The sequence below is a fragment of the Schistocerca americana genome, chromosome 2 (genome assembly GCF_021461395.2).
Source record: "Schistocerca americana isolate TAMUIC-IGC-003095 chromosome 2, iqSchAmer2.1, whole genome shotgun sequence".
NCBI lineage: Eukaryota > Metazoa > Arthropoda > Insecta > Orthoptera > Acrididae > Schistocerca > Schistocerca americana.
The window spans coordinates 1,121,090,596-1,121,234,774 of NC_060120.1; positions in this window are offsets into that span (position 1 = coordinate 1,121,090,596).

Consider the following 144,179-nt stretch of genomic DNA (forward strand, 5'->3'; position numbering starts at 1 on the left):
AGCACATCCCCATACGGGGAAGATCAAAGGATTGTATCCACGTAAAGATGTGAAGTTATTTATTCAGTGACATATCACATATAAAGAGTAATAGTTGTAAGAAGATTTTAATTGTGTTTTAGAATATAAGTATGTTAGTATTAAGAAAGAAGTTTGTGTGTAATGAAACTTGGAGGAAGTGGATTCAGAAAGTAGGCAATAGCTTACACAAGAAAGATTTTGTTTATTGTATCACTTGGACCGTCTTATTGACGATGATACACAGAAATTGCATCGGAATTAAATACAAAAGGCACAATGCCGACTTAAGTACAAGATGACTGACTCTTCCTACTGTCTATGTTTTAACCATTCCTGTGACACTAGTTATAGATTCCGATGCTTCACTTCAGGTTTACTGATTCCCTCTGACCTTCTTATTGACGATGAAACACAGAAACTGCATCGGTATTAAATACAAATTCACAATGCCGACTCAAATACAAGATGACTGGCTCTTCTTACTCTCTATGTTTTGAACCTTTCCTGAGAGACCGGTTTTAGATTCCGGTGCTTCACTTCAAGTTTACTGTATCAATTGGACCTTCTTATTGACGACGAAACACAGAAATTGCATCGGAATTTAATAGAAAAGGCACAGTGCCGACTTAAGTACAAGAAGACCGACTCTTCCTACTGTCTATGTTTTGAACCATTCGTGTGACACTAGTTATAGATTCCGATGCTTCACTTTAGGTTTTTCTGTATCCCTCTGACGTCCTTATTGACGATGAAACACAGAAATTGCATCGGAAATAAAGACAAATGGCACAATGCCGAATCAAGTACAAGAAGACTGACTCCTCCTACTGTCTATGTACTGAACCATTCCTGTGACACTAGTTATACATTCCGATGCTTCACGTCAGGTTTACTGTATCCCTTTCACCTTCTTACTGACGATGAAAAACAGAAATTCCATCGGACTTAAATAGAAAAGGCACAATGCCGACTTAAGTACAAGAAGACAGACTCTTCTTACTGACTATGTTTGAACCATTCCTGTGACACTAATTATAGATTCCGATGCTCCACTTCAGGTTTACTGTAACCCTTGGACCTTCTTATGGACGATGAAACACAGAAATTGCATCGGGATTAAATAAAAAGGCACAATGCCGACTTAAGTACAAGAAGACTGACTCTGCTTACTGACTATGTTTTGAACCATTCCTGTGACACTAGTTATAGATTCCGATGCTTCCCTTCAGGTTTACTGTATCCCTCTGACCTTCTTATTGACGATGGAACACAGAAATTGCATCGGAATTATATACAAAAGGCACAATGCCGACTTAAGTATAAGAAGACTGACTCTTCCCAATCTCTATGTTTGAACCATTCAGGTGACACTAGTTATAGATTCCGATGGTTCACCTCAGGTTTACTGTATCCCTCTGACCTTCTTATTGACGATTAAACACAGAAATTGCATCGAAATTAAATACAAAAGGCACAATACCGACTTACGTACAAGAAGACTGACTCATCTTTCTGACTATGTTGTGAACATTTCCTGTGAGACCAGTTTTGGATTCCGATGCTTCACTATATGTTTATTGTATCACTTGGACCTTCTTATAGACGATGAAACACAGAAATTGCATCGGAATTAAATACAAAAGGCACAATGCCGACTTAAGTACAAGAAAACTGACTCTTCTTACTGTCTATGTTTGAACCATTCCTGTGACACTAGTTATAGATTCCGATGCTGTACTTCAGGTTCACTGCATCCCTTGGATCTTCTTATTGACGACGAAACACAGAAATTGCATCGGAACTAAATAGGAAAGGCACATTGCCGACTTACGTACAAGAAGACTGATCCTTCCTATTGTCTATGTTTTGAACCACTCCTGTGACAATAGTAATAGATACCGATGCTTCACTTCAGGTTTACTGTATCCCTCTGAACTTCTTATTGACGATTAAACACAGAAATTGCATCGGAATTAAATACAAAATGCACAATGTCGACTTAAGTACAACAAGACTGACTCATCTTTCTGACTATGTTGTGAACATTTCCTGTGAGACCAGTTTTGGATTCCGATGCTTCACTATATGTTTATTGTATCACTTGGACCTTCTTATTGACGATGAAACACAGAAATTGCATCGGAATTAAATACAAAAGGCACAATGCCGACTTAAGTACAAGAAAACTGACTCTTCTTACTGTCTATGTTTTGAACCATTCCTGTGACACTAGTTATAGATTCCGATGCTTCACTTCAGGTTTACTGTATCCCTTGGACCTTCTTATTGACGATGAAACACAGAAATTGCATCGGAATTAAATTGAAAAGGCACAATGCCGAATTAAGTACAAGAAGAATGACTCTTCCTACTGTCTATGTTTTGAACCATTCCTGGGACACTAGTTATAGATTCCGATGCTTCACTTCAGGTTTATTGTATCCCTCTGACCTTCTTATTGACGATGAAACACAGAAATTGCATCGGAAATAAAGACAAAAGGCACAATGCCGACTCAAGTACAAGAAGACTGACTCTTCCTACTGTCTATGTATTGAACCATTCCTGTGACACTACTTATACATTCCGATGCTTCACTTCAGGTTTACGGTATCCCTCTGACCTTCTTATTGACGATGAAACTCGGAAATTGCATCGTAATTAAATACAAAAGGAGCAATGCCGACTCAAGTACAAGAAGACTGACCCGTCCTACTGTCTATGATTTGAACCATTCCTGTGACACTAGTTATAAATTCCGTTGCTGCACTTCAGGGTTACTGTGTCCCTCTTACCTTCTTATTGACGATGAAACGCAGAAATTGCATCGGGATTAAATACAAAAGGCACAATGCCGACTTAAGTACAAGTAGACTGACTCTTCTTTCTGTCCATGCTTAGAACCATTCCTGTGACACTAGTTATAGATTCTGATGCTTCACTTCAGTTTTACTGTATCCCTCTGACCTTCTCATTGACGATGAAACACAGAAATTTCATCGGAATTAAATACAAAAGGCACAATGCCGACTTAAGTACAAGAAGACTGACTCTTCCTACTGTCCATGTTTTAAACCATCCCTGTGAGACTAGTTATAGATTCCGATGCTTTACTTCAGGTTTACTGTTTCCATTGGAGCTCCTTATTGACGATGAAACACAGAAATTGCATCGGAAATAAATACAAGAGGCACAATGCCGACTCAAGTACAAGAAGACTGACTCTTCCAGCTGTCTATGTTTTGAACCATTCCTGTGACACTAGTTATACATTCCGATGCTTCAGTTCAAGTTTACTGTATCCCTTGGACCTTCTTATTGACGACGAAACACAGAAATTGCATCGGAATTAAATAGAAAAGACACAATGCCGACTTAATTACAAGAGGACTGACTCTTCTTGCTGACTATGATTTGAACATTTCCTGTGAGACCGGTTTTAGATTCTGATTCTTCACTATGTGTTTACTGTATCCCTTGGACCTTCTTATTGACGATGAGACACAGACGTTCCATCGAAATTAAATACAAAAGGCACAATGCCGACTTAAGTACAAGAAGACTGACTCTTCTTACTGTTTATGTTTTGAACCATCCCTGTGACACTAGTTATAGATTCCGATGCTACACTTCAGGTATACTGTATCCCTTGGACCTTCTTATTGACGATGAAACACAGAAATTGCATCGGAATTAAATACAAACCGCACAATGTGACTTATGTACAAGAAGACTGACACTTCTTGCTGTGTATGTTTTGAACCATTCCTGTGACACTAGTTATAGATTCCGATGCTTCACTTCAGGTTTACTGTATCCCTTGGACCTTCTTATTGACGACGAAACACATAAATTGCATCGGAATTAAATAGAAAAGGCACAATATCGACTTAAGTACAAGAAGACTGACTCTTCTTACTGACTATGATTTGAACATTTCCTGTGAGACCAGTTTTAGATTCCGATGCTTCACTATGTGCTTACTGTAATCCTTGGACCTTCTTATTGACGATGAATCACAGAAATTGCATCGAAATTAAATACAAAGGGCACAATGCCGACATAAGTACAAGAAGACTGATTCTTCTTACTTTGTATCTTTTGAACCATTCCTGTGACACTAGTTATAGATTCCGATGCTTCACTTCAGGTTTACTGTATCCCTTGGACCTTCTTATTGACGATGAAACACAGAAATTGCATCGGAATTAAATTGAAAAGGCACAATGCCGACTTAAGTACAAGAACAATGACTCTTTCTACTGTCTATATTTGAACCATTCGTGTGACACTAGTTATAGATTCCGATGCTTCACTTTAGGTTTTTCTGTATCCCTCTGACCTTCTTATTGACGATGAAACACAGAAATTGCATCGGAAATAAAGACAAATGGCACAATGCCGACTCAAGTACAAGAAGACTGACTCCTCCTACTGTCTATGTATTGAACCATTCCTGTGACACTAGTTATACATTCCGATGCTTCACTTCAGGTTTACTGTATCCCTCTCACCTTCTTACTGACGATGAAAAACAGAAATTCCGTCGGACTTAAATAGGAAAGGCACAATGCCGACTTAAGTACAAGAAGACAGACTCTTCTTACTGACTATGTTTGTACCATTCCTGTGACACTAATTATAGATTCCGATGCTTCACTTCAGGTTTACAGTAACCCTTGGACCTTCTTATGGACGATGAAACACAGAAATTGCATCGGGATTAAATAAAAAGGCACAATGCCGACTTAAGTACAAGAAGACTGACTCTGCTTACTGTCTATGTTTTGAACCATTCCTGTGACACTAGTTATAGATTCCGATGCTTCCCTTCAGGTTTACTGTATCCCTCTGACCTTCTTATTGACGATGGAACACAGAAATTGCATCGGAATTATATACAAAAGGCATAGTGCCGACTTAAGTATGAGAAGACTGACTCTTCCCAATCTCTATGTTTTGAACCATTCCCGTGACACTAGTTATAGATTCCGATGGTTCACCTCAGGTTTACTGTATCCCTCTGACTTTCTTATTGACGATTAAACACAGAAAATCCATCGAAATTAAATACAAAAGGCACAATACCGACTTACGTACAAGAAGACTGACTCTTCTTACTGTCTATGATTTAAACCATCCCTGTGACACTAGTTATAGAATCCGATGCTGCACTTCAGGTTCACTGCATCACTTGGTCCTTCTTATTGACGACGAAACACAGAAATTGCATCGGAATTAAATAGGAAAGGCACAATGCCGACTTAAGTACAAGAAGACTGATCCTTCCTATTGTCTATGTTTTGAACCATTCCTGTGACACTAGTAATAGATTCCGATGCTTCACTTCAGGTTTACTGTACCCCTCTGAACTTCTTATTGACGATGAAACACAGAAATTGCATCGGAATCAAATACAAAACGCACAATGTGACTTATGTACAAGAAGACTGACACTTCTTGCTGTGTATGTTTTGAACCATTCCTGTGACACTAGTTATAGATTCCGATGCTTCACTTCAGGTTTACTGTATCCCTTGTAACTTCTTATTGACGATGAAACACAGAAATTGCATCGGAATTAAATACAAAAGGCACAATGTGACTTAAGTACAAGGAGACTGACACTTATTGCTGTGTATGTTTTGAACCATTCCTGTGACACTAGTTATAGATTCCGATGCTTCACTTCAGGTGTACCGTATCCCTTGGACCTTCTTATTGACGATGAAACACAGAAATTGCATCGGGATTAAATAAAAAGGCACAATGCCGACTTAAGTACAAGAAGACTGACTCTGCTTACTGACTATGTTTTGAACCATTCATGTGACACTAGTTATAGATTCCGATGCTTCCCTTCAGGTTTACTGTATCCCTCTGACCTTCTTATTGACGATGGAACACAGAAATTGCATCGGAATTATATACAAAAGGCACAGTGCCGACTTAAGTATAAGAAGACTGACTCTTCCCAATCTCTATGTTTTGAACCATTCCCGTGACACTAGTTATAGATTCCGATGGTTCACCTCAGGTTTACTGTATCCCTCTGACCTTCTTATTGACGATTAAACACAGAAATTGCATCGAAATTAAATACAAAAGGCACAATACCGACTTACGTACAAGAAGACTGACTCTTCTTACTGTCTATGTTTTAAACCATCCCTGTGAGACTAGTTATAGATTCCGATGCTGTACTTCAGGTTCACTGCATCCCTTGGACCTTCTTATTGACGACGAAACACAGAAATTGCATCGGAATTAAATTGGAAAGGCACATTGCCGACTTAAGTACAAGAAAACTGATCCTTCCTATTGTCTATGTTTGAACCATTCCTGTGACAATAGTAATAGATACCGATGCTTCACTTCAGGTTTACTGTATCCCTCTGAACTTCTTATTGGCGATGAAACACAGAAATTGCATCGGAATTAAATACAAAATGCACAATGTCGACTTAAGTACAACAAGACTGATTCATCTTTCTGACTATGTTGTGAACATTTCCTGTGAGACCAGTTTTGGATTCCGATAGTTCACTATATGTTTATTGTATCACTTGGACCTTCTTATAGACGATGAAACACAGAAATTGCATCGGAATTAAATACAAAAGGCACAATACCGACTTAAGTACAAGAAAACTGACTCTTCTTACTGTCTATGTTTTGAACCATTCCTGTGACACTAGTTATAGATTCCGATGCTTCACTTCAGGTTTACAGTAACCCTTGGACCTTCTTATGGACGATGAAACACAGAAATTGCATCGGGATTAAATAAAGAGGCACAATGCCGACTTAAGTACAAGAAGACCGACTCTGCTTACTGTCTATGTTTTGAACCATTCCTGTGACACTAGTTATAGATTCCGATGCTTCCCCTCAGGTTTACTGTATCCCTCTGACCTTCTTATTGACGATGGAACACAGAAATTGCATCGGAAATAAAGACAAATGGCACAATGCCGACTCAAGTACAAGAAGACTGACTCCTCCTACTGTCTATGTATTGAACCATTCCTGTGACACTAGTTATACATTCCGATGCTTCACTTCAGGTTTACTGTATCCCTCTCACCTTCTTACTGACGATGAAAAACAGAAATTCCGTCGGACGTAAATAGAAAAGGCACAATGCCGACATAAGTACAAGAAGACAGACTCTTCTTACTGACTATGTTTGAACCATTCCTGTGACACTAATTATAGATTCCGATGCTTCACTTCAGGTTTACAGTAACCCTTGGACCTTCTTATGGACGATGAAACACAGAAATTGCATCGGGATTAAATAAAGAGGCACAATGCCGACTTAAGTACAAGAAGACCGACTCTGCTTACTGTCTATGTTTTGAACCATTCCTGTGACACTAGTTATAGATTCCGATGCTTCCCCTCAGGTTTACTGTATCCCTCTGACCTTCTTATTGACGATGGAACACAGAAATTGCATCGGAATTATATACAAAAGGCACAGTGCCGACTTAAGTATGAGAAGACTGACTCTTCTTACTGCCTATGTTTGAACCATTCCTGTGACACTAGTTATAGATTCCGATGCCTCACTTCAGGTTTACTGTATCCCTTGGACCTTCTTATTGATGATGAAACACAGATATTGCATCGGAATTAAATACCAAAGGAATAATGCCGAATTAAGTACAAGAAGACTGACTCTTCTTACTGACTAAGTTTTGAACCATTCCTTTGACACTAGTTATAGATTCCGATGCCTCAATTCAGGTTTACTGTATCCCTTGGACCTTCTTATTGACGGTGAAACACTGAAATTACATCGGAATTAAATACGAAAGGCACAATGCCGACATAAGTACTAGGAAACTGATTCTTCTTACTGACTATGTTTTGAACCATTCCTGTTACACCACTTATAGATTCCGATGCTTGACTTCAGGTTTACTATATCCCTCTCACCTTCTTATGGACGATGAAACACAGATATTGCATCGGAATTAAACAGAAAAAGCACAATGCCGACTTAAGTACTAGAAGACTGACTCTTCCTACTGTCTACGTTTTGAACCATCCCTGTGACACTAGTTATAGATTCCGATTTACTTCAGGTTTACTGTATCCCTCTAACCTTCTTATTGACTATGAAACACAGAAATTGCATCGGAATTAAATACAAAAGGCACAATGCCGACTCAAGTACAAGAAGACTGACTCTTCCTACTGTCTATGTTTAGAACCATTCCTGTGACACTAGTTATACATTCCGATGCTTCACGTCAGGTTTACTGTATCCCTCTGACCTTCTTCTTGATGATGAATCCTAGAAATTGCATCGGAATTAAATAGAAAAGGCACAATGCCGACTTAAGTACATGAAGACTGACTCTTCTTACTGTCTATGATTTGAAACATTCCTGTGACCATAGTTATAGATTCCGATGCTTCACTTCAGGTGTACTGTATCCCCTGGACCTTCTTATTGACGATGAAACACAGAAATAGCATCGGGATTAAATACAAAAGGCACAATGCCGACTTAAGTGCAAGTAGACTGACTCTTCTTACTGTCTATGTTTTGAACCATTCCTGTGACACTTGTTATAGATCCTGATGCTTCAGTTCAGTTTGAACTGTATCCCTCTGACCTTCTTACGGACGATGAAAAACAGAAATTGCATCGGAAGTAAATACAAAAGGCACAATGCCGACTTATGTACAAGAAGACTGACTCTACCTACTGTCTATGTTTTGAACCATCCCTGTGACACTAGTTATAGATTCCGATGCTTTACTTCAGGTTTACTGTATCCCTTGGACCTTCTTATTGACGATGAAACACAGAAATTGCATCGGAATTAAATACAAAAGGCACAATGCCGACCTAAGTACTAGAAGACTGACTCTTCCTACTGTCTATGTTTTGAACCATTCCTGTGACACTAGTTATAGATTCCGATGATTCACTTCGCTTTTGCTGTATCCCTTTGACCTTCTTATTGACGATGTAACACTGAAATTGTATCGCAATTAAATAGGAAAGGCACAATGCCGACTTAGGCACAAGAAGAATAACTCTTCTTACTGACTATGTCTTGAACCATTCCTGTGACACCACTTATAGATTCCGATGCTTCACTTCAGGTTTACCGTATCCCTCTGACCTTCTTATGGACGATGAAACACAGAAATTGCATCGGAAATAAAAAGAAAACGCACAATGTCGATTTAAGTACGAGAAGACTGACTCTTCCTACTGTCTATGTCTTGAACCACTCCTGTGACACTAGTTATAGATTCCGATGATTCACTTCACGTTTGCTGTATCCCTTTTACCTTCTTATTGACGATGAAACACAGAAATTGAATCGGATTAAATATAAAAGGCACAATGCCGACTTAAGCACAAGAAGAATGACTCTTCCTACTGTTTATGCTTTGAACCATTCCTGTAACACTAGTTATAGATTCCGATGCTTCACTTCAGGTTTACTGTATACCTCGGACCTTCTTATGGACGATGAAACACTGAAATTGCCTCGGAAGTAAATAGAAAAAGCACAATGCCGACTTCAGTACAAGAAGACTGACTCTTCTTATTGTCTATGTTTTGAACCATTCCTGTGACACTAGTTATAGAATCCGATGCTTCACTTCAGGTGTACTGCTTCCCTAGGACCTTCTTATTGACGATGAAACACAGAAATAGCATCGGAATTAAATAGAAAAGGCACAATGCCGACTTAAGTACAAGAAGACTGACTCTTCTTACTGACTATGTTTGAACCATTCCTGTGACACTAGTTATAGATTCTGATGCCTCACTTCAGGTTTACTGTATCCCTTGGACCTTCTTATTGATGATGAAACACAGAAATTGCATCGGAATTAAATACGAAAGGAATAATGCCGACTTAAGTACAAGAAGACTGACTCTTCTTACTGACTAAGTTTTGAACCATTTGTGTGACACTAGTTATAGATTCCGATGCCTCACTTCAGGTTTACTGTATCCCTTGGACCTTCTTATTGACGGTGAAATACTGAAATTGCATCGGAATTAAATACGAAAGGCACAATGCCGACTTAAGTACAAGGAGACTGATTCTTCTTACTGACTATGTTTTGAATCATTCCTGTTACACCACTTATAGATTCCGATGCTTCACTTCAGGTTTACTCTATCCCTCTGACCATCTTATGGACGATGAAACACAGAAATTGCATCGGAAATAAATAGAAAACGCACAATGCCGACTTAAGTACATGAAGACTGACTCTTCTTACTGTCTATGTTTTGAACCATTCCTGTGACACTAGTTATAGATTCCGATACTTCACTACAGGTGTACTGCATCCCTTGGACCCTCTTATTGACGATGAAACACAGATATTGCATCGGAATTAAATAGAAAAGGCACAATGCCGACTTAAGTACAAGAAGACTGACTCTTCTTACTGACTATGTTTGAACCATTGCTGTGACACTAGTTATAGATTCCGATGCCTCACTTCAGGTTTACTGTATCCCATAGAACTTCTTATTGATGATGAAACACAGATATTGCATCGGAACTAAATACCAAAGGAATCATGCCGACTTAAGTACAAGAAGACTGACTCTTCTTACTGACTATGTTTGAACCATTCCTGTGACACTAGTTATAGATTCCGATGCCTCACTTCAGGTTTACTGTATCCCTTAGACCTTCTTATTGATGATGAAACACAGATATTGCATCGGAATTAAATACCAAAGGAATAATGCCGACTTAAGTACAAGAAGACTGACTCTTCTTACTGACTAAGTTTTGAACCATTCCTGAGACACTAGTTATAGATTCCGATGCCTCAATTCAGGTTTACTGTATCCCTTTGACCCTCTTATTGACGATGAAACGCTGAAATTGTATCGGAATTAAATAGAAAAGGCACAATGCCGACTTAATCACAAGAAGAATGACTCTTCCTACTTTTTATGCTTTGAACCATTCCTGTAACACTAGTTATAGATTCCGATGCTTCACTTCAGGTTTACTGTATCCCTCTGACCTTCTTATGGACGATGAAACACTGAAATTGCCTCGGGAGTAAATAGAAAAAGCACAATGCCGACTTCAGTACAAGAAGACTGACTCTTCTTATTGTCTATGTTTTGAACCATTCCTGTGACACTAGTTATAGAATCCGATGCTTCACTTCAGGTGTACTGCTTCCCTAGGACCTTCTTATTGACGACGAAACACAGAAATAGCATCGGAATTAAATAGAAAAGGCACAATGCCGACTTAAGTACAAGAAGACTGACTCTTCTTACTGACTATGTTTGAACTATTCCTGTGACACTAGTTATAGATTCTGATGCCTCACTTCAGGTTTACTGTATCCCTTGGACCTTCTTATTGATGATGAAACACAGAAATTGCATCGGAATTAAATACGAAAGGAATAATGCCGACTTAAGTACAAGAAGACTGACTCTTCTTACTGACTAAGTTTTGAACCATTCCTGTGACACTAGTTATAGATTCCGATGCCTCACTTCAGGTTTACTGTATCCCTTGGACCTTCTTATTGACGGTGAAACACTGAAATTGCATTGGAATTAAATACGAAAGGCACAATGCCGACTTAAGTACAAGGAGACTGATTCTTCTTACTGACTATGTTTTGAACCATTCCTGTTACACCACTTATAGATTCCGATGCTTCACTTCAGGTTTACTCTATCCCTCTGACCATCTTATGGACGATGAAACACAGAAATTGCATCGGAAATAAATAGAAAACGCACAATGCCGACTTAAGTACATGAAGACTGACTCTTCTTACTGTCTATGTTTTGAACCATTCCTGTGACACTAGTTATAGATTCCGATACTTCACTACAGGTGTACTGCATCCCTTGGACCCTCTTATTGACGATGAAACACAGATGTTGCATCGGAATTAAATAGAAAAGGCACAATGCCGACATAAGTACAAGAAGACTGACTCTTCTTACTGACTAAGTTTTGAACCATTCCTGTGACACTAGTTATAGATTCCGATGCCTCAATTCAGGTTTACTGTATCCCTTTGACCTTCTTATTGACGATGAAACACTGAAATTGTATCGGAATTAAATAGAAAAGGCACAATGCCGACTTAAGCACAAGAAGAATGACTCTTCTTACTGACTAAGTTTTGAACCATTCCTGTGACACTAGTTATAGATTCCGATGCCTCACTTCAGGTTTACTGTATCCCTTGGACCTTCTTAGTGACGGTGAAACACTGAAATTGCATCGGAATTAAATACGAAAGGCACAATGTCGATTTAAGTACGAGAAGACTGACTCTTCCTACAGTCTATGTCTTGAACCATTCCTGTGACACTAGTTATAGATGCCGATGCTTCACTTCAGGTTTACTGTATCCCTCTGACCTTCTTATGGACGATGAAACACAGAAATTGCATAAAAATAAAAAGAAAACGCACAATGTCGATTTAAGTACGAGAAGACTGACTCTTCCTACTGTCTATGCCTAGAACCACTCCTGTGACACTAGTTATAGATTCCGATGATTCACTTCACGTTTGCTGTATCCCTTTGACCTTCTTATTGACGATGAAACACAGAAATTGAATCGGATTAAATAGAAAAGGCACAATGCCGACTTAAGCACAAGAAGAATGACTCTTCCTACTGTTTATGTTTTGAACCATTCCTGTGACACTAGTTATAGACTCCGATGCTTCACTTCAGGTTTACTGTATCCCTCTGACCTTCTTATGGACGATGAAACACAGAAATTGCCTCAGAAGTAAATAGAAAAAGCACAACGCCGACATAAGTACAAGGAAACTGATTCTTCTTACTGACTATGTTTTGAACCATTCCTGTTACACCACTTATAGATTTCGATGCCTCACTTCAGGTTTACTGTATCCCTTGGACCTTCTTATTGACGATGAAACACAGAAATTGCATCGGATTAAAATACAAAAGGCACAATGCCGACTTAAGTACAAGTAGACTGACTCTTCTAACTGTCTATGTTTTGACCCATTCCTGTGACACTAGTTAAAGATTCTGATGCTTCACTTCAGGTTTACTGTATCCCTCTGACCCTCCTATTGACGATGAAACACAGAAATTGAATCGGAATTTAATACAAAGGGCACAATGCCGACTTAAGTACAAGAAGACTGACTCTTTCTACTGTCTACGTTCTGAACCATCCCTGTGACACTAGTTATAGATTCCGATTTACTTCAGGTTTACTGTATCCCTCTGACCTTCTTATTGACTATGAAACATAGAAATTGCATCGGAATTAAATACAAAAGGCACAATGCCGACTCAAGTACTAGAAGACTGACTCCTCCTACTGTCTATGTTTAGAACCATTCCTGTGACACTAGTTATACATTCCGATGCTTCACTTCAGGTTTACCTTATCCCTCTGACCTTCTTCTTGATGATGAATCCTAGAAATTGCATCGGAATTAAATAGAAAAGGCACAATGCCGACTTAAGTACATGAAGACTGACTCTTCTTACTGTCTATGTTTTGAAACATTCCTGTGACCCTAGTTATAGATTCCGATGCTTCAGTTCAGGTGTACTGTATCCCCTGGACCTTCTTATTGACGATGAAACACAGAAATTGCATCGGGATAAAATACAAAAGGCACAATGCCGACTTAAGTACAAGTAGACTGACTCTTCTTACTGTCTATGTTTTGAACCATTCCTGTGACACTAGTTATAGATCCTGATGCTTCAGTTCAGTTTGAACTGTATCCCTCTGACCTTCTTACGAACGATGAAACACAGAAATTGCATCGGAAGTAAATACAAAAGGCACAATGCCGACTTAAGTACAAGAAGACTGACTCTACCTACTGTCTGTGTTTTGAACCATCCCTGTGACACTAGTTATAGATTCCGATGCTTTACTTCAGGTTTACTGTATCCCTTGGACCTTCTTATTGACGATGAAACACAGAAATTGCATCGGAATTAAATACAAAAGGCACAATGCCGACCTAAGTACTAGAAGACTGACTCTTCCTACTGTCTATGTTTTGAACCATCCCTGTGACACTAGTTATAGATTCCGTTGATTCACTTCACTTTTGCTGTATCCCTTTGACCTTCTTATTGACGATGAAACACTGAAATTGTATCGGAATTAAATAGAAAAGGCACAATGCCGACTTAAGCACAAGAAGAAAAACTCTTCCTACTGTTTATGTTTTGAACCATTCCTGTGACACTAGTTATAGATTCCGATGCTTCAATTCAGGTGTACTGCAACCCTTGGACCTTCGTATTGACGATGAAACACAGAAATTGCATCGGAATTAAGTAGAAAAGGCACATTGCCGACTTAAGTACAAGAAGACTGACTCTTCTCACTGACTATGTTTTGAACCATTCCTGTGACACTAGTTATAGATTCCGATGCCTCACTTCAGGTTTACTGTATCCCTTGGACCTTCTTATTGACGATATAACACAGAAATTGCATCGGAATTAAATACAAAAGGCACAATGCCGACTTAAGTACAAGAAGACTGACTCTCAAGACTGTCTATGTTTTGAACCATTCCTGTTACACTATTTATAGAATCCGATGCTTCACTTCAGGGATACTGTATCCCTCTGACCTTCATATTGACGATGAATCACAGAAATTGCATCGGAATTAAACAGAAAAGGCACAATGCCGACTTAAGTACAAGAAAACTGACTCTTCTTACTGTCTATGTTTGAAGCATTCCTGTGACACTAGTTAGAGTTTCCGATGCCTCACTTCAGGTTTACTGTATCCCTTGGACATTCTTATTGACGATGAAACACAGAAATTGCATCGGAATTAAATACAAAAGGCACAATGCCGACTTAAGTACAAGAAGACTGACTCTTCCTACTGTCTATGTTTTGAACCATTCCTGTGACGCTAGTTATAGATTCCGATGCTTCACTTCAGGTTTACCGTTTGACCCTCACCTTCTTATTGACGATGAAAAACAGAAATTGCATCGGAATTAAATACAAAAGGCAGAATGCCGATTCAAGTACAAGAAGACTGACTCTTCCTACTGTCAATGTTTTGAACCATTCCTATGACACTAGTTAAATATTCTGATGCCTCACTTCAGGTTTCCTGAATCCCTTGGACCTTCTTATTGACGATGAAACACAGAAATTGCATCGGAATTAAATACAAAAGGCACAATGCCGACTTAAGTACAAGAAGACTGACTCTTCCTACTGTCTATTGTTTGAACGATTCCTGTGACACTTGTTATAGATTCCGATGCTTCACTTCAAGTTTACTGTATCCCTCTGACTTTCTCACTGACGATGAAACAGAGAAATTGCATCGGAATGAAATACAAAAGGCACAATGCCCACTTAAGTACAAGAAGACTGACTCTTACTACTGTCTATGTTTTGAACCATTCCTGTGACACTAGTTAAAGATTCTGATGCTTCACTTCAGGTTTACTGTATCCCTCTGACCCTCCTATTGACGATGAAACACAGAAATTGAATCGGAATTAAATACAAAAGGCACAATGCCGACTTAAGTACAAGAAGACTGACTCTTCCTACTGTCTACGTTTTGAACCTTCCCTGTGACACTAGTTATAGATTCCGATTTACTTCAGGTTTTCTGTATCCCTCAGACCTTCTTATTGACTATGAAACACAGAAATTGCATCGGAATTAGATACAAAAGGCACAATGCCGACTCAAGTACAAGAAGACTGACTCCTCCTACTGTCTATGTTTAGAACCATTCCTGTGACACTAGTTATACATTCCGATGCTTCACTTCAGGTTTACTGTATCCCACTGACCTTCTTCTTGATGTTGAATCCTAGAAATTGCATCGGAATTAAATAGAAAAGGCACAATGCCGACTTAAGTACATGAAGACTGACTCTTCTTACTGTCTATCATTTGAAACATTCCTGTGACCCTAGTTATAGATTCCGATGCTTCACTTCAGGTGTACTGTATCCTCTGGACCTTCTTATTGTCGATGAAACACAGAAATTGCATCGGGATTAAATACAAAAGGCACAATGCCGACTTAAGTACAAGAAGACTGACTCTTCTCACTGACTATGTTTTGAACCATTCCTGTGACACTAGTTATAGATTCTGATGCCTCACTTCAGGTTTCCTGAATCCCTTGGACCTTCTTATTGACGATGAAACACAGAAATTGCATCGGAATTAAATACAAAAGGCACAATGCCGACTTAAGTACAAGAAGACTGACTCTTCCTACTGTCTACGTTTTGAACCTTCCCTGTGACACTAGTTATAGATTCCGATTTACTTCAGGTTTACTGTATCCCTCTGACCTTCTTATTGACTATGAAACACAGAAATTGCATCGGAATTAGATACAAAAGGCACAATGCCGACTCAAGTACAAGAAGACTGACTCCTCCTACTGTCTATGTTTAGAACCATTCCTGTGACACTAGTTATACATTCCGATGCTTCACTTCAGGTTTACTGTATCCCTCTGACCTTCTTCTTGATGATGAATCCTAGAAATTGCATCGGAATTAAATAGAAAAGGCACAATGCCGACTTAAGTACATGAAGACTGACTCTTCTTACTGTCTATGATTTGAAACATTCCTGTGACCCTAGTTATAGATTCCGATGCTTCACTTCAGGTGTACTGTATCCTCTGGACCTTCTTATTGACGATGAAACACAGAAATTGCATCGGGATTAAATACAAAAGACACAATGCCGACTTAAGTACAAGTTGACTGACTCTTCTTACTGTCTATGTTTTGAACCATTCCTGTGACACTAGTTATAGATCCTGATGCTTCAGTTCAGTTTGAACTGTATCCCTCTGACCTTCTTACGGACGATAAAACACAGAAATTGCATCGGAAGTAAATACAAAAGGCACAATGCCGACTTAAGTACAAGAAGACTGACTCTACCTACTGTCTATGTTTTGAACCATCCCTGTGACACTAGTTATAGATTCCGATGCTTTACTTCAGGTTTACTGTATCCCTTGGACCTTCTTATTGACGATGAAACACAGAAATTGCATCGGAATTGAATACAAAAGGCACAATGCCGACCTAAGTACTATAAGACTGACTCTTCCTACTGTCTATGTTTTGAACCATTCCTGTGACACTAGTTATAGATTCCGATGATTTACTTCACTTTTGCTGTATCCCTTTGACCTTCTTATTGACGATGAAACACTGAAATTGTATCGGAAATAAATAGAAAAGGCACAATGCCGACTTAAGCACAAGAAGAATGACTCTTCCTACTGTTTATGTTTTGAACCATTCCTGTGACACTAGTTATAGATTCCGATGCTTCAATTCAGGTGTACTGCCACCCTTGGACCTTCGTATTGACGATGAAACACAGAAATTGCATCGGAATTAAATAGAAAAGGCACATTGCCGACTTAAGTACAAGAAGACTGACTCTTCTCACTGACTATGTTTTGAACCATTCCTGTGACACTAGTTATAGATTCCGATGCCTCACTTCAGGTTTACTGTATCCCTTGGACCTTCTTATTGACGATATAACACAGAAATTGCATCGGAATTAAATACAAATGGCACAATGCCGACTTAAGTTCAAGAAGACTGACTCTCAAGACTGTCTATGTTTTGAACCATTCCTGTGACACTATTTATAGAATCCGATGCTTCACTTCAGGGTTACTGTATCCCTCTGACCTTCTTATTGACGATGAAACACAGAAATTGCATCGGAATTAAACAGAAAAGGCACAATGCCGACTTAAGTACAAGAAAACTGACTCTTCTTACTGTCTATGTTTGAAGCATTCCTGTGACACTAGTTATAGTTTCCGATGCCTCACTTCAGATTTACTGTATAGCTTGGACATTCTTATTGACGATGAAACACAGAAATTGCATCGGAAATGAATACAAAAGGCACAATGCCGACTTAAGTACAAGAAGACTGACTCTTCCTACTGTCTATGTTTTGAACCATTCCTGTGACGCTAGTTATAGATTCCGATGCTTCACTTCAGGTTTACTGTTTCCCCCTCACCTTCTTATTGACGATGAAAAACAGAAATTGCATCGGAATTAAATACAAAAGGCAGAATGCCGATTCAAGTACAAGAAGACTGACTCTTCCTACTGTCTATGTTTTAAACCATTCCTGTGACACTAGTTAAAGATTCTGATGCTTCACTTCACGTTTACTTTATCCCTCTGACCCTCTTATTGACGATGAAACACAGAAATTGCATCGGAATTAAATACAAAAGGCACCATGCCGATTTAAGTACAAGAAGACTGACTCTTCCTACTGGCTATGATTTAAACCACTCCTGTGACACTAGTTATAGATTCCGATGCCTCACATCAGGTTTCCTGAATCCCTTGGACCTTCTTATTGACGATGAAACACAGAAATTGCATCGGAATTAAATACAAAAGGCACAATGCCGACTTAAGTACAAGAAGACTGACTCTTCCTACTGTCTATTGTTTGAACGATTCCTGTGACACTTGTTATAGATTCCGATGCTTCACTTCAAGTTTACTGTATCCCTCTGTCTTTCTCATTGACGATGAAACAGAGAAATTGCATCGGAATGAAATACAAAAGGCACAATGCCGACTTAAGTACAAGACGACTGACTCTTACTACTGTCTATGTTTTGAACCATTCCTGTGTCACTAGTTACGCATTCCGATGCTGCACTTCAGGTTTACTGTATCCCTCTGACCTTCATCTTGATGATGAAACACAGATATTGCATCGGAATTAAATAGAAAAGGCACAATGCTGACTTAAGTACAAGAAGACTGACTCTTCTTACTGTCTATGATTTGAAAAATCCCTGTGACACAATTTATAGATTCCGATGCTGCACTCCAGGTGTACTGTATCCCATGGACCTTCTTATTGACGATGAAACACAGAAATTACATCGGGATTAAATACAAAAGGCACAATGCCGACTTAAGTACAAGTAGATTGACTCTTCTTACTGTCAGTGCTTTGAACCATTCCTGTGACACTAGTTACAGATTCTGCTGCTTCACTTCAGTTTTACTGTATCCCTCTGACCTTCTCATTGACGATGAAACATAGAAATTGCATCAGAGTTAAATACAAAAGGCACAATGCTGACTTAAGTACAAGAAGACTGACTCTTCCTACTGTCTATAATCTGAACCACCCCTGTGACACTAGTTATAGATTCCGATGCTTTACTTCAGGTTTACTGTATCCCTTGGACCTTCTTATTGACGATGAAACTCAGAAATTGCATCGGAATTAAATACAAATGGCACAATGCCGACTTAAGTACAAGAAGACTGACTCTTAGCACTGTCTATGTTTTGAAGCATTCCTGTGACACTAGTTATTGATTCCGATGATTCACTTCACGTTTACTGTATCCCTTTGACCTTCTTATTGACGATGGAACACAGAAATTGCATCGGAATTAAATACAAAAGGCACAATGCCGACTTAAGTACAAGAAGAATGACTCTTCCTACTGTCTATGTTTTGAACCATTCCTGTGACACTAGTTATAGATTCCGATGCTTCACTTCTGATTTACTGTATCCCTCTGACCTTCTTATTGACGATGAAACACAGAAATTGCATCGCAAATAAATACAAAAGGCACATTGCCGACTCAAGTACAAGAAGACTGACTCTTCCTACTGTCTATGTTTTGAACAATTCCTGTGACACTAGTTATACACTCCGATGCTTCACTTCAGTTTTACTGTATCAATCTGACCTTCTTATTGACGATGAAACACAGAAATTGCATCGGAATTAAACAGAAAATTCACAATGCCGACTTAAGTACAAGAAAACTGACGCTTCTTACTGTCTATGTTTTGAACCATTCCAGTGACACTAGTTATAGTTTCCGATGCCTCACTTCAGGTTTACTGTATCCCTTGGACCTTCTTATTGACGATGAAACACAGAAATTGCATCAAAATTAAATACAAAAGGCACAATGCCGACTTAAGTACAAGAAGACTGACTCTTCCTACTGTCTATGTTTTGATCCATTCCTGTGACACTAGTTATAGATTCCGATGCTTCACTTCTGATTTACTGTCTCCCTCTGACCTTCTTATTGACGATGAAACACAGAAATTGCATCGCAAATAAATACAAAAGGCACATTGCCGACTCAAGTACAAGAAGACTGACTCTTCCTACAGTCTATGTTTTGAACCATTCCTGTGCCACTAGTTATAGATCCTGATGCTTCAGTTCAGTTTGAACTGTATCCCTCTGACTTTCTTACGGACGATGAAACACAGAAATTGCATCGGAAGTAAATACAAAAGGCACAATGCCGACTTAAGCGCCAGAAGAATGACTCTTCCTACTGTTTATGTTTTGAACCATTCCTGTGACACTAGTTATAGATTCCGATGCTTCAATTCAGGTGTACTGCAACCCTTGGACCCTCGTGTTGACGATGAAACACAGAAATTGCATCGGAATTAAATAGAAAAGGCACATTGCCGACTTAAGTACAAGAAGACTGACTCTTCTCACTGACTATGTTTTGAACCATTCCTGTGACACTAGTTATAGATTCCGATGCCTCACTTCAGGTTTACTGTCTCCCTTGGACCTTCTTATTGACTATATAACACAGAAATTGCATCGGAATTAAATGCAAATGGCACAATGCCGACTTAAGTTCAAGAAGACTGACTCTCAAGACTGTCTATGCTTTGAACCATTCCTGTGACACTATTTATAGAATCCGATGCTTCACTTCAGGGTTACTGTATCCCTCTGACCTTCTTCTTGATGATGAATCCTAGAAATTGCATCGGAATTAAATAGAAAAGGCACAATGCCGACTTAAGTACATGAAGACTGACTCTTCTTACTGTCTATGATTTGAAACATTCCTGTGACCCTAGTTATAGATTCCGATGCTTCACTTCAGGTGTACTGTATCCTCTGGACCTTCTTATTGACGATGAAACACAGAAATTGCATCGGGATTAAATAGAAAAGACACAATGCCGACTTAAGTACAAGTTGACTGACTCTTCTTACTGTCTATGTTTTGAACCACTCCTGTGACACTAGTTATAGATCCTGATGCTTCAGTTCAGTTTGAACTGTATCCCTCTGACCTTCTTACGGACGATAAAACACAGAAATTGCATCGGAAGTAAATACAAAAGGCACAATGCCGACTTAAGTACAAGAAGACTGACTCTACCTACTGTCTATGTTTTGAACCATCCCTGTGGCACTAGTTATAGATTCCGATGCTTTACTTCAGGTTTACTGTATCCCTTGGACCTTCTTATTGACGATGAAACACAGAAATTGCATCGGAATTGAATACAAAAGGCACAATGCCGACCTAAGTACTATAAGACTGACTCTTCCTACTGTCTATGTTTTGAACCATTCCTGTGACACTAGTTATAGATTCCGATGATTTACTTCACTTTTGCTGTATCCCTTTGACCTTCTTATTGATGATGAAACACTGAAATTGTATCGGAAATAAATAGAAAAGGCACAATGCCGACTTAAGCACAAGAAGAATGACTCTTCCTACTGTTTATGTTTTGAACCATTCCTGTGACACTAGTTATAGATTCCGATGCTTCAATTCAGGTGTACTGCAACCCTTGGACCTTCGTATTGACGATGAAACACAGAAATTGCATCGGAATTAAATAGAAAAGGCACATTGCCGACTTAAGTACAAGAAGACTGACTCTTCTCACTGACTGTGTTTTGAACCATTCCTGTGACACTAGTTATAGATTCCGATGCCTCACTTCAGGTTTACTGTATCCCTTGGACCTTCTTATTGACGATATAACACAGAAATTGCATCGGAATTAAATACAAATGGCACAATGCCGACTTAAGTTCAAGAAGACTGACTCTCAAGACTGTCTATGTTTTGAACCATTCCTGTGACACTATTTATAGAATCCGATGCTTCACTTCAGGGTTACTGTATCCCTCTGACCTTCTTATTGACGATGAAACACAGAAATTGCATCGGAATTAAACAGAAAAGGCACAATGCCGACTTAAGTACAAGAAGACTGACTCTTCCTACTGTCTATGTTTTGAACCATTCCTGTGACGCTAGTTATAGATTCCGATGCTTCACTTCAGGTTTACTGTTTCCCCCTCACCTTCTTATTGACGATGAAAAACAGAAATTGCATCGGAATTAAATACAAAAGGCAGAATGCCGATTCAAGTACAAGAAGACTGACTCTTCCTACTGTCTATGTTTTAAACCATTCCTGTGACACTAGTTAAAGATTCTGATGCTTCACTTCACGTTTACTTTATCCCTCTGACCCTCTTATTGACGATGAAACACAGAAATTGCATCGGAATTAAATACAAAAGGCTCCATGCCGACTTAAGTACAAGAAGACTGACTCTTCCTACTGTCTATGATTTATACCACTCCTGTGACACTAGTTATAGATTCCGATGCCTCACATCAGGTTTCCTGAATCCCTTGGACCTTCTTATTGACGATGAAACACAGAAATTGCATCGGAATTAAATACAAAAGGCACAATGCCGACTTAAGTACAAGAAGACTAACTCTTCCTACTGTCTATTGTTTGAACGATTCCTGTGACACTTGTTATAGATTCCGATGCTTCACTTCAAGTTTACTGTATCCCTCTGTCTTTCTCATTGACGATGAAACAGAGAAATTGCATCGGAATGAAATACAAAAGGCACAATGCCGACTTAAGTACAAGACGACTGACTCTTACTACTGTCTATGTTTTGAACCATTCCTGTGTCACTAGTTACGCATTCCGATGCTGCACTTCAGGTTTACTGTATCCCTCTGACCTTCATCTTGATGATGAAACACAGATATTGCATCGGAATTAAATAGAAAAGGCACAATGCTGACTTAAGTACAAGAAGACTGACTCTTCTTACTGTCTATGATTTGAAAAATCCCTGTGACACAATTTATAGATTCCGATGCTGCACTTGAGGTGTACTGTATCCCATGGACCTTCTTATTGACGATGAAACACAGAAATTACATCGGGATTAAATACAAAAGGCACAATGCCGACTTAAGTACAAGTAGATTGACTGTTCTTACTGTCAGTGCTTTGAACCATTCCTGTGACACTAGTTACAGATTCTGCTGCTTCACTTCAGTTTTACTGTATCCCTCTGACCTTCTCATTGACGATGAAACATAGAAATTGCATCAGAATTAAATACAAAAGGCACAATGCTGACTTAAGTACAAGAAGACTGACTCTTCCTACTGTCTATAATCTGAACCACCCCTGTGACACTAGTTATAGATTCCGATGCTTTACTTCAGGTTTACTGTATCCCTTGGACCTTCTTATTGACGATGAAACTCAGAAATTGCATCGGAATTAAATACAAATGGCACAATGCCGACTTAAGTACAAGAAGACTGACTCTTAGCACTGTCTATGTTTTGAAGCATTCCTGTGACACTAGTTATTGATTCCGATGATTCACTTCACGTTTACTGTATCCCTTTGACCTTCTTATTGACGATGGAACACAGAAATTGCATCGGAATTAAATACAAAAGGCACAATGCCGACTTAAGTACAAGAAGAATGACTCTTCCTACTGTCTATGTTTTGAACCATTCCTGTGACACTAGTTATAGATTCCGATGCTTCACTTCTGATTTACTGTATCCCTCTGACCTTCTTATTGACGATGAAACACAGAAATTGCATCGCAAATAAATACAAAAGGCACAATGCCGACTCAAGTACAAGAAGACTGACTCTTCCTACTGTCTATGTTTTGAACAATTCCTGTGACACTAGTTATACACTCCGATGCTTCACTTCAGTTTTACTGTATCAATCTGACCTTCTTATTGACGATGAAACACAGAAATTGCATCGGAATTAAACAGAAAATTCACAATGCCGACTTAAGTACAAGAAAACTGACGCTTCTTACTGTCTATGTTTTGAACCATTCCAGTGACACTAGTTATAGTTTCCGATGCCTCACTTCAGGTTTACTGTATCCCTTGGACCTTCTTATTGACGATGAAACACAGAAATTGCATCGGAATTAAATACAAAAGGCACAATGCCGACTTAAGTACAAGAAGACTGACTCTTCCTACTGTCTATGTTTTGAACCATTCCTGTGACACTAGTTATAGATTCCGATGCTTCACTTCTGATTTACTGTCTCCCTCTGACCTTCTTATTGACGATGAAACACAGAAATTGCATCGCAAATAAATACAAAAGGCACATTGCCGACTCAAGTACAAGAAGACTGACTCTTCCTACAGTCTATGTTTTGAACCATTCCTGTGCCACTAGTTATAGATCCTGATGCTTCAGTTCAGTTTGAACTGTATCCCTCTGACTTTCTTACGGACGATGAAACACAGAAATTGCATCGGAAGTAAATACAAAAGGCACAATGCCGACTTAAGCACCAGAAGAATGACTCTTCCTACTGTTTATGTTTTGAACCATTCCTGTGACACTAGTTATAGATTCCGATGCTTCAATTCAGGTGTACTGCAACCCTTGGACCTTCGTATTGACGATGAAACACAGAAATTGCATCGGAATTAAATAGAAAAGGCACATTGCCGACTTAAGTACAAGAAGACTGACTCTTCTCACTGACTATGTTTTGAACCATTCCTGTGACACTAGTTATAGATTCCGATGCCTCACTTCAGGTTTACTGTCTCCCTTGGACCTTCTTATTGACTATATAACACAGAAATTGCATCGGAATTAAATGCAAATGCCACAATGCCGACTTAAGTTCAAGAAGACTGACTCTCAAGACTGTCTATGTTTTGAACCATTCCTGTGACACTATTTATAGAATCCGATGCTTCACTTCAGGGTTACTGTATCCCTCTGACCTTCTTATTGACGATGAAACACAGACATTGCATCGGAATTAAACAGAAAAGGCACAATGCCGACTTAAGTACAAGAAAACTGACTCTTCTTACTGTCTATGTTTGAAGCATTCCTGTGACACTAATTATAGTTTCCGATGCCTCACTTCAGATTTACTGTATCCCTTGGACATTCTTATTGACGATGAAACACAGAAATTGCATCGGAAATGAATACAAAAGGCACAATACCGACTTAAGTACAAGAAGACTGAATCTTCCTACTGTCTATGTTTTGAACCATTCCTGTGACGCTAGTTATAGATTCCGATGCTTCACTTCAGGTTTACTGTTTCCCCCTCACCTTCTTATTGACGATGATAAACAGAAATTGCATCGGAATTAAATACAAAAGGTAGATTGCCGATTCAAGTACAAGAAGATTGACTCTTCCTACTGTCTATGTTCTGAACCATTCCTGTGACACTAGTTATAGATTCCGATGATTCACTTCAGGTTTACTGTATCCCTCTGACCTTCTTATTGACGATAAAACACAGACATTGCATCGGAATTAAATACAAAAGGCACAATGCCGACATAAGTACAAGAAGACTGACACTTCTTACTGACTATGTTTTGAACCATTCCTGTGACACTAGTTATAGATTCCGATGCCTCACTTCAGGTGTGCTGTATCCCTTGGTCCTTCTTATTGACGATGAAACACAGAAATTGCATCGGAATTAAATACAAAAGGCACAATGCCGACTTAAGTACAAGTAGACTAACTCTTCTAACTGTCTATGATTTGAACCACTCCTGTGACACTAGTTAAAGATTCCGATGCATCACTATTTGTTTACTGTATGCCTAGAACCTTCTTATTGACGATGAAACACAGAAATTGCTTCGGAATTATGTACAAAAGGCACCATGCGGACTTAAGTACAAGAAGACTGACTCTTCCTACTGTCTATGTTTTGAACCGTTCCTGTGACACTAGTTATAGATTTCGATTCCTCACTTCAGGTTTACTGTATCCCTTGGACCTTCTTATTGACGATGAAACACAGATATTGCATCGGAATTAAATACAAATGGCACAATGGTGACTTAAGTACAAGAAGACTGACTCTTCCTACTCTCTATGTTATGAACCATTCCGGGTGACACTAGTTATATATTCCGATGCTGCACTTCAGGTTTACTGTATCCCTCTGACCTTCTTATTGACGATGAAACACAGAAATTGCATCGGAATTAAATACAAAAGGCACAATGCCGACTAGAGTACAAGAAGACTGACTCTTCCTACTGTCTATGTTTTGAACCATTCCTGTGACACTAGTTATACATTCCAATGCTTCACTTTTGGTTTGCTGTATCCCTCTGACCTTCTTCTTGATGATGAAACACAGATATTGCTTCGGAATTAAATAGAAAAGGCACAATGCTGACTTAAGTACAAGAACACTGACTCTTCGTACTGTCTATGATTTGAACCATTCCTGTGACACTAGTAATAGATTCCGATGCTTCACTTAATGTGTACTGTATCCCTTGGAACTTCTTATTGACGATGAAACACAGAAATTGCATCGGGATTAAATACAAAATGCACAATGCCGACTTAAGTACAAAATGACTGACTCTTCCTACTGTCTATGTTTTGAACCATTCCTGTGACACTAGTTATAGATTCCGATTCTTCACTTCAGGTGTACAATATCCCTCTGACCTTCTCATTGACGATGAAACACAGAAATTGCATCGGAATTAAATACAAAAGGCACAATCCCGACTTAAGCACAAGAAGACTGACTCTTCCTACTGTCTATGATTTGAACCACCCCTGTGACACTAGTTATAGATTCCGATGCTTTACTTCAGATATACTGTATCCCTTGGACCTTCTTATTGACGATGAAACTCAGAAATTGCATCGGAATTAAATACAAATGGCACAATGCCGACTTAAGTACAAGAAGACTGACTCTTAGCACTGTCTATGTTTTGAAGCATTCCTGTGACACTAGTTATTGATTCCGATGATTCACTTCACGTTTACTGTATCCCTTTGACCTTCTTATTGACGATGGAACACAGAAATTGCATCGGAATTAAATACAAAAGGCACAATGCCGACTTAAGTACAAGAAGAATGACTCTTCCTACTGTCTATGTTTTGAACCATTCCTGTGACACTAGTTATAGATTCCGATGCTTCACTTCTGATTTACTGTATCCCTCTGACCTTCTTATTGACGATGAAACACAGAAATTGCATCGCAAATAAATACAAAAGGCACAATGCCGACTCAAGTACAAGAAGACTGACTCTTCCTACTGTCTATGTTTTGAACAATTCCTGTGACACTAGTTATACACTCCGATGCTTCACTTCAGTTTTACTGTATCAATCTGACCTTCTTATTGACGATGAAACACAGAAATTGCATCGGAATTAAACAGAAAATTCACAATGCCGACTTAAGTACAAGAAAACTGACGCTTCTTACTGTCTATGTTTTGAACCATTCCAGTGACACTAGTTATAGTTTCCGATGCCTCACTTCAGGTTTACTGTATCCCTTGGACCTTCTTATTGACGATGAAACACAGAAATTGCATCGGAATTAAATACAAAAGGCACAATGCCGACTTAAGTACAAGAAGACTGACTCTTCCTACTGTCTATGTTTTGAACCATTCCTGTGACACTAGTTATAGATTCCGATGCTTCACTTCTGATTTACTGTCTCCCTCTGACCTTCTTATTGACGATGAAACACAGAAATTGCATCGCAAATAAATACAAAAGGCACATTGCCGACTCAAGTACAAGAAGACTGACTCTTCCTACAGTCTATGTTTTGAACCATTCCTGTGCCACTAGTTATAGATCCTGATGCTTCAGTTCAGTTTGAACTGTATCCCTCTGACTTTCTTACGGACGATGAAACACAGAAATTGCATCGGAAGTAAATACAAAAGGCACAATGCCGACTTAAGCACCAGAAGAATGACTCTTCCTACTGTTTATGTTTTGAACCATTCCTGTGACACTAGTTATAGATTCCGATGCTTCAATTCAGGTGTACTGCAACCCTTGGACCTTCGTATTGACGATGAAACACAGAAATTGCATCGGAATTAAATAGAAAAGGCACATTGCCGACTTAAGTACAAGAAGACTGACTCTTCTCACTGACTATGTTTTGAACCATTCCTGTGACACTAGTTATAGATTCCGATGCCTCACTTCAGGTTTACTGTCTCCCTTGGACCTTCTTATTGACTATATAACACAGAAATTGCATCGGAATTAAATGCAAATGGCACAATGCCGACTTAAGTTCAAGAAGACTGACTCTCAAGACTGTCTATGTTTTGAACCATTCCTGTGACACTATTTATAGAATCCGATGCTTCACTTCAGGGTTACTGTATCCCTCTGACCTTCTTATTGACGATGTAACACAGACATTGCATCGGAATTAAACAGAAAAGGCACAATGCCGACTTAAGTACAAGAAAACTGACTCTTCTTACTGTCTATGTTTGAAGCATTCCTGTGACACTAATTATAGTTTCCGATGCCTCACTTCAGATTTACTGTATCCCTTGGACATTCTTATTGACGATGAAACACAGAAATTGCATCGGAAATGAATACAAAAGGCACAATACCGACTTAAGTACAAGAAGACTGAATCTTCCTACTGTCTATGTTTTGAACCATTCCTGTGACGCTAGTTATAGATTCCGATGCTTCACTTCAGGTTTACTGTTTCCCCCTCACCTTCTTATTGACGATGATAAACAGAAATTGCATCGGAATTAAATACAAAAGGTAGATTGCCGATTCAAGTACAAGAAGATTGACTCTTCCTTCTGTCTATGTTCTGAACCATTCCTGTGACACTAGTTATAGATTCCGATGATTCACTTCAGGTTTACTGTATCCCTCTGACCTTCTTATTGACGATAAAACACAGACATTGCATCGGAATTAAATACAAAAGGCACAATGCCGACATAAGTACAAGAAGACTGACACTTCTTACTGACTATGTTTTGAACCATTCCTGTGACACTAGTTATAGATTCCGATGCCTCACTTCAGGTGTGCTGTATCCCTTGGTCCTTCTTATTGACGATGAAACACAGAAATTGCATCGGAATTAAATACAAAAGGCACAATGCCGACTTAAGTACAAGTAGACTAACTCTTCTAACTGTCTATGATTTGAACCACTCCTGTGACACTAGTTAAAGATTCCGATGCATCACTATTTGTTTACTGTATGCCTAGAACCTTCTTATTGACGATGAAACACAGAAATTGCTTCGGAATTATGTACAAAAGGCACCATGCGGACTTAAGTACAAGAAGACTGACTCTTCCTACTGTCTATGTTTTGAACCGTTCCTGTGACACTAGTTATAGATTTCGATTCCTCACTTCAGGTTTACTGTATCCCTTGGACCTTCTTATTGACGATGAAACACAGATATTGCATCGGAATTAAATACAAATGGCACAATGGTGACTTAAGTACAAGAAGACTGACTCTTCCTACTCTCTATGTTATGAACCATTCCGGGTGACACTAGTTATATATTCCGATGCTGCACTTCAGGTTTACTGTATCCCTCTGACCTTCTTATTGACGATGAAACACAGAAATTGCATCGGAATTAAATACAAAAGGCACAATGCCGACTAGAGTACAAGAAGACTGACTCTTCCTACTGTCTATGTTTTGAACCATTCCTGTGACACTAGTTATACATTCCAATGCTTCACTTTAGGTTTACTGTATCCCTCTGACCTTCTTCTTGATGATGAAACACAGATATTGCTTCGGAATTAAATAGAAAAGGCACAATGCTGACTTAAGTACAAGAACACTGACTCTTCGTACTGTCTATGATTTGAACCATTCCTGTGACACTAGTAATAGATTCCGATGCTTCACTTAATGTGTACTGTATCCCTTGGAACTTCTTATTGACGATGAAACACAGAAATTGCATCGGGATTAAATACAAAATGCACAATGCCGACTTAAGTACAAAATGACTGACTCTTCCTACTGTCTATGTTTTGAACCATTCCTGTGACACTAGTTATAGATTCCGATTCTTCACTTCAGGTGTACAATATCCCTCTGACCTTCTCATTGACGATGAAACACAGAAATTGCATCGGAATTAAATACAAAAGGCACAATCCCGACTTAAGCACAAGAAGACTGACTCTTCCTACTGTCTATGATTTGAACCACCCCTGTGACACTAGTTATAGATTCCGATGCTTTACTTCAGATATACTGTATCCCTTGGATATTCTTATTGACGCTGAAACACAGAAATTGCAACGGAATTAAATACAAATGGCACAGTGCCGACGTAAGTACAAGAAGACTGACTCTTCCTACTGTCTATGTTTTGAACCATTCCTGTGACACTAGTTATAGATTCCGATGATTCACTTGACGTTTACTGTATCCCTTTGACCTTCTTATTGACGATGAGACACAGAATTTGCATCGGAATTAAATACAAAAGGCACAATGCCGGCTTAAGTACAAGATGAATGACTCTTCCTACTGTCTACTTTTTGAACCATTCCTGTGACACTAGTAATAGATTCCGATGCTTCACATCTGATTTACTGTATCCCTCTGACCTTCTTATTGACGATGAAACACAGAAATTGCATCGGAAATAATTACAAAAGGCACAATGCCGACTCAAGTACAAGAAGACTGACTCTTCCTACTGTCTATGTTTGGACCATTCCTGTGACACTAGTTATACACTCCGATGCTTCACTTCAGGTTTACTGTATCCCTCTGACCTTCTTATTGACGATGAAAGACAGAAATTGCATCGGAATTAAATACAAAAGCCACAATGCCGACTTAAGTCCAAGAGGACTGACTCTTTTTACTGTCTATGTTTTGAACAATTCCTGTGACACTAGTTATAGATTCCGATGCTTCACATCAGGTTTACCGTATCCCTTGGACCTTCTTATCGACGATGAAACACAGGAATTGCATCGGAATTAAATTCAAGAGGCACAATGCCGACATAAGTACAAGAAGACTGACTCTTCTTACTGTCTATGTTTTGAACCATTCCTGTGACACTAGTTATAGATTCCGATGCTTCATTTTAGGTTTGCTGTATCCCTTTGACCTTCTTATTGACGACGAAACACAGAAATTGCATCGGAATTAAATACCAAAGTCACAATGCCGACTTAAGTAGAAGAGGACTGACTCTTCCTACTGTCTATGTTTTGAACCTTTTCTGAGAGACCGGTATTAGATTCCGGTGCTTCAATTCAAGTTTACTGTATCCCTTGGACCTTCTTATTGACGACCAAACACAGAAATTGCATCGGAATTAAATAGAAAAGGCACAATGCCGTATTAAGTACAAGAAGACTGACTCTTCTTACTGTCTATGATTTGAACCATTCCTGTGACACTAGTTATAGGTTCCGATGCTTCATTTCAGGCTTACTGTATCCCTCTGACCTTCTTCGTGACGACGAAACACAGGAATTGCATCGGAATTAAATAGAAAAGGCACAATGCCGACTTAAGGACACAAGAAGACTGACTCTTCCTACTGTCTATGATTTGAACCATTCCTGTGACACTAGTTATAGATTCCGATGCATCACTACAGGTTTACTGCATTTCTCTGACCTTCGTCTTGATGAAGAAACCCAGATATTGCATCGGAGTTAAATAGAAAAGGCACAATGCCGACTTAAGTACAAGAAGACTGACTCTTCCAACTGCTATGTTTTGAAACATTCCTGTGACACCAGTAATAGATTCCGATGCATCACTTTAGGTGTACTGTATCCCTTGGACCTTCTTATTGACGATGAAACACAGAGATTGCATCGGGATTAAATACAAAAGGCACAATGCCGACATAAGTACAAAGTGACTGACTCTTCCTACTGTCTATGTTTTGAACCATTCCTGTGACACTAGTTATAGATTCCGATGCTTCATTTCAGGTCTACTATATCCCTCTGACCTTCTCATTGACGATGAAACACAGAAATTGCTTCGGAGTGAAATACAAAAGGCACAATGCCGACCTAAGTACAAGAAGACTGACTCTTCCTACTGTCTATGTTTTGAACCATTCCTGTGACACTAGTTATAGATTCCGATGATTCACTTCACGTTTACTGTATCCCTTTGACCTTCTTATTGACGATGAAACACAGAAATTGCATCGGAATTAAATACAAAAGGCACAATGCCGACTTACGTACAAGATGAATGACTCTTCCTACTGTCTATGTTTTGAACCATTCCTGTGACACTAGTTATAGATTCAGATGCTTCACATCTGATTTACTGTATCCCTATGACCTTCTTATTGACGATGAAACACAGAAATTGCATCGGAAATAATTACAAAAGGCACAATGCCGACTCAAGTACAAGAAGACTGACTCTTCCTACTGTCTATGTTTTGAACCATTCCTGTGACACTAGTTATACACTCCGATGCTTCACTTCAGGTTTACTGTATCCCTCTGACCTTTTTATTCACGATGAAACACAGAAATTGCATCAGAATTAAATAGAAAAGGCACAATGCCGACTTAAGTACAAGAAGACTGACTCCTCTTCCTGACTATGCTTAAACCATTCCTGTGACACTAGTTATAGATAACCGATGCTACACTTCAGGTTTACTATATCCCTCTGACCTTCTTATTTACGATGAAACACAGAAATTGCATCGGAATTAAATACAAAAGGCACAATGCCGACTTAAGTACAAGAAGACTGACTCTTCTTACTGTCTATGTTTTGAACCATTCCGGTGACACTAGTTATACACTTCCTATGCTTCACTTCAGGTTTACTGTATCACTTGGACCTTCTTATTGACGATGAAAGACAGAAATTGCATCGGAATTACATACAAAAGGCACAATGCCGACTTAAGTACAAGAAGTCTGACTCTTTTTACTGTCTATGTTTTGAACAATTCCTGTGACACTAGTTAGAGATTCCGATGCTTCACATCAGGTTTACCGTATCCCTTGGACCTTCTTATCGACGATGAAACACAGAAATTGCATCGGAATTAAATACAAGAGGCACAATGCCGACATAAGTACAAGAAGACTGACTCTTCTTACTGTCTATGTTTTGAACCATTCCTGTGACACTAGTTATATATTCCGATGCTTTCCTTCAGGTTTACTGTATCCCTCTGACCTACGTAATGACGATGAAATACAGAAATTGCATCGGAATTAAATACAAAATGCACATTGGGGACTTAAGTACAAGAAGACTGACTCTTCTTACTGTCTATGTTTTGAACCATTCCTGTGACACTAGTTATATATTCCGATGCTTCCCTTCAGGTTTACTGTATCCCTCTGACCTACGTAATGACGATGAAATACAGAAATTGCATCGCAATTAAATAGAAAAGGCACAATGCCGACTTAAGTACAAGAAGACTGACTCTTCCTACTGTCTGTCTTTTAACCATTCCTGTGACACTAGTTATAGATTCCGATGCCTCACTTCAGGTTTAATGTATCTCTTGGACCTTCTTATTGATGGTGAAACACAGAAATTGCACCGGAATAAAAACAAAAGGCTCAATGCCGAATTAAGTACAAGAGGACTGACTCTTCCTACTGTCTATTTTTTGAACCATTCCTGTGACACTTGTTATAGATTCCGATGTTTCACTTCAGGTTTACTGTATCCCTCTGACTTTCTTATTGACGATGAGACAGAGAAATTGCGTCGGAATTAAATACAAAAGGCACAATGCCGACTTAAGTACATGAAGACTGACTCTTCCTACTGTCTATGTTTTGAACTATTCCTGTGACACTAGATATAGATTCCGATGCTTCACTTAAGGTTTACGGTATCCCTCTGACCTTCTTATTGACGATGAAACACAGAAATTGCATCGGAATTAAATACAAAAGGCACAATGCCGACTCAAGTACAAGAAGACTGACTCTTCCTACTGTCTATGATTTGAACCATTCCTGTGACACTAGTTATACATTCCGATGCTGCACTTCAGGGTTACTGTGTCCCTTGGACCTTCTTATTGACGATGAAACCCAGAAATTGCATCGGGATTAAATACAAAAAGCGCAATGCCGACTTAAGTACAAGTAGACTGACTCTTCTTTCTGTCCATGCTTTGAACCATTCCTGTGACACTTGTTATAGATTCTGATGCTTCACTTCAGTTTTACTGTATTTCTCTGACCTTCTCATTGACGATGAAACACAGAAATTGCAACGGAAATAAATACAAAAGGCACAATGCCGACTCAAGTACAAGAAGACTGACTCTTCCAACTGTCTATGTTTTGACAATTCCTGTGACACTAGTTATACATTCCGATGCTTCACTTCAGGTTTACTGTATCCGTTGGACCTTCTTATTGACGACGAAACACAGAAATTGCGTCGGAATTAAATAGAAAAGACACAATGCCGACTTAAGTACAAGAAGACTGACTCTTCTTGCTGACTATGATTTGAACATTTCCTGTGAGACCAGTTTTAGATTCCGATTCTTCACTATGCGTTTACTGTATCCCTTGGACCTTCTTATTGACGATGAGACACAGAAGTTGCATCGAAATTATATACAAAAGGCACTATGCCGACTTAAGTACAAGAAGACTGACTCTTCTTACTGTCTATGTTTTGAACCATCCCTGTGACACTAGTTATAGATTCCGATGCTTCACTTCAGGTATACTGTTTCCCTTGGACCTTCTTATTGACGATGAAACACAGAAATTGCATCGGAATTAAATACAAAATTCACAATGTGACTTATGTACAAGAGGACTGACACTTCTTGCTGTGTGTGTTTTGAACCATTCCTGTGACACTAGTTATAGATTCCGATGCTTCACTTCAGGTTTACTGTATCCCTTGGACCTTCTTATTGACGACGAAACACATAAATTGCATCGGAGTTAAATAGAAAAGGCACAATGCCGACTTATGTACAAGAAGACTGACTCGTCTTACTGACTATGATTTGAACATTTCCTGTGAGACCAGTTTTAGATTCCGATGCTTCACAATGTGTTTACTGTATCCCTTGTACCTTCTTATTGACGATGAGTCACAGAAATTGCATCGAAATTAAATACGAAAGGCACAATGCCGACTTAAGTACAAGAAGACTGATTCTTCTTACTTTGTATGCTTTGAACCATTCCTGTGACACTACTTATAGATTCCGATGCTTCACTTCAGGTTTACTATATCCCTCTGACCTTCTTATTTACGATGAAACACAGAAATTGCATCGGAATTAAATACAAAAGGCACAATGCCGACTTAAGTACAAGAAGACTGACTCTTCTTACTGTCTATGTTTTGAACCATTCCGGTGACACTAGTTATACACTTCCTATGCTTGACTTCAGGTTTACTGTATCACTTGGACCTTCTTATTGACGATGAAAGACAGAAATTGCATCGGAATTACATACAAAAGGCACAATGCCGACTTAAGTACAAGAAGACTGACTCTTTTTACTGTCTATGTTTTGAACAATTCCTGTGACACTAGTTAGAGATTCCGATGCTCACATCAGGTTTACCGTATCCCTTGGACCATCTTATCGACGATGAAACACAGATATTGCATCGGAATTAAATACAAGAGGCACAATGCCGACATAAGTACAAGAAGACTGACTCTTCTTACTGTCTATGTTTTGAACCATTCCTGTGACACTAGTTATATATTCCGATGCTTCCCTTCAGGTTTACTGTATCCCTCTGACCTACGTACTGACGATGAAATACAGAAATTGCATCGGAATTAAATACAAAATGCACATTGGGGACTTAAGTACAAGAAGGCTGACTCTTCTTACTGTCTATGTTTTGAACCATTCCTGTGACACTAGTTATATATTCCGATGCTTCCCTTCAGGTTTACTGTATCCCTCTGACCTACGTAATGACGATGAAATACAGAAATTGCATCGCAATTAAATAGAAAAGGCACAATGCCGACTTAAGTACAAGAAGACTGACTCTTCCTACTGTCTGTCTTTTAACCATTCCTGTGACACTAGTTATAGATTCCGATGCCTCACTTTAGGTTTAATGTATCTCTTGGACCTTCTTAATGATGGTGAAACACAGAAATTGCATCTGAATTAAATACAAAACGCACAATGCCAACATAAGTACAGGAAGACTGACTCTTCCTACTGTCTATGTTTGAACCATTCCTGTGATACTAGTTATAGATTCCGATGCCTCACTTCAGGTTTACTGTATCCCTTGGACCTTCTTATTGACGATGAAACACAGAAATTGCATCGGAATAAAAACAAAAGGCTCAATGCCGAATTAAGTACAAGAAGACTGACTCTTCCTACTGTCTATTTTTTGAACCAAGCCTGTGACACTTGTTGTAGATTCCGATGTTTCACTTCAGGTTTACTGTATCCCTCTGACTTTCTTATTGACGAGTAGACAGAGAAATTGCGTCGGAATTAAATACAAAAGGCACAATGCCGACTTAAGTACATGAAGACTGACTCTTCCTACTGTCTATGTTTTGAACTATTCCTGTGACACTAGATATAGATTCCGATGCTTCACTTCAGGTTTACGGTATCCCTCTGACCTTCTTATTGACGATGAAACACAGAAATTGCATCGGAATTAAATACAAAAGGCACAATGCCGACTCAAGTACAAGAAGACTGACTCTTCCTACTGTCTATGATTTGAACCATTCCTGTGACACTAGTTATACATTCCGATGCTGCACTTCATGGTTACTGTGTCCCTTGGACCTTCTTATTGACGATGAAACCCAGAAATTGCATCGGGATTAAATACAAAAAGCGCAATATCGACTTAAGTACAAGTAGACTGACTCTTCTTTCTGTCCATGCTTTGAACCATTCCTGTGACACTTGTTATAGATTCTGATGCTTCACTTCAGTTTTACTGTATTTCTCTGACCTTCTCATTGACGATGAAACACAGAAATGGCAACGGAAATAAATACAAAAGGCACAATGCCGACTCAAGTACAAGAAGACTGACTCTTCCAACTGTCTATGTTTTGAACAATTCCTGTGACACTAGTTAAACATTCTGATGCTTCACTTCAGGTTTACTGTGTCCCTTGGACCTTCTTATTGACGACGAAACACAGAAAATGCGTCGGAATTAAATAGAAAAGACACAATGCCGACTTAAGTACAAGAAGACTGACTCTTCTTGCTGACTATGATTTGAACATTTTCTGTGAGACCAGTTTTAGATTCCGATTCTTCACTATGCGTTTACTGTATCCCTTGGACCTTCTTATTGACGATGAGACACAGAAGTTGCATCGAAATTATATACAAAAGGCACAATGCCGACTTAAGTACAAGAAGACTGATTCTTCTTACTTTGTATGTTTTGAACCATTCCTGTGACACTACTTATAGATTCCGATGCTTCACATCTGGTTTACTGTATCCCTTGGACCTTCTTATTGACGATAAACCACAGAAATTGCATCGGAATTAAATTCAAAAGGCACAATGTGACTTATGTACAAGAGGACTGACACTTCTTGCTGTGTGTGTTTTGAACCATTCCTGTGACACTAGTTATAGATTCCGATGCTTCACTTCAGGTTTACTGTATCCCTTGGACCTTCTTATTGACGACGAAACACATAAATTGCATCGGAGTTAAATAGAAAAGGCACAATGCCGACTTATGTACAAGAAGACTGACTCGTCTTACTGACTATGATTTGAACATTTCCTGTGAGACCAGTTTTAGATTCCGATGCTTCACAATGTGTTTACTGTATCCCTTGTACCTTCTTATTGACGATGAGTCACAGAAATTGCATCGAAATTAAATACGAAAGGCACAATGCCGACTTAAGTACAAGAAGACTGATTCTTCTTACTTTGTATGCTTTGAACCATTCCTGTGACACTACTTATAGATTCCGATGCTTCACTTCAGGTTTACTATATCCCTCTGACCTTCTTATTTACGATGAAACACAGAAATTGCATCGGAAATAAATACAAAAGGCACAATGCCGACTTAAGTACAAGAAGACTGACTCTTCTTACTGTCTATGTTTTGAACCATTCCGGTGACACTAGTTATACACTTCCTATGCTTCACTTCAGGTTTACTGTATCACTTGGACCTTCTTATTGACGATGAAAGACAGAAATTGCATCGGAATTACATACAAAAGGCACAATGCCGACTTAAGTACAAGAAGACTGACTCTTTTTACTGTCTATGTTTTGAACAATTCCTGTGACACTAGTTAGAGATTCCGATGCTTCACATCAGGTTTACCGTATCCCTTGGACCATCTTATCCACGATGAAACACAGAAATTGCATCGGAATTAAATACAAGAGGCACAATGCCGACATAAGTACAAGAAGACTGACTCTTCTTACTGTCTATGTTTTGAACCATTCCTGTGACACTAGTTATATATTCCGATGCTTCCCTTCAGGTTTACTGTATCCCTCTGACCTACGTAATGACGATGAAATACAGAAATTGCATCGCAATTAAATAGAAAAGGCACAATGCCGACTTAAGTACAAGAAGACCGACTCTTCCTACTGTCTGTCTTTTAACCATTCCTGTGACACTAGTTATAGATTCCGATGCCTCACTTCAGGTTTAATGTATCTCTTGGACCTTCTTATTGATGGTGAAACACAGAAATTGCACCGGAATAAAAACAAAAGGCTCAATGCCGAATTAAGTACAAGAGGACTGACTCTTCCTACTGTCTATTTTTTGAACCATTCCTGTGACACTTGTTATAGATTCCGATGTTTCACTTCAGGTTTACTGTATCCCTCTGACTTTCTTATTGACGATGAGACAGAGAAATTGCGTCGGAATTAAATACAAAAGGCACAATGCCGACTTAAGTACAAGAAGACTGACTCTTCTTACTGTCTATGTTTTGAACCATCCCTGTGACACTAGTTATAGATTCCGATGCTTCACTTCAGGTATACTGTTTCCCTTGGACCTTCTTATTGACGATGAAACACAGAAATTGCATCGGAATTAAATACAAAAGGCACAATGTGACTTATGTACAAGAGGACTGACACTTCTTGCTGTGTGTGTTTTGAACCATTCCTGTGACACTAGTTATAGATTCCGATGCTTCACTTCAGGTTTACTGTATCCCTTGGACCTTCTTATTGACGACGAAACACATAAATTGCATCGGAGTTAAATAGAAAAGGCACAATGCCGACTTATGTACAAGAAGACTGACTCGTCTTACTGACTATGATTTGAACATTTCCTGTGAGACCAGTTTTAGATTCCGATGCTTCACAATGTGTTTACTGTATCCCTTGTACCTTCTTATTGACGATGAGTCACAGAAATTGCATCGAAATTAAATACGAAAGGCACAATGCCGACTTAAGTACAAGAAGACTGATTCTTCTTACTTTGTATGCTTTGAACCATTCCTGTGACACTACTTATAGATTCCGATGCTTCACTTCAGGTTTACTATATCCCTCTGACCTTCTTATTTACGATGAAACACAGAAATTGCATCGGAATTAAATACAAAAGGCACAATGCCGACTTAAGTACAAGAAGACTGACTCTTCTTACTGTCTATGTTTTGAACCATTCCGGTGACACTAGTTATACACTTCCTATGCTTCACTTCAGGTTTACTGTATCACTTGGACCTTCTTATTGACGATGAAAGACAGAAATTGCATCGGAATTACATACAAAAGGCACAATGCCGACTTAAGTACAAGAAGACTGACTCTTTTTACTGTCTATGTTTTGAACAATTCCTGTGACACTAGTTAGAGATTCCGATGCTTCACATCAGGTTTACCGTATCCCTTGGACCATCTTATCGACGATGAAACACAGAAATTGCATCGGAATTAAATACAAGAGGCACAATGCCGACATAAGTACAAGAAGACTGACTCTTCTTACTGTCTATGTTTTGAACCATTCCTGTGACACTAGTTATATATTCCGATGCTTCCCTTCAGGTTTACTGTATCCCTCTGACCTACGTACTGACGATGAAATACAGAAATTGCATCGGAATTAAATACAAAATGCACATTGGGGACTTAAGTACAAGAAGACTGACTCTTCTTACTGTCTATGTTTTGAACCATTCCTGTGACACTAGTTATATATTCCGATGCTTCCCTTCAGGTTTACTGTATCCCTCTGACCTACGTAATGACGATGAAATACAGAAATTGCATCGCAATTAAATAGAAAAGGCACAATGCCGACTTAAGTACAAGAAGACTGACTCTTCCTACTGTCTGTCTTTTAACCATTCCTGTGACACTAGTTATAGATTCCGATGCCTCACTTTAGGTTTAATGTATCTCTTGGACCTTCTTATTGATGGTGAAACACAGAAATTGCATCTGAATTAAATACAAAACGCACAATGCCAACATAAGTACAAGAAGACTGACTCTTCCTACTGTCTATGTTTGAACCATTCCTGTGATACTAGTTATAGATTCCGATGCTTCACTTCAGGTTTACTGTATCCCTTGGACCTTCTTATTGACGATGAAACACAGAAATTGCATCGAAATAAAAACAAAAGGCTCAATGCCGAATTAAGTACAAGAAGACTGACTCTTCCTACTGTCTATTTTTTGAACCATGCCTGTGACACTTGTTGTAGATTCCGATGTTTCACTTCAGGTTTACTGTATCCCTCTGACTTTCTTATTGACGAGTAGACAGAGAAATTGCGTCGGAATTAAATACAAAAGGCACAATGCCGACTTAAGTACATGAAGACTGACTCTTCCTACTGTCTATGTTTTGAACTATTCCTGTGACACTAGATATAGATTCCGATGCTTCACTTCAGGTTTACGGTATCCCTCTGACCTTCTTATTGACGATGAAACACAGAAATTGCATCGGAATTAAATACAAAAGGCACAATGCCGACTCAAGTACAAGAAGACTGTCTCTTCCTACTGTCTATGATTTGAACTATTCCTGTGACACTAGTTATACATTCCGATGCTGCACTTCATGGTTACTGTGTCCCTTGGACCTTCTTATTGACGATGAAACCCAGAAATTGCATCGGGATTAAATACAAAAAGCGCAATATCGACTTAAGTACAAGTAGACTGACTCTTCTTTCTGTCCATGCTTTGAACCATTCCTGTGACACTTGTTATAGATTCTGATGCTTCACTTCAGTTTTACTGTATTTCTCTGACCTTCTCATTGACGATGAAACACAGAAGTGGCAACGGAAATAAATACAAAAGGCACAATGCCGACTCAAGTACAAGAAGACTGACTCTTCCAACTGTCTATGTTTTGAACAATTCCTGTGACACTAGTTAAACATTCCGATGCTTCACTTCAGGTTTACTGTGTCCCTTGGACCTTCTTATTGACGACGAAACACAGAAAATGCGTCGGAATTAAATAGAAAAGACACAATGCCGACTTAAGTACAAGAAGACTGACTCTTCTTGCTGACTATGATTTGAACATTTTCTGTGAGACCAGTTTTAGATTCCGATTCTTCACTATGCGTTTACTGTATCCCTTGGACCTTCTTATTGACGATGAGACACAGAAGTTGCATCGAAATTATATACAAAAGGCACAATGCCGACTTAAGTACAAGAAGACTGATTCTTCTTACTTTGTATGTTTTGAACCATTCCTGTGACACTACTTATAGATTCCGATGCTTCACATCAGGTTTACTGTATCCCTTGGACCTTCTTATTGACGATAAACCACAGAAATTGCATCGGAATTAAATTCAAAAGGCACAATGTGACTTATGTACAAGAGGACTGACACTTCTTGCTGTGTGTGTTTTGAACCATTCCTGTGACACTAGTTATAGATTCCGATGCTTCACTTCAGGTTTACTGTATCCCTTGGACCTTCTTATTGACGACGAAACACATAAATTGCATCGGAGTTAAATAGAAAAGGCACAATGCCGACTTATGTACAAGAAGACTGACTCGTCTTACTGACTATGATTTGAACATTTCCTGTGAGACCAGTTTTAGATTCCGATGCTTCACAATGTGTTTACTGTATCCCTTGTACCTTCTTATTGACGATGAGTCACAGAAATTGCATCGAAATTAAATACGAAAGGCACAATGCCGACTTAAGTACAAGAAGACTGATTCTTCTTACTTTGTATGCTTTGAACCATTCCTGTGACACTACTTATAGATTCCGATGCTTCACTTCAGGTTTACTATATCCCTCTGACCTTCTTATTTACGATGAAACACAGAAATTGCATCGGAAATAAATACAAAAGGCACAATGCCGACTTAAGTACAAGAAGACTGACTCTTCTTACTGTCTATGTTTTGAACCATTCCGGTGACACTAGTTATACACTTCCTATGCTTCACTTCAGGTTTACTGTATCACTTGGACCATCTTATTGACGATGAAAGACAGAAATTGCATCGGAATTACATACAAAAGGCACAATGCCGACTTAAGTACAAGAAGACTGACTCTTTTTACTGCCTATGTTTTGAACAATTCCTGTGACACTAGTTAGAGATTCCGATGCTTAACATCAGGTTTACCGTATCCCTTGGACCATCTTATCGACGATGAAACACAGAAATTGCACCGGAATTAAATACAAGAGGCACAATGCCGACATAAGTACAAGAAGACTGACTCTTCTTACTGTCTATGTTTTGAACCATTCCTGTGACACTAGTTATATATTCCGATGCTTCCCTTCAGGTTTACTGTATCCCTCTGACCTACGTACTGACGATGAAATACAGAAATTGCATCGGAATTAAATACAAAATGCACATTGGGGACTTAAGTACAAGAAGACTGACTATTCTTACTGTCTATGTTTTGAACCATTCCTGTGACACTAGTTATATATTCCGATGCTTCCCTTCAGGTTTACTGTATCCCTCTGACCTACGTAATGACGATGAAATACAGAAATTGCATCGCAATTAAATAGAAAAGGCACAATGCCGACTTAAGTACAAGAAGACTGACTCTTCCTACTGTCTGTCTTTTAACCATTCCTGTGACACTAGTTTTAGATTCCGATGCCTCACTTTAGGTTTAATGTATCTCTTGGACCTTCTTATTGATGGTGAAACACAGAAATTGCATCTGAATTAAATACAAAACGCACAATGCCGACATAAGTACAAGAAGACTGACTCTTCCTACTGTCTATGTTTGAACCATTCCTGTGATACTAGTTATAGATTCCGATGCCTCACTTCAGGTTTACTGTATCCCTTGGACCTTCGTATTGACGATGAAACACAGAAATTGCATCGGAATAAAAACAAAAGGCTCAATGCCGAATTAAGTACAAGAAGACTGACTTTTCCTACTGTCTATTTTTTGAACCATGCCTGTGACACTTGTTATAGATTCCGATGTTTCACTTCAGGTTTACTGTATCCCTCTGACTTTCTTATTGACGATGAGACAGAGAAATTGCGTCGGAATTAAATACAAAAAGCACAATGCCGACTTAAGTACATGAAGACTGACTCTTCCTACTGTCTATGTTTTGAACTATTCCTGTGACACTAGATATAGAATCCGATGCTTCACTTCAGGTTTACGGTATCCCTCTGACCTTCTTATTGACGATGAAACACAGAAATTGCATCGGAATTAAATACAAAAGGCACATTGCCGACTCAAGTACAAGAAGACTGACTCTTCCTACTGTCTATGATTTGAACCATTCCTGTGACACTAGTTATACATTCCGATGCTGCACTTCATGGTTACTGTGTCCCTTGGACCTTCTTATTGACGATGAAACCCAGAAATTGCATCGGGATTAAATACAAAAAGCGCAATGCCGACTTAAGTAGAAGTAGACTGACTCTTCTTTCTGTCCATGCTTTGAACCATTCCTGTGACACTTGTTATAGATTCTGATGCTTCACTTCAGTTTTACTGTATTTCTCTGACCTTCTCATTGACGATGAAACACAGAAATGGCAACGGAAGTAAATACAAAAGGCACAATGCCGACTCAAGTACAAGAAGACTGACTCTTCCAACTGTCTATGTTTTGAACAATTCCTGTGACACTAGTTAAACATTCCGATGCTTCACTTCAGGTATACTGTTTCCCTTGGACCTTCTTATTGACGATGAAACACAGAAATTGCATCGGAATTAAATACAAAAGGCACAATGTGACTTATGTACAAGAGGACTGACACTTCTTGCTGTGTGTGTTTTGAACCATTCCTGTGACACTAGTTATAGATTCCGATGCTTCACTTCAGGTTTACTGTATCCCTTGGACCTTCTTATTGACGACGAAACACATAAATTGCATCGGAGTTAAATAGAAAAGGCACAATGCCGACTTATGTACAAGAAGACTGACTCGTCTTACTGACTACGATTTGAACATTTCCTGTGAGACCAGTTTTAGATTCCGATGCTTCACAATGTGTTTACTGTATCCCTTGTACCTTCTTATTGACGATGAGTCACAGAAATTGCATCGAAATTAAATACGAAAGGCACAATGCCGACTTAAGTACAAGAAGACTGATTCTTCTTACTTTGTATGCTTTGAACCATTCCTGTGACACTACTTATAGATTCCGATGCTTCACTTCAGGTTTACTATATCCCTCTGACCTTCTTATTTACGATGAAACACAGAAATTGCATCGGAATTAAATACAAAAGGCACAATGCCGACTTAAGTACAAGAAGACTGACTCTTCTTACTGTCTATGTTTTGAACCATTCCGGTGACACTAGTTATACACTTCCTATGCTTCACTTCAGGTTTACTGTATCACTTGGACCTTCTTATTGACGATGAAAGACAGAAATTGAATCGGAATTACATACAAAAGGCACAATGCCGACTTAAGTACAAGAAGACTGACTCTTTTTACTGTCTATGTTTTGAACAATTCCTGTGACACTAGTTAGAGATTCCGATGCTTCACATCAGGTTTACCGTATCCCTTGGACCATCTTATCGACGATGAAACACAGAAATTGCATCGGAATTAAATACAAGAGGCACAATGCCGACATAAGTACAAGAAGACTGACACTTCTTACTGTCTATGTTTTGAACCATTCCTGTGACACTACTTATATATTCCGATGCTTCCCTTCAGGTTTACTGTATCCCTCTGACCTACGTACTGACGATGAAATACAGAAATTGCATCGGAATTAAATACAAAATGCACATTGGGGACTTAAGTACAAGAAGACTGACTCTTCTTACTGTCTATGTTTTGAACCATTCCTGTGACACTAGTTATATATTCCGATGCTTCCCTTCAGGTTTACTGTATCCCTCTGACCTACGTAATGACGATGAAATACAGAAATTGCATCGCAATTAAATAGAAAAGGCACAATGCCGACTTAAGTACAAGAAGACTGACTCTTCCTACTGTCTGTCTTTTAACCATTCCTGTGACACTAGTTATAGATTCCGATGCCTCACTTTAGGTTTAATGTATCTCTTGGACCTTCTTATTGATGGTGAAACACAGAAATTGCATCTGAATTAAATACAAAACGCACAATGCCAACATAAGTACAAGAAGACTGACTCTTCCTACTGTCTATGTTTGAACCATTCCTGTGATACTAGTTATAGATTCCGATGCCTCACTTCAGGTTTACTGTATCCCTTGGACCTTCTTATTGACGATGAAACACAGAAATTGCATCGGAATAAAAACAAAAGGCTCAATGCCGAATTAAGTACAAGAAGACTGACTCTTCCTACTGTCTATTTTTTGAACCATGCCTGTGACACTTGTTGTAGATTCCGATGTTTCACTTCAGGTTTACTGTATCCCTCTGACTTTCTTATTGACGAGTAGACAGAGAAATTGCGTCGGAATTAAATACAAAAGGCACAATGCCGACTTAAGTACATGAAGACTGACTCTTCCTACTGTCTATGTTTTGAACTATTCCTGTGACACTAGATATAGATTCCGATGCTTCACTTCAGGTTTACGGTATCCCTCTGACCTTCTTATTGACGATGAAACACAGAAATTGCATCGGAATTAAATACAAAAGGCACAATGCCGACTCAAGTACAAGAAGACTGACTCTTCCTACTGTCTATGATTTGAACTATTCCTGTGACACTAGTTATACATTCCGATGCTGCACTTCATGGTTACTGTGTCCCTTGGACCTTCTTATTGACGATGAAACCCAGAAATTGCATCGGGATTAAATACAAAAAGCGCAATATCGACTTAAGTACAAGTAGACTGACTCTTCTTTCTGTCCATGCTTTGAACCATTCCTGTGACACTTGTTATAGATTCTGATGCTTCACTTCAGTTTTACTGTATTTCTCTGACCTTCTCATTGACGATGAAACACAGAAGTGGCAACGGAAATAAATACAAAAGGCACAATGCCGACTCAAGTACAAGAAGACTGACTCTTCCAACTGTCTATGTTTTGAACAATTCCTGTGACACTAGTTAAACATTCCGATGCTTCACTTCAGGTTTACTGTGTCCCTTGGACCTTCTTATTGACGACGAAACACAGAAAATGCGTCGGAATTAAATAGAAAAGACACAATGCCGACTTAAGTACAAGAAGACTGACTCTTCTTGCTGACTATGATTTGAACATTTTCTGTGAGACCAGTTTTAGATTCCGATTCTTCACTATGCGTTTACTGTATCCCTTGGACCTTCTTATTGACGATGAGACACAGAAGTTGCATCGAAATTATATACAAAAGGCACAATGCCGACTTAAGTACAAGAAGACTGATTCTTCTTACTTTGTATGTTTTGAACCATTCCTGTGACACTACTTATAGATTCCGATGCTTCACATCAGGTTTACTGTATCCCTTGGACCTTCTTATTGACGATAAACCACAGAAATTGCATCGGAATTAAATTCAAAAGGCACAATGTGACTTATGTACAAGAGGACTGACACTTCTTGCTGTGTGTGTTTTGAACCATTCCTGTGACACTAGTTATAGATTCCGATGCTTCACTTCAGGTTTACTGTATCCCTTGGACCTTCTTATTGACGACGAAACACATAAATTGCATCGGAGTTAAATAGAAAAGGCACAATGCCGACTTATGTACAAGAAGACTGACTCGTCTTACTGACTATGATTTGAACATTTCCTGTGAGACCAGTTTTAGATTCCGATGCTTCACAATGTGTTTACTGTATCCCTTGTACCTTCTTATTGACGATGAGTCACAGAAATTGCATCGAAATTAAATACGAAAGGCACAATGCCGACTTAAGTACAAGAAGACTGATTCTTCTTACTTTGTATGCTTTGAACCATTCCTGTGACACTACTTATAGATTCCGATGCTTCACTTCAGGTTTACTATATCCCTCTGACCTTCTTATTTACGATGAAACACAGAAATTGCATCGGAAATAAATACAAAAGGCACAATGCCGACTTAAGTACAAGAAGACTGACTCTTCTTACTGTCTATGTTTTGAACCATTCCGGTGACACTAGTTATACACTTCCTATGCTTCACTTCAGGTTTACTGTATCACTTGGACCATCTTATTGACGATGAAAGACAGAAATTGCATCGGAATTACATACAAAAGGCACAATGCCGACTTAAGTACAAGAAGACTGACTCTTTTTACTGTCTATGTTTTGAACAATTCCTGTGACACTAGTTAGAGATTCCGATGCTTAACATCAGGTTTACCGTATCCCTTGGACCATCTTATCGACGATGAAACACAGAAATTGCATCGGAATTAAATACAAGAGGCACAATGCCGACATAAGTACAAGAAGACTGACTCTCCTTACTGTCTATGTTTTGAACCATTCCTGTGACACTAGTTATATATTCCGATGCTTCCCTTCAGGTTTACTGTATCCCTCTGACCTACGTACTGACGATGAAATACAGAAATTGCATCGGAATTAAATACAAAATGCACATTGGGGACTTAAGTACAAGAAGACTGACTATTCTTACTGTCTATGTTTTGAACCATTCCTGTGACACTAGTTATATATTCCGATGCTTCCCTTCAGGTTTACTGTATCCCTCTGACCTACGTAATGACGATGAAATACAGAAATTGCATCGCAATTAAATAGAAAAGGCACAATGCCGACTTAAGTACAAGAAGACTGACTCTTCCTACTGTCTGTCTTTTAACCATTCCTGTGACACTAGTTATAGATTCCGATGCCTCACTTTAGGTTTAATGTATCTCTTGGACCTTCTTATTGATGGTGAAACACAGAAATTGCATCTGAATTAAATACAAAACGCACAATGCCGACATAAGTACAAGAAGACTGACTCTTCCTACTGTCTATGTTTGAACCATTCCTGTGATACTAGTTATAGATTCCGATGCCTCACTTCAGGTTTACTGTATCCCTTGGACCTTCTTATTGACGATGAAACACAGAAATTGCATCGGAATAAAAACAAAAGGCTCAATGCCGAATTAAGTACAAGAAGACTGACTTTTCCTACTGTCTATTTTTTGAACCATGCCTGTGACACTTGTTATAGATTCCGATGTTTCACTTCAGGTTTACTGTATCCCTCTGACTTTCTTATTGACGATGAGACAGAGAAATTGCGTCGGAATTAAATACAAAAAGCACAATGCCGACTTTAGTACATGAAGACTGACTCTTCCTACTGTCTATGTTTTGAACTATTCCTGTGACACTAGATATAGAATCCGATGCTTCACTTCAGGTTTACGGTATCCCTCTGACCTTCTTATTGACGATGAAACACAGAAATTGCATCGGAATTAAATACAAAAGGCACATTGCCGACTCAAGTACAAGAAGACTGACTCTTCCTACTGTCTATGATTTGAACCATTCCTGTGACACTAGTTATACATTCCGATGCTGCACTTCATGGTTACTGTGTCCCTTGGACCTTCTTATTGACGATGAAACCCAGAAATTGCATCGGGATTAAATACAAAAAGCGCAATGCCGACTTAAGTAGAAGTAGACTGACTCTTCTTTCTGTCCATGCTTTGAACCATTCCTGTGACACTTGTTATAGATTCTGATGCTTCACTTCAGTTTTACTGTATTTCTCTGACCTTCTCATTGACGATGAAACACAGAAATGGCAACGGAAGTAAATACAAAAGGCACAATGCCGACTCAAGTACAAGAAGACTGACTCTTCCAACTGTCTATGTTTTGAACAATTCCTGTGACACTAGTTAAACATTCCGATGCTTCACTTCAGGTTTACTGTGTCCCTTGGACCTTCTTATTGACGACGAAACACAGAAATTGCGTCGGAATTAAATAGAAAAGACACTATGCCGACTTAAGTACAAGAAGACTGACTCTCTTTGCTGACTATGATTTGAACATTTTCTGTGAGACCAGTTTTAGATTCCGATTCTTCACTATGCGTTTACTGTATCCCTTGGACCTTCTTATTGACGATAAGACACAGAAGTTGCATCGGGATTAAATACAAAAGGCACAATGCCGACTGAAGCACAAGTAGACTGTCTCTTCTTACTGTCTATGTTTTGAACCGTTCCTGTGACACTAGTTATACATTCCGATGCTTCACTTCAGGCTTACTGTATCCCTCTAACCTTCTTCTTGACGATGAAACACAAAAATTGCATCGGAATTAAATAGAAAAGGCACAATGCCTAATTAAGTACAAGAAGACTGACTCTTCTTACTGTCTATGATTTGAACCATTCCTGTGACACTAGTTATACATTCCGATGCTTCACTTCAGGTGTGCCGTATCCCTTGGACCTTCTTCTTGACGATAAAACACAGAAATTGCATCGGAATTAAATTCAAAAGGCACAATGTGACTTAAGTACAAGAAGACTGACACTTATTGCTGTGTATGTTTTGAACCATTCCTGTGACACTAGTTATAGATTCCGATGCTTCACTTCAGGTTTACTGTATCACTGTGACCTTCTTATTGACGATGAAACACAGAAATTGCATCGGAACTAAATACAAAAGGCACAATGCCGAGTCAAGTACAAGAAGACTGACTCTTCCTACTGTCTATGTTTTGAACCGTTCCTGTGACACTAGTTATACATTCCGATGCTTCACTTCAGGCTTACTGTATCCCTCTAACCTTCTTCTTGACGATGAAACACAAAAATTGCATCGGAATTAAATAGAAAAGGCACAATGCCTAATTAAGTACAAGAAGACTGACTCTTCTTACTGTCTATGATTTGAACCATTCCTGTGACACTAGTTATACATTCCGATGCTTCACTTCAGGTGTGCCGTATCCCTTGGACCTTCTTCTTGACGATAAAACACAGAAATTGCATCGGGATTAAATACAAAAGGCACAATGCCGACTGAAGCACAAGTAGACTGACTCTTCTTACTGTCTATGTTTTGAACCACTCCTGTGACACTAGTTATAGATTCTGATGCTTTCCTTCAGATTTACTGTATCAATCTGACCTTCTCATTGACGATGAAACACAGATATTGCATCGGAATTAAATACAAAAGGCACAATGCCGACTTAGGTACAAGAAGACTGACTCTTCCTACTGTCTATGTTTTGAACCATCCCTGTGACACTAGTTATAGATTCCGATGCTTTACTTCAGGTTTACTGTATCCCTTCCACCTTCTTATTGTCGGTAAAGCACAGAAATTGCATCGGAATTAAATACAAAAGGCACAATGCCGACTTAAGTACAAGAAGACTGACTCTTCCTACTGTCTATGTTTTGAACCACTCCTGTGACACTAGTTATGGATTCCGATGATTCACTTTACGTTTACTGTATCACTTTGACCTTCTTATTGACGATGAAACACAGAAATTGCGTCGGAATTGAATTGAAAAGGCACAATGCCGCCTTAAGTACAAGAAGAATGACTCTTCGTACTGTCTATGTTCTGAGCCATTCCCGTCACACTAGTTATAGATTCCGATGCTTCACTTCAGGTTTAATGTATACCTCTGACCTTCTTATTGACGACGAAACACAGAAATTGCATCGGAATTAAATACAAAAGGGACAATGCCGTCTTACGTACAGGGAGACTGACTTATCTTGCTTCTATGTTTTGAACCATTCCTGTGACACTAGTTATCGATTCCGATGCTTCACTTCAGGATTACTGTATCCCCCTGACCCTCTTATTGACGATGAAACACAGAAATTGCATTGGAATTAAATAGAAAAGGCACAATGCCGACTTAAGTACAAGAAGACTGACTCTTCTTACTGTCTATGCTTTGAACCATTCCTGTGACACTATTTATAGTTTCCGATGCTTCACTTCAGGTTTACTGTATCCCTTGGACCATCTTATTGGCGACGAGACACAGAATTTGCATCGGAATTAAATAGAAAAGGCACAATGCCGACTTAAGTACAAGAAGACTGACTCTTCCTACTGTCTCTGTTTTGAACCATTCCTGTGACACTAGTTATAGATACCGATGCTTCACTTCAGGTTTACTGTATCCCTCTGAACTTCTTACTGACGATGAAACGCAGAAACTGCATCGGAATTAAATACAAAAGGCACAATGTCGACTTAAGTACAACAAGACTGACTCATCTTTCTGACTATGTTGTGAACATTTTCTGTGAGACCAGTTTTGGATTCCGATGCTTCACTGTATGTTTATTGTATCACTTGGACCTTCTTATTGACGATGATACACAGAAATTGCATCGGAATTAAATACAAAAGGCACAATGCCGACTTAAGTACAAGAAGACTGACTCTTCTTACTGTCTATGTTTTGAACCATTCCGGTGACACCAGTTATAGTTTCCGATGCTTCACTTCAGGCTTACTGTATCCCTCTGACCTTCTTACTGACGATGAAACACAGAAATTGCATCGGAATTAAATACAAAAGGCACAGTGTCGACTTAAGTACAAGAAGACAGACTCTTCTTACTGTGTATGTTTTGAACCATTCCTGTGACACTAGTTATAGGTTCCGATGCATCATTTCAGGTTTACTGTATCCCTCTGACTTTCCTATTGACGACGAAACACAGGAATTGCATTGGAATTAAATACAAAAGGCACAATGCCGACTTAAGTACAAGAAGACTGACTCTTCCTACTGTCTATGTTTTGAACCATTCCTGTGACACTAGTTATAGATTCCGATGATTCACTTCACGTTTACTGTATCCCTTGGACCTTCTTATTGACGATGAAACACAGAAATTGCATCGGGATTAAATAAAAAGGCACAATGCAGACTTAATTACAAGAAGACTGACTCTTCTTACTGACTATGTTTGGAACCATTCCTGTGACACTAGTTATAGATTCCGATGCCTCCCTTCAGGTTTACTGTATCCCTCTGACCTTCTTATTGACGATGAAACACAGAAATTGCATCGGAGCTATATACAAAAGGCACAGTGCCGACTTAAGTATAAGAAGACTGACTCTTTCCAATCTCTATGTTTTGAGCCATTCCCGTGACACTAGTTATAGATTCCGATGCTTCACTTCAGGTTTACTGTATACCTCTGACCTTCTTATTGACGATGAAACACAGAAATTGCATCGGAATTAAATACAAAAGGCACAATGCCGACTTACGTACAAGAAGACTGACTTATCTTACTGTCTATGTTTTGAACCATTCCTGTGACACTAGTTATCGATTCCGATGCTTCACTTCAGGATTACTGTATCCCCCTGACCCTCTTATTGACGATGAAGCACAGAAATTGCATTGGAATTAAATAGAAAAGGCACAATGCCGACTTAAGTACAAGAAGACTGACTCTTCTTACTGTCTATGCTTTGAACCATTCCTGTGACACTAGTTATAGATTCCGATGCTTCACTTCAGGTTTACTGTACCCCTTGGACCTTCTTATTGGCGACGAGACACAGAATTTGCATCGGATTTAAATAGAGAAGGCACAATGACGACTTAATTACAAGAACACTGACCCTTCCTACTGTCTCTGTTTTGAACCATTCCTGTGACACTAGTTATAGATTCCGATGCTTCACTTCAGGTTTACTGTATCCCTCTGAACTTCTTATTGACCATGAAACACAGAAATTGCATCGGAAGTAAATACAAAAGGCACAATGTCGACTTAAGTACAACAAGACTGACTCATCTTTCTGACTATGTTGTGAACATTTCCTGTGAGACCAGTTTTGGATTCCGATGCTTCACTGTATGTTTATTGTATCACTTGGCCCTTCTTATTGACGATGATACACAGAAATTGCATCGGAATTAAATACAAGAGGCACAATGCCGACATAAGTACAAGAAGACTGAGTCTTCTTACTGTCTATGTTTTGAACCATTCCTGTGACACTAGTTATAGATTCCGATGCTTAATTTTAGTTTTACTGTATCCCTTTGACCTTCTTATTGACGACGAAACACAGAAATTGCATCGGAATTAAATACAAAAGGCACAATGCCGACTCAAATACAAGATTTCTGACTCTTCTTACTCTCTATGTTTTGAACCTTTCCTGAGAGACCGGTTTTAGATTCCGGTGCTTCACTTCAAGTTTACTGTATCACCGGTAGAGATATTGAAGGGATTTAATGAGACACCGAATGAATGGCTCACGCCTTTGCCGAGACTACCAGTCAAGGCAGAAACAAGGGAGGAAAAGATGAAACAGATATGGAACAGACTAACCAGCTGTGCGGCAAAGAGGAAAAGGAAGTACGACTGAGGTGTAACTAACAAACAGAAGTATAATGTAGGAGATCTAGTACTTATACGTAACCACGCTAAATCCTCAGCCACCTTAAAACAGAATAGTAAGTGGCAATTGCTATCTTCAGGGCCTTTTGAAGTAATAAGCGTGCCACACGAATGTAGCTATTTGTTAGCACATCCCCATACGGGGAAGATCAAAGGATTGTATCCACGTAAAGATGTGAAGTTATTTATTCAGTGACATATCACATATAAAGAGTAATAGTTGTAAGAAGATTTTAATTGTGTTTTAGAATATAAGTATGTTAGTATTAAGAAAGAAGTTTGTGTGTAATGAAATTTGGAGGAAGTGGATTCAGAAAGTAGGCAATAGCTTACACAAGAAAGATTTTGTTTATTGTATCACTTGGACCTTCTTATTGACGATGATACACAGAAATTGCATCGAAATTAAATACGAAAGGCACAATGCCGACTTAAGTACAAGAAGACTGATTCTTCTTACTTTGTATGCTTTGAACCATTCCTGTGACACTACTTATAGATTCCGATGCTTCACTTCAGGTTTACTATATCCCTCTGACCTTCTTATTTACGATGAAACACAGAAATTGCATCGGAAATAAATACAAAAGGCACAATGCCGACATAAGTACAAGAAGACTGACTCTTCCTACTGTCTATCTTTTGAACAATCCCTGTGACTCTAGTTATAGATTCCGATGCTTCACTTCAGGTTTACGGTATCCCTTGGACCTTCTTATCGACGATGAAACACAGAAATTGCATCGGAATTAAATACAAGAGGCACAATGCCGACATAAGTACAAGAAGACTGACTCTTCCTACTGTCTATGTTTTGAACCATTCCTGTGACACTAGTTATATATTCCGATGCTTCCCTTCAGGTTTACTGTATCCCTCTGACCTACGTACTGACGATGAAATACAGAAATTGCATCGGAATTAAATACAAAATGCACATTGGGGACTTAAGTACAAGAAGACTGACTATTCTTACTGTCTATGTTTTGAACCATTCCTGTGACACTAGTTATATATTCCGATGCTTCCCTTCAGGTTTACTGTATCCCTCTGACCTACGTAATGACGATGAAATACAGAAATTGCATCGCAATTAAATAGAAAAGGCACAATGCCGACTTAAGTACAAGAAGACTGACTCTTCCTACTGTCTGTCTTTTAACCATTCCTGTGACACTAGTTATAGATTCCGATGCCTCACTTTAGGTTTAATGTATCTCTTGGACCTTCTTATTGATGGTGAAACACAGAAATTGCATCTGAATTAAATACAAAACGCACAATGCCGACATAAGTACAAGAAGACTGACTCTTCCTACTGTCTATGTTTGAACCATTCCTGTGATACTAGTTATAGATTCCGATGCCTCACTTCAGGTTTACTGTATCCCTTGGACCTTCTTATTGACGATGAAACACAGAAATTGCATCGGAATAAAAACAAAAGGCTCAATGCCGAATTAAGTACAAGAAGACTGACTCTTTCTACTGTCTATTTTTTGAACCATGCCTGTGACACTTGTTATAGATTCCAATGTTTCACTTCAGGTTTACTGTATCCCTCTGACTTTCTTATTGACGATGAGACAGAGAAATTGCGTCGGAATTAAATACAAAAAGCACAATGCCGACTTAAGTACATGAAGACTGACTCTTCCTACTGTCTATGTTTTGAACTATTCCTGTGACACTAGATATAGATTCCGATGCTTCACTTCAGGTTTACGGTATCCCTCTGACCTTCTTATTGACGATGAAACACAGAAATTGCATCGGAATTAAATACAAAAGGCACATTGCCGACTCAAGTACAAGAAGACTGACTCTTCCTACTGTCTATGATTTGAACCATTCCTGTGACACTAGTTATACATTCCGATGCTGCACTTCATGGTTACTGTGTCCCTTGGACCTTCTTATTGACGATGAAACCCAGAAATTGCATCGGGATTAAATACAAAAAGCGCAATGCCGACTTAAGTACAAGTAGACTGACTCTTCTTTCTGTCCATGCTTTGAACCATTCCTGTGACACTTGTTATAGATTCTGATGCTTCACTTCAGTTTTACTATATTTCTCTGACCTTCTCATTGACGATGAAACACAGAAATGGCAACGGAAGTAAATACAAAAGGCACAATGCCGACTCAAGTACAAGAAGACTGACTCTTCCAACTGTCTATGTTTTGAACAATTCCTGTGACACTAGTTAAACATTCCGATGCTTCACTTCAGGTTTACTGTGTCCCTTGGACCTTCTTATTGACGACGAAACACAGAAATTGCGTCGGAATTAAATAGAAAAGACACAATGCCGACTTAAGTACAAGAAGACTGATTCTTCTTACTTTGTATGTTTTGAACCATTCCTGTGACACTACTTATAGATTCCGATGCTTCACATCAGGTTTACTGTATCCCTTGGATCTTCTTATTGACGATAAACCACAGAAATTGCATCGGAATTAAATTCAAAAGGCACAATGTGACTTAAGTACAAGAAGACTGACACTTATTGCTGTGTATGTTTTGAAACATTCCTGTGACACTAGTTATAGATTCCGATGCTTCACTTCAGGTTTACTGTATCACTGTGACCTTCTTATTGACGATGAAACACAGAAATTGCATCGGAACTAAATACAAAAGGCACAATGCCGAGTCAAGTACAAGAAGACTGACTCTTCCTACTGTCTATGTTTTAAACCGTTCCTGTGACACTAGTTATACATTCCGATGCTTCACTTCAGGTTTACTGTATCCCTCTAACCTCCTTCTTGACGATGAAACACAAAAATTGCATCGGAATTAAATAGAAAAGGCACAATGCCTAATTAAGTACAAGAAGACTGACTCTTCTTACTGTCTATGATTTGAACCATTCCTGTGACACTAGTTATACATTCCGATGCTTCACTTCAGGTGTGCCGTATCCCTTGGACCTTCTTCTTGACGATAAAACACAGAAATTGCATCGGGATTAAATACAAAAGGCACAATGCCGACTGAAGCACAAGTAGACTGACTCTTCTTACTGTCTATGTTTTGAACCACTCCTGTGACACTAGTTATAGATTCTGATGCTTTCCTTCAGATTTACTGTAACAATCTGACCTTCTCATTGACGATGAAACACAGATATTGCATCGGAATTAAATACAAAAGGCACAATGCCGACTTAGGTACAAGAAGACTGACTCTTCCTACTGTCTATGTTTTGAACCATCCCTGTGACACTAGTTATAGATTCCGATGCTTTACTTCAGGTTTACTGTATCCCTTCCACCTTCTTATTGTCGGTAAAGCACAGAAATTGCATCGGAATTAAATACAAAAGGCACAATGCCGACTTAAGTACAAGAAGACTGACTCTTCCTACTGTCTATGTTTTGAACCACTCCTGTGACACTAGTTATAGATTCCGATGATTCACTTTACGTTTACTGTATCACTTTGACCTTCTTATTGACGATGAAACACAAAAATTGCGTCGGAATTGAATTGAAAAGGCACAATGCCGCCTTAAGTACAAGAAGAATGACTCTTCGTACTGTCTATGTCCTGAGCCATTCCCGTCACACTAGTTATAGATTCCGATGCTTCACTTCAGGTTTAATGTATACCTCTGACCTTCTTATTGACGACGAAACACAGAAATTGCATCGGAATTAAATACAAAAGGGACAATGCCGTCTTACGTACAGGGAGACTGACTTATCTTGCTTCTATGTTTTGAACCATTCCTGTGACACTAGTTATCGATTCCGATGCTTCACTTCAGGATTACTGTATCCCCCTGACCCTCTTATTGACGATGAAACACAGAAATTGCATTGGAATTAAATAGAAAAGGCACAATGCCGACTTAAGTACAAGAAGACTGACTCTTCTTACTGTCTATGCTTTGAACCATTCCTGTGACACTATTTATAGTTTCCGATGCTTCACTTCAGGTTTACTGTATCCCTTGGACCATCTTATTGGCGACGAGACACAGAATTTGCATCGGAATTAAATAGAAAAGGCACAATGCCGACTTAAGTACAAGAAGACTGACTCTTCCTACTGTCTCTGTTTTGAACCATTCCTGTGACACTAGTTATAGATACCGATGCTTCACTTCAGGTTTACTGTATCCCTCTGAACTTCTTACTGACGATGAAACGCAGAAACTGCATCGGAATTAAATACAAAAGGCACAATGTCGACTTAAGTACAACAAGACTGACTCATCTTTCTGACTATGTTGTGAACATTTTCTGTGAGACCAGTTTTGGATTCCGATGCTTCACTGTATGTTTATTGTATCACTTGGACCTTCTTATTGACGATGATACACAGAAATTGCATCGGAATTACATACAAAAGGCACAATGCCGACTTAAGTACAAGAAGACTGACTCTTCTTACTGTCTATGTTTTGAACCATTCCGGTGACACCAGTTATTGTTTCCGATGCTTCACTTCAGGCTTACCGTATCACTTGGACCTTCTGATTGACGATGAAACACAGTAATTGCATCGGGATTAAATAGAAAAGGCACATTGCCGACTTAAGTACAAGAAGACTGAATCTTCTTACCGTCTATGTTTTGAATCATTCCTGTGACACTAGTTATAGATACCGCTGCTTTACTTCAGGTTTACTGTATCCCTTGGACCTTCTTATCGACGATGAAACACAGAGATTGCATCGGAATTAAATGCAAGAGGCACAATGCCGACATAAGTACAAGAAGACTGACTCTTCTTACTGTCTATGTTTTGAACCATTCCTGTGACACTAGTTATACATTCCGATGCTTCATTTTAGGTTTGCTGTATCCCTTTGACCTTCTTATTGACGACGAAACACAGAAATTGCATCGGAATAAAATTGAAAAGGCGCAATGCCGACTTAAGTACAAGAAGACTGACTCTTCCTACTGTCTATGTTTTGAACCATTCCTGTGACACTGGTTATAGATTCCGATGTTTCACTTCAGGTTTACTGTATCCCTCTGACCTTCTTATTGATGATGAAACACAGAAATTGCATCGGAATTAAATACAAAATGCACAATGAAGACTTAAGTACAAGAAGACTGACTCTTCTTACTGTCTCTGCTTTGAACCATTCCTGTGACAGTAGTTATTGATTCCGATGCTTCACTTCAGGTTTACTGTATCCCTCTGACCTTCTTACTGACGATGAAACACAGAAATTGCATCGGAATTAAATACAAAAGGCACAGTGTCGACTTAAGTACAAGAAGACAGACTCTTCTTACTGTGTATGTTTTGAACCATTCCTGTGACACTAGTTATAGGTTCCGATGCATCATTTCAGGTTTACTGTATCCCTCTGACTTTCCTATTGACGACGAAACACAGGAATTGCATTGGAATTAAATACAAAAGGCACAATGCCGACTTAAGTACAAGAAGACTGACTCTTCCTACTGTCTATGTTTTGAACCATTCCTGTGACACTAGTTATAGATTCCGATGATTCACTTCACGTTTACTGTATCCCTTGGACCTTCTTATTGACGATGAAACACAGAAATTGCATCGGGATTAAATAAAAAGGCACAATGCAGACTTAATTACAAGAAGACTGACTCTTCTTACTGACTATGTTTGGAACCATTCCTGTGACACTAGTTATAGATTCCGATGCCTCCCTTCAGGTTTACTGTATCCCTCTGACCTTCTTATTGACGATGAAACACAGAAATTGCATCGGAGCTATATACAAAAGGCACAGTGCCGACTTAAGTATAAGAAGACTGACTCTTTCCAATCTCTATGTTTTGAGCCATTCCCGTGACACTAGTTATAGATTCCGATGCTTCACTTCAGGTTTACTGTATACCTCTGACCTTCTTATTGACGATGAAACACAGAAATTGCATCGGAATTAAATACAAAAGGTACAATGCCGACTTACGTACAAGAAGACTGACTTATCTTACTGTCTATGTTTTGAACCATTCCTGTGACACTAGTTATCGATTCCGATGCTTCACTTCAGGATTACTGTATCCCCCTGACCCTCTTATTGACGATGAAGCACAGAAATTGCATTGGAATTAAATAGAAAAGGCACAATGCCGACTTAAGTACAAGAAGACTGACTCTTCTTACTGTCTATGCTTTGAACCATTCCTGTGACACTAGTTATAGATTCCGATGCTTCACTTCAGGTTTACTGTACCCCTTGGACCTTCTTATTGGCGACGAGACACAGAATTTGCATCGGATTTAAATAGAGAAGGCACAATGACGACTTAATTACAAGAACACTGACCCTTCCTACTGTCTCTGTTTTGAACCATTCCTGTGACACTAGTTATAGATTCCGATGCTTCACTTCAGGTTTACTGTATCCCTCTGAACTTCTTATTGACCATGAAACACAGAAATTGCATCGGAAGTAAATACAAAAGGCACAATGTCGACTTAAGTACAACAAGACTGACTCATCTTTCTGACTATGTTGTGAACATTTCCTGTGAGACCAGTTTTGGATTCCGATGCTTCACTGTATGTTTATTGTATCACTTGGCCCTTCTTATTGACGATGATACACAGAAATTGCATCGGAATTAAATACAAGAGGCACAATGCCGACATAAGTACAAGAAGACTGAGTCTTCTTACTGTCTATGTTTTGAACCATTCCTGTGACACTAGTTATAGATTCCGATGCTTAATTTTAGTTTTACTGTATCCCTTTGACCTTCTTATTGACGACGAAACACAGAAATTGCATCGGAATTAAATACAAAAGGCACAATGCCGACTCAAATACAAGATTACTGACTCTTCTTACTCTCTATGTTTTGAACCTTTCCTGAGAGACCGGTTTTAGATTCCGGTGCTTCACTTCAAGTTTACTGTATCACCGGTAGAGATATTGAAGGGATTTAATGAGACACCGAATGAATGGCTCACGCCTTTGCCGAGACTACCAGTCAAGGCAGAAACAAGGGAGGAAAAGATGAAACAGATATGGAACAGACTAACCAGCTGTGCGGCAAAGAGGAAAAGGAAGTACGACTGAGGTGTAACTAACAAACAGAAGTATAATGTAGGAGATCTAGTACTTATACGTAACCACGCTAAATCCTCAGCCACCTTAAAACAGAATAGTAAGTGGCAATTGCTATCTTCAGGGCCTTTTGAAGTAATAAGCGTGCCACACGAATGTAGCTATTTGTTAGCACATCCCCATACGGGGAAGATCAAAGGATTGTATCCACGTAAAGATGTGAAGTTATTTATTCAGTGACATATCACATATAAAGAGTAATAGTTGTAAGAAGATTTTAATTGTGTTTTAGAATATAAGTATGTTAGTATTAAGAAAGAAGTTTGTGTGTAATGAAATTTGGAGGAAGTGGATTCAGAAAGTAGGCAATAGCTTACACAAGAAAGATTTTGTTTATTGTATCACTTGGACCTTCTTATTGACGATGATACACAGAAATTGCATCGGAATTAAATACAAAAGGCACAATGCCGACTTAAGTACAAGATGACAGACTCTTCCTACTGTCTATGTTTTAACCATTCCTGTGACACTAGTTATAGATTCCGATGCTTCACTTCAGGTTTACTGATTCCCTCTGACCTTCTTATTGACGATGAAACACAGAAACTGCATCGGTATTAAATACAAATTCACAATGCCGACTCAAATACAAGATGACTGGCTCTTCTTACTCTCTATGTTTTGAACCTTTCCTGAGAGACCGGTTTTAGATTCCGGTGCTTCACTTCAAGTTTACTGTATCAATTGGACCTTCTTATTGACGACGAAACACAGAAATTGCATCGGAATTTAATAGAAAAGGCACAGTGCCGACTTAAGTACAAGAAGACCGACTCTTAATACTGTCTATGTTTTGAACCATTCGTGTGACACTAGTTATAGATTCCGATGCTTCACTTTAGGTTTTTCTGTATCCCTCTGACCTCCTTATTGACGATGAAACACAGAAATTGCATCGGAAATAAAGACAAATGGCACAATGCCGACTCAAGTACAAGAAGACTGACTCCTCCTACTGTCTATGTACTGAACCATTCCTGTGACACTAGTTATACATTCCGATGCTTCACTTCAGGTTTACTGTATCCCTTTCACCTTCTTACTGACGATGAAAAACAGAAATTCCATCGGACTTAAATAGAAAAGGCACAATGCCGACTTAAGTACAAGAAGACAGACTCTTCTTACTGACTATGTTTGAACCATTCCTGTGACACTAATTATAGATTCCGATGCTCCACTTCAGGTTTACTGTAACCCTTGGACCTTCTTATGGACGATGAAACACAGAAATTGCATCGGGATTAAATAAAAAGGCACAATGCCGACTTAAGTACAAGAAGACTGACTCTGCTTACTGACTATGTTTTGAACCATTCCTGTGACACTAGTTATAGATTCCGATGCTTCCCTTCAGGTTTACTGTATCCCTCTGACCTTCTTATTGACGATGGAACACAGAAATTGCATCGGAATTATATACAAAAGGCACAGTGCCGACTTAAGTATAAGAAGACTGACTCTTCCCAATCTCTATGTTTTGAACCATTCCCGTGACACTAGTTATAGATTCCGATGGTTCACCTCAGGTTTACTGTATCCCTCTGACCTTCTTATTGACGATTAAACACAGAAATTGCATCGAAATTAAATACAAAAGGCACAATACCGACTTACGTACAAGAAGACTGACTCATCTTTCTGACTATGTTGTGAACATTTCCTGTGAGACCAGTTTTGGATTCCGATGCTTCACTATATGTTTATTGTATCACTTGGACCTTCTTATAGACGATGAAACACAGAAATTGCATCGGAATTAAATACAAAAGGCACAATGCCGACTTAAGTACAAGAAAACTGACTCTTCTTACTGTCTATGTTTTGAACCAGTCCTGTGACACTAGTTATAGATTCCGATGCTTCACTTCAGGTTTACTGTATCCCTTGGACCTTCTTATTGACGATGAAACACAGAAATTGCATCGGAATTAAATTGAAAAGGCACAATGCCGATTTAAGTACAAGAAGAATGACTCTTCCTACTGTCTATGTTTTGAACCATTCCTGTGACACTAGTTATAGATTCCGATGCTTCACTTCAGGTTTATTGTATCCCTCTGACCTTCTTATTGACGATGAAACACAGAAATTGCATCGGAAATAAAGACAAATGGCACAATGCCGACTCAAGTACAAGAAGACTGACTCTTCCTACTGTCTATGTATTGAACCATTCCTGTGACACTACTTATACATTCCGATGCTTCACTTCAGGTTTACGGTATCCCTCGGACCTTCTTATTGACGATGAAACTCAGAAATTGCATCGTAATTAAATACAAAAGGAGCAATGCCGACTCAAGTACAAGAAGACTGACCCGTCCTACTGTCTATGATTTGAACCATTCCTGTGACACTAGTTATAAATTCCGTTGCTGCACTTCAGGGTTACTGTGTCCCTTGGACCTTCTTATTGACGATGAAACGCAGAAATTGCATCGGGATTAAATACAAAAGGCACAATGCCGACTTAAGTACAAGTAGACTGACTCTTCTTTCTGTCCATGCTTAGAACCATTCCTGTGACACTAGTTATAGATTCTGATGCTTCACTTCAGTTTTACTGTATCCCTCTGACCTTCTCATTGACGATGAAACACAGAAATTTCATCGGAATTAAATACAAAAGGCACAATGCCGACTTAAGTACAAGAAGACTGACTCTTCCTACTGTCCATGTTTTAAACCATCCCTGTGAGACTAGTTATAGATTCCGATGCTTTACTTCAGGTTTACTGTTTCCATTGGACCTCCTTATTGACGATGAAACACAGAAATTGCATCGGAAATAAATACAAAAGGCACAATGCCGACTCAAGTACAAGAAGACTGACTCTTCCAGCTGTCTATGTTTTGAACCATTCCTGTGACACTAGTTATACATTCCGATGCTTCAGTTCAAGTTTACTGTATCCCTTGGACCTTCTTATTGACGACGAAACACAGAAATTGCATCGGAATTAAATAGAAAAGACACAATGCCGACTTAATTACAAGAGGACTGACTCTTCTTGCTGACTATGATTTGAACATTTCCTGTGAGACCGGTTTTAGATTCTGATTCTTCACTATGTGTTTACTGTATCCCTTGGACCTTCTTATTGACGATGAGACACAGACTTTGCATCGAAATTAAATACAAAAGGCACAATGCCGACTTAAGTACAAGAAGACTGACTCTTCTTACTGTTTATGTTTTGAACCATCCCTGTGACACTAGTTATAGATTCCGATGCTTCACTTCAGGTTTACTGTATCCCTTGGACCTTCTTATTGACGACGAAACACATAAATTGCATCGGAATTAAATAGAAAAGGCACAATATCGACTTAAGTACAAGAAGACTGACTCTTCTTACTGACTATGATTTGAACATTTCCTGTGAGACCAGTTTTAGATTCCGATGCTTCACTATGTGCTTACTGTAATCCTTGGACCTTCTTATTGACGATGAATCACAGAAATTGCATCGAAATTAAATACAAAGGGCACAATGCCGACTTAAGTACAAGAAGACTGATTCTTCTTACTTTGTATCTTTTGAACCATTCCTGTGACACTAGTTATAGATTCCGATGCTTCACTTCAGGTTTACTGTATCCCTTGGACTTTCTTATTGACGATAAAACACAGAAATTGCATCGGAATTAAATTGAAAAGGCACAATGCCGACTTAAGTACAAGAAGACAGACTCTTCTTACTGACTATGTTTGTACCATTCCTGTGACACTAATTATAGATTCCGATGCTTCACTTCAGGTTTACAGTAACCCTTGGACCTTCTTATGGACGATGAAACACAGAAATTGCATCGGGATTAAATAAAAAGGCACAATGCCGACTTAAGTACAAGAAGACTGACTCTGCTTACTGTCTATGTTTTGAACCGTTCCTGTGACACTAGTTATAGATTCCGATGCTTCCCTTCAGGTTTACGTTATCCCTCTGACCTTCTTATTGACGATGGAACACAGAAATTACATCGGAATTATATACAAAAGGCACAGTGCCGCCTTAAGTATGAGAAGACTGACTCTTCCCAATCTCTATGTTTTGAACCATTCCCGTGACACTAGTTATAGATTCCGATGGTTCACCTCAGGTTTACTGTATCCCTCTGAATTTCTTATTGACGATTAAACACAGAAATTGCATCGAAATTAAATACAAAAGGCACAATACCGACTTACGTACAAGAAGACTGACTCTTCTTACTGTCTATGTTTTAAACCATCCCTGTGACACTAGTTATAGAATCCGATGCGGCACTTCAGGTTCACTGCATCACTTGGACCTTCTTATTGACGACGAAACACAGAAATTGCATCGGAATTAAATAGGAAAGGCACAATGCCGACTTAAGTACAAGAAGACTGATCCTTCCTATTGTCTATGTTTTGAACCATTCCTGTGACACTAGTAATAGATTCCGATGCTTCACTTCAGGTTTACTGTACCCCTCTGAACTTCTTATTGACGATGAAACACAGAAATTGCATCGGAATCAAATACAAAACGCACAATGTGACTTATGTACAAGCAGACTGACACTTCTTGCTGTGTATGTTTTGAACCATTCCTGTGACACTAGTTATAGATTCCGATGCTTCACTTCAGGTTTACTGTATCCCTTGGACCTTCTTATTGACGACGAAACACATAAATTGCATCGGAATTAAATAGAAAAGGCACAATATCGACTTAAGTACAAGAAGACTGACTCTTCTTACTGACTATGATTTGAACATTCCCTGTGAGACCAGTTTTAGATTCCGATGCTTCACTATGTGCTTACTGTATTCCTTGGACCTTCTTATTGACGATGAATCACAGAAATTGCATCGAAATTAAATACAAAGGGCACAATGCCGACTTAAGTACAAGAAGACTGATTCTTCTTACTTTGTATCTTTTGAACCATTCCTGTGACACTAGTTATAGATTCCGATGCTTCACTTCAGGTTTACTGTATCCCTTGGAACTTCTTATTGACGATGAAACACAGAAATTGCATCGGAATTAAATACAAAAGGCACAATGTGACTTAAGTACAAGGAGACTGACACTTATTGCTGTGTATGTTTTGAACCATTCCTGGGACACTAGTTATAGATTCCGATGCTTCACTTCAGGTGTACCGTATCCCTTGGACCTTCTTATTGACGATGAAACACAGAAATTGCATCGGGATTAAATAAATAGGCACAATGCCGACTTAAGTACAAGAAGACTGACTCTGCTTACTGACTATGTTTTGAACCATTCATGTGACACTAGTTATAGATTCCGATGCTTCCCTTCAGGTTTACTGTATCCCTCTGACCTTCTTATTGACGATGGAACACAGAAATTGCATCGGAATTATATACAAAAGGCACAGTGCCGACTTAAGTATAAGAAGACTGACTCTTCCCAATCTCTATGTTTTGAACCATTCCCGTGACACTAGTTATAGATTCCGATGGTTCACCTCAGGTTTACTGTATCCCTCTGACCTTCTTATTGACGATTAAACACAGAAATTGCATCGAAATTAAATACAAAAGGCACAATACCGACTTACGTACAAGAAGACTGACTCTTCTTACTGTCTATGTTTTAAACCATCCCTGTGAGACTAGTTATAGATTCCGATGCTGTACTTCAGGTTCACTGCATCCCTTGGACCTTCTCATTGACGACGAAACACAGAAATTGCATCGGAATTAAATAGGAAAGGCACATTGCCGACTTAAGTACAAGAAAACTGATCCTTCCTATTGTCTATGTTTTGAACCATTCCTGTGACAATAGTAATAGATACCGATGCTTCACTTCAGGTTTACTGTATCCCTCTGAACTTCTTATTGACGATGAAACACAGAAATTGCATCGGAATTAAATACAAAATGCACAATGTCGACTTAAGTACAACAAGACTGACTCATCTTTCTGACTATGTTGTGAACATTTCCTGTGAGACCAGTTTTGGATTCCGATGGTTCACTATATGTTTATTGTATCACTTGGACCTTCTTATAGACGATGAAACACAGAAATTGCATCGGAATTAAATACAAAAGGCACAATGCCGACTTAAGTACAAGAAAACTGACTCTTCTTACTGTCTATGTTTTGAACCATTCCTGTGACACTAGTTATAGATTCCGATGCTTCACTTCAGTTTTACTTTATCCCTTGGACCTTCTTATTGACGATGAAACACAGAAATTGCATCGGAATTAAATTGAAAAGGCACAATGCCGACTTAAGTACAAGAACAATGACTCTTCCTACTGTCTATATTTGAACCATTCGTGTGACACTAGTTATAGATTCCGATGCTTCACTTTAGGTTTTTCTGTATCCCTCTGACCTTCTTATTGACGATGAAACACAGAAATTGCATCGGAAATAAAGACAAATGGCACAATGCCGACTCAAGTACAAGAAGACCGACTCTGCTTACTGTGTATGTTTTGAACCATTCCTGTGACACTAGTTGTAGATTCCGATGCTTCCCTTCAGGTTTACTGTATCCCTCTGACCTTCTTATTGACGATGGAACACAGAAATTGCATCGGAATTGTATACAAAAGGCACAGTGCCGACTTATGTATGAGAAGACTGACTCTTCCCAATCTCTATGTTTTGAACCATTCCCGTGACACTAGTTATAGATTCCGATGGTTCACCTCAGGTTTACTGTATCCCTCTGACTTTCTTATTGACGATTAAACACAGAAATTGCATCGAAATTAAATACAAAAGGCACAATACCGACTTACGTAAAAGAAGACTGACTCTTCTTACTGTCTATGTTTTGAACCATTCCTGTGGCACTAGTTACAGATTCCGATGATTCACTTCACGTTTACTGTATCCCTTGGACCTTCTTATTGACGATGAAACACAGAAATAGCATCGTAATTAAATTGAAAAGGCACAATGCCGACTTAAGTACAAGAAGAATGACTCTTCCTACTGTCTATGCTTTGAACCATTACTGTGACACTAGTTATAGATTCCGATGCTTCACTTCAGGTTTATTGTATCCCTCTGACCTTCTTATTGCCGATGAAACACAGAAAATGCATAGGAAATAAAGACAAAAGGCACAATGCCGACTCAAGTACAAGAAGACTGACTCTTCCTACTGTCTATGTATTGAACCATTCCTGTGACACTACTTATACATTCCGATGCTTCACTTCAGGTTTACGGTATCCCTCTGACCTTCTTATTGACGATGAAACTCAGAAATTGCATCGTAATTAAATACAAAAGGAGCAATGCCGACTCAAGTACAAGAAGACTGACCCTTCCTACTGTCTATGATTTGAACCATTCCTGTGACACTAGTTATAAATTCCGTTGCTGCACTTCAGGGTTACTGTGTCCCTTGGACCTTCTTATTGACGATGAAACGCAGAAATTGCATCGGGATTAAATACAAAAGGCACAATGCCGACTTAAGTACAAGTAGACTGACTCTTCTTTCTGTCCATGCTTAGAACCATTCCTGTGACACTAGTTATAGATTCTGATGCTTCACTTCAGTTTTACTGTATCCCTCTGACCTTCTCATTGACGATGAAACACAGAAATTGCATCGGAATTAAATACAAAATGCACAATGCCGACTTAAGTACAAGAAGACTGACTCTTCCTACTGTCCATGTTTTAAACCATCCCTGTGAGACTAGTTATAGATTCCGATGCTTTACTTCACGTTTACTGTTTCCATTGGACCTCCTTATTGACGATGAAACACAGAAATTGCATCGGAAATAAATACAAAAGGCACAATGCCGACTCAAGTACAAGAAGACTGACTCTTCCAGCTGTCTATGTTTTCAACCATTCCTGTCACACTAGTTATACATTCCGATGCTTTAGTTCAATTTTACTGTATCCCTTGGACCTTCTTATTGACGACGAAACACAGAAATTGCATCGGAATTAAATAGAAAAGACACAATACCGACTTAATTACAAGAAGACTGACTCTTCTTGCTGACTATGATTTGAACATTTCCTGTGAGACCGGTTTTAGATTCTGATTCTTCACTATGTGTTTACTGTATCCCTTGGACCTTCTTATTGACGATGAGACACAGACGTTGCATCGAAATTAAATACAAAAGGCACAATGCCGACTTAAGTACAAGAAGACTGACTCTTCTTACTGTTTATGTTTTGAACCATCCCTGTGACACTAGTTATAGATTCCGATGCTTCACTTCAGGTATACTGTGTCCCTTGGACCTTCTTATTGACGATGAAACACAGAAATTGCATCGGAATTAAATACAAAACGCACAATGTGACTTATGTACAAGAAGACTGACACTTCTTGCTGTGTATGTTTTGAACCATTCCTGTGACACTAGTTATAGATTCCGATGCTTCACTTCAGGTTTACTGTATCCCTTGGACCTTCTTATTGACGACGAAACACATAAATTGCATCGGAACTAAATAGAAAAGGCACAATAACGACTTAAGTACAAGAAGACTGACTCTTCTTACTGACTATTATTTGAACATTTCCTGTGAGACCAGTTTTAGATTCCGATGCTTCACTATGTGCTTACTGTATTCCTTGGACCTTCTTATTGACGATGAATCACAGAAATTGCATCGAAATTAAATACAAAGGGCACAATGCCGACTTAAGTACAAGAAGACTGATTCTTCTTACTTTGTATCTTTTGGACCATTCCTGTGACACTAGTTATAGATTCCGATGCTTCACTTCAGGTTTACTGTATCCCTTGGACCTTCTTATTGACGATGAAACACAGAAATTGCATCGGAATTAAATACAAAAGGCACAATGTGACTTAAGTACAAGAAGACTGACACTTATTGCTGTGTATGTTTTGAACCATTCCTGTGACACTAGTTATAGATTCCGATGCTTCACTTCAGGTGTACCGTATCCCTTGGACCTTCTTATTGACGATGAAACACAGAAATTGCATCGGGATTAAATACAAAAGGCACAATGCCGACTTAAGTACAAGTAGACTGACTCTTCTTACTGTCTATGCTTTGAACCATTCCTGTGACACTAGTTATAGATTCTGATGCTTCCCTTCAGTTTTACTGTATCCCTCTGACCTTCTCATTGACGATGAAACACAGATATTGCATCGGAATTAAATACAAAATGCACAATGCCGACTTAAGTACAAGAAGACTGACTCTTCCTACTGTCTATGTTTTGAACCATTCCTGTGACACTAGTTATAGATTCCGATGATTCACTTCACGTTTACTGTATCCCTTGGACCTTCTTATTGACGATGAAACACAGAAATTGCATAGGGATTAAATAAAAAGGCACAATGCCGACTTAATTACAAGAAGACTGACTCTTCTTACTGACTATGTTTGGAACCATTCCTGTGACTCTAGTTATAGATTCCGATGCCTCCCTTCAGGTTTACTGTTTCCCTCTGACCTTCTTATTTACGATGAAACACAGAAATTGCATCGGAGTTATATACAAAAGGCACAGTGCCGACTTAAGTATAAGAAGACTGACTCTTTCCAATCTCTATGTTTTTAGCCATTCCCGTGACACTAGTTATAGATTCCGATGCTTCACTTCAGGATTACTGTATCCCCCTGACCCTCTTATTGACGATGAAGCACAGAAATTGCATTGGAATTAAATAGAAAAAGCACAATGCCGACTTAAGTACAAGAAGACTGACTCTTCTTACTGTCTATGCTTTGAACCATTCCTGTGACACTAGTTATAGATGCCGATGCTTCACTTCAGGTTTACTGTATCCCTTGGACCTTCTTATTGGCGACGAGACACAGAATTTGCATCGGAATTAAATAGAGAAGGCACAATGACGACTTAAGTACAAGAACACTGACTCTTCCTACTGTCTCTGTTTTGAACCATTCCTGTGACACTAGTTATAGATTCCGATGCTTCACTTCAGGTTTACTGTATCCCTCTGAACTTCTTATTGACGATGAAACACAGAAATTGCATCGGAATTAAATACAAAAGGCACAATGTCGACTTAAGTACAACAAGACTGACTCATCTTTCTGACTATGTTGTGAACATTTCCTGTGAGACCGGTTTTGGATTCCGATGCTTCACTGTATGTTTATTGTATCACTTGGCCCTTCTTATTGACGATGATACACAGAAATTGCATCGGAATTATATACAAAAGGCACGATGCCGACCTAAGTACAAGAAGACTGACTCTTCTTACTGTCTATGTTTAGAACCATTCCGGTGACACTAGTTATAGTTTCCGATGCTTCACTTCAGGTTTACTGTATCACTTGGACCTTCCGAGTGACGATGAAACACAGAAATTGCATCGGAATTAAATACAAAAGGCACAATGCCGACTTAAGTACAAGAAGACTGACTCTTCTTACTGTCTATGCTTTGAACCATTCCTGTGACACTAGTTATAGATACCGATGCTTTACTTCAGGCTTACTGTATCCCTTGGAACTTCTTATCGACGATGAAACACAGAAATTGCATCGGAATTAAATACAAGAGGCACAATGCCGACATAAGTACAAGAAGACTGAGTCTTCTTACTGTCTATGTTTTGAACCATTCCTGTGACACTAGTTATAGATTCCGATGCTTCATTTTAGGTTTACTGTATCCCTTTGACCTTCTTATTGACGACGAAACACAGAAATTGCATCGGAATTAAATACAAAAGGCACAATGCCGACTCAAATACAAGATTACTGACTCTTCTTACTCTCTATGTTTTGAACCTTTCCTGAGAGATCGGTTTTAGATTCCGGTGCTTCACTTCAGGTTTACTGTATCACCGGTAGAGATATTGACGGGATTTAATGAGACACCGAATGAATGGCTCACGCCTTTGCCGAGACTACCAGTCAAGGCAGAAGCAAGGGAGGAAAAGATGAAACAGATATGGAACAGACTAACCAGCTGTGCGGCAAAGAGGAAAAGGAAGTACGACCGAGGTGTAACTAACGAACAGAAATATAATGTAGGAGATCTAGTACTTATACGTAACCACGCTAAATCCTCAGCCACCTTAAAACAGAATAGTAAGTGGCAATTGCTATATTCAGGGCCTTTTGAAGTAATAAGCGTGCCACACGAATGTAGCTATTTGTTAGCACATCCCCATACGGGGAAGATCAAAGGATTGTATCCGCGTAAAGATGTGAAGTTATTTATTCAGTGACATACACATATAAAGAGTAATAGTTGTAAGAAGATTTTAATTGTGTTTTAGAATATAAGTATGTTAGTATTAAGAAAGAAGTTTGTGTGTAATGAAACTTGGAGGAAGTGGATTCAGAAAGTAGGCAATAGCTTACACAGGAAAGATTTTGTTTACAGACAATTAGAGCCATTTAAAAATTATAGGCTCATTAAGCAACGAACAATCTTCTTGTTGATAAAGTGAGGATTAATTTCTTGAATCATTATACAAAGGATTAATTTCTTGAACCATTTTCTATGTGTAGTATGTAAGTGCAATTAATGATGCAATCTAATATAGTAAGGTAAATGTTGTAATTGTATGAGGATAAGGAACCCTGTGAGAGAGAGTCTTGACTAGCCAAACATGGACTCTGTAATATGCAACAATTATGTGATGTTTGCTGCCAGTAGTGATATGAGAACGACACTGGAGCATAAGCTAATCAAAAAACAAGCCCGTTCCGTGGAAAATCCGCTTTGTATATAACAATGCTTCAATTGAAGCCTGTGTACTTGGTACACGCCCTTGAATATTCATTACGCGATACGCGAATTAAGTCAACCAATGTGGAACCTACACTGTAGTCATATAGGAAAAATCATTAAAAATAATGCTAGTGCTAAATGAAGTATTTATTGATCAATATGCCCAAGTCAAGCTGTCATGCACATGGTAAAATCTGTTTGATAGATGGGTGATAACCAGGCAAGCTACACTGATAAGAAAATTAAAAAATTTCACAAAAGGGCTATATACGCCTAGTAACAATATGAAAAGTGTGTTGTGATTAGGTAAAAACAAATAGACGCCATGTAGATGAGAGTGAGTATGCGAAGAACAGTTAAAAGGTATTAAAAAATAAACTGTGTGCATAAACAATGTAGGAAAGGACGGAATATTGTTTGTAGCAGGGACAGAAAATGACTGTTGTATCTGCACAAATATATACGTCGATAAGTCTAGTGTTGAGTGACAGACTGTCCTAGTGCAGTGCTCAACGAACAATAGACAGTGTATAAAAACAGTAGTTATTGATCCGTTCGGAGCCGAGTTAAACGAACCTAGCACGACGGGGACATGTAGTATGTGTGTTACGAAACATTTTCACGTGTTGAAAGACGCTCTGGCAGTGTACCAACAGTGGAGTGAGTGAAAATGTGTAGTACAATGTGCGTGTGACGAACCTTGAATACCAGTGTCACAATGCCACAAGAAACCAGTTATCACGCCAAACCATCCTGTGCATACCAGTGAAGCGACGGCTTACTGAACCATAATCGCTTTTAACAAGTTGCATCTTCTTCCACAGCTAGTAATCTGTGTCCTTAAAGGCAGTACACCGTTGTGGAATGATTGTTTCATGCGCTACAACGGGGAGCCATGTGCAGAAGCCGAGACGAGTGCCGTGCCGCCAGCCAGCCGGTCGCGGTAAACCACTGCCACTCACCGACATCGGCGAATGGTTCGCCGCGGTTCGCGACTGCTTGGGCGCCACGTCAGCACGACGTCGCTGTTACTGAGAGCAGGTCGTCGAACCCAGCGGCCGTCGGCACGCGGCGTTCCAGACGACGCGACTCAACAATTGCTTCGCGCCGCCAGCTCCGTACAACATTGTTGTCATTCAAATGAACTACCAAATATGTGTTTAATGCACTAACATGAATAGGGTTTAGTGGACACGAAATGACGTGACAAACATTTGTTTTTTTTTCTTGAGTTATTCAATACGGACCCAAAGTATTCATTGCTTCAGTGATATATAGATATAATATGTTTTCGTCATGTTAATGAAGTATACTCGCATGAATGCTAGACATTTTAAACCAATTGTCGCGAGTAAATGCAAGGACGATTCATGATACTACTGTAAAAATGTGTAATAAGTGACTTTCATTACAATCCAAAACACAAATATTATATGGGTAACAAAGAGACTAAAGGTTTAACATGCTCTCACAAATAGCCTTTGTTATATGTGAACATTGGATAGAATCTGAACTTTTTGTGATCAAACTGAGTATTAAAACAAACCAGACGAGATGACCATGGCTCCGGCGCAGTTTTCCCAGGTTTTCTGATCGCACGTAGCCCGAATGGGGGAGCCAAATAAATGTAATGACCCTGGGACTAGGTTTATGGTCACCTCGCAAAGTGTAAGAACAGTATAAAAAGTGTAATTAAACCTACAGTGTAAAATAACTAAGAAGTTTAAAGTGAATGTTCTAACCAAGGTAACAGACAATAACCAAACAGACGTTAGTGGCAGCATATTGCCGAACATTCTTAACGTTAGTCAATTGCTGCCAGGGGGCATTGTAACGTCTAGTAAGAAAGAAAAACAACATATTATGTAGTAACGAGAAAATTATATGTATCATATTGTGTTATTGTATAAAATTCTGTATTTTTTTTTATTATATATTTCTGAAAACGTCTGCGTCGGCGAGTAATAAAACCGACACAGAAGATAAATGTTAAACAGAGATTAAAAAAGGAACTAGTATATAATACGTGTTGAATATGAATGTCTTTGTCGTCTTAATTTGGAAGTTGTGCGAGTAAGATCTCCTGTTGTTGTCGTAGAGAACGCCAATGTAGCATTCTGTTGTCGGGACTAAGCAATGTACGCCATTACGTGTGAATTCACAAAGGTCTGTAATCACTGAGATATTTAAAGGTTTTAATAGAGTTGTTTAAATGAAAACTTGTATTATTTATTGTTCAGCTTGCTTGCATATTATCCCATCCTGTTGAGACATTTTTCAGTTATATAAATATTATCTGTGGTGCTGAGCTGCGTGGAGAACGAAGAGCCGCTGCCGCGGCGTATTTAAACGACTTACAATATAGTCGAGCATACCGCAAGGAAGCGGTAAAATAATAGTAAAATAATATTATTTCTTTTAGCTCCCAGACTGGCAGTGAAGATCAGCAGATTTTATGATGTGTTGCAGATTGACGCGGGCTGCTGATAGGATATAATTTACCGTGCAAATAATTTAATGGACCTTCAGAATCTGATAGGAATCTTGCTGTGCTCCGTTCTGATCTGGCAAACTTTATAGTGACAACGTATTTTTTAATGAGAGTCTCATGTTCTTGGGCTAGTCGTGGTATGAAATAGCATTTTAACGAGAAATAAAATCCACTGCGAACTTGTGTTTTTGAACGATCACACAGACTGTAACATCAGTACTCATAACAAAGAAATTTGAACTTTTAATCACTATGAAGTAGGGAAGCTATATTGATTCTTAGCATGAGTTGCAGTTACGAAAGATCGTTTCTTAAATTGTAGGCCAGATACAGAACAATAAGACTTCCATATATACATTTTATTCCGCTAAAGGGTAATGATGATAAAGAAAAGAAAAGCACAGCTTTGCTAAAAGTATTTCACGTAACTCTTTTCGTAAATGTGTTGTTACAAAGAGAATAAATAAACCAAAGAGCAACAATTTTACAATCCGCGAGAGAGTTGTACGTGAAATGCTTCACTTCAGGTTTACTGTATCCCTTGGACCTCCTTATTGACGATAAAACACAGAAATTGCATCGGGATTAAATAAAAAGGCACAATGCCGACTTAAGTACAAGAAGACTGACTCTGCTTACTGACTATGTTTTGAACCATTCCTGTGACCCTAGTTATAGATTCCGGTGCTTCCCGTCAGGTTTACTGTATCCCTCTGACCTTCTTATTGACGATGAAACACAGAAATTGCATCGGAATTATATACAAAAGGCACAGTGCCGACTTAAGTATAAGAAGACTGACTCTTCCCAATCTCTATGTTTTGAACCATTCCCGTGACACTAGTTATTGATTCCGATGCTTCACTTCAGGTTTACTGTATCCCTCTGACCTTCTTATTGACGATGAAACACAGAAATTGCATCGAAATTAAATACAAAAGGCACAATGCCGACTTAAGTACAAGAAGACTGACTCTTCCTACTGTCTATGTTTTGAACCATCCCTGTGACACTAGTTATAGATTCCGATGCTTTACTTCAGGTTTAATGTATCCCTTGGACCTTCTTATTGTCCATAAAACACAGAAATTGCATCGAAATTAAATACAAAAGGCACAATGCCGACTAAAGTACAAGAAGACTGACTCTTCCTACTGTCTATGTTTTGAACCATTCCTGTGACACTAGTTATAGATTCCGATGTTTCACTTCGCATGGAGAGCTGCATCAAACCAGTCTCAGGACTGAAGACCACAACAACAACAACAACAACAATGTTTCACTTCAGGTTTACTGTATCCCTCTGACCTTCTTATTGATGATAAAACACAGAAATTGCATCGGAATTAAATACAAAATGCACAATGAAGACTTAAGTACAAGAAGACTGACTCTTCTTACTGACCTTGTTGTGAACATTTCCTGTGAGACCAGTTTTAGATTCCGATGCTTCACTGTATTTCTACTGTATCCCTTGGACCTTCTTATTGACGATGAAACACAGAAATTGCATCGCAATAAAATACAAAAGGCACAATGCCGACTTAAGTACAAGAAAACTGACTCGTTTTACTGTCTATGTTTTGAACCATTCCTGTGACACTAGTTACAGATTCCGATGCTTCACTTCAGGTTTACTGTATCCCTTGGACCTTCATATTGACGATGAAACACAGAAATTGCATCGGAATTAAATTGAAAAGGCACTATGCCGACTTAAGTACAAGAACAATGACTCTTCCTACTGTCTATGTTTTGAACCATTCGTGTGACACTAGTTATCGATTCCGATGCTTCACTTTAGGTTTACTGTATCCCTCTGACCTTCTTATTGACGATGAAACACAGAAATTGCATCGGAAATAAAGACAAATGGCACAATGCCGACTTAAGTACAAGAAGACTGACTCTTCCTACTGTCTATGTTTTGAACCATCCCTGTGGCACTAGTTACAGATTCCGATGCTTTACTTCAGGTTAACTGTATCCTCGGACCTTCTATTTGTCGATAAAATACAGAAATTGCATCGGAATTAAATACAAAAGGCACAATGCCGACTTAAGTACAAGAAGAATGACTCTTCCTACTGTCTATGTTTTGAATCATTCCTGTGACACTAGTTATAGATTCCGATGATTCACTTCAGGTTTACTGTATCCCTCTGACCTTCTGATTGACGATGAAACACAGAAATTGCATCGGAAATAAAAACAAAAGGCGCAATGCCGACTCAAGTACAAGAAGACTGACTCTTCCTACTGTCTATGTATTGAACCATTCCTGTGACACTACTTACACATTCCGAAGCTTCACTTAAGGTTTACTGTGTCCCTCTCACCTTCTTACTGACGATGAGACACAGAAATTCCATCGGAATTAAATAGAAAAGGCACAATGCCGACTTAAGTACAAGAAGACTGACTCTTCTTACTGACTATGTTTGAACCACTCCTGTGACAATAGTTATAGATTCCGATGCTTCACTTCAGGTTTACTGTATCCCTTGGACCTTCTTATTGACGATGAAACACAGAAATTGCATCGGGATTAAATAAAAAGGCACAATGCCGACTTAAGTACAAGAAGACTGACTCTTCTTACTGACTATGTTTTGAACCATTCCTGTGACACTAGTTATAGATTCCGATGCTTCCCTTCAGGTTTACTGTATCCCTCTGACCTTCTTATTGACGATGAAACACAGAAATTGCATCGGAATTATATACAAAAGGCACAGTGCCGACTTAAGTATAGGAAGACTGACTCTTCCCAATCTCTATGTTTTGAACCATTCCCGTGACACTAGTTATAGATTCCGATGCTTCACTTCAGGTTTACTGTATACCTCTGAAATTCTTATTGACGATGAAACACAGAAATTGCATCGGAATTAAATACAAAAGGCACAATGCCAATTTACGTACAAGAAGACTGACTTATCTTACTGTATATGTTTTGAACCATTCCTGTGACACTAGTTATCGATTCCGATGCTTCACTTCAGGATTACTGTATCCCCCTGCCCCACTTATTGACGATGAAGCACAGAAATTGCATTGGAATTAAATAGAAAAGGCACAATGCCGACTTAAGTACAAGAAGACTGACTCTTCTTACTGTCTATGCTTTGAACCATTCCTGTGACACTAGTTATAGATTCCGATGCTTCACTTCAGGTTTACTGTATCCCTTGGACCTTCTTATTGGCGACGAGACACAGAATTTGCATCGGAATGTAATAGAGAAGGCACAATGCCGACTTAAGTACAAGAAGGCTGACTCTGAATACTGTCTCTGTTTTGAACCATTCCTGTGACACTAGTTATAGATTCTGATGCTTCACTGCAGGTTTACTGTATCCCTCTGAACTTCTTATTGACGATGAAACACAGAAATGGCATCGGAATTAAATACAAAAGGCACAATGTCGACTTAAGTACAACAAGACTGACTCATCTTTCTGACTATGTTGTGAACATTTCCTGTGAGACCAGTTTTGGATTCCGATGCTTCACTGTATGATTATTGTATCACTTGGACCTTCTTATTGACGATGATACACAGAAATTGCATCGGTATTAAATACAAAATGCACAATCCCGACTTAAGTACAAGAAGACTGACTCTTCTTACTGTCTATGCTTTGAACCATTCCTGTGACACTAGTTATAGATACCGATGCTTTACTTCAGGTTTACTGTATCCCTTGGACCTTCTTATCGACGATGAACACAGAAATTGCATCGGAAGTAAATACAAGAGGCACAATGCCGACATAAGTACAAGAAGACTGACTCCTCTTACTGTCTATGTTTTGAACCATTCCTGTGACACTAGTTACAGATTCCGATGCTTCACTTCAGGTTTACTGTATCCCTTGGACCTTCTTTTTGAAGATGAAACACAGAAATTGCAACGGAATTAAATTGAAAAGGCACAATGCCGACTTAAGTACAAGAACAATGACTCTTCCTACTGTCTATGTTTCGAACCATTCGTGTGACACTAGTTATAGATTCCGATGCTTCACTTTAGGTTTACTGTATCCCTCTGACCTTCTTATTGACGATGAAACACAGAAATTGCATCGGAAATAAAGACAAATGGCACAATGCCGACCTAAGTACAAGAAAACTGACTCTTCTTACTGTCTAAGTTTTGAACCATTCGTGTGACACTAGTTATAGATTCCGATGCTTCACTTCGGGTTTACTGTATCCCTCGGACCTTCTAATTGACGATGAAACACAGAAATTGCATCGAAATCAAATACAAAAGGCACAATGCCGACTTAGGTACAAGAAAACTGACTCTTCTTACTGTCTATGTTTTGAACCATTCCTGTGACATTAGTTATAGATTCCGATGCTTCACTTCAGGTTTACTGATTCCCTCTGACCTTCTTATTGACGATGAAACACAGAAACTGCATCGGTATTAGATACAAAAGGCACAATGCCGACACAAATACAAGATGACTGGCTCTTCTTACTCTCTATGTTTTGAACCTTTCCTGAGAGACCGGTTTTAGATTCCGGTGCTTCACTTCAGGTTTACTGTATCACTTGGACCTTCCTATTGACGACGAAACACAGAAATTGCAACGGAATGAAATACAAAAGGCACAATGCCGGCTTCAGTACAAGAAAACTGACTCTTCTTACTGTCTATGTTTTGAACCATTCCTGTGACACTAGTTATAGATTCCGATGCTTCACTTCAGGTTTACTGTTTCCCTTGTACCTTCTTATTGACGATGAAACACATAAATTGCATCGCATTTAAATACAAAAGGCACAATTCCGACTTAAGTACAAGAAGACTGACTCCTCCTACTCTCTATGTATTGAACCATTCCTGTGACACTAGTTATACATTCCGATGCTTCACTTCAGGTTTCCTGTATCCCTCTCACCTTCTTATTGACGATGAAACACAGAAATTCCATCGGAATTAAATAGAAAAGGCACAATGCCGACTTAAGTACAAGAAGACTGACTCTTCATACTGACTATGTTTGAACCATTCCTGTGACACTAATTATAGATTCCGATGCTTCACTTCTGGTTTACTGTATCCCTTGGACCTTCTTATTGACGATGAAACACAGAAATTGCATCGAGATTAAATAAAAAGGCACAATGCCGACTTAAGTACAAGAAGACTGACTCTGCTTACTGACTATGTTTTGAACCATTCCTGTGACACTAGTTATAGATTCCGATGCTTCCCTTCAGGTTTACTGTATCCCTCTGACCTTCTTATTGACGATGAAACACAGAAATTGCATCGGAATTATATACAAAAGGCACAGTGCCGACTTAAGTATAAGAAGACTGACTCTTCCCAATCTCTATGTTTGAACCATTCCCGTGACACTAGTTATAGATTCCGATGCTTCACTTCAGGTTTACTGTATCCCTCTGACCTTCTTATTGACGATGAAACACAGAAATTGCACCGGAATTAAATACAAAGGCACAATGCCGACTTAAGTACAAGAGGACTGACTCTTCTTACTGTCTATGTTTTTAACCATTCCTAAGACACTAGTTATAGATTCCGATGCTGCACTTCAGGTTCACTGCATCCCCCTGACCCTCTTATTGACGATGAAACACAGAAATCGCATCGGAATTAAATAGAAAAGGCACAATGCCGACTTAAGTACAAGAAGACTGACTCGTCTTACTGTCTATGTTTTGAACCATTCCTGTGACACTAGTTATAGATTCCGATGCTTCACTTCAGGTTTACTGTATCCCTTGGACCTTCTTATTGACGACGAAACACAGAATTTGCATCGGAATTAAATAGAAAACGCACAATGCCGACCTACGTACAAGAGGACTGACTCATCCTACTGTCTCTGTTTTGAACCATTCCTGTGACACTAGTTATGGATTCCGATTCTTCACTTCAGGTTTACTGTATCCCTCTGATCTTCTTATTGACGATGAAACACAGAAATTGCTTCGGAATTAAATACAAAAGCACAATGTCGACTTAAGTACAACAAGACTGACTCATCTTTCTGACTATGTTGTGAACATTTCCTGTGAGACCAGTTTTGGATACCGATGCTTCACTATATGTTTATTGTATCACTTGGACCTTCTTATAGTCGATGAAACACAGAAATTGCATCGGAATTAGATACAAAAGGCACAATGCCGACTTAAGTACAAGAAGACTGACTCTTCTTACTGTCTATGTTTAGAACCATTCCTGTGACACTAGTTATAGATTCCGATGCTTCACTTCAGGTTTACTGTATCCCTCTGACCTTCTTATTGACGATGAAACACAGAAATTGCATCGAAATCAAATACAAAAGGCACAATGCCGACTTAGGTACAAGAAAAATGACTCTTCTTACTGTCTATGTTTTGAACCATTCCTGTGACATTAGTTATAGATTCCGATGCTTCACTTCAGGTTTACTGATTCCCTCTGACCTTCTTATTGACGATGAAACACAGAAACTGCATCGGTATTAGATACAAAAGGCACAATGCCGACACAAATACAAGATGACTGGCTCTTCTTACTCTCTATGCTTTGAACCTTTCCTGAGAGACCGGTTTTAGATTCCGGTGCTTCACTTCAGGTTTACTGTATCACTTGGACCTTCCTATTGACGACGAAACACAGAAATTGCAACGGAATGAAATACAAAAGGCACAATGCCGGCTTCAGTACAAGAAAACTGACTCTTCTTACTGTCTATGTTTTGAACCATTCCTGTGACACTAGTTATAGATTCCGATGCTTCACTTCAGGTTTACTGTATCCCTTGTACCTTCTTATTGACGATGAAACACATAAATTGCATCGCATTTAAATACAAAAGGCACAATTCCGACTTAAGTACAAGAAGACTGACTCCTCCTACTCTCTATGTATTGAACCATTCCTGTGACACTTGTTATACATTCCGATGCTTCACTTCAGGTTTCCTGTATCCCTCTCACCTTCTTATTGACGATGAAACACAGAAATTCCATCGGAATTAAATAGAAAAGGCACAATGCCGACTTAAGTACAAGAAGACTGACTCTTCATACTGACTATGTTTGAACCATTCCTGTGACACTAATTATAGATTCCGATGCTTCACTTCTGGTTTACTGTATCCCTTGGACCTTCTTATTGACGATGAAACACAGAAATTGCATCGAGATTAAATAAAAAGGCACAATGCCGACTTAAGTACAAGAAGACTGACTCTGCTTACTGACTATGTTTTGAACCATTCCTGTGACACTAGTTATAGATTCCGATGCTTCCCTTCAGGTTTACTGTATCCCTCTGACCTTCTTATTGACGATGAAACACAGAAATTGCATCGGAATTATATACAAAAGGCACAGTGCCGACTTAAGTATAAGAAGACTGACTCTTCCCAATCTCTATGTTTGAACCATTCCCGTGACACTAGTTATAGATTCCGATGCTTCACTTCAGGTTTACTGTATCCCTCTGACCTTCTTATTGACGATGAAACACAGAAATTGCACCGGAATTAAATACAAAGGCACAATGCCGACTTAAGTACAAGAGGACTGACTCTTCTTACTGTCTATGTTTTTAACCATTCCTAAGACACTAGTTATAGATTCCGATGCTGCACTTCAGGTTCACTGCATCCCTTGGAAATTCTCATTGACGACGAAACACAGAAATTGCATCGGAATTAAATAGGAAAGGCACAATGCCGACTTAAGTACAAGAAGACTGATCCTTCATATTGTCTATGTTTTGAACCATTCCTGTGACACTAGTAATGGATTCCGATGCTTCACTTCAGGTTTACTGCATCCCCCTGACCCTCTTATTGACGATGAAACACAGAAATCGCATCGGAATTAAATAGAAAAGGCACAATGCCGACTTAAGTACAAGAAGACTGACTCGTCTTACTGTCTATGTTTTGAACCATTCCTGTGACACTAGTTATAGATTCCGATGCTTCACTTCAGGTTTACTGTATCCCTTGGACCTTCTTATTGACGACGAAACACAGAATTTGCATCGGAATTAAATAGAAAACGCACAATGCCGACCTACGTACAAGAGGACTGACTCATCCTACTGTCTCTGTTTTGAACCATTCCTGTGTCACTAGTTATGGATTCCGATTCTTCACTTCAGGTTTACTGTATCCCTCTGATCTTCTTATTGACGATGAAACACAGAAATTGCTTCGGAATTAAATACAAAAGCACAATGTCGACTTAAGTACAACAAGACTGACTCATCTTTCTGACTATGTTGTGAACATTTCCTGTGAGACCAGTTTTGGATACCGATGCTTCACTATATGTTTATTGTATCACTTGGACCTTCTTATAGTCGATGAAACACAGAAATTGCATCGGAATTAGATACAAAAGGCACAATGCCGACTTAAGTACAAGAAGACTGACTCTTCTTACTGCCTATGTTTAGAACCATTCCTGTGACACTAGTTATAGATTCCGATGCTTCACTTCAGGTTTACTGTATCCCTCTGACCTTCTTATTGACGATGAAACACAGAAATTGCATCGGAATTAAACACAAAAGGCACAATGCCGACTTAAGTACAAGAAAACTGACTCTTCTTACTGTCTATGTTTTGAACCATTCCGGTGACACTAGTTATAGTTTCCTATGCTTCACTTCAGGTTTACTGTATCACTTGGACCTTCTGAGTGACGATGAAACACAGAAATTGCATCGGAATTAAATGGAAAAGGCACAATGCGGACTTAAGTACAAGAAGACTGACTCTTCTTACTGTCTATGCTTTAAACCATTCCTGTGACACCAGTTATAGATTCCGATGCTTCACTTCAGGTTTACTGTATTCCTCTGACCCTCTTATTGACGATGAAACACTGAAATTGCATCGAAATTAAATACAAAAGGCACAATGCCGACTTACGTACAAGAAGACTGACTCATCTTACTGTCTATGTTTTGAACCATTCCTGTGACACTAGTTATCGACTCCGATGCTTCACTTCAGGTTTACTGTATCCCTCTGACCTTCTTATTGTCGATGAAACACAGAAATTGCATCGGATATAATACAAAATGCACAATGCCGACTTAAGTACAAGAAGACTGACTGTTCTTACTGTCTATGTTTTGAACCATTCCGGTGACACTGGTTATAGTTTCCGATGCTTCACTTAAGGTTTACTGTATCACTTGGACCTTCTTATTGACGATGAAACACAGAAATTGCACCGGAATCAAACACAAAAGGCACAATGCCGACTTAAGTACAAGAAGACTGACTCTTCTTACTGTCTATGCTTTGAAGCATTCCTGTGACACTAGTATTAGATTCCGATGCTTGACCTCAGGTTTACTGTATCCCTTGGACCTTCTTATCGACGATGAAACAAAGAAATTGCATCGGAATTAAATACAAGAGGCACAATGCCGACATAAGTATAAGAAGACTGACTCTTCGTACTGTCTATGTTTTGAACCATTCCTGTGACACTAGTTACAGATTACGATGCTTCATTTTAGGTTTACTGAATCCCTTTAACCTTCCAATTGACGACGAAACACAGAAATTGCATCGGAATTAAATTGAAAAGGCACAACGCCGACTTAAGTACAAGAAGACTGACTCTTCCGACTGTGTATGTTTTGAACCACTCCTGTGACACTAGTTATGGATTCCGACGCTTCATTTCAGGTTTACTGTATCTCTATGACCTTCTTATTGATGATGAAACACAGAAATTGCATCGCAATTAAATAAAAAATGCACAGTGCCGTCTTAAGTACAAGAAGACTGACTCTTCTTGCTGACTATGTTGTAACCATTTCCTGTGAGACCAGTTTTAGATTCCGATGCTTCAGTATATGTTTACAGTATCCCTTGGACCTTCTCATTGACGATGAAACACAGAAATTGCATCGCAATTAAATAGAAAAGACACAATGCCGACTTAAGTACAAGGACACTGACTCTTCCTACTGTCTATGTTTTAACCATTCCTGTGACACTAGTTATAGATTCCGATGCTTCACTTCAGGCTTACTGATTCCCTCTGACCTTCTTATTGACGATGAAACACAGAAAATGCATCGGTATTAAATAGAAAAGGCACAATGCCGACCTAAAAACAAGAAGACTGACTCCTCTTACTGACTATGACTTGAACATTTCCTGTGAGACCAGTTTTAGATTCCGATGCTTCACTATGTGATTACTGTATCCCTTGGACCTTCTTATTGTCGATGAAACACAGAAATTGCATTTGAATTAAATACAAAAGGCACAATGCCGACTTAAGTACAAGAAGACTGACACTTCTTGCTGTGTATGTTTTGAACCATTCCTTTGACACTAGTTATAGATTTCGATGCATCACTTCAGGTTTACTGTATCCCTCTGACCTTCTCATTGACGATGAAACACAGAAATTGCATCGGAATTAAATACAAAAGGCACAATGCCGACTTAAGTACAAGAAGAGTGACTCTTCCTATTGTCTATGCTTTGAACCATTCCTGTGACACTAGTTATAGATTCCGATGCGTCATTTCAGATTTACTGTATCCCTCTGACCTTCTTCTTGACGATGAAGCACAGAGACTGCATCGGAAATAAATACAAAGAGCACAATGCCGACTCAAGTACAAGAAGACTTACTCTTCCTACTGTCTATGTTTTGAATTATTCCTGTGACACTAGTTATACATTCCGATGCTTCACTTCAGAGTTACTCTATCCCTTTCGCCTTCTTATTTACGATGAAAGACAGAAATTCCATCGGAATTAAATAGAAAAGGCACACTGCCGTCATAAGTACAAGAAGACTGACTCTTCTTACTGACTATGTTTGAACCATTCCTGTGACGCTAGTAATAGATTCCGATGCTTCACTTCAGGTTTACTGTATCCCTGTGACCTTCTTATTGACGATGAAACACAGAAACTGCATCGGTATTAGATACAAAAGGCACAATGACGACTCAAATACAAGATGACTGGCTCTTCTTACTCTCTATGTTTTGAACCTTTCCTGAGAGACCGGTTTTAGATTCCGGTGCTTCACTTCAGGTTTACTGTATCACTTGGACCTTCCTATTGACGACGAAACACAGAAATTGCATCGGAATTAAATAGAATAGGCACAATGCCGACTTAAGTACAAGAAGACCGACTCTTCTTACTGACTATGATTTGAACATTTCCTGTGAGACCAGTATTAGATTCCGATGCTTCACTATGTGTTTACTGTATCCCTCGGACCTTCTAATTGACGATGAAACACAGAAATTGCATCGAAATCAAATACAAAAGGCACAATGCCGACTTAAGTACAAGAAAACTGACTCTTCTTACTGTCTACGTTTCGAACCATTCCTGTGACACTAGTTACAGATTCCGATGCTTCACTTCAGGTTTACTGTATCCCTTGGACCTTCTTTTTGACGATGAAACACAGAAATTGCAACGGAATTAAATTGAAAAGGCACAATGCCGACTTAAGTACAAGAACAATGACTCTTCCTACTGTCTATGTTTCGAGCCATTCGTGTGACACTAGTTATAGATTCCGATGCTTCACTTTAGGTTTACTGTATCCCTCTGACCTTCTTATTGACGATGAAACACAGAAATTGCATCGGAAATAAAGACAAATGGCACAATGCCGACTCAAGTACAAGAAGACTGACTCCTCCTACTGTCTATGTATTGAACCATTCCTGTGACACTAGTTATAGATTCCGATGCTTCACTTCAGGTTTCCTGTATCCCTCTGACCTTCTTATTGACGATGAAACACAGAAATTCCATCGGAATTAAATAGAAAAGGCACAATGCCGACTTAAGTACAAGAAGACTGACTCTTCATACTGACTATGTTTGAACCATTCCTGTGACACTAATCATAGATTCCGATGCTTCACTTCATGTTTACTGTATCCCTTGGACCTTCTTATTGACGATGAAACACAGAAATTGCATCGAGATTAAATAAAAAGGCACAATGCCGACCTAAGTACAAGAAGACTGACTCTGCTTACTGACTATGTTTTGAACCATTCCTGTGACACTAGTTATAGATTCCGATGCTTCCCTTCAGGTTTACTGTATCCCTCTGACCTTCTTATTGACGATGAAACACAGAAATTGCATCGGAATTATATACAAAAGGCACAGTGCCGACTTAAGTATAAGAATACTGACTCTTCCCGATCTCTATGTTTTGAACCATTCCCGTGACACTAGTTATAGATTCCGATGCTTCACTTCAGGTTTACTGTATCCCTCTGACCTTCTTATTGACGATGAAACACAGAAATTGCACCGGAATTAAATACAAAGGCACAATGCCGACTTAAGTACAAGAGGACTGACTCTTCTTACTGTCTATGTTTTTAACCATTTCTAAGACACTAGTTATAGATTCCGATGCTGCACTTCAGGTTCACTGCATCCCTTGGACCTTCTCATTGACGACGAAACACAGAAATTGCATCGCAATTAAATAGGAAAGGCACAATGCCGACTTAAGTACAAGAAGACTCATCCTTCATATTGTCTATGTTTTGAACCATTCCTGTGACACTAGTAATAGATTCCGATGCTTCACTTCAGGTTTACGGCATCCCCCTGACCCTCTTATTGACGATGAAACACAGAAATCGCATCGGAATTAAATAGAAAAGGCACAATGCCGACTTAAGTACAAGAAGACTGACTCGTCTTACTGTCTATGTTTTGAACCATTCCTGTGACACTAGTTATAGATTCCGATGCTTCACTTCAGGTTTACTGTATCCCTTGGACCTTCTTATTGACGACGAAACACAGAATTTGCATCGGAATTAAATAGAAAACGCACAATGCCGACTTACGTACAAGAGGACTGACTCATCCTACTGTCTCTGTTTTGAACCATTCCTGTGACACTAGTTATGGATTCCGATTCTTCACTTCAGGTTTACTGTATCCCTCTGAACTTCTTATTGACGATGAAACACAGAAATTGCTTCGGAATTAAATACAAAAGCACAATGTCGACTTAAGTACAACAAGACTGACTCATCTTTCTGACTATGTTGTGAACATTTCCTGTGAGACCAGTTTTGGATACCGATGCTTCACTATATGTTTATTGCATCACTTGGACCTTCTTATAGACGATGAAACACAGAAATTGCATCGGAATTAGATACAAAAGGCACAATGCCGACTTAAGTACAAGAAGACTGACTCTTCTTACTGTCTATGTTTAGAACCATTCCTGTGACACTAGTTATAGATTCCGATGCTTCACTTCATGTTTACTGTATCCCTCTGACCTTCTTATTGACGATGAAACACAGAAATTGCATCGGAATTAAACACAAAAGGCACAATGCCGACTTAAGTACAAGAAAACTGACTCTTCTTACTTACTGTCTATGTTTTGAACCATTCCGGTGACACTAGTTATAGTTTCCGATGCTTCACTTCAGGTTTACTGTATCACTTGGACCTTCTGAGTGACGATGAAACACAGAAATTCCATCGGAATAAAATGGAAAAGGCACAATGCCGACTTAAGTACAAGAAGACTGACTCTTCTTACTGTCTATGCTTTAAACCATTCCTGTGACACTAGTTATAGATTCCGATGCTTCACTTCAGGTTTACTGTATTCCTCTGACCCTCTTATTGACGATGAAACACTGAAATTGCATCGAAATTAAATACAAAAGGCACAATGCCGACTTACGTACAAGAAGACTGACTCATCTTACTGTCTATGTTTTGAACCATTCCTGTGGCACTAGTTATGGATTCCGACGCTTCATTTCAGGTTTACTGTATCTCTATGACCTTCTTATTGATGATGAAACACAGAAATTGCATCGCAATTAAATACAAAATGCACAATGCCGTCTTAAGTACAAGAAGACTGACTCTTCTTGCTGACTATGTTGTAACCATTTCCTGTGAGACCAGTTTTAGATTCCGATGCTTCAGTATATGTTTACAGTATCCCTTGGACCTTCTCATTGACGATGAAACACAGAAATTGCATCGCAATTAAATAGAAAAGACACAATGCCGACTTAAGTACAAGGAAACTGACTCTTCCTACTGTCTATGTTTTAACCATTCCTGTGACACTAGTTATAGATTTCGATGCTTCACTTCAGGCTTACTGATTCCCTCTGACCTTCTTATTGACGATGAAACACAGAAATTGCATCGGTATTAAATAGAAAAGGCACAATGCCGACCTAAAAACAAGAAGACTGACTCCTCTTACTGACTATGATTTAAACATTTCCTGTGAGACCAGTTTTAGATTCCGATGCTTCACTATGTGATTACTGTATCCCTTGGACCTTCTTATTGTCGATGAAACACAGAAATTGCATTTGAATTAAATACAAAAGGCACAATGCCGACTTAAGTACAAGAAGACTGACACTTCTTGCTGTGTATGTTTTGAACCATTCCCTTGACACTACTTATAGATTTCGATGCATCACTTCAGGTTTACTGTATCCCTCTGACCTTCTCATTGACGATGAAACACAGAAATTGCATCGGAATAAAATACAAAAGGCACAATGCCGACTTAAGTACAAGAAGAGTGACTCTTCCTATTGTCTATGCTTTGAACCATTCCTGTGACGCTAGTTATAGATTCCGATGCTTCACTTCAGGTTTACTGTATCCCTGTGACCTTCTTATTGACGATAAAACACAGAAATTGCATCGGAAATAAATACAAAAGGCACAATGCCGACTTACGTACAAGAAGACAGACTCATCTTACTGACTATGATTTGAACATTTCCTGTGAGACCAGTATTAGATTCCGATGCTTCACTATGTGTTTACTGTATCCCTCGGACCTTCTAATTGACGATGAAACACAGAAATTGCATCGAAATCAAATACAAAAGGCACAATGCCGACTTAAGTACAAGAAAACTGACTCTTCTTACTGTCTACGTTTCGAACCATTCCTGTGACACTAGTTACAGATTCCGATGCTTCACGTCAGGTTTACTGTATCCCTTGGACCTTCTTTTTGACGATGAAACACAGAAATTGCAACGGAATTAAATTGAAAAGGCACAATGCCGACTTAAGTACAAGAACAATGACTCTTCCTACTGTCTATGTTTCGAGCCATTCGTGTGACACTAGTTATAGATTCCGATGCTTCACTTTAGGTTTACTGTATCCCTCTGACCTACTTATTGACGATGAAACACAGAAATTGCATCGGAAATAAAGACAAATGGCACAATGCCGACTCAAGTACAAGAAGACTGACTCCTCCTACTGTCTATGTATTGAACCATTCCTGTGACACTAGTTATAGATTCCGATGCTTCACTTCAGGTTTCCTGTATCCCTCTCACCTTCTTATTGACGATGAAACACAGAAATTCCATCGGAATTAAATAGAAAAGGCACAATGCCGACTTAAGTACAAGAAGACTGACTCTTCATACTGACTATGTTTGAACCATTCCTGTGACACTAATTATAGATTCCGATGCTTCACTTCATGTTTACTGTATCCCTTGGACCTTCTTATTGACGATGAAACACGGAAATTGCATCGAGATTAAATAAAAAGGCACAATGCCGACCTAAGTACAAGAAGACTGACTCTGCTTACTGACTATGTTTTGAACCATTCCTGTGACACTAGTTATAGATTCCGATGCTTCCCTTCAGGTTTACTGTATCCCTCTGACCTTCTTATTGACGATGAAACACAGAAATTGCATCGGAATTATATACAAAAGGCACAGTGCCGACTTAAGTATAAGAATACTGACTCTTCCCAATCTCTATGTTTTGAACCATTCCCGTGACACTAGTTATAGATTCCGATGCTTCACTTCAGGTTTACTGTATCCCTCTGACCTTCTTATTGACGATGAAACACAGAAATTGCACCGGAATTAAATACAAAGGCACAATGCCGACTTAAGTACAAGAGGACTGACTCTTCTTACTGTCTATGTTTTTAACCATTTCTAAGACACTAGTTATAGATTCCGATGCTGCACTTCAGGTTCACTGCATCCCTTGGACCTTCTCATTGACGACGAAACACAGAAATTGCATCGCAATTAAATAGGAAAGGCACAATGCCGACTTAAGTACAAGAAGACTCATCCTTCATATTGTCTATGTTTTGAACCATTCCTGTGACACTAGTAATAGATTCCGATGCTTCACTTCAGGTTTACTGCATCCCCCTGACCCTCTTATTGACGATGAAACACAGAAATCGCATCGGAATTAAATAGAAAAGGCACAATGCCAACTTAAGTACAAGAAGACTGACTCGTCTTACTGTCTATGTTTTGAACCATTCCTGTGACACTAGTTATAGATTCCGATGCTTCACTTCAGGTTTACTGTATCCCTTGGACCTTCTTATTGACGACGAAACACAGAATTTGCATCGGAATTAAATAGAAAACGCACAATGCCGACTTACGTACAAGAGGACTGACTCATCCTACTGTCTCTGTTTTGAACCATTCCTGTGACACTAGTTATGGATTCCGATTCTTCACTTCAGGTTTACTGTATCCCTCTGAACTTCTTATTGACGATGAAACACAGAAATTGCTTCGGAATTAAATACAAAAGCACAATGTCGACTTAAGTACAACAAGACTGACTCATCTTTCTGACTATGTTGTGAACATTTCCTGTGAGACCAGTTTTGGATACCGATGCTTCACTATATGTTTATTGCATCACTTGGACCTTCTTATAGACGATGAAACACAGAAATTGCATCGGAATTAGATACAAAAGGCACAATGCCGACTTAAGTACAAGAAGACTGACTCTTCTTACTGTCTATGTTTAGAACCATTCCTGTGACACTAGTTATAGATTCCGATGCTTCACTTCATGTTTACTGTATCCCTCTGACCTTCTTATTGACGATGAAACACAGAAATTGCATCGGAATTAAACACAAAAGGCACAATGCCGACTTAAGTACAAGAAAACTGACTCTTCTTACTTACTGTCTATGTTTTGAACCATTCCGGTGACACTAGTTATAGTTTCCGATGCTTCACTTCAGGTTTACTGTATCACTTGGACCTTCTGAGTGACGATGAAACACAGAAATTCCATCGGAATAAAATGGAAAAGGCACAATGCCGACTTAAGTACAAGAAGACTGGCACTTCTTGCTGTGTATGTTTTGAACCATTCCTTTGACACTACTTATAGATTTCGATGCATCACTTCAGGTTTACTGTATCCCTCTGACCTTCTCATTGACGATGAAACACAGAAATTGCATCGGAATAAAATACAAAAGGCACAATGCCGACTTAAGTACAAGAAGAGTGACTCTTCCTATTGTCTATGCTTTGAACCATTCCTGTGACACTAGTTATAGATTCCGATGCTTCACTTCAGATTTACTGTATCCCTCTGACCTTCTTCTTGACGATGAAGCACAGAGATTGCATCGGAAATAAATACAAAAAGCACAATGCCGACTCAAGTACAAGAAGACTTACTCTTCCTACTGTCTATGTTTTGAATTATTCCTGCGACACTAGTTATACATTCCGATGCTTCACTTCAGGTTTACTGTATCCCTTTCGCCTTCTTATTTACGATGAAAAACAGAAATTCCATCGGAATTAAATAGAAAAGGCACACTGCCGTCATAAGTACAAGAAGACTGACTCTTCTTACTGACTATGTTTGAACCATTCCTTTGACGCTAGTTATAGATTCCGATGCTTCACTTCAGGTTTACTGTATCCCTGTGACCTTCTTATTGACGATAAAACACAGAAATTGCATCGGAAATAAATACAAAAGGCACAATGCCGACTTACGTACAAGAAGACAGACTCATCTTACTGTCTATGTTTTGAACCATTCCTGTGACACTAGTTATAGATTCCGATGCTTCACTTCAGGTTTACTGTATCCCTCGGACCTTCTCATTGTCGATGAAACACAGAAATTGCATCGGAATTAAATACAAAAGACACAATGCCGACTTAAGTACAAGAAGACAGACTCGTCTTACTGTCTATGTTTTGAACCATTCCTGTGACACTAGTTATAGATTCCGATGCTTCACTTCAGGTTTACTGTATCCCTCTCACCTTCTTATTGACGATGAAACACAGAAATTCCATCGGAATTAAATAGAAAAGGCACAATGCCGACTTAAGTACAAGAAGACTGACTCTTCATACTGACTATGTTTGAACCATTCCTGTGACACTAATTATAGATTCCGATGCTTCACTTCATGTTTACTGTATCCCTTGGACCTTCTTATTGACGATGAAACACAGAAATTGCATCCAGATGAAATAAAAAGGCACAATGCCGACCTAAGTACAAGAAGACTGACTCTGCTTACTGACTATGTTTTGAACCATTCCTGTGACACTAGTTATAGATTCCGATGCTTCCCTTCAGGTTTACTGTATCCCTCTGACCTTCTTATTGACGATGAAACACAGAAATTGCATCGGAATTATATACAAAAGGCACAGTGCCGACTTAAGTATAAGAATACTGACTCTTCGCAATCTCTATGTTTTGAACCATTCCCGTGACACTAGTTATAGATTCCGATGCTTCACTTCAGGTTTACTGTATCCCTCTGACCTTCTTATTGACGATGAAACACAGAAATTGCACCGGAATTAAATACAAAGGCACAATGCCGACTTAAGTACAAGAGGACTGACTCTTCTTACTGTCTATGTTTTTAACCATTCCTAAGACACTAGTTATAGATTCCGATGCTGCACTTCAGGTTCACTGCATCCCTTGGACCTTCTCATTGACGACGAAACACAGAAATTGCATCGGAATTAAATAGGAAAGGCACAATGCCGACTTAAGTACAAGAAGACTGATCCTTCATATTGTCTATGTTTTGAACCATTCCTGTGACACTAGTAATAGATTCCGATGCTTCACTTCAGGTTTACTGCATCCCCCTGACCCTCTTATTGAGGATGAAACACAGAAATCGCATCGGAATTAAATAGAAAAGGCACAATGCCGACTTAAGTACAAGAAGACTGACTCGTCTTACTGTCTATGTTTTGAACCATTCCTGTGACACTAGTTATAGATTCCGATGCTTCACTTCAGGTTTACTGTATCCCTTGGACCTTCTTATTGACGACGAAACACAGAATTTGCATCGGAATTAAATAGAAAACGCACAATGCCGACTTACGTACAAGAGGACTGACTCATCCTACTGTCTCTGTTTTGAACCATTCCTGTGACACTAGTTATGGATTCCGATTCTTCACTTCAGGTTTACTGTATCCCTCTGAACTTCTTATTGACGATGAAACACAGAAATTGCTTCGGAATTAAATACAAAAGCACAATGTCGACTTAAGAACAACAAGACTGACTCATCTTTCTGACTATGTTGTGAACATTTCCTGTGAGACCAGTTTTGGATACCGATGCTTCACTATATGTTTATTGCATCACTTGGACCTTCTTATAGACGATGAAACACAGAAATTGCATCGGAATTAGATACAAAAGGCACAATGCCGACTTAAGTACAAGAAGACTGACTCTTCTTACTGTCTATGTTTAGAACCATTCCTGTGACACTAGTTATAGATTCCGATGCTTCACTTCATGTTTACTGTATCCCTCTGACCTTCTTATTGACGATGAAACACAGAAATTGCATCGGAATTAAACACAAAAGGCACAATGCCGACTTAAGTACAAGAAAACTGACTCTTCTTACTTACTGTCTATGTTTTGAACCATTCCGGTGACACTAGTTATAGTTTCCGAAGCTTCACTTCAGGTTTACTGTATCACTTGGACCTTCTGAGTGACGATGAAACACAGAAATTCCATCGGAATTAAATGGAAAAGGCACAACTCCGACTTAAGTACAAGAAGACAAACTCTTCTTACTGTCTATGCTTTAAACCATTCCTGTGACACTAGTTATAGATTCCGATGCTTCACTTCAGGTTTACTGTATTCCTCTGACCCTCTTATTGACGATGAAACACTGAAATTGCATCGAAATTAAATACAAAAGGCACAATGCCGACTTACGTACAAGAAGACTGACTCATCTTACTGTCTATGTTTTGAACCATTCCTGTGGCACTAGTTATGGATTCCGACGCTTCATTTCAGGTTTACTGTATCTCTATGACCTTCTTATTGATGATGAAACACAGAAATTGCATCGCAATTAAATACAAAATGCACAATGCCGTCTTAAGTACAAGAAGACTGACTCTTCTTGCTGACTATGTTGTAACCATTTCCTGTGAGACCAGTTTTAGATTCCGATGTTTCAGTATATGTTTACAGTATCCCTTGGACCTTCTCATTGACGATGAAACACAGAAATTGCATCGCAATTAAATAGAAAAGACACAATGCCGACTTAAGTACAAGGAAACTGACTCTTCCTACTGTCTATGTTTTAACCATTCCTGTGACACTAGTTATAGATTTCGATGCTTCACTTCAGGCTTACTGATTCCCTCTGACCTTCTTATTGACGATGAAACACCGAAATTGCATCGGTATTAAATAGAAAAGGCACAATGCCGACCTAAAAACAAGAAGACTGACTCCTCTTACTGACTATGATTTAAACATTTCCTGTGAGACCAGTTTTAGATTCCGATGCTTCACTATGTGATTACTGTATCCCTTGGACCTTCTTATTGTCGATGAAACACAGAAATTGCATTTGAGTTAAATACAAAAGGCACAATGCCGACTTAAGTACAAGAAGACTGACACTTCTTGCTGTGTATGATTTGAACCATTCCTTTGACACTAGTTATAGATTTCGATGCATCACTTCAGGTTTACTGTATCCCTCTGACCTTCTCATTGACGATGAAACACAGAAATTGCATCGGAATAAAATACAAAAGGCACAATGCCGACTTAAGTACAAGAAGAGTGACTCTTCCTATTGTCTATGCTTTGAACCATTCCTGTGACACTAGTTATAGATTCCGATGCTTCACTTCAGATTTACTGTATCCCTCTGACCTTCTTCTTGACGATGAAGCACAGAGATTGCATCGGAAATAAATACAAAAAGCACAATGCCGACTCAAGTACAAGAAGACTTACTCTTCCTACTGTCTATGTTTTGAATTATTCCTGCGACACTAGTTATACATTCCGATGCTTCACTTCAGGTTTACTGTATCCCTTTCGCCTTCTTATTTACGATGAAAAACAGAAATTCCATCGGAATTAAATAGAAAAGGCACACTGCCGTCATAAGTACAAGAAGACTGACTCTTCTTACTGACTATGTTTGAACCATTCCTGTGACGCTAGTTATAGATTCCGATGCTTCACTTCAGGTTTACTGTATCCCTGTGACCTTCTTATTGACGATAAAACACAGAAATTGCATCTGAAATAAATACAAAAGGCACAATGCCGACTTACGTACAAGAAGACAGACTCATCTTACTGTCTATGTTTTGAACCATTCCTGTGACACTAGTTATAGATTCCGATGCTTCACTTCAGGTTTACTGTATCCCTCGGACCTTCTGATTGTCGATGAAACACAGAAATTGCATCGGAATTAAATACAAAAGACACAATGCCGACTTAAGTACAAGAAGACTGACTCTTCTTACTGTCCATGTTTTGAACCACTTCTGTGACACTAGTTATAGATTCCGATGCTTCACTTCAGGTTTACTGCATCCCTTGGACCTTCTTATTGACGACGAAACACAGAAATTGCATCGGATTTAAGTAGGAAAGGCACAATACCGACTTAAGTACAAGAAGACAGTCTCTTCTTACTGTCTATGTTTTAACCATTCCTGTGACACTAGTTATAGATTTCGATGCTTCACTTCAGGTCTACAGTATCCCTCTGACCTTCTCATTGACGATGAAACACAGAAATTGCATCGGAATTAAATACAAAAGGCACAATGCCGACTTAAGTACAAGAAGACTGACTCTTCCTCCTGTCTATGTTTTGAACCATCCCTGTGACACTAGTTATAGATTCCGATGCTTTACTTCAGGTTTTCTGTATCCCTTGGACCATCTTATTGTCGATGAAACACAGAAATTGCATCGGAATTCAATACAAAAGGCACAATGCCGACTTAAGTACAAGAAGACTGACTCTTCCTACTGTCTATGTTTTGAACCATTCCTGTGACACTAGTTATAGATTCCGATGACTCACTTCACGTTTACTGTATCCCTTTGACCTTCTTATTGACGATGAAACACAGAAATTGCATCGGAATTAAATAGATAATGCACAATGCCGACTTAAGTACAAGACGAATGACTCTTCCTACTGTCTATGCTTTGAACCATTCCTGTGACACTAGTTATAGATTCCGATGCTTCACTTCAGGTTTACTGTATCCCTCTGACCTTCTTATTGACGATGAAACACAGAAATCGCATCGGAAATAAATACAAAAGGCGCAATGCCGACTCAAGTACAAGAAGACTGACTCTTCCTACTGTCTATGTCTTGAATTATTCCTGTGACACTAGTTATACATTCCGATGCTTCACTTCAGGTTTACTGTATCCCTCTCACCTTCTTATTTACGATGAAACACAGAAATTCCATCGGAATTAAATAGAAAAGGCACATTGCCGACTTAAGTACAAAAAGACTGACTCTTCTTACTGACTATGTTTAAACCATTCCTGTGACACTAGTTATAGATTCCGATGCTTCACTTCAGGTTTACTGTATCCCTTGGACCTTCTTATTGACGATGAAACACAGAAATTGCATCGGGATTAAATAAAAAGGCACAATGCCGACTTAAGTACAAGAAGACTGACTCTTCTTACTGACTATGTTTTGGACCATTCCTGTGACACTAGTTATAGATTCCGATGCTTCCCTTCAGGTTTACTGTATCCCTCTGACCTTCTTATTGACAATGAAACACAGAAATTGCATCGGAATTATATACAAAAGGCACAGTGCCGATAAGTATAAGAAGACTGACCCTTCCTAATCTCTATGTTTTGAACCATTCCCGTGACACTAGTTATAGATTCCGATGCGTCACTTCAGGTTTACTGTATCCCTCTGACCTTCTTATTGACGATAAAACACTGAAATTGCATCGGAATTAAATACAAAAGGCACAATGCCGACTTACATACAAGAAGACTGACTCATCTTACTGTCTATGTTTTGAAGCATTCCTGTGACACTAGTTATAGATTCCGATGCTTCACTTCAGGTTTACTGTATCCCTCTGACCTTCTTATTGTCGATGAAACACGGAAATTGCATCGGAATTAAATACAAAAGGCACAATGCCGACTTAAGTACAAGAAGACTGACTCTTCCTACTGTCTATGTTTTGAACCAGTCCTGTGACACTAGTTATAGATCCCGTTGATTCACTTCACGTTTACTGTATCCCTTTGACCTTCTTATTGACGATGAAACACAGAAATTGCATCGGAATTTAATAGAAAAGGCACAATGCCGACTTAAGTACAAGAAGAATGACTCTTCCTACTGGCCTTGTTTTGAACCATTTCTGTGACACTAGTTATAGATTTCGATGCTTTACTTCAGGTTTACTGTATCCCTCTGACCTTCGTATTGGCGATGAAACACAGAAATTGCATCGGAAATAAATACAAGAGGCACAATGCCGACATAAGTACAAGAAGACTGACTCTTCTTACTGTCTATGTTTTGAACCATTCCTGTGACACCAGTTATAGATTCCGATGCTTCATTTTAGGTTTACTGTATCCCTTTGACCTTCATAATGACGACGAAACACAGACATTGCATCGGGATTAAATAAAAAGGCACAATGCCGACTTAAGTAAAAGAAGACTATCTCTTCTTACTGACTATGTTTTGAACCAATCCTATGACTCTAGTTATAGATTCCGATGCTTCAATTCAGGTTTACTGTATCCCTCTGACCTTCTTATTGACAATTAAACACAGGAATTGCATCGTAATTATATACAAAAGGCACAGTGCCAACTTAAGTATAAGAAGACTGACTCTTCCTAATCTCTATGTTTTGAACCATTCCCGTGACACTAGTTATAGATTCCGATGCTTCACTTCAGGTTTACTGTATCCCTCTGACCTTCTTATTGACGATAAAACACAGAAATTGCATCGGAATTAAATACAAAAGGCACAATGCCGACTTACGTACAAGAAGACTGACTCATCTTACTGTCTATGTTTTGAACCATTCCTGTGATACTAGTTATAGATTCCGATGCTTCACTTCAGGTTTACTGTATCCCTCTGACCTTCTTATTGTCGATGAAACACAGAAATTGCATCGGAATTAAATACAAAAGGCACAATGCCGACTTAAGTACAAGAAGACTGACTCTTCTTACTGACCTTGTTGTGAACATTTCCTGTGAGACCAGTTTTAGATTCCTATGCTTCACTATATGTTTTCTGTATCCCTTGGACCTTCTTATTGACGATGAAACACCGAAATTGCATCGCAATTAAATAGAAAAGGCACAATGCCGACTTACGTACAAGAAGACTGACTCTTCCTACTGTCTATGTTTTAACCATTCCTGTGACACTAGTTATAGATTCCGATGCTTCACTTCAGGTTTACTGATTCCCTCTGACCTTCTTATTGACGATGAAACACAGAAACTGCATCGGTATTAGATACAAAAGGCACAATGACGACTCAAATACAAGATGACTGGCTCTTCTTACTCTCTATGTTTTGAACCTTTCCTGAGAGACCGGTTTTAGATTCCGGTGCTTCACTTCAGGTTTACTGTATCACTTGGACCTTCCTATTGACGACGAAACACAGAAATTGCATCGGAATTAAATAGAATAGGCACAATGCCGACTTAAGTACAAGAAGACCGACTCTTCTTACTGACTATGATTTGAACATTTCCTGTGAGACCAGTATTAGATTCCGATGCTTCACTATGTGTTTACTGTATATCTCGGACCTTCTAATTGACGATGAAACACAGAAATTGCATCGAAATCAAATACAAAAGGCACAATGCCGACTTAAGTACAAGAAAACTGACTCTTCTTACTGTCTATGTTTTGAACCATTCCTGTGACACTAGTTACAGATTCCGATGCTTCACTTCAGGTTTACTGTATCCCTTGGACCTTCTTTTTGACGATGAAACACAGAAATTGCAACGGAATTAAATTGAAAAGGCACAATGCCGACTTAAGTACAAGAAGACTGACTCTTCATACTGACTATGTTTGAACCATTCCTGTGACACTAATTATAGATTCCGATGCTTCACTTCAGGTTTACTGTATCCCTTGGACCTTCTTATTGACGATGAAACACAGAAATTGCATCGAGATTAAATAAAAAGGCACAATGCCGACTTAAGTACAAGAAGACTGACTCTGCTTACTGACTATGTTTTGAACCATTCCTGTGACACTAATTATAGATTCCGATGCTTCCCTTCAGGTTTACTGTATCCCTCTGACCTTCTTATTGACAATGAAACACAGAAATTGCATCGGAATTATATACAAAAGGCACAGTGCCGACTTAAGTATAAGAAGACTGACTCTTCCCAATCTCTATGTTTTGAACCATTCCCGTGACACTAGTTATTGATTCCGATGCTTCACTTCAGGTTTACTGTATCCCTCTGACCTTCTTATTGACGATGAAACACAGAAATTGCACCGGAATTAAATACAAAGGCACAATGCCGACTTAAGTACAAGAGGACTGACTCTTCTTACTGTCTATGTTTTTAAGCATTCCTAAGACACTAGTTATAGATTCCGATGCTGCACTTCAGGTTCACTGCATCCCTTGGACCTTCTCATTGACGACGAAACACAGAAATTGCATCGGAATTAAATAGGAAAGGCACAATGAGGACTTAAGTACAAGAAGACTGATCCTTCATATTGTCTATGTTTTGAACCATTCCTGTGACACTAGTAATAGATTCCGATGCTTCACTTCAGGTTTACTGCATCCCCCTGACCCTCTTATTGACGATGAAACACAGAAATCGCATCGGAATTAAATAGAAAAGGCACAATGCCGACTTAAGTACAAGAAGACTGACTCGTCTTACTGTCTATGTTTTGAACCATTCCTGTGACACTAGTTATAGATTCCGATGCTTCACATCAGGTTTACTGTATCCCTTGGACCTTCTTATTGACGACGAAACACAGAATTTGCATCGGAATTAAATAGAAAACGCACAATGCCGACTTACGTACAAGAGGACTGACTCATCCTACTGTCTCTGTTTTGAACCATTCCTGTGACACTAGTTATGGATTCCGATTCTTCACTTCAGGTTTACTGTATCCCTCTGAACTTCTTATTGTCGATGAAACACAGAAATTGCTTCGGAATTAAATACAAAAGCACAATGTCGACTTAAGTACAACAAGACTGACTCATCTTTCTGACTATGTTGTGAACATTTCCTGTGAGACCAGTTTTGGATACCGATGCTTCACTATATGTTTATTGTATCACTTGGACCTTCTTATTGTCGATGAAACACAGAAATTGCATTTGAATTAAATACAAAAGGCACAATGCCGACTTAAGTACAAGAAGACTGACACTTCTTGCTGTGTATGTTTTGAACCATTCCTTTGACACTAGTTATAGATTTCGATGCATCACTTCAGGTTTACTGCATCCCTCTGACCTTCTCATTGACGATGAAACACAGAATTTGCATCGGAATTAAATACAAAAGGCACAATGCCGACTTAAGTACAAGAAGAGTGACTCTTCCTATTGCCTATGCTTTGAACCATTCCTGTGACACTAGTTATAGATTCCGATGCTTCACTTCAGATTTACTGTATCCCTCTGACCTTCTTCTTGACGATGAAGCACAGAGATTGCATCGGAAATAAATACAAAAAGCACAATGCCGACTCAAGTACAAGAAGACTTACTCTTCCTACTGTCTATGTTTTGAATTATTCCTGTGACACTAGTTATACATTCCGATGCTTCACTTCAGGTTTACTGTATCCCTTTCGCCTTCTTATTTACGATGAAAAACAGAAATTCCATCGGAATTAAATAGAAAAGGCACACTGCCGTCATAAGTACAAGAAGACTGACTCTTCTTACTGACTATGTTTGAACCATTCCTGTGACGCTAGTTATAGATTCCAATGCTTCACTTCAGGTTTACTGTATCCCTGTGACCTTCTTATTGACGATAAAACACAGAAATTGCATCGGAATTAAATACAAAAGGCACAATGCCGACTTACGTACAAGAAGACAGACTCATCTTACTGTCTATGTTTTGAACCATTCCTGTGACACTAGTTATAGATTCCGATGCTTCACTTCAGGTTTACTGTATCCCTCGGACCTTCTCATTGTCGATGAAACACAGAAATTGCATCGGAATTAAATACAAAAGACACAATGCCGACTTAAGTACAAGAAGACTGACTCTTCTTACTGTCTATGTTTTGAACCACTTCTGTGACACTAGTTACAGATTCCGATGCTTCACTTCAGGTTTACTGCATCCCTTTGACCTTCTTATTGACGATGAAACACAGAAATTGCGTCGGACTTAAATAGATAATGCACAATGCCGACTTAAGTACAAGACGAATGACTCTTCCTACTGTCTATGTTTCGAACCATTCGTGTGACACTAGTTATAGATTCCGATGCTTCACTTCAGGTTTACTGTATCCCTCTGACCTTCTTATTGACGATGAAACACAGAAATCGCATCGGAAATAAATACAAAATGCGCAATGCCGACTCAAGTACAAGAAGACTGACTCTTCCTACTGTCTATGTCTTGAATTATTCCTGTGACACTAGTTATACATTCCGATGCTTCACTTCAGGTTTCCTGTATCCCTCTCACCTTCTTATTTTCGATGAAACACAGAAATTCCATCGGAATTAAATAGAAAAGGCACAATGCCGACTTAAGTACAAAAAGACTGACTCTTCTTACTGACTATGTTTAAACCATTCCTGTGACACTAGTTATAGATTCCGATGCTTCACTTCAGGTTTACTGTATCCCTTGGACCTTCTTATTGACGATGAAACACAGAAATTGCATCGGGATTAAATAAAAAGGCACAATGCCGACTTAAGTACAAGAAGACTGACTCTTCTTACTGACTATGTTTTGAACCATTCCTGTGACACTAGTTATAGATTCCGATGCTTCCCTTCAGGTTTACTGTATCCCTCTGACCTTCTTATTGACAATGAAACACAGAAATTGCATCGGAATTATATACAAAAGGCACAGTGCCGATAAGTATAAGAAGACTGACCCTTCCTAATCTCTATGTTTTGAACCATTCCCGTGACACTAGTTATAGATTCCGATGCGTCACTTCAGGTTTACTGTATCCCTCTGACCTTCTTATTGACGATAAAACACTGAAATTGCATCGGAATTAAATACAAAAGGCACAATGCCGACTTACGTACAAGAAGACTGACTCATCTTACTGTCTATGTTTTGAAGCATTCCTGTGACACTAGTTATAGATTCCGATGCTTCACTTCAGGTTTACTGTATCCCTCTGACCTTCTTATTGTCGATGAAACACGGAAATTGCATCGGAATTAAATACAAAAGGCACAATGCCGACTTAAGTACAAGAAGACTGACTCTTCCTACTGTCTATGTTTTGAACCAGTCCTGTGACACAAGTTATAGATCCCGATGATTCACTTCACGTTTACTGTATCCCTTTGACCTTCTTATTGACGATGAAACACAGAAATTGCATCGGAATTTAATAGAAAAGGCACAATGCCGACTTAAGTACAAGAAGAATGACTCTTCCTACTGGCCTTGTTTTGAACCATTTCTGTGACACTAGTTATAGATTTCGATGCTTTACTTCAGGTTTACTGTATCCCTCTGACCTTTGTATTGGCGATGAAACACAGAAATTGCATCGGAAATAAATACAAGAGGCACAATGCCGACATAAGTACAAGAAGACTGACTCTTCTTACTGTCTATGTTTTGAACCATTCCTGTGACACCAGTTATAGATTCCGATGCTTCATTTTAGGTTTACTGTATCCCTTTGACCTTCATAATGACGACGAAACACAGGCATTGCATCGGGATTAAATAAAAAGGCACAATGCCGACTTAAGTACAAGAAGACTATCTCTTCTTACTGACTATGTTTTGAACCATTCCTATGACTCTAGTTATAGATTCCGATGCTTCAATTCAGGTTTACTGTATCCCTCTGACCTTCTTATTGACAATTAAACACAGGAATTGCATCGTAATTATATACAAAAGGCACAGTGCCGACTTAAGTATAAGAAGACTGACTCTTCCTAATCTCTATGTTTGGAACCATTCCCGTGACACTAGTTATAGATTCCGATGCTTCACTTAAGGTTTACTGTATCCCTCTGACCTTCTTATTGACGATAAAACACAGAAATTGCATCGGAATTAAATACAAAAGGCACAATGCCGACTTACGTACAAGAAGACTGACTCATCTTACTGTCTATGTTTTGAACCATTCCTGTGATACTAGTTATAGATTCCGATGCTTCACTTCAGGTTTACTGTATCCCTCTGACCTTCTTATTGTCGATGAAACACAGAAATTGCATCGGAATTAAATACAAAAGGCACAATGCAGACTTAAGTACAAGAAGACTGACTCTTCTTACTGACTATGTTGTGAACATTTCCTGTGAGACCAGTTTTAGATTCCTATGCTTCACTATATGTTTTCTGTATCCCTTGGACCTTCTTATTGACGATGAAACACCGAAATTGCATCGCAATTAAATAGAAAAGGCACAATGCCGACTTACGTACAAGAAGACTGACTCTTCCTACTGTCTATGTTTTAACCATTCCTGTGACACTAGCTATAGATTCCGATGCTTCACTTCAGGTTTACTGATTCCCTCTGACCTTCTTATTGACGATGAAACACAGAAACTGCATCGGTATTAGATACAAAAGGCACAATGCCGACTCAAATACAAGATGACTGGCTCTTCTTACTCTCTATGTTTTGAACCTTTCCTGAGAGACCGGTTTTAGATTCCGGTGCTTCACTATGTGTTTACTGTATCCCTCGGACCTTCTAATTGACGATGAAACACACAAATTGCATCGAAATCAAATACAAAAGGCACAATGCCGACTTAAGTACAAGAAAACTGACTCTTCTTACTGTCTATGTTTTGAACCATTCCTGTGACACTAGTTACAGATTCCGATGCTTCACTTCAGGTTTACTGTATCCCTTGGACCTTCTTTTTGACGATGAAACACAGAAATTGCAACGGAATTAAATTGAAAAAGCACAATGCCGACTTAAGTACAAAAACAATGACTCTTCCTACTGTCTATGTTTCGAACCATTCGTGTGACACTAGTTATAGATTCCGATGCTTCACTTTAGGTTACTGTATCCCTCTGACCTTCTTATTGACGATGAAACACAGAAATTGCATCGGAAATAAAGACGAATGGCACAATGCCGACTCAAGTACAAGAAGACGGACTCCTCCTACTGTCTATGTATTGAACCATTCCTGTGACACTAGTTATACATTCCGATGCTTCACTTCAGGTTTCCTGTATCCCTCTCACCTTCTTATTGACGATGAAACACAGAAATTCCATCGGAATTAAATGGAAAAGGCACAATGCCGACTTAAGTACAAGAAGACTGACTCTTCATACTGACTATGTTTGAACCATTCCTGTGACACTAATTATAGATTCCGATGCTTCACTTCAGGTTTACTGTATCCCTTGGACCTTCTTATTGACGATGAAACACAGAAATTGCATCGAGATTAAATAAAAAGGCACAATGCCGACTTAAGTACAAGAAGACTGACTCTGCTTACTGACTATGTTTTGAACCATTCCTGTGACACTAGTTATAGATTCCGATGCTTCCCTTCAGGTTTACTGTATCCCTCTGACCTTCTTATTGACGATGAAACACAGAAATTGCATCGGAATTATATACAAAAGGCACAGTGCCGACTTAAGTATAAGAAGACTGACTCTTCCCAATCTCTATGTTTTGAACCATTCCCGTGACACTGGTTATAGTTTCCGATGCTTCACTTAAGGTTTACTGTATCACTTGGACCTTCTTATTGACGATGAAACACAGAAATTGCACCGGAATCAAATACAAAAGGCACAATGCCGACTTAAGTACAAGAAGACTGACTCTTCTTACTGTCTATGCTTTGAAGCATTCCTGTGACACTAGTATTAGATTACGATGCTTCATTTTAGGTTTACTGAATCCCTTTGACCTTCCAAGTGACGACGAAACACAGAAATTGCATCGGAATTAAATTGAAAAGGCACAACGCCGACTTAAGTACAAGAAGACTGACTCCTCCGACTGTGTATGTTTTGAACCATTCCTGTGACACTAGTTATGGATTCCGACGCTTCATTTCAGGTTTACTGTATCTCTATGACCTTCTTATTGATGATGAAACACAGAAATTGCATCGCAATTAAATACAAAATGCACAATGCCGTCTTAAGTACAAGAAGACTGACTCTTCTTGCTGACTATGTTGTAACCATTTCCTGTGTTGACCAGTTTTAGATTCCGATGCTTCAGTATATGTTTACAGTATCCCTTGGACCTTCTCATTGACGATGAAACACAGAAATTGCATCGCAATTAAAATAGAAAAGACACAATGCCGACTTAAGTACAAGGACACTGACTCTTCCTACTGTCTATGTTTTAACCATTCCTGTGACACTAGTTATAGATTCCGATGCTTCACTTCAGGCTTACTGATTCCCTCTGACCTTCTTATTGACGATGAAACACAGAAATTGCATCGGTATTAAATAGAAAAGGCACAATGCCGACCTAAAAACAAGAAGACTGACTCCTCTTACTGACTATGATTTGAACATTTCCTGTGAGACCAGTTTTAGATTCCGATGCTTCACTATGTGATTACTGTATCCCTTGGACCTTCTTATTGTCGATGAAACACAGAAATTGCATTTGAATTAAATACAAAAGGCACAATGCCGACTTAAGTACAAGAAGACTGACACTTCTTGCTGTGTATGTTTTGAACCATTCCTTTGACACTAGTTATAGATTTCGATGCATCACTTCAGGTTTACTGTATCCCTCTGACCTTCTCATTGACGATGAAACACAGAAATTGCATCGGAATTAAATACAAAAGGCACAATGCCGACTTAAGTACAAGAAGAGTGACTCTTCCTATTGTCTATGCTTTGAACCATTCCTGTGACACTAGTTATAGATTCCGATGCTTCACTTCAGATTTACTGTATCCCTCTGACCTTCTTCTTGACGATGAAGCACAGAGATTGCATCGGAAATAAATACAAAAAGCACAATGCCGACTCAAGTACAAGAAGACTTACTCTTCCTACTGTCTATGTTTTGAATTATTCCTGTGACACTAGTTATACATTCCGATGCTTCACTTCAGGTTTACTGTATCCCTTTCGCCTTCTTATTTACGATGAAAAACAGAAATTCCATCGGAATTAAATAGAAAAGGCACACTGCCGTCATAAGTACAAGAAGACTGACTCTTCTTACTGACTATGTTTGAACCATTCCTGTGACGCTAGTTATAGATTCCGATGCTTCACTTCAGGTTTACTGTATCCCTGTGACCTTCTTATTGACGATAAAACACAGAAATTGCATCGGAATTAAATACAAAAGGCACAATGCCGACTTACGTACAAGAAGACAGACTCAATATTACTGTCTATGTTTTGAACCATTCCTGTGACACTAGTTATAGATTCCGATGCTTCACTTCAGGTTTACTGTATGCCTCGGACCTTCTCATTGTCGATGAAACACAGAAATTGCATCGGAATTAAATACAAAAGACACAATGCCGACTTAAGTACAAGAAGACTGACTCTTCTTACTGTCTATGTTTTGAACCACTTCTGTGACACTAGTTATAGATTCCGATGCTTCACTTCAGGTTTACTGCATCCCTTGGACCTTCTTATTGACGACGAAACACAGAAATTGCATCGGATTTAAGTAGGAAAGGCACAATACCGACTTAAGTACAAGAAGACAGGCTCTTCTTACTGTCTATGTTTTAACCATTCCTGTGACACTAGTTATAGATTTCGATGCTTCACTTCAGGTGTACTGTATCCCTCTGACCTTCTCATTGACGATGAAACACAGAAATTGCATCGGAATTAAATACAAAAGGCACAATGCCGACTTAAGTACAAGAAGACTGACTCTTCCTCCTGTCTATGTTTTGAACCATCCCTGTGACACTAGTTATAGATTCCGATGCTTTACTTCAGGTTTTCTGTATCCCTTGGACCATCTTATTGTCGATGAAACACAGAAATTGCATCGGAATTAAATACAAAAGGCACAATGCCGACTTAAGTACAAGAAGACTGACTCTTCCTACTGTCTATGTTTTGAACCATTCCTGTGACACTAGTTATAGATTCCGATGACTCACTTCACGTTTACTGTATCCCTTTGACCTTCTTATTGACGATGAAACACAGAAATTGCATCGGAATTAAATAGATAACGCACAATGCCGACTTAAGTACAAGACGAATGACTCTTCCTACTGTCTATGCTTTGAACCATTCCTGTGACACTAGTTATAGATTCCGATGCTTCACTTCAGGTTTACTGTATCCCTCTGACCTTCTTATTGACGATGAAACACAGAAATCGCATCGGAAATAAATACAAAAGGCGTAATGCCGACTCAAGTACAAGAAGACTGACTCTTCCTACTGTCTATGTCTTGAATTATTCCTGTGACACTAGTTATACATTCCGATGCTTCACTTCAGGTTTAGTGTGTCCCTCTCACCTTCTTATTTACGATGAAACACAGAAATTCCATCGGAATTAAATAGAAAAGGCACAATGCCGACTTAAGTACAAAAAGACTGACTCTTCTTACTGACTATGTTTAAACCATTCCTGTGACACTAGTTATAGATTCCGATGCTTCACTTCAGGTTTACTGTATCCCTTGGACCTTCTTATTGACGATGAAACACAGAAATTGCATCGGGATTAAATAAAAAGGCACAATGCCGACTTAAGTACAAGAAGACTGACTCTTCTTACTGAGTATGTTTTGAACCATTCCTGTGACACTAGTTATAGATTCCGATGCTTCCCTTCAGGTTTACTGTATCCCTCTGACCTTCTTATTGACAATGAAACACAGAAATTGCATCGGAATTATATACAAAAGGCACAGTGCCGATAAGTATAAGAAGACTGACCCTTCGTAATCTCTATGTTTTGAACCATTCCCGTGACACTAGTTATAGATTCCGATGCGTCACTTCAGGTTTACTGTATCCCTCTGACCTTCTTATTGACGATAAAACACTGAAATTGCATCGGAATTAAATACAAAAGGCACAATGCCGACTTACGTACAAGAAGACTGACTCTTCCTACTGTCTATGTTTTGAACCAGTCCTGTGACACAAGTTATAGATCCCGATGATTCACTTCACGTTTACTGTATCCCTTTGACCTTCTTATTGACGATGAAACACAGAAATTGCATCGGAATTTAATAGAAAAGGCACAATGCCGACTTAAGTACAAGAAGAATGACTCTTCCTACTGGCCTTGTTTTGAACCATTTCTGTGACACTAGTTATAGATTTCGATGCCTTACTTCAGGTTTACTGTATCCCTCTGACCTTCGTATTGGCGATGAAACACAGAAATTGCATCGGAAATGAATACAAGAGGCACAATGCCGACATAAAAACAAGAAGACTGACTCTTCTTACTGTCTATGTTTTGAACCATTCCTGTGACACCAGTTATAGATTCCGATGCTTCATTTTAGGTTTACTGTATCCCTTTGACCTTCATAATGACGACGAAACACAGACATTGCATCGGGATTAAATAAAAAGGCACAATGCCGACTTAAGTACAAGAAGTCTATCTCTTCTTACTGACTATGTTTTGAACCATTCCTATGACTCTAGTTATAGATTCCGATGCTTCAATTCAGGTTTACTGTATCCCTCTGACCTTCTTATTGACAATTAAACACAGGAATTGCATCGTAATTATATACAAAAGGCACAGTGCCGACTTAAGTATAAGAAGACTGACTCTTCCTAATCTCTATGTTTTGAACCATTCCCGTGACACTAGTTATAGATTCCGATGCTTCACTTCAGGTTTACTGTATCCCTCTGACCTTCTTATTGACGATAAAACACAGAAATTGCATCGGAATTAAATACAAAAGGCACAATGCCGACTTACGTACAAGAAGACTGACTCATCTTACTGTCTATGTTTTGAACCATTCCTGTGATACTAGTTATAGATTCCGATGCTTCACTTCAGGTTTACTGTATCCCTCTGACCTTCTTATTGTCGATGAAACACAGAAATTGCATCGGAATTAAATACAAAAGGCACAATGCCGACTTAAGTACAAGAAGACAGACTCTTCTTACTGTCTTTGTTTTGAACCACTCCTGTGACACTAGTTATAGATTCCGATGCTTCACTTCAGGTTTACTGCATCCCTTGGACCTTCTTATTGACGACGAAACACAGAAATTGCATCGGAATTAAATAGGAAAGGCACAATGCCGACTTAAGTACAAGAAGACCGACTCTTCTTACCGTCTATGACTCGAACCATTCCTGTGACACTAGTTATAGATTCCGATGCTTCACTTCTGGTTTACTGTATCCCTCTGATCTTCTTATCGTCGATGAAACACAGAAATTGCATCGGAATTAAATACAAAAGGCACAATGCTGACTTAAGTACAAGTAGACTGACTCTTCTTACTGACTATGTTGTAACCATATCCTGTGAGACCAGTTTTAGATTCCGATGCTTCAGTATATGTTTACAGTATCCCTTGGACCTTCTTATTGACGATGAAACACAGAAATTGCATCGTAATTAAATAGAAAAGGCACAATGCCGACTTAAGTACAAGAACACTGACTCTTCCTACCGTCTATGTTTTGAACCTTTCCTATGACACTAGTTACAGATTCCGATGATTCACTTCACGTTTACTGTATCCCTTTGACCTTCTTATTGACGATGAAACCCAGAAATTGCATCGGAATTAAATAGATAATGCACAATGCCGACTTAAGTACAAGAAGAATGACTCTTCCAACTGTATATGTTTTTAATCATTCCTGTGACACTAGTTATCGATTCCGATGCTTCACTTCAGGTTTACTGTATCCCTGTGACCTTCTTATTGACGATGAAACACAGAAATTGCATTGGAAATAAATACAAAAGACACAATGCCGACTCAAGTACAAGAAGACTGACTCTTCCTACTGTCTATGCCTTGAATTATTCCTGTGACACTAGTTATACATTCCGATGCTTCACTTCAGGTTTACTGTATTCCTCTCACCTTCTTATTTACGATGAAACACAGAAATTCCATCGGAATTAAATAGAAAAGGCACAATGCCGACTTAAGTACAAGAAGACTGACCCTTCTTACTGACTATGTTTGTACCATTCCTGTGACACTAGTTATAGATTCCGATGCTTCACTTCAGGTTTACTGTATCCCTTGGACCGTCTTATTGACGATGAAACACAGAAATTGCATCGGGATTAAATAAAAAGGCACAATGCCGACTTAAGTACAAGAAGACTGACTCTTCTTACTGACTATGTTTTGAACCATTCCTGTGACACTAGTTATAGATTCCGATGCTTCCCTTCAGGTTTACTGTATCCCTCTGACCTTCTTATTGACAATGAAACACAGAAATTGCATCGGAAATATATACAAAAGACGCAGTGCCCACTTAAGTATAAGAAGACTGACTCTTCCTAATCTCTATGTTTTGAACCATTCCCGTGACACTAGTTATAGATTCCGATGCTTCACTTCAGGTTTGCTGTATCCCTCTGACCTTCTTATTGACGATAAAACACAGAAATTGCATCGGAATTAAATACAAAAGGCACAATGCCGACTTACGTACAAGAAGACTGACTCATCTTACTGTCTATGTTTTGAACCATTCCTGTGATACTAGTTATAGATTCCGATGCTTCACTTCAGGTTTGCTGTATCCCTCTGACCTTCTTATTGTCGATGAAACACGGATATTGCATCGGAATTAAATACAAAAGGCACAATGCCGACTTAAGAACAAGAAGACTGACTCTTCCTACTGTCTACAATTTGAACCAGTCCTGTGACACAAGTTATAGATCCTGATGATTCACTTCACGTTTACTGTATCCCTTTGACCTTCTTATTGACGATCAAACACAGAAATTACATCGGAATTTAATAGAAAAGGCACAATACCGACTTAAGTACAAGAAGAATGACTCTGCCTACTGTCTATGTTTTGAACCATTTCTGTGACACTAGTTATAGATTCCGATGCTTTACTTCAGGTTTACTGTATCCCTCTGACCTCCTTATTGACGATGAAACACAGAAATTGCATCGGAAATAAATACAAGAGGCACAACGCCGACATAAGTACAAGAAGACTGACTCTTCTTACTGTCTATGTTTTGAACCATTCCTGTGACACTAGTTATAGATTCCGATGCTTCATTTTAGGATTACTGTATCCCTTTGACCTTCCTAATAACGACGAAACACAGACATTGCATCGGAATTAAATTGAAAAGGCACAATGCCGAATTAAGTACAAGAAGACTGACTCTTCCTACTGTCTATGTTTTGAACCATTCCTGTGACACTAGTTATAGATTCCGACGCTTCACTTCTGGTTTACTGTATCCCTCTGACCTTCTTATTGATGATGAAACATAGAAATTACATCGGAATTAAATACAAAATGCACAATGCCGTCTTAAGTACAAGAAGACTGACTCTTCTTACTGACTATGTTGTAACCATATCCTGTTAGACCAGTCTTAGGTTCCGATGCTTCACTATATGTTTACTGTATCCCTTAGACCTTCTAATTGACGATGAAACACAGAAATTACATCGCAATTAAATAGAAAAGGCACAATGCCGACTTAAGTACAAGAAGACTGACTCTTCTTACTGTCTATGATTTGAACCATTCCTGTGACACTAGTTATAGATTTCGATGCATCACTTCAGGTGTACTGTATCCCTCTGACCTTCTCATTGACGATGAAACACAGATATTGCATCGGGATTAAATAAATGGCACAATGCCGACTTAAGTACAAGAAGACTGACTCTTCTTACTGACTATGTTTTGAACCATTCCTGTGACTCTAGTTATAGATTCCGATGCTTCCCTTCAGGTTTACTGTATCCCTCTGACCTTCTTATTGACAATGAAACACAGAAATTGCATCGGATTTATATACAAAAGGCACAGTGCCGACTTAAGTATAAGAAGACTGACTCTTCCTAATCTCTATGTTTTGAACCATTCCCGTGACACTAGTTATAGATTCCGAAGTTTCACTTCAGGTTTACTGTATCCCTCTGACCTTCTTATTGACGATAAAACACAGAAATTGCATCGGAATTAAATACAAAAGGCACAATGCCGACTTACGTACAAGAAGACTGATACATCTTACTGTCTACGTTTTGAACCATTCCTGTGACACTAGTAATAGATTCCGATGCTTCACTTCAGGTTTACTATATCCCTCTGACCTTTGTATTGTCGATGAAACACAGAAATTGCATCGGAATTAAATACAAAAGGCACAATAACGACTTATAGACAGTAAGAAGAGTCAGTCTTCTTGTACTTGTTTTGAACCACTCCTGTGACACTAGTTATAGATTCCGATGCTTCACTTCAGGTTTACTGCATCCCTTGGACATTCTTATTGACGACGAAACACAGAAATTGCATCGGAATTAAATAGGAAAGGCACAATGCCGACTTAAGTACAAGAAGACTGACTCTTCTTAACATCTATGACTAGAACCATTCCTGTGACACTAGTTATAGATTCCGATGCTTCACTTCAGGTTTCCTGTATCCCTCTGACCTTCTTATTGTCGATGAAACACAGAAATTGCATCGGAATTAAATACAAAAGTCACAATGCCGACTTAAGTACAAGAAGACTGACTCTTCTTACTGACTATGTTGTAACCATTTCCTGTGAGACCAGTATTAGATTCTGATGCTTCAGTATATGTTTAGAGTATCCCTTGGACCTTCTTATTGACGATGAAACACAGAAATTGCATCGGGATTATATAAAAAGGCACAATGCCGACTCAAGTACAAGAAGACTGACTCTTCTTACTGACTATGATTTGAACCATTCCTGTGACACTAGTTATAGATTCCGATGCTTCCCTTCAGGTTTACAGTATCCCTCTGACCTTCTTATTGACAATGAAACACAGAAATTGCATCGGAATTGTATACAAAAGGCACAGTGCCGACTTAAGTATAAGAAGACTGACTCTTCCTAATCTCTATGTTTTGAACCATTCCCGTGACACTAGTTATAGATTCCGATGCTTCACTTCAGGTTTACTGTATCCCTCTGACCTTCTTATTGACGATAAAACACTGAAATTGCATCGGAATTAAATACAAAAGGCACAATGCCGACTTAAGTACAAGAAGACTGATTCATCTTACTGTCTATGTTTTGAACCATTCCTGTGACACTAGTTATAGATTCCGATGTTTCACTTCAGGTTTACTGTATCCCTCTGACCTTCTTATTGTCCATGAAACACGGAAATTGCATCGGAATTAAATACAAAAGGCACAATGCCGACTTAAGAACAAGAAGACTGACTCTTCCTACTGTCTACAATTTGAACCAGTCCTGTGACACAAGTTATAGATCCTGATGATTCACTTCACGTTTACTGTATCCCTTTGACCTTCTTATTGACGATGAAACACAGAAATTACATCGGAATTTAATAGAAAAGGCACAATACCGACTTAAGTACAAGAAGAATGACTCTTCCTACTGTCTATGTTTTGAACCATTTCTGTGACACTAGTTATAGATTCCGATGCTTTACTTCAGGTTTACTGTATCCCTCTGACCTTCTTATTGACGATGAAACACAGAAATTGCATCGGAAATAAATACAAGAGGCACAACGCCGACATAAGTACAAGAAGACTGACTCTTCTTACTGTCTATGTTTTGAACCATTCCTGTGACACTAGTTATAGATTCCGATGCTTCATATTAGGATTACTGTATCCCTCTGACCTTCCTAATGACAACGAAACACAGACATTGCATCGGAATTAAATTGAAAAGGCACAATGCTGAATTAAGTACAAGAAGACTGACTCTTCCTACTGTCTATGTTTTGAACCATTCCTGTGACACTAGTTATAGATTCCGACGCTTCACTTCTGGTTTACTGTATCCCTCTGACCTTCTTATTGATGATGAAACACAGAAATTACATCGGAATTAAATTCAAAATGCACAATGCCGTCTGAAGTACAAGAAGACTGACTCTTCTTACTGACTATGTTGTAACCATATCCTGTGAGACCAGTTTTAGGTTCCGATGCTTCACTATATGTTTACTGTATCCCTTGGACCTTCTTATTGACGATGAAACACAGAAATTTCATCGCAATTAAATAGAAAAGGCACAATGCCGACTTAAGTACAAGAACACTGACTCTTCCTACTGTCTATGTTTTAACCATTCCTGTGACACTAGTTATAGTTCCGATGCTTCACTTCAGGTTTACTGATTCCCTCTGACCTTCTTATTGACGATGAAACACAGATACTGCATCGGTATTAAATACAAAAGGCACAATTCCGACTTAAGTATAAGAAGACTGACACTTCTTACTGTGTATGTTTTGAACCATTCCTGTGACACTAGTTATAGATTCCGATGCTTCACTTCAGGTTTACTGTATCCCTCTGACCTTCTTATTGACGATGAAACACAGAAATTGCATCAGAATTAAATACAAAGGGCACAATACCGAGTCATGTACAAGAAGACTGACTCTTCCTACTGTGTATGTTTTGAACTATTCCTGTGACACTAGTTATACATTTAGATGCTTCTCTCAGGTTTACTGTATCCCTCTGACCTTCTTCTCGATGATGAAACACAGAAATTGCATCGGAATTAAATACAAAAGGCACAATGCCGACTTAAGTACAAGAACACTGACTCACTGACTCTTCCTACTGTCTATGTTTTAACCATTCCTGTGACACTAGTTATAGATTCCGATGCTTCACTTCAGGTTTACTGATTCCCTCTGACCTTCTTATTGACGATGAAACACAGATATTGCATCGGTAATAAATACAAAAGGCACAATGCCGACTCAAATACAAGATGACAGGCTCTTCTTACTCTCTATGTTTTGAACCTTTCCTGAGAGACCGGTTTTAGATTCGGTGCTTCACTTCAGGTTTACTGTATCCCTTGGACCTTCTTATTGACGACGAAACACAGAAATTGCATCGGAATTAAATACAAAAGGCACAATTCCGACTTAAGTATAAGAAGACTGACACTTCTTACTGTGTATGTTTTGAACCATTCCTGTGACACTAGTTATAGATTCCGATGCTTCACTTCAGGTTTACTGTATCCCTCTGACCTTCTTATTGACGATGAAACACAGAAATTGCATCAGAATTAAATACAAAGGGCACAATACCGAGTCACGTACAAGAAGACTGACTCTTCCTACTGTGTATGTTTTGAACTATTCCTGTGACACTAGTTATACATTTAGATGCTTCACTCAGGTTTACTGTATCCCTCTGACCTTCTTCTCGATGATGAAACACAGAAATTGCATCGGAATTAAATACAAAAGGCACAATGCCGACTTAAGTACAAGAACACTGACTCACTGACTCTTCCTACTGTCTATGTTTTAACCATTCCTGTGACAGTAGTTATAGATTCCGATGCTTCACTTCAGGTTTACTGATTCCCTCTGACCTTCTTATTGACGATGAAACACAGATATTGCATCGGTATTAAATACAAAAGGCACAATGCCGACTCAAATACAAGATGACAGGCTCTTCTTACTCTCTATGTTTTGAACCTTTCCTGAGAGACCGGTTTTAGATTCGGTGCTTCACTTCAGGTTTACTGTATCCCTTGGACCTTCTTATTGACGACGAAACACAGAAATTGCATCGGATTTAAATAGAAAAGGCACTATGCCGACTTAAATACAAGAAGACTGACTCCTCTTACTGACTATGTTTTGAACATTTCGTGTGAGACCAGATTTAGATTCCGATGCTTCACTATGTGTTTACTGTATCCCTTGGACCTTCTTATTGTCGATGAAACACAGAAATTGCATCGGAATTAAATACAAAAGGCAAAATGCCGACTTAAGTACAAGAAGACTGACTCTTCTTACTGTCTATGTTTTGAACCATTCCTGTGACACTAGTTATAGATTCCGATGCTTCACTTCAGGTTTGCTGTGTCCCTGGGACTACTTATTGACGATGAACCACAGAAATTGCATCGGAATTAAATACAAAAGGCACAATGCCGACTTAAGTACAAGAAGACTGACACTTCTTGCTGTGTATGTTTTGAACCATTCCTGTGACACTAGTTATAGATTCCGATGCTTCACTTCAGGTTTACTGTATCCCTCTGACCTTCTTATTGACGATGAAACACAGAAATTGCATCGGAATTAAATACAAAAGGCACAATGCCGAGTCAAGTACAAGAAGACTGACTCTTCCTACTGTGTATGTTTTGAACTATTCCTGTGACACTAGTTATACATTTAGATGCTTCACTTCAGGTTTACTGTATCCCTCTGACCTTCTTCTTGATGATGAAACACAGAAATTGCATCGGAATTAAATAGACAAGGCACAATGCCGACTTGAGTACAAGATGACTGACTCTTCTTACTGTCTATGATTTGAACCATTCCTTTGACACTAGTTATAGATTTCGATGCATTACTTCAGGTGTACTGTATCCCTCTGACCTTCTCATTGACGATGAAACACAGAAATTGCATCGGAATTAAATACAAAAGGCACAATGCCGAATTAAGTACAAGAAGACTGACTCTTCCTACTGTCTATGTTTTGAACCATTCCTGTGACACTAGTTATAGATTCCGATGCTTCACTTCAGGTTTACTGTATCCCTCTGACCTTCTCATTGTCGATGAAACACAGAAATTGCATCGGAAATAAATACAAAAGGCACAATGCCGACTCAAGAACAAGAAGACTGACTCTTCTTACTGTCTATGCTTTGAACCACTCCTGGGACACTAGTTATAGATTCCGATGCTTCACTTCAGGTTTACTGCATCCCTTGGACTTTCTTATTGACGACGAAACACAGAAATTGCATTGGATTTAAATAGGAAAGGCACAATACCGACTTAAGTACAAGAAGACTGACTCCTCTTACTGTCTATGTTTTAACCATTCCTGTGACACTAGTTATAGATTACGATCCTTCACTTCAGGTGTACTGTATCCCTCTGACCTTCTCATTGACGATGAAACACAGAAATTGCATCGGAATTAAATACAAAAGGCACAATGCCGAATTAAGTACAAGAAGACTGACTCTTCCCACTGTCTATGTTTTGAACCATTCCTGTGACACTAGTTATAGATTCCGACGCTTCACTTCTGGTTTAATGTATCCCTCTGACCTTCTTATTGATGATGAAACACAGAAATTACATCGGAATTAAATACAAAATGCACAATGCCGTCTGAAGTACAAGAAGACTGACTCTTCTTACTGACTATGTTGTAACCATATCCTGTGAGACCAGTTTTAGGTTCCGATGCTTCACTATATGTTTACTGTATCCCTTGGACCTTCTTATTGACGATGAAACACAGAAATTTCATCGCAATTAAATAGAAAAGGCACAATGCCGACTTAAGTACAAGAACACTGACTCTTCCTATTGTCTATGTTTTAACCATTCCTGTGACACTAGTTATAGTTCCGATGCTTCACTTCAGGTTTACTGATTCCCTCTGACCTTCTTATTGACGATGAAACACAGATACTGCATCGGTATTAAATACAAAAGGCACAATGCCGACTCAAATACAAGATGTCAGGCTCTTTTTACTCTCTATGTTTTGAACCTTTCCTGAGAGACCGGTTTTAGATTCGGTGCTTCACTTCAGGTTTACTGTATCCCTTGGACCTTCTTATTGACGACGAAACACAGAAATTGCATCGTAATTAAATAGAAAAGGCACAATGCCGACTTAAAAACAAGAAGACTGACTCCTCTTACTGACTATGTTTTGAACATTTCCTGTGAGACCAGCTTTAGTTTCCGATGCTTCACTATGTGTTTACTGTATCCCTTGGACCTTCTTATTGTCGATGAAACACAGAAATTGCATCGGAATTAAATAGAAAAGGCACAATGCCGACTTAAAAACAAGAAGACTGACTCCTCTTACTGACTATGTTTTGAACATTTCCTGTGAGACCAGTTTTAGATTCCGATGCTTCACTATGTGTTTACTGTATCCCTTGGACCTTCTTATTGTCGATGAAACACAGAAATTGCATCGGAATTAAATACAAAAGGCACAATTCCGACTTAAGTATAAGAAGACTGACACTTCTTACTGTGTATGTTTTGAACCATTCCTGTGACACTAGTTATAGATTCCGATGCTTCACTTCAGGTTTACTGTATCCCTCTGACCTTCTCATTGACGATGAAACACAGAAATTGCAACAGAATTAAATACAAACTGTACAATACCGAGTCATGTACAAGAAGACTGACTCTTCCTACTGTGTATGTTTTGAACTATTCCTGTGACACTAGTTATACATTTAGATGCTTCACTCAGGTTTACTGTATCCCTCTGACCTTCTTCTCGATGATGAAACACAGAAATTGCATCGGAATTAAATACAAAAGGCACAATGCCGACTTAAGTACAAGAAGACTGACTCTTCTTACTGACTATGTTTTGAACCATTCCTGTGACACTAGTTATACATTCCGATGCTTCACTTCAGGTTTACTGTATCCCTCTGACCTTTTTATTGTCGATGAAACACAGAAATTGCATCGGAATTAAATAGGAAAGGCACAATGCCGACTTAAGTACAAGAAGACTGACTCTTCTTAACGTCTATGACTTGAACCATTCCTGTGACACTAGTTATAGATTCCGATGCGTCACTTCAGGTTTACTGTATCCCTCTGACCTTCTTATTGTCGATGAAACACAGAAATTGCATCGGAATTAAATACAAAAGTCACAATGCCGACTTAAGTACAAGAAGACTGACTCTTCTTACTGACTATGTTGTAACCTATTCCTGTGAGACCAGTTATGGATTCTGTTGCTTCAGTATATGTTTACAGTATCCCTTGGACCTTCTTATTGACGATGAAACACAGAAATTGCATCGCAATTAAATAGAAAAGGCACAATGCCGACTTAAGTACAAGAACATTGACTCTTCCTACTGTCTATGTTTTAACCATTCCTGTGACACTAGTTATAGATTCCGATGCTTCACTTCAGGTTTATTGATTCCCTCTGACCTTCTTATTGACGATGAAACACAGATATTGCATCGGTATTAAATACAAAAGGCACAATGCCGACTCAAATACAAGATGACAGGCTCTTCTTACTCTCTATGTTTTGAACCTTTCCTGAGAGACCGGTTTTAGATTCGGTGCTTCACTTCAGGTTTACTGTATCCCTTGGACCTTCTTATTGACGACGAAACACAGAAATTGCATCGGATTTAAATAGAAAAGGCACTATGCCGACTTAAATACAAGAAGACTGACTCCTCTTACTGACTATGTTTTGAACATTTCGTGTGAGACCAGTTTTAGATTCCGATGCTTCACTATGTGCTTACTGTATCCCTTGGACCTTCTTATTGTCGATGAAACACAGAAATTGCATCGGAATTAAATACAAAAGGCAAAATGCCGACTTAAGTACAAGAAGACTGACTCTTCTTACTGTCTATGTTTTGAACCATTCCTGTGACACTAGTTATAGATTCCGATGCTTCACTTCAGGTTTGCTGTGTCCCTTGGACCTACTTATTGACGATGAACCACAGAAATTGCATCGGATTTAAATACAAAAGGCACAATGCCGACTTAAGTACAAGAAGACTGACACTTCTTGCTGTGTATGTTTTGAACCATTCCTGTGACACTAGTTATAGATTCCGATGCTTCACTTCAGGTTTACTGTATCCCTCTGACCTTCTTATTGACGATGTAACACAGAAATTGCATCGGAATTAAATACAAAAGGCACAATGCCGAATCAAGTACAACAAGACTGACTCTTCCTACTGTGTATGTTTTGAACTATTCCTGTGACACTAGTTATACATTTAGATGCTTCACTTCAGGTTTACTGTATCCCTCTGACCTTCTTCTTGATGATGAAACACAGAAATTGCATCGGAATTAAATAGACAAGGCACAATGCCGACTTAAGTACAAGATGACTGACTCTTCTTACTGTCTATGATTTGAACCATTCCTTTGACACTAGTTATAGATTTCGATGCATTACTTCAGGTGTACTGTATCCCTCTGACCTTCTCATTGACGATGAAACACAGAAATTGCATCGGAATTAAATACAAAAGGCACAACGCCGACTTAAGTACAAGAAGAGTGACTCTTCCTACTGTCTATGCTTTGAACCATTCCTGTGTCACTAGTTATAGATTCCGATGCTTCACTTCAGATTTACTGTATCCCTCTGACCGTCTTCTTGACGATGAAACACAGAAATTGCATCGGAAATAAATACAAAAGGCACAATGCCGACTCAAGTACAAGAAGACTGACTCTTGCTACTGTCTATGTTTTGAATTATTCCTGTGACACTAGTTATACATTCCAATGCTTCACTTCAGGTTTACTGTATCCCTTTCACCTTCTTATTTACGATGAAAAACAGAAATTCCATCGGAATTGAATAGAAAAGGCACAGTGCCGACTTAAGTACAAGAAGACTGACTCTTCCTAATCTCTATGTTTTGAACCATTCCCGTGACTCTAGTTATAGATTCCGATGCTTCACTTCAGGTTTACTGTATCCCTCTGACCTTCTTATTGACGATAAAACACAGAAATTGCATCGGAATTAAATACAAAAGGCACAATGCCGACTTACGTACAAGAAGACAGACTCATCTTACTGTCTATGTTTTGAACCATTACTGTGACACTAGTTATAGATTCCGATGCTTCACTTCAGGTTTACTGTATCCCTCTGACCTTCTCATTGTCGATGAAACACAGAAATTGCATCGGAAATAAATACAAAAGGCACAATGCCGACTCAAGTACAAGAAGACTGACTCTTCTTACTGTCTATGCTTTGAACCACTCCTGTGACACTAGTTATAGATTCCGATGCTTCACTTCAGGTTTACTGCATCCCTTGGACCTTCTTATTGACGACGAAACACAGAAATTGCATCGGATTTAAATAGGAAAGGCACAATGCCGACTTAAGTACAAGAAGACTGACTCTTCTTACTGTCTATGTTTTAACCATTCCTGTGACACTAGTTACAGATTCCGATGCTTTACTTCAGGTTTTCTGTATCCCTTGGACCTTCTTACTGTCGATGAAACACAGAAATTGCATCGGAATTAAATACATAAGGCACAATGCCGACTTAAGTACAAGAAGACTGACTCTTCCTACTGTCTACGTTTTGAACCATTCCTGTGACACTAGTTATAGATTCCGATGATTCACTTCACGTTTACTGTATCCCTTTGACCTTCTTATTGACGATGAAACACAGAAATTGCATCGGAATTAAATAGTTAATGCACAATGCCGACTTAAGTAGCAGAAGAATGACTCTCCCTACTGTCTATGTTTTGAACCATTCCTGTGACACTAGTTATAGATTCCGATGCTTCACTTCAGGTTTACTGTATCCCTCATCCTTCTTATTGACGATGAAACACAGAAATTGCATCCGAAATAAATACAAAAGGGCACAATGCCGAATCAAGTACAAGAAGACTGACTCTTCCTACTGTCTATGACTTGAATTATTCCTGTGACACTAGTTATACATTCCGATGCTTCACTTCAGGTTTACTGTATCCCTCTCACCTTCTTATTTACGATGAAACACAGAAATTCCATCGGAATTAAATAGAAAAGGCACAATGGCGACTTAAGTATATTAAGACTGACTCTTCTAACTGACTATGTTTGAACTATTCCTGTGACACTAGTTATAGATTCCGATGCTTCACTTCAGGTTTACTGTTTCCCTTTGACCTTCTTATTGACGATGAAACACAGAAATTGCATCGGGATTAAATAAAATGGCACAATGCCGACTTAAGTACAAGAAGACTGACTCTTCTGACTGACTATGTTTTGAACAATTTCTGTGACAGTAGTTATAGATTCCGATGCTTCCCTTCAGGTTTACTGTATCCCTCAGACCTTCTTATTGACAATGAAACACAGAAATTGCATCGGAATTATATACAAAAGGCACAGTGCCGACTTAAGTATAAGAAGACTGACCCTTCCTAATCTCTATGTATTGAACCATTCCCGTGACACTAGTTATAGATTCCGATGCTTCACTTCTGGTTTACTGTATCCCTCTGACCTTCTTATTGATGATAAAACACTGAAATTGCATCGGAATTAAATACAAAAGGCACAATGCCGACTTACGTACAAGAAGACTGACTCATCTTACTGTCTATGTTTTGAACCATTCCTGTGACACTAGTTATAGATTCCGATGCTTCACTTCAGGTATACTGTATCCCTCTGACCGTCTGATTGTCGATGAATCACGGAAATTGCATCGGAATTAAATACAAAAGGCACAATGCCGACATAAGTACAAGAAGACTGACTCTTCCTAGTGTCAATGTTTTGAACCGGTCCTGTGACACAAGTTATAGATCCCGATGATTCACTTCACGTTTACTGTATCCCTTTGACCTTCTTACTGACGATGAAACACAGAAATTGCATCGGAATTTAATAGAAAAGGCACAATGCCGACTTAAGTACAAGAAGAATGACTCTTCCTACTGTCTATGCTTTGAACCAATCCTGTGTCACTAGTTATAGATTCCGACGCTTCACTTCAGATTTACTGTATCCCTCTGACCTGCTTCTTGACGATGAAACACAGAAATTGCATCGGAAATAAATACAAAAGGCACAATGCCGACTCAAGTACAAGAGGACTGCCTCTTCCAACTGTCTATGTTTTGAATTATTCCTGTGACACTAGTTATACATTCCGATGCTTCACTTCAGGTTTACTGTATCCCCTTCACCTTCTTATTTACGATGAAAAACAGAAATTCCATCGGAATTAAATAGAAAAGGCACACTGCCGACATAAGTACAAGAAGACTGACTCTTCTTACTGACTATGTTTGAACCATTCCTGTGACACTAGTTATAGATTCCGATGCTTCACTTCAGGTTTACTGTATCCCTTAGACCTTCTTATTGACGATGAAACACAGAAATTGCATCGGGATTATATAAAAAGCCACAATGCGGACTTAAGTACAAGAAGACTGACTCTTCTTACTGACTATGTTTTGAACCATTCCTGTGACACTAGTTGTAGATTCCGATGCATCCCTTCAGGTTTACTGTATCCCTCTGACCTTCTTATTGACAATGAAACACAGAAATTGCATCGGAATTATATACAAAAGGCACAGTGCCGACTTAAGTACAAGAAGACTGACTCTTCTTAATCTCTATGCTTTGAACCATTCCCGTGACACTAGTTATAGATTCCGATGCTTCACTTCAGGTTTACTGTATCCCTCTGACCTTCTCATTGTCGATGAAACACAGAACTTGCATGGGAATTAAATACAAAAGGCACAATGCCGACTTAAGTACAAGAAGATTGACTCTTCTTACTGTCTATGCTTTGAACCACTCCTGTGACACTAGTTATAGATTCCGATGCTTCACTTCAGGTTTACTGCATCCCTTGGACCTTCTTATTGACGACGAAACACAGAAATTGCATCGGATTTAAATAGGAAAGGCACAATACCGACTTAAGTACAAGAAGACTGACTCTTCTTACTGTCTATGTTTTAACCATTCCTGTGACACTAGTTATAGATTTCGGTGCTTTACTTCAGGTGTACTGTATCCCTCTGACCTTCTCATTGACGATGAAACAATGAAATTGCATCGGAATTAAATGCAAAAGGCACAATGCCGACTTAAGTACAAGAAGACTGACTCTTCCTACTGTCTATGTTTTGAACCATCCCTGTGACACTAGTTACAGATTCCGATGCTTTACTTCAGGTTTTCTTTATCCCTTGGACCTTCTTATTGTCGATGAAACACAGAAATTGCATCGGAATTAAATACAAAAGGCACAATGCCGACTTAAGTACTAGAATACTGACTCTTCCTACTGTCTATGTTTTGAACCACTCCTGTGACACTAGTTATAGATTCCGATGATTCACTTCACGTTTACTGTATCCCTTTGACCTTCTTATTGACGATGAAACACAGAAATTGCATCGGAATTAAATAGATAATGCACAATGCCGACTTAAGTAGCAGAAGAATGACTCTTCCTACTGTCTATGTTTTGAACCATTCCTGTGACACTAGTTATAGATTCCGATGCTTCACTTCAGGTTTACTGTATCCCTCTGACCTTCTTATTGACGATGAAACACAGAAATTGCATCAGAATTAAATACAAAAGGCACAATGCCGACTTAAGTACAAGAAGACTGACTCTTCTTACTGTCTATGCTTTGAAGCATTCCTGTGACACTAGTTATAGATTCCGATGCTTAACTTCAGGTTTACTGTATCCCTTGGACCTTCTTATCGACGATGAAACACAGACATTGCATCGGAATTAAACTGAAAACTCACAATGCCGACTAAAGTACAAGAAGACTGACTCTTCCTACTGTCTATGTTTTAACCATTCCTGTGACACTAGTTATAGATTCCGATGCTTCACTTCAGGTTTACTGATTCCCTCTGACCTTCTTATTGACGATGAAACACAGATATTGCATCGGTATTAAATACAAAAGGCACAATGCCGACTCAAATACAAGATGACTATCTCTTCTAACTCTCTATGTTTTGAACCTATCCTGAGAGACCGGTTTTAGATTCCCGTGCTTCTCTTCAGGTTTACTGTATCCCTCCCACTTTCTTATTGTCGACGAAACACAGAAATTCCATCGGAATTAAATACAAAAGGCACAATGCCAACTTAAGTACGAGAAGACTGACTCTTCCTACTGTCTATGTTTTGAACCATCCCTGTGACACTAGTTATACATTCCGATGCTTCACTTCAGGTTTACTGTATCCCTCTCACCTTCTTATTGACGATGAAACACAGAAATTCCATCGGAAGTAATTAGAAAAGGCACAATGCCGACTTAAGTACAAGAAGACTGACTCTTCTTACTGACTATGTTTGAACCATTCCTGTGACACTAGTTATAGATTCCGATGCTTCACTTCAGGTTTACTGTATCCCTTGGACCTTCTTATTGACGATGAAACACAGATATTGCATCGGAATTATATATAAAAGGCACAGTGCCGACTTAAGTATAAGAAGACTGACTCTTCCTAATCTCTATCTTTTGAACCATTCCCGTGACACTAGTTATAGATTCCGATGCTTCACTTCAGGTTTACTGTATCCCTCTGACATTCTTATTGACGATAAATCACAGAAATTGCATCGGAATTAAATACAAAAGGCACAATACCGACTTACGTACAAGAAGACTGGCTCATCTTATTGTCTACGTTTTGAACCATTCCTGTGACACTAGTTATGGATTCCGATGATTCACTTCACGTTTACTGTATCCCTTTGACCTTCTTTTTGACGATGAAACACAGAAATTGCATCCGAATTAAATGGAAAAGGCACAATGCCGACTTAAGTACAAGAAGACTGACTCTTCCTACTGTCTATGTTTTGAACCATTTCTGTGACACTAGTTATAGATTCCGATGCCTCACTTCAGGTTAACCGTATCCCTCTGACCTTCTTACTGACGATGAAACACAGAAATGGCATCGGAAATAAATACAAAAGGCACAATGCCGACTCAAGTACAAGAAGACTGACTCTTCCTACTGTCTATGTTTTGAACCATTCCTGTGACACTAGTTATACATTCCGATGCTACAGTTCAGGTTTACTGTATCCCTCTCACCTTCTTATTGTCGACGAAACACAGAAATTCCATCGGAATTAAACAGAAAATGCACAATGCCGACATAAGTATAAGAAGTCTGACTCTTCCTAAGCTCTATGTTTTGAACCATTCCTGTGAGACCAGTTTTGGATTTCGATGCTTCACTATATGTTTATTGTATCACTTGGACCTTCTTATTGACGATGAAACACAGAAATTGCATCAGATTTAAATACATAAGGCACAATGCTGACTTAAGTACAAGAAGACTGACTCTTCTTACTGTCTATGTTTAGAACCATTCCTGTGAAACTAGTTATAGATTCCGATGCTTCACTTCAGGTTTACTGTATCCCTCTGACCTTCTTATTTACGATGAAACACAGAGATAGCATCGGAATTAAATAGAAAAGGCACAATGCCGACTTAAGTACAAGAAGACTGACTCTTCTTTCTGTCTATGTTTTGAACCGTTCCGGTGACACTAGTTATAGTTTCCGATGCTTCACTTCAGGTTTGCTGTATCCCTCTGACCTTCTTATTGATGATGAAACACAGAAATTGCATCGGAATTAAATACAAAATGCACAATGCCGTCTTAAGTACAAGAAGACTGACTCGTCTTACTGACTATGTTGTAACCATTTCCTGTGAGACCAGTTTTAGATTCCGATGCTTCACTATATAATTACTGTATCCCTAGGACCTTCTTATTGACGATGAAACACAGAAATTGCATCGCATTTAAATAGAAAAGGTACAATGCCGACTTAAATACAAGAAGCCTGACTCTTCCTACTGTCTATGTTTTAACAATTCCTGTGACACTAGTTATAGATTCCGATGCTACACTTCAGGTTTACTAATTCCCTCTGACCTTCTTATTGACGATGAAACACAGAAACTGCATCGGTATTAAATACAAAAGGCACAATGCCGACTCAAATACTAGATGACTGGCTCTTCTTACTCTCTATGCTTTGAACCTTTCCTGAGAGACCGGTTTTAGATTCCAGTGCTTCACTTCAGGTTTACTGTATCCCTTGGACCTTCATATTGACGACGAAACACAGAAATTGCGTCGGAATTAAATAGAAAAGGCACAATGCCGACTTAAAAACGAGAAGACTGACTCCTCTTACTGACTATGATTTGAACATTTCCTGTTTGACCAGTTTTAGATTCCGATGCATCACTATGTGTTTACTGTATCACTTGGACCTTCTTATTGACGATGAAACACAGAAATTGCATCGGAATTAAATACAAAAGGCACAATGCCGACTTAAGTACAAGAAGACTGACACTTCTTGCTGTGTATGGTTTGAACCATTATTGTGACACTAGTTATAGATTCTGATGCTTCACTTCAGGTTTACTGTATCCCTGAGACCTTCTTATTGACGATGAATCACAAAACTGCATCGGAATTAAATACAAAAGGCACAATGCCGAGTCAAGTACAAGAAGACTGACTCTTCCTACTGTCTATGTTTTGAACCATTCCTGTGGCACTAGATATACATTTAGATGATTCACTTCATTTTTACTGTATCCCTCTGACCTTCTTCTTGATGATGAAACACAGAAATTGCATCGGCATTAAATAGAAAAGGCACAATGCCGACTTAAGTACAAGAAGACTGACTCTTCTTACTGTCTATGATTTGAACCATTCCTGTGACACTAGTTATAGATTTCGATGCATCACTTCAGGTGTACTGTATCCCTCTGACCTTCGCATTGACGATGAAACACAGAAATTGCATCGGAATTAAATACAAAAGGCACAATGCCGACTTAAGTACAAGAAGACTGACTCTTCCTACTGTCTATGTTTTGAACCATCCCTGTGACCCTAGTTATAGATTCCGATGCTTTACTTCAGGTTTACTGCATCCCTTGGACCTTCTTATTGACGATGAAACACAGAAATTGCATCGGAATTAAATACAAAAGGCACAATGCCGACTTAAGTATAAGAAGACTGACTCTTCCTAATCTCTATGTTTTGAACCATTCCTGTGAGACCAGTTTTGGATTCCGATGCTTCACAATATGTTTATTGTATCACTTGGACCTTCTTATTGACGATGACACACAGAAATTGCATCAGATTTAAATACAAAAGGCACAATGCCGACTTAAGTACAAGAAGACTGACTCTTCCTACTGTCTATGTTTTGAACCATTTCTGTGACACTAGTTATAGATTCCGATGCCTCACTTCAGATTTACCGTATCCCTCTGACCTTCTTACTGACGATGAAACACAGAAATGTCATCGGAAATAAATACAAAAGGCACAATGCCGACTCAAGTACAAGAAGACTGACTCTTCTTTCTGTCTATGTTTTGAACCGTTCCGGTGACACTAGTTATAGTTTCCGATGCTTCACTTCAGGTTTACTGTATCACTTGGACCTTCTTATTGACGATGAAACACAGAAATTGCATCGGAATCAAATACAAAAGGCACAATGCCGACTTAAGTACAAGAAGACTGACTCTTCTTACTGTCTATGCTTTGAAGTATTCCTGTGACACTAGTTATAGATTCCGATGCTTCATTTTAGGTTTACTATATCCCTTTGATCTTCCTATTGACGACGAATCACAGACATTGCTTCGGAATCAAGTTGAAAAGGCACAATGCCGACTTAAGTACAAGAAGACTGACTCTTCCTACTGTCTATGTTTCGAACCATTCCTGTGGCACTAGTTATAGATTCCGACGCCTCACTTCAGGTTTACTGTATCCCTCTGACCTTCTTATTGATGATGAAACACAGAAATTGCATCGGAATTAAATACAAAATGCACAATGCCGTCTTAGGTACAAGAAGACTGACTCGTCTTACTGACTATGTTGTAACCATTTCCTGTGAGACCAGTTTTAGATTCCGATGCTTCACTATATAATTACTGTATCCCTAGGACCTTCTTATTGACGATGAAACACAGAAATTGCATCGCATTTAAATAGAAAAGGCACAATGCCGACTTAAGTACAAGAAGCCTGACTCTTCCTACTGTCTATGTTTTAACCATTCCTGTGACACTAGTTATAGATTCCGATGCTTCACTTCAGGTTTACTAATTCCCTCTGACCTTCTTATTGACGATGAAACACAGAAACTGCATCGGTATTAAATACAAAAGGCACAATGCCGACTCAAATACTAGATGACTGGCTCTTCTTACTCTCTATGCTTTGAACCTTTCCTGAGAGACCGGTTTTAGATTCCGGTGCTTCACTTCAGGTTTACTGTATCCCTTGGACCTTCTTATTGACGACGAAACACAGAAATTGCATCGGAATTAAATAGAAAAGGCACAATGCCGACTTAAAAACAAGAAGACTGACTCCTCTTACTGACTTTGATTTGAACATTTCCTGTGAGACCAGTTTTAGATTCCGATGCTTCACTATGTGTTTACTGTTTCACTTGGACCTTCTTATTGACGATGAAACACAGAAATTGCATCAGATTTAAATACAAAAGGCACAATGCAGACTTAAGTACAAGAAGACTGACTCTTCCTACTGTCTATGTTTAGAACCATTCCTGTGACACTAGTTATAGATTCCGATGCTTCACTTCAGGTTTACTGTATCCCTCTGACCTTCTTATTTACGATGAAACACAGAAATAGCATCGGAATTAGATACAAAAGGCACAATGCCGACCTAAGTACAAGAAGACTGACTCTTCTTACTGTCTATGTTCTGAACCATTCCGGTGACCCTAGTTATAGTTTCCGATGCTTCACTTCAGGTTTACTGTATCACTTGGACCTTCTTATTGACGATGAAACACAGAAATTGCACCGGAATCAAATACAAAAGGCACAATGCCGACTTAAGTACAAGAAGACTGACTCATCCTACTGTCTATGCTTTGAAACATTCCTGTGACACTAGTTATAGATTCCGATGCTTCACTTCAGGTTTACCGTATCCCTTGGACCTTCTTATCGACGATGAAACACAGAAATTGCATCGGAATTAAATACAAGAGGCACAATGCCGACATAAGTACAAGAAGACTGACTCTTCTTACTGTCTATGTTTTGAACCATTCCTGTGACACTAGTTATAGATTCCGATGCTCCATTTTAGGTTTACTGTATCCCTTTCACCTTCCTATTGACGACGAGACACAGACATTGCATCGGAATCAAATTGAAAAGGCACAATGCCGACTTAAGTACAAGATGACTGACTCTTCCTACTGTCTATGTTTTCAACCATTCCTGTGACACTAGTTATAGATTCCGACGCTTCACTTTAGGTTTACTGTATCCCTCTGACCTTCTTATTGAAGATGAAACACAGAAATTGCATCGGAATTAAATACAAAATGTACAATGCCGTCTTAAGTACAAGAAGACTGACTCTTCTTACTGACTATGTTGTAACCACTTCCTGTGAGACCAGTTTTAGATTCCGATGCTTCACTATATGTTTACTGTATCTCTAGGACCTTCTTATTGACGATGAAACACAGAAATTGCATCGCATTTAAATAGAAAAGGCACAATGCCGACTTAAGTACAAGAGGAGTGACTCTTCCTACTGTCTATGTTTTAACCATTCCTGTGACACTAGTTATAGATTCCGATGCTTCACTTCAAGTTTACTAATTCCCTCTGACCTTCTTATTGACGACGAAACACAGAAATTGCATCTGTATTAAATACAAAAGGCACAATGCCGACTTAAGTACAAGAAGACTGACTCTTCTTACTGTCTATGCTTTGAACCACTCCTGTGACACTAGTTATAGATTCCGATGCTTCACTTCAGGTTTACTGCATACCTTGGAACTTCTTATTGACGACGAAACACAGAAATTCCATCGGAATTAAGTAGGAAAGGAACAATGCCGACTTAAGGACAAGAAGACTGACTCTTCTTACTGTCTATGATTTTAACCATTCCTGTGACACTAGTTATAGATTTCGATGCTTCACTTCAGGTGTACTGTATCCCTCTGACCTTCTCATTGACGATGAAAGACAGAAATTGCATCGGAATTAAATACAAAAGGCACAATGCCGACTTAAGTACAAGAAGACTGACTCTTCCTACTGTCTATGTTTTGAACCATTCCTGTGACACTAGTTATACATTCCGATGCTACAGTTCAGGTTTACTGTATCCCTCTCACCTTCTTATTGTCGACGAAACACAGAAATTCCATCGGAATTAAATAGAAAAGGCACAATGCCGACTTAAGTATAAGAAGTCTGACTCTTCCTAATCTCTATGTTTTGAACCATTCCTGTGAGACCAGTTATAGATTCCGATGCTTCATTTTAGGTTTACTATATGCCTTTGACCTTCCTATTGACGACGAATCACAGACATTGCATCGGAATCAAGTTGAAAAGGCGCAATGCCGACTTGAGTACAAGAAGACTGACTCTTCTTACTGTCTATGTTTTGAACCATTCCTGTGACACTAGTTATAGATTCCGACGCTTCACTTCAGGTTTATTGTATCCCTCTGACGTTCTTATTGATGATGAAACACAGAAATTGCATCGGAATTAAATACAAAAGTCACAATGCCGTCTTAAGTACAAGAAGACTGACTCGTCTTACTGACTATGTTGTAACCATTTCCTGTGAGACCAGTTTTAGATTCCGATGCTTCACTATATGTTTACTGTATCCCTAGGACCTTCTTATTGACGATGAAACACAGAAATTGCATCGCATTTAAATAGAAAAGGCACAATGCCGACTTAAGTACAAGAAGCATGACTCTTCCTACTGTCTATGTTTTAACCATTCCTGTGACACTAGTTATAGATTCCGATGCTTCACGTCAGGTTTACTAATTCCCTCTGACCTTCTTATTGGCGATGAAACACAGAAACTGCATCGGTATTAAATACAAAAGGCACAATGCCGACTCAAAAACTAGATGACTGGCTCTTCTTACTCTCTATGCTTTGAACCTTTCCTGAGAGACCGGTTTTAGATTCCGGTGATTCACTTCAGGTTTACTGTATCCCTTGGACCTTCTTATTGACGACGAAACACAGAAATTGCATCGGAATTAAATAGAAAAGGCACAATGCCGACTTAAAAACAAGAAGACTGACTCCTCTTACTGACTATGATTTGAACATTTCCTGTGAGACCAGTTTTAGATTTCGATACTTCACTATGTGTTTACTGTATCACTTGGACCTTCTTATTGACGATGAAACACAGAAATTGCATCGAAATTAAATACAAAAGGCACAATGCCGACTTAAGTACGAGAAGACTGACTCTTCTTACTGTCTATGATTTGAACCATTCCTGTGACACTAGTCATAGATTCCGATGCTTCACTTCAGGTTTACTGTATCCCTTGGACCTTCATATTGACGATGAAACACAGATATTGCATCGGAATTAAATACAAAAGGCACAATGCCGACTTAAGTACAAGAAGACTGACACTTCTTGCTGTGTATGGTTTGAACCATTATTGTGACACTAGTTATAGATTCTGATGCTTCACTTCAGGTTTACTGTATCCCTGTGACCTTCTTATTGACGATGAATCACAAAACTGCATCGGAATTAAATACAAAAGGCACAATGCCAAGTCAAGCACAAGAAGACTGACTCTTCCTACTGTCTATGCTTTGAACCATTCCTGTGACACTAGTTATACATTTAGATGATTCACTTCAGGTTTACTGTATCCCTCTGACCTTTTTCTTGATGATGAAACACAGAAATTGCATCGGAATTAAATAGAAAAGACACAATGCCGACTTAAGTACAAGAAGACTTACTCTTCTTACTGTCTATGATTTGAACCATTCCTGTGACACTAGTTATAGATTTCGATGCATCACTTCAGGTGTATTGTATCCCTCTGACCTTCTCACTGACGATGAAACACAGAAATTGCATCGGAATCAAATACAAAAGGCACAATGCCGACTTAAGTACATAAAGACTGACTCTTTCTACTGTCTATGTTTTGAACCATCCCTGTGACCCTAGTTATAGATTCCGATGCTTTACTTCAGGTTTACTGCATCCCTTGGACCTTCTTATTGACGATGAAACACAGAAATTGCATCGGAATTAAATACAAAAGGCACAATGCCGACTTAAGTATAAGAAGACTGGCTCTTCGTAATCTTTATGTTTTGAACCATTCCTGTGAGACCAGTTTTGGATTCCGATGCTTCACAATATGTTTATTGTATCACTTGGACCATCTTATTGACGATGAAACACAGAAATTGCATCAGATTTAAATACAAAAGGCACAATGCCGACTTAAGTACAAGAAGACTGACTCTTCCTACTGTCTATGTTTAGAACCATTCCTGTGACACTAGTTATAGATTCCGATGCTTCACTTCAGGTTTACTGTATCCCTCTGACCTTCTTATTTACGATGAAACACAGAAATAGCATCGGAATTAGATACAAAAGGCACAATGCCGACTTAAGTACAAGAAGACTGACTCTTCTTACTGTCTACGTTTTGAACCATTCCGGTGACACTAGTTATAGTTTCCGATGCTTCACTTAAGGTTTAGTGTAACACTTTGACCTTCTTATCGACGATGAAACACAGTAATTGCATCGGAATAAAATACAAGAGGCACAATGCCGACATAAGTACAAGAAGACTGACTTTTCTTACTGTCTATGTTTTGAACCATTCCTGTGACACTAGTTATAGATTCCGATGCTTCATTTTAGGTTTACTGTATCCCTTTGACCTTCCTATTGACGACGAGACACAGACATTGCATCGGAATCAAATTGAAAAGGCACAATGCCGACTTAAGTACAAGATGACTGACCCTTCCTACTGTCTATGTTTTGAACCATTCCTGTGACACTAGCTATAGATTCCGACGCTTCACTTCGGGTTTACTGTATCCCTCTGACCTTCTTATTGAAGATGAAACACAGAAATTGCATCGGAATTAAATACAAAATGCACAATGCCGTCATAAGTACAAGAAGACTGACTCTTCTTACTGACTATGTTGTAACCATTTCCTGTGAGACCAGTTTTAGATTCCGATGCTTCACTATATGTTTACTGTATCCCTAGGACCTTCTTATTGACGATGAAACACAGAAATTGCATCGCATTTAAATAGAAAAGGCACAATGCCGACTTAAGTACAAGAAGAGTGACTCTTCCTACTGTCTATGTTTTAACCATTCCTGTGACACTAGTTATAGATTCCGATGCTTCACTTCAGGTTTGCCGTGTCCCTTGTACCTTCTTACTGACGATGAAACACAGAAAATGCATCGGAATGAAATACAAAAGGCACAATGCCGACTTAAGTACAAGAAGACTGACACTTCTTGCTGTGTATGCTTTGATCCATTCCAGTGACATTAGTTATAGATTCTGATGCTTCACTTCAGGTTTACTGTATCCCTGTGACCTTCTTATTGACGATGAATCACAGAAATTGCATCGCATTTAAATAGAAAACGCACAATGCCGACTTAAGTACAAGAAGACTGACTCTTCCTACTGTCTAAATTTTGAACCATTCCTGTGACACTATTTATACATTTAGATGCTTCACTTCAGGTTTACTGTATCCCACTGACCTACTTCTTGATGATGAAACACAGAAATTGCATCGGAATTAAATAGAAAAGGCACAATGCTGACTTAAGTACAAGAAGACTGACTCTTCTTACTGTCTATAATTTGAACCATTCCTGTGACACTAGTTATAGATTTCGATGCATCACTTCAGTTGTACTGTATCCCTCTGACCTTCTCATTGACGATGACACACAGAAATTGCATCGGAATTAAATACAAAAGGCACAATGCCGACATAAGTACAAGAAGACTGACTCTTCCTACTGTCTATGTTTTGAACCATCCCTGTGACCCTAGTTATAGATTCCGATGCTTTACTTCAGGTTTACTGCATCCCTTGGACCTTCTTACTGACGATGAAACACAGAAAATGCATCGGAATGAAATACAAAAGGCACAATGCCGACTTAAGTACAAGAAGACGGACTCTTCCTACTGTCTATGTTTTGAACCATTCCTGTGACACTAGTTGTAGATTCCGATGATTCACTTCACGGTTACTGTATCCCTTTGACCTTCTTATTGACGATGAAACACTGAAATTCTATCATAATTAAATAGAAAAGGCACAATGCCGACTTAAGTACAAGAAGAATGACTCTTCCTACTGTCTATGTTTTGAACCATTCCTGTGACACTAGTTATAGATTCCGATGCTTCACTTCATGTTTACTGTATCCCTCTGACCTTCTAATTGACGATGAAACACAGAAATTGCATCGTAAAATAAATACAAAAGGCACAATGCCGACTCAAGTACAAGAAGACTGACTCTTCCTACTGTCTATGTTTTGAACCAGTCCTGTGACACCAGTTATACGTTCCTATGCTTCAGTTTAGGTTTTCTGTATCGCTCTCAACTTCTATTGAGGATGAAACACAGAAATTCCATCGGAATTAAATAGAAAAGGCACAATGCTGAGTGAAGCACAAGAAGACGGACTCTTCTTACTGACTATATTTGAACCATTGCTGTGACACTAGTGATAGATTCCGATGCTTCACTTCAGGTTTACTGTATCCCTTGGACCTCTTATTGACGATGAAACACAGAAATTGCATCGGCATTAAATAAAAAGGCACAATGCCGGCGTAAGTACAAGAAGACTGACTCCTCTTACTGACTATGTTTTGAACCATTCCTGTGACACTAGTTATAGATTCCGATGCTTCCCTTCAGGTTTACTGTATCCCCCTGACCTAGTTATTGACGATGAAACACAGAAATTGCATCGGAATTATGTACAATAGGCACAGTGCCGACTTAAGTATAAGAAGACTGACTTTTCTTAATCTCTATGTTTTGAACCTTTGCCGTGACACTAGTTATAGATTCCGAAGCTTCACTTCAGGTCTACTGTATCCCTCTGACCTTCTTACTGACGGTGAAACAAAGAAATTGCATCGGAATTGAATGCAAAAGGCACAATGCCGACTTACGTACAAGATGACTGACTCATCTTACTGTCTATGTTTTGAACCGTTCCTGTGACACTAGTTATAGATTCCGATGCTTCACTTCAGATTTACTGTATCCCTCTGACCTTCTTATTGTCGATGAAACACAGAAATTGCATCGGAATTAAATACAAAAGGCACAATGCCGACTTAAGTACAAGAGGACTGACTCTTCTTACTGTCTATGTTTTGAACCACTCCTGTGACACTAGTTATAGATTCCGATGCTTCGCTTAAGGTGTACTATATCCCTCTGACCTTCTCATTGACGATGAAACACAGAAAATGCATCGGAATTAAATACAAAAGGCACAATGCCGACTTAAGTACAAGAAGACTGACATTTCTTACTGTCTTTGTTTTGAACCATTCCTGTGACACTAGTTATAGATTCCGATGCTTCACTCCAGGTTTACTGTATCCCTTTGACCTTCTTATTGACGATGATACACAGATATTGCATCGGAATTAAATAGAAAAGGCACAATGCCGATTTAAGTACAAGAAGGCTGACTCTTCTTACTATCTATGTTTTGAACCATTCCTGTGACGCTAGTTACAGATTCCGATGCTTCACTACAGGATTACTGTATACCTCTGATCTTGGTATTGACATTGAAACACAGAAATTGCATCGGAATTAAATAGAAAAGGCACAATGCCGACTTAAGTACAAGAAGACGGACTCTTCTTACTGACTATGTTTGAACCATTCCTGTTACACTAGTTATAGATTCCGATGCTTCACTTCAGGTTTTCTGTATCCCTTGGACCTTCGTATTGACGATGAAACACAGAAATTGCATCGGGACTAAATAAATAGGCACAATGCCGACTTAAGTACAAGAAGACTGACTCTTCTTACTGACTATGATTTGAACCATTCCTGTGACACTAGTTATAGATTCCGATGCTACCCTTCAGGCTTACTGTATCCCTCTGACCTTCTTATTGACAATGAAACACAGAAATTGCTTCGGAATTATATACAAAAGGCACAGTGCCGACTTAAGTATAAGAAGACTGACTCTTCCTAATCTCTATGTTTTAAACCATTCCCGTGAGACAGGTTATAGATTCCGATGCTTCACTTCAGGTTTACTGTATCCCTTTGACCTTCGTATTGACGATGAAACACAGAAATTGCATCGGAATTAAATACAAAATGCACAATGCCGATTTAAGCACAAGAAGACTGACTCTTCTTACTGACTATTTTGTGAACATTTCCTGTGAGTCCAGTTTTAGATTCCGATGCTTCACTACATGTTTACTGTATCCCTTGGACCCTCTTATTGACGACGAAACACCGAAATTGCATCGGAATTAAATAGAAAAGGCACAATGCCAACTTAAGTACAGGAGGACTGACTCTTCTTACTGACTATGTTGTGAACATTTCCTGTGAGACCAGTTTCAGATTCCGATGCTTCACTATAAGTTTACTGTATCCCTTGGACCTTCTTATTGACGATGAAACACATAAATTGCATCACAATTAAATAGAACAGGCACAATTCCGACTTAAGTACAAGAAGACTGACTCTTCCAACTGTATATGTTTTAACCATTCCTGTTACACTAGTAATAGATTCCGATGCTTCACTTCAAGTTTACTGATTCCCTCTGACCTTCTTATTGACGATGAAACAGAGAATCTGCATCGGAATTAAATACAAAACGCACAATGCCGACTCAAATACAAGATGACTGGCTCTTCTTACTCTCTATGTTTAGAACCTTTCCTGAGAGACCGGTTTTAGATTCCAATGCTTCACTTCAGGTTTACTGTATCCCTTGGACCTTCTTATTGACGACGAAACACAGAAATTGCATCGGAATTAAATAGAAATGGCATAATGCCGACTTAAGTACAAGAAGACTGACTCTTCTTACTGACTATGATTTGAACATTTCCTGTGAGACCAGTTTTAGATTCCTATGCTTCACTATGTGTTTACTGTATCCCTTGGACCTTCTTATTGACGAAGAAACACAGAAATACCATCGAAATTAAATACAAAAGGCACAATGCCGACTTAAGTACAGGAAGACTGACTCTTCCTACTGTCTACGTTTTGAACCATTCCTGTGACACTAGCTATAGATTCCGATGATTCACCTCATTTTTACTGTATCCCTTTGACCTTCTTATTGACGATGAAACACAGAAATTGCATCGGAATTAAATAGAAAAGGCACAATGCCGACTTAAGTACAAGAATAATGACTCCTCCTACTGTCTATGATTTGAACCATTCCTGTGACACTACTTATAGATTCCGATGCTTCACTTCAGGTTTACTGTATCCCTCTGACCATCTTATTGACGATGAAACACAGAAATTGCATCGGAATTAAATAAAAAGGCACAATGCCGCCTTAAGTACAAGAAGACTGACGCTTCTTACTGACTATGTTTTTAACCATTCCTGTGACACTAGTTATAAATTCCGATGCTTCCCTTCAGGTTTACTGTATCCCTCTGACCTTCTTATTGACGATGAAACACAGAAATTGCATCGGAATTATATACAAAAGGCAAAGTGCCGACTTAAGTATAAGAAGACTGACTCTTCCTAATCTCTATGTTTTGAACCATTCCCGTTACACTAGTTATAGAGTCCGATGCTTCACTTCAGGTTTACTGTATCCCTCTGACCATCTTATTGACGATGAAACACAGAAATTGCATCGGAATTAAATACAAAAGGCACAATGCCGACTTAAGTACAAGAGGACTGACTCTTCTTACTGTCTATGTTTTGAACCACTCCTGTGACACTAGTTATAGAGTCCGATACTTCACTTCAGGTGTACTGTATCCCTCTGACCTTCTCATTGACGGTGAAACACAGAAATTGCATTGGAATTAAATACAAAAGGCACAATGCCGACTTAAGTACAAGAAGACTGACTCTTCCTACTGTCTATGTTTTGAACCATCCCTGTGACATTAGTTATAGATTCCGATGCTTTACTTCAGGTTTACTGTATCCCTTGGACCCTCTTATTGTCGATGAAACACAGAAATTGCATCGGAATTAGATACAAAAGGCACAATGCCGACTTAAGTACAAGAAGACTGACTCTTCCTACTGTCTATGTTTTGAACCATTCCTGTGACACTAGTTATACATTCCGATGCTTCACTCCAGATTTACTGTATCCCTTTGACCTTCTTATTGACGATGAAACACCGAAATTGCATCGGAATTAAATAGAAAGGGCACAATGCCGACTTAAGTACAAGAAGACTGACTCTTCTTACTATCTATGTTTTGAACCATTCCTGTGACGCTAGTTACAGATTCCGATGCTACACTACAGGTTTAGTGTATACCTCTGACCTTGTTATTGACGATGAAACACAGAAATTGCATCAGAATTAAATAGAAAAGGCACAATGCCGACTTAAGTACAAGGAGACTGACTCTTCCTACTGTCTATGCTTTGAACCATTCCTGTGACACTAGTTATACATTCCGATGCTTCACTTCAGGTTTACTGTATCCCTCTCACCTTCATATTGACGATGAAAAACAGAAATTGCATCGGAATTAAATACAAAATGCACAATGCCGACTTAAGTACAAGAAGACTGACTCTTCTTACTGACTATTTTGTGAACATTACCTGTGAGTCCAGTTATAGATTCCGATGCTTCACTATATGTTTACTGTATCCCTTGGACCTTCTTATTGACAATGAAACACAGAAATTACATCGGAATTAAATAGAAAAGGCACAATGCCAACTTAAGTACAAGAGGACTGACTCTTCTTACTGACTATGTTGTGAACATTTCCTGTGAGACCAGTTTTAGATTCCGATGCTTCACCATAAGATTACTGTATCCCTTGGCCCTTCTTATTGACGATGAAACACGTAAATTGCATCGCAATGAAATAGAAAAGGCACAATGCCACCTTAAGTACAAGAAGACTGACTCTTCCAACTGCCTATGTTTTAACCATTCCTGTTACACTAGTTATAGATTCCGATGCTTCACTTCAAGTTTACTGATTCCCTCTGACCATCATATTGACGATGAAACAGAGAAACTGCATCGGAATTAAATACAAAAGGCACAATGCCGACTCAAATACAAGATGACTGGCTCATCTTACTGTCTATGTTTAGAACCTTTCCTGAGAGACCGGTTTTAGATTCCAATGCTTCACTTCAGGTTTACTGTATCCCTTGGACCTTCTTATTGACGACGAAACACAGAAATTGCATCGGAATTAAATAGAAATGGCACAATGCCGACTTAAGTACAAGAATAATGACTCCTCCTACTGTCTATGATTTGAACCATTCCTGTGACACTACTTATAGATTCCGATGCTTCACTTCAGGTTTACTGTATCCCTCTGACCATCTTATTGACGATGAAACACAGAAATTGCATCGGAATTAAATAAAAAGGCACAATGCCGACTTAAGTACAAGAAGACTGACGCTTCTTACTGACTATGTTTTTAACCATTCCTGTGACACTAGTTATAAATTCCGATGCTTCCCTTCAGGTTTACTGTATCCCTCTGACCTTCTTATTGACGATGAAACACAGAAATTGCATCGGAATTAAATACAAAAGGCACAATGCCGACTTAAGTACAAGAAGACTGACTCTTCTTACTGACTATGATTTGAACATTTCCTGTGAGACCAGTTTTAGATTCCTATGCTTCACTATGTGTTTACTGTATCCCTTGGACCTTCTTATTGACGATGAAACACAGAAATACCATCGAAATTAAATACAAAAGGCACAATGCCGACTTAAGTACAGGAAGACTGACTCTTCCTACTGTCTATGTTTTGAACCATTCCTGTGACACTAGCTATAGATTCCGATGATTCACCTCATTTTTACTGTATCCCTTTGACCTTCTTATTGACGATGAAACACAGATATTGCATCGGAATTAAATAGAAAAGGCACAATGCCGACTTAAGTACAAGAATAATGACTCCTCCTACTGTCTATGATTTGAACCATTCCTGTGACACTACTTATAGATTCCGATGCTTCACTTCAGGTTTACTGTATCCCTCTGACCATCTTATTGACGATGAAACACAGAAATTGCATCGGAATTAAATAAAAAGGCACAATGCCGACTTAAGTACAAGAAGACTGACTCTTCTTACTGACTATGATTTGAACATTTCCTGTGAGACCAGTTTTAGATTCCTATGCTTCACTATGTGTTTACTGTATCCCTTGGACCTTCTTATTGACGATGAAACACAGAAATACCATCGAAATTAAATACAAAAGGCACAATGCCGACTTAAGTACAGGAAGACTGACTCTTCCTACTGTCTATGTTTTGAACCATTCCTGTGACACTAGCTATAGATTCCGATGATTCACCTCATTTTTACTGTATCCCTTTGACCTTCTTATTGACGATGAAACACAGATATTGCATCGGAATTAAATAGAAAAGGCACAATGCCGACTTAAGTACAAGAATAATGACTCCTCCTACTGTCTATGATTTGAACCATTCCTGTGACACTACTTATAGATTCCGATGCTTCACTTCAAGTTTACTGTATCCCTCTGACCATCTTATTGACGATGAAACACAGAAATTGCATCGGAATTAAATAAAAAGGCACAATGCCGACTTAAGTACAAGAAGACTGACGCTTCTTACTGACTATGTTTTTAACCATTCCTGTGACACTAGTTATAAATTCCGATGCTTCCCTTCAGGTTTACTGTATCCCTCTGACCTTCTTATTGACGATGAAACACAGAAATTGCATCGGTATTAAATACAAAAGGCACAATGCCGACTTAAGTACAAGAGGACTGACTCTTCTTACTGTCTATGTTTTGAACCACTCCTGTAACACTAGTTATAGAATCCGATGCTTCACTTCAGGTGTACTGTATCCCTCTGACCTTCTCATTGACGGTGAAACACAGAAATTGCATTGGAATTAAATACAAAAGGCACAATGCCGACTTAAGTACAAGAAGACTGACTCTTCCTACTGTCTATGTTTTGAACCATCCCTGTGACACTAGTTATAGATTCCGATGCTTTACTTCAGGTTTACTGTATCCCTCTGACCATCATATTGACGATGAAACAGAGAAACTGCATCGGAATTAAATACAAAAGGCACAATGCCGACTCAAATACAAGATGACTGGCTCTTCTTACTCTCTATGTTTAGAACCTTTCCTGAGAGACCGGTTTTAGATTCCGGTGCTTCACTTCAGGTTTACTGTATCCCTCGGACCTTCTTATTGACGACGAAACACAGAAATTGCATCGGAATTAAATAGAAATGGCATAATGCCGACTTAAGTACAAGAAGACTGACTCTTCTTACTGACTATGATTTGAACATTTCCTGTGAGACCAGTTTTAGATTCCGATGCTTCACTATGTGTTTACTGTATCCCTTGGACCTTCTTATTGACGATGAAACGCAGAAATTGCATCGAAATTAAATCCAAAAGCCACAATGCCGACTTAAGTACAGGAAGACTGACTCTTCCTACTGTCTATGTTTTGAACCATTCCTGCTACACTAGTTATAGATTCCGATGATTCACTTCATTTTTACTGTATCCCTTTGACCTTCTTAT